At 50.9% G+C, this 121,896-nt stretch overlaps 7 protein-coding genes across 21 annotated transcripts; 6 read left to right on the top strand and 1 right to left on the bottom strand.

Annotated features, from left to right (window-relative positions):
* The first annotated feature begins 652 nt into the window (after positions 1-652).
* On the top strand, positions 653-21,137 carry LOC105943235 (gastrula zinc finger protein XlCGF7.1). Of its 4 annotated transcripts, XM_055125068.1 has the most exons (6): positions 4,495-4,631; positions 13,817-14,380; positions 15,225-15,306; positions 17,015-17,141; positions 18,105-18,279; positions 19,960-21,137. In XM_055125068.1, exons 3-6 carry the CDS (start codon positions 15,304-15,306, stop codon positions 20,996-20,998), a joined length of 1,344 nt encoding a protein of 447 aa, XP_054981043.1. In that variant the 5' UTR covers positions 4,495-4,631; positions 13,817-14,380; positions 15,225-15,303; the 3' UTR covers positions 20,999-21,137. The 4 variants fall into 4 exon arrangements, with proteins under 4 accessions (XP_054981042.1, XP_054981044.1, XP_054981043.1 ...); XM_055125067.1 differs by lacking the exons at positions 13,817-14,380; positions 15,225-15,306; positions 17,015-17,141; positions 18,105-18,279; positions 19,960-21,137 and adding exons at positions 653-758; positions 2,523-2,616; positions 3,548-3,674; positions 6,770-8,418 and having other exon boundaries at positions 4,457-4,631; XM_055125069.1 differs by lacking the exon at positions 13,817-14,380 and having other exon boundaries at positions 4,493-4,631.
* A 4,889-nt stretch (positions 21,138-26,026) lies between these two features.
* ZNF558 (zinc finger protein 558) lies at positions 26,027-32,908 on the top strand. The gene is made up of 5 exons (XM_055125078.1): positions 26,027-26,255; positions 26,787-26,866; positions 28,687-28,813; positions 29,584-29,755; positions 31,006-32,908. Exons 2-5 carry the CDS (start codon positions 26,864-26,866, stop codon positions 31,991-31,993), a joined length of 1,290 nt encoding a protein of 429 aa, XP_054981053.1. The 5' UTR covers positions 26,027-26,255; positions 26,787-26,863; the 3' UTR covers positions 31,994-32,908.
* Positions 32,909-33,016: 108 nt separating this feature from the next.
* LOC101553277 (zinc finger protein 77-like) lies at positions 33,017-60,541 on the top strand. 7 transcript variants are annotated; one of them, XM_055125074.1, is made up of 8 exons: positions 33,017-33,358; positions 35,316-35,416; positions 36,521-36,601; positions 46,079-48,136; positions 53,977-55,732; positions 57,543-57,669; positions 58,428-58,602; positions 59,494-60,541. In XM_055125074.1, exons 5-8 carry the CDS (start codon positions 55,730-55,732, stop codon positions 60,539-60,541), a joined length of 1,353 nt encoding a protein of 450 aa, XP_054981049.1. In that variant the 5' UTR covers positions 33,017-33,358; positions 35,316-35,416; positions 36,521-36,601; positions 46,079-48,136; positions 53,977-55,729. The 7 variants fall into 7 exon arrangements, with proteins under 7 accessions (XP_054981049.1, XP_054981048.1, XP_054981047.1 ...); XM_055125073.1 differs by lacking the exon at positions 35,316-35,416; XM_055125072.1 differs by lacking the exons at positions 33,017-33,358; positions 35,316-35,416 and adding an exon at positions 35,457-35,650 and having other exon boundaries at positions 55,652-55,732.
* On the top strand, positions 47,556-48,002 carry LOC129401819 (zinc finger protein 124-like). The gene has a single exon (XM_055124690.1). It carries the CDS (start codon positions 47,556-47,558, stop codon positions 48,000-48,002), a length of 447 nt encoding a protein of 148 aa, XP_054980665.1.
* Positions 60,542-60,556: 15 nt separating the features above from the next.
* LOC101553012 (zinc finger protein 77-like) lies at positions 60,557-96,861 on the top strand. Of its 6 annotated transcripts, none has more exons than XR_008628441.1 (9): positions 60,557-60,695; positions 66,049-66,130; positions 66,634-66,760; positions 67,526-67,700; positions 68,572-69,492; positions 82,936-83,018; positions 87,747-87,873; positions 88,620-88,794; positions 96,778-96,861. XR_008628441.1 is itself a non-coding variant. In XM_055125064.1 (5 exons), exons 1-5 carry the CDS (start codon positions 60,664-60,666, stop codon positions 69,620-69,622), a joined length of 1,467 nt encoding a protein of 488 aa, XP_054981039.1. In that variant the 5' UTR covers positions 60,557-60,663; the 3' UTR covers positions 69,623-73,098. The 6 variants fall into 6 exon arrangements, 1 of the variants encoding a protein (XP_054981039.1); XR_008628437.1 differs by having other exon boundaries at positions 68,572-69,773; XR_008628439.1 differs by having other exon boundaries at positions 68,572-69,773; positions 93,634-96,855.
* Positions 96,862-99,564: 2,703 nt separating this feature from the next.
* Positions 99,565-104,427, top strand: LOC129401920 (oocyte zinc finger protein XlCOF6.1-like). The gene is made up of 4 exons (XM_055125079.1): positions 99,565-99,588; positions 99,744-99,870; positions 100,612-100,786; positions 101,876-104,427. Exons 2-4 carry the CDS (start codon positions 99,837-99,839, stop codon positions 102,921-102,923), a joined length of 1,257 nt encoding a protein of 418 aa, XP_054981054.1. The 5' UTR covers positions 99,565-99,588; positions 99,744-99,836; the 3' UTR covers positions 102,924-104,427.
* A 7,306-nt stretch (positions 104,428-111,733) lies between these two features.
* On the bottom strand, positions 111,734-112,687 carry LOC101552479 (olfactory receptor 7A17-like). Its single transcript, XM_004614842.3, has one exon. The coding sequence runs from the start codon at positions 112,685-112,687 to the stop codon at positions 111,734-111,736; it is 954 nt and encodes a 317-aa protein (XP_004614899.3).
* Between the last annotated feature and the right edge of the window lie 9,209 nt (positions 112,688-121,896).

Here is a 121,896-nt window from a genome sequence, read left to right as displayed (position 1 = left end):
AAACATCTGCTTAAGGGTATCTAGTTTTAAACACGCGTCACGAGAACCAACAGAGACAACGGGATACCTGCTGTCCCCGTTCTGGCCGAAACCAACTCTTCATAAGAAAGGTATACAGGGGCTGGAGCGATGGCACAGCGGGTAGGGCGTTTGCATTGTATGTGGCCGACCTGGGTTCGAGTCCCAGCATCCCATACGGTCCCCTAAGCACCGCCAGGAGTGATTCCTGAGTGCAGAGCCAGGAATAACCCCTGAGCATCGCCAGGTGTGACCCAAATAGCAAAAAATAAAATAAAATAAAATAAAATAATTAAATTTTAAAAAAAGAAACGTATAGAAGCCCGCGGCTCAAACCAGGGACTTCTTTGCAGATGCTCCATTGATTGATACTCCATTCAGAGTATCCGCCAGCTTGCAAGCTTGCTTGCTTTACTCTCGGATATTGAGCAGTTTACACTCTGGCTGGAGCCCGGGACCCTGTGGAAGCAGCCTGGAAAGCCACAGGACTCGATTCTTTGACAGAGACGCAAACGGCTTCTCAGGCCACGGGAGGGGTAAGGAGTGGGGGTGGGGACACGTGCTCTGAACAACATCCAATCAGAGCCTGACAGAGGGGGCGTGTCCTGAGCTATCCAATCCGGTCGGGGGTGGGCGGGCCTCGCAGGGAGCATGACCATTACTTTGGTCTCTTCCCTTCCGGTCCCTCCGACTTCCGGGATCGGCTGCCAGGAGAGCGGAACGTGCACAGCAATGCGCGGGTGAGTGTGCGCGCCCCTGCCCGAAACCGCCAGGAAGTATGTTGCCGCGAGGGCCGCTCTCGCAGTCCTCGCCCCGTGCCGCCCTGCGTCTCCGCTCTAATACTCCAGGCGGGGTCCCGGTGCCCTTCCTTGTTCACCCATGTGTGGATCCCCGTCTCCAACTTCCGGAGCCTGATTCCCTCATTGGCCGGGAAGTGGAGTTCCCGCCTCCACTTTTAGTCTCTGTTCTCTGATTGGTCTCGGAGTGGCGTCCACGCCTCCACCTTCCTGGTATCGGTTCTCTGATTGGCCGCGGAGTTGAGTCCGCTTTCCTAGTCTGGTCCGTCCTGGGCAGCACTAGGTGCCTTATCTCTGTTCCGCCAAGGGTTGTGTCAACCTGTGCGGTCCCAGCGTGAGCGTCCGGGGAATCTGTGGAGATGGGGACCGAGGCGAAACCTTACCCCAAGAGCCCCGATCAGGTTGGGGCGGCCCGACTGCGTTGTTGTGTTACAACTGTTGCACTCGAATAGAGTCTACAGTCATTGAGTGCTGGCGTTTCTTTTATCTTGGAAGGACGACTCACACCGGCTGTGCTCAGGGCTGACTCCTGGCTCTTTGCTCATGCATCACTCTTGGTGGGCTCGGAGGACACTTTGGGATGCCTGAGATTGATTTGGGGTGGACCACGTACAACGCAGGCTCCCTGACCAGTGTGTTGTTCCCTTTCCCTGAGGTTTCTGCAAATTATCTTTACCGATTTCTTTTTCTGGTTTGGGGGCCACACCTGGCGATGTTCAGTGATCACTCCTGACGGTGCCCGGGGAACTCATGGGGTGCCGGGCATCTAACCCGGCTCGGACGCCTGCAAGCAACGCCAGTGCCCCTTCTCGCTGACTTTTTCTCCGGCCCCACCTCTTTCCTGATTCCCGTTGTGCCTAGTGAGGGGCGACTCCGGGTCCGTTAAACTGCCCCAACTTACACCTTGCTGCCGGTGTGTTGGGGACTAGCCTTGGAAGCCCTTGCTTGTTTTCCCTGAGAAGGGAATGAGCAGGGGAAAAACTGGGCATGTAGGAGCGCCATGCCCTGGTGGCTGATCCTGTTAAGGGGTTTGAAGGGATGGCTGCACCTGATCCGCCATCAGCCATATTCTCATTCCTGAAAGCAAAGGTACAAGGAATTGCCTGCATTCGCAGCTGCAAAGCAGAATAACATAACATAGCTTGCTCAACTTGTAACCCTTGGCTTTCCCACGGAGTGTTCACTGCATACTATAAAAGAAAATGAGCTTTGGAATAAAGTCGCTCTGTGTTTCATACAGTCTTCCCTACCCAGTCTTCAGCTCTCATTCCCTCTCTCCGGCCGAAGTTCAAGTTGGCTGCTGTTTCTGGTGCTTATGGGAAAGTCCAGACAGCTGGGTCTGGGTTGCTGGAGGTCAGACCTTCCACCACTTTCTGAGCTGCAGCATGTCAGAGGGACTCTTAATCACATCAACTTTTTGTTGTTGCTTCTATTTTGGGCTACACCTAGCACTGCTCGGGGATTATTTCTGACTTTGGGCTCAGGGATCACTCCTGAACTTGCTCAGAGGACCCGATGGAGTGATGGGAATTGAACTCAAGTCAGTTGCCTGCAAGACAAGTGCCCTCCCTGCCTTCTGTCATTTCGGCCCCATAAAATTGAACTTCTTAAGTATCTTCGTTTTGTTTGCAGATTGGTTCTCAAGAACCCACGCACGCTCAGGAGTGAATGTGCTTGCGTACTGACATATACATGTTTTTCTTGCAGTGAGTCTGGAAGCCGGTTCCCCCTCGCCCCCCAGCAGCTTTTCCATATGCTTAGACCTGCTGTGCCCTGACTTCTAACTTGCTCAAGAAAGATGGTGCGTTTGAGCTCATTTCTTTATTCTATTATTATTATTATGTCTGGTTTGGGGGCCTCAATCGGCAGTGTTCAGGATCACGGCTGGTGGTTCTTGGGGGACCCTATGGAATGTCAGGAATCCTGTGTGTGCCAGGCCAGCAACCTTCCCCCTGTGCCGTTGCCCCCGCCCCATAGGCAAATCTCTCCAGGACCCTTTGTTAGGCCGTTTACTCCACATCCACAGACAGCCCTGTTCCCCTGAGCCCTTAGGGAATTCTTCGAGGTCACCAGGAGCAGCTGTCTGAGCAGCGACTCTCCTGGGGGGCTGAAGTGGCTCAGAAGCTTCTTCTTAGGCATCGGCGTATCACAGGAACCTTGGTCTTGGTCTTTGCAATGTGAAGTGGGTTTCCCACATGATGCATTGAGGTTCCTCTCATCAACTTTTGGACTTGAAAGGGGAAGGCTGGTCTCCGAGCAGGCCGCTGATGGTTTGTCACGCCCCCTTGAGACCCCCACCCCATTTTTTGTTCATTGGGTCACACATGATGATGCTCATTCCTGCCAGAGTTTATTCCTGGCTCTGTCCTTGGGGATCACTCCAGGAGATGGTGGGGAGCCCTAGGGGATGCCGGGGATCAAATCTGAGTCCGCCACAGGAAGGCAAGTGTTGTCCCTGCTGTGCTTTTGCTCCAGCTCATCCCTTTGTCACTCTTTTCAACAGAATCCTCAGAGTTGTCCATAAGAGTCTGTGCCGGGCACTGTTGTGGCTTGTGGCTCCCAGCACTGCCACTGACCATTGCATTCCACAGACATCCTAGTGTTTCCTGCGAGGGGTTCTGAGGATTTAAAGTAGATCCCAGGACCCCACTGTCACCCCTTGAGTGCCGCTGCCCCCCCGCCCCCCGGGATGCAGAGGGGGCCTGGCTGATTTGCATCTGTGTGTGTTTCAGAAGTTGGTATCCTTTGAGGACGTGGCTGTGAACTTCACCCGGGCCGAGTGGGCTTTGCTGGATCCTGCCCAGAGGTGCCTATACAGAGACGTGATGCTGGAGGCCTGCAGGCACCTGGCCTTTGTGGGTGAGGCTGAGAATGGACCCCTCCCAACAGTCCAGGGCACTGAGCCCGCTGCCCACTTTCCTGACGGGGCCATGGAATGGAGCTGCGGGGAAGGAGGGGCCTGTCTCTGGACACCCTGGCCCAGGCGTGGGGCTTTTCCCGGGCAGGCAGACGGGTTCATGCATTAACTGCCTTTTCTCTGATTCAGGGCCACACCGGGATGGAGTGGGGTGTCAGGGCCACTGCCAGCACCTCTGGCTCTTGCTGTGACCCTAACGGTGCTGGTTGGTCCCCCTAGTGTTCAGGGCCCCAGGGCTGCACCCAGTAGTGCTGAGTGCGGGAGGTGGTGCCCAGGATTGTATTCTAGCCTTGAGCAGGACAGGCACTGTGCTACCTTGGAGCTTCTTCCTGATGGCATGGGGCCCACATGCGGAGCTTCTCAGGGCTGACCCCTGACTCTGTGCTTAGGGACACTCTTGTCCGTGCTCAGGGGACACTGTGGGATGTGGGGATCTGACCGGCCTCGTTCAGGACAGCTGCTTCCATTTCTGTTGAAGCAAACCAGTGGCACAGGGCCTATTCTATTTCGTTTTTTGGTTCCCACAAAGAATCTTTCTTCTTTAGTTTTCACACCTGGCAATGCTCAGGTCTGATGCCTGATATTGCATGGAGAAGTGTGTTGGGTTCCGGGGAGCGAACTCAGGTCAGCTGTGTCCACGGCAAGCGCCCTCCCTGCCATCCTCTCGCTCTGCCCCTCCCCAGAGTCTCCCTGAGGGCCTGAATTGTCTTCCTACTTGTTCCAGAGGGTTTTATTCGTGGAAAAGCCAGTGGTGCTTTTGGAGGTGTCTTGAAGAATAAGTTGTTCAGTGAAGACAGCACCGTGGGGCTCATGAACAATGATTCCTGCGATGGTTTTGGAGAGAAGCGGATGTGCCCTGACGCTGGTGACCAGCAGCAAAGGCAGAAGCGGGGACAGAAGTGCGTGAAGTGGCAAGGGGAGGGGAGGAGGGTATGGTGGTCACCATCTCAGGAATTTATGATGACTGCAAAATGCAAAACCAGTGTGCAAAACTAGTGCAGGGAGTGAATAGTGTTGGCCTTTATGCTATGAATAGTGAGACCTCTACTTTTATTTTGTTAGGGGGTTACCCGAGGCAGTGCTCAGGGTTGACTTATGGCGCAGTGCTCAGGGTTGACTTATGGCTCTGCACTCAGGAATCACTCCTTGTGGACCCCCCGCACACCACCCTATGGGGTGCCGGGGATTGAACCTGAGTCAGCCGTGTGCAAGGCGAATGCTTTACTGGCGATTCTGCCGCGCCTACACCAGCTTCTTAAATGGTTTCCACCAAGCAACCTTTTGCGGTAGGAAGTCCTTTCTTGCCAGTGCCCCCCATGCCAACCCACCTTTATTAGATATAAAAAAGGGGGCCTGCAAGGTACGGATGAATAATGAATCAAGTATTTATTAAGAGAAACATTCAAGATAGCCTGAAGCTAGAGCACCGTGGCTGGGGTTCCATCCCTTGCACCGCATTTGGCTCCCCTGTTGGATTATAGTTCAAGCGTTTTAGATTTAACATCAGTTTGTCCTTTCTCCTGCTGCAGGGAGCTGAGGTTAATTGAATTATGCCCACTGCAGTGCTCCTGAGGCTCTCCCAGTTCCATCCGTCACTCCCATCCTTGGTTAACCCTGAACCTCGCCTTTGTGCTCTTCTTCCCCGTTCGTCACAAATATCTTCACATCAGACACTGACCTGTAAAGTCAAACCTTCTGATGGCTCTGTTTTTGTCTACATAAATGAGATACTGCTTTTCTCTTTCCTGTATGTCCTTTGCATAGTTTATTTTGCAGCACTGTCCTTTTTATAGAGACACTGGAAGACAGTGACTGCTATGCTTTTGTAACATGGGAGTGAATGGGCTCCAGATAATATTTCCTCCTGGATATCTGTCATATTTATTTGATTTAAGCTTAGTTGCCTTTAGATTGTCCTTAGTTCCTAACACCCCAAAAGGCAGGTTGCGCCAAGGGATTTGGATGGACCCAGGGCAAGCCGTAAGCTACCCTAGTTCTGAGAAAGGGACAGATTAAGTGCCAATAGAGATATGATAAGTTAAGAGCATGGTCATGAAACAAACTCCGACGTGACCCAACAGGAAGTATCTGAATTAGGGCCTTTTCGGCTTAGGAAAAAGTAGCCCGGCCTGAGGATTGTAATGTGGGATATAGAGCAAGATTTTCCCACGAAAAGCCACCCTTTAAGCTTCATGTAGGGTCTAGATAAAAGCCTATATTCTCTCACTGTGCTCATACAAAATGATTAGAAATATTATAAAGTAAATTTAATAGGATTGTTTAAATAGATTACCAGCAAAGGAAAGGAGAAAGCAGTGCACCCTTAGATGGAATCCTGCCTTTCTCGGATCTCCTAGGAGGAACCTAGAGTGGGTTCTAGAGTGTGGAGCCCCCAGATGATGTTCTGTCCTTGGGTGCATCTCCTAGAGGAACTTCCCCTGAAGTTTCTTTACATCTGTGCATTGTTGCTGTTAATGTTCAGCCACACCGATGTGTAGTTGCTGCCCCCAGCCCCTCTCTGTTTCTCCATGATGCCACTGAGAGATCAGAATAAACAGCCACTGATTACCAGCTACAGCTTACCAGCTGTGGCCTCGTCTTACCTCCATTGGCTGGAGGGACAGTCATCAGCCCTGAATGTACCGGGGGACCCTTGTCTCTGAGGGACGGTGACAATAAACCCTGAGTCCAGAGTAAGGAGTAAACCCTGATCACTTCGGAGTCGCCCAAATACGGGGGAATAAAGTTCACCCCAAACCAAAAGACCAAAATAAGATCACTCATGACCAAGGGTGGTGATTGACTGATTGATATTCATTTATTTTGTTTCTGAGCGATGCCAGGACGGACTCCTGGTTCTGTGCTCAGGGATCACTCATAGTAGGGCCCCGGAGACCTGATGGGCTGCGGGGAACGGGTCCTTGGCAGCTCATGCAGGGTCCCTGCCCTCCCGCTGTCCTTGATCACGCAGTTGGGCTGGTCTTGTGACAGTTGGGCTGGTCTTGCTTTTCTGCTCAGTGTGTCTTGTCTTTGGCAGACGCCTCTTGCCAGACAGTCTCAGTGATGGTCAAGGAGCTCCCTCGGGAGCCAGAGGAACCCCGAGGCAGACTCGAAAACTCCCTGCACCCAAAAGTCCAGTTGCCGCCTCTTCTGTGGAATGTTCTTCCCCTCAGCACCCCCCAGCACTTCCCCACAGCTCTCCTCCAGGTGAACAAGCTCAGGATGGCGTCTGCTGCCCAGCCGCCCAGGGGACCCCCTCTCCAAACCTGGGTTCCCTCAGGCGACGCCCTCGGCGGGTCGCTGGCACCCAGACACCGACGTCCCACGAATGTAAAGTGTGTGGGGAGACCTTCAGTGTCGCCAGCCTGCTGACGCGTCACATCAGGGAGCACCACGAGGAGACGCCGTACGTGTGTGAGCTCTGCGGGAAGGGCTTCCGCTACCCCACGTACCTGCAGGCTCACGTCGAGACCCACGCTGACCTTGAGAAGCCCTTTAAGTGCCCCGATTGCCCCCAGACATTCAGGTACCCCTGTAAGCTGCGCGCCCACACTCTGGTGCACTCGGGCGTCAGACCGTTCGCTTGTCAGCAGTGCGGGAAAAGCTTCAGGACTGGCTCGAAGCTGCGTCGGCACAGCCGGACCCACACCGGGGAGAGGCCATACGACTGCCCCGAGTGCGGGAAAGCGTTCCGGGAGAGCCACTCGCTGGCACTGCACCGGCGCGTCCACACAGGCGAGCGGCCCTACATGTGCCCACAGTGCGGGAAAGGTTTTCGAAGCCTGGATATCCTCCAGGGCCACCTGGTGACGCACACGACCCAGAGTCCCTTCCAGTGCCCCGAGTGCGGCAAGGCCTACCGCTGCCGCTCCTACTTCCATGGCCACCTGCAGACGCACCAAACGGCCCAGTCCCTCACCTGCGGGGAGTGTGGCAGAGTCTTCAGCCACCCCAAGCACTTCCGCCGGCACGTTAGGAGCCACTACGAGGAGCAGCCGTTCGTGTGCCACTGCGGGCAGGGATTTGGCCAGGCTGCAGCCCTGCAAACGCACGTCCGCCGGACCCACGCCGGGGAGAAGCGTTGATCCCATCTTTGGCCCTATGCTGGGACTGTCACCCTGTCTCCCACCAGCCTGCGGGAAAGAAACCCCGGGTGCTTAATTTTATTGAGCTACTTCCAAAGAGTGCCCCTGAGGCACACCCAGTTCAACAAGCACTTGCAATCCTATATTGCGTTTCCCTTTCCTTTTTGTCACTTGTATGATTTAGCACTGTCCTTTTTGTGTAGACACAGGAAGACAGTTGATACTATGCTTTGGTGTGAGTTCACAAAGCAGCGCGTGTGTGCTGCAACAGTGTGGTGTGTGTGTGTCCCGAGAGCCGCCCCCCATCCACCCAGGCCTCCCCAGCAGAGACAGAGACAGGGACCACAGCTTGATGGTGAAAATGGCCCATTTAATGCAGACCTGCTAGCACACTTACAGAACATCTGAAGGGGACAGAGGTGTAGGACTGCATGTCCTGTGATTTACAGAGGGAAAATGTTCCAGCAGAGGCAATCTCTGGGGACAGTAAACTCAAGGAGATGCTCTATCTCCCAGGGATGTCTGTATTGCTTTTCTCTTTCCCACTAGTCGTCTGTATCGAACAAGTGAAACAGTCAAACAATTCTACTTCTTACCAATACTTTGCAGTCATTTGGATAAATACAGTAAGAGATAAAGTTCCCAGAACTCAATTCTCTGGGCTCTGAGAGCAAGCAAGGCTTTTACCATAAATCCCAAACTTAGTGCTCAAGCCACTTCAGCTTGTCCTCTCCATGGGGGTCCTGTCTCTTAAGTCATAAGAGTTTGCATCAAGGTCATGCACTTATGCTTCCTGTAGTGTCCCATTTCAATGCCGGGGTAGCTTTGCCACTCGCCCTGGCTCCATTCCAGTCCCCCAGTGGGACCTCCCTTTTGGGGTGTTCGGAACTACAGCAACTGAAGCCTGAGTCAAGTAATTATGACCAATTAATTATGCCAGGAGTAGATATATTTCAGAGTGAATCAACTCTCAAATATCAGGAGCGTACCATTAATAAGGTCTTTCTGTTTTAAGCAAAGAGCATTGCTCTATAGTAAAATATGAAAAGGCTATAGGGGCAATACAAAAGCAAGTAATTCACTACAAATACAAAATCCGGACTTACCGGAAAGTTTTGGCTCTAAGTAACCAAGATTGGCTTGAGGAACTGTGACAATGAGAAGTAAAATACGCAGGAAAGGTTAAAAATAAACTCGGGGGCTTAGGGATGCTCACAAGAGCACTGTAAGCTTTGCTGGGAGGAGTAAAAGGGGCAGTTCACTGACGAAGACTAAAACACTTAGGGTTAATATTTGACACTTGTGTAACATGGGACTTAATTGACTCCAAATAATATTTACTCCTGGGCATCCATTGCATTTACCTGACCTAAGCCTCAGTTGCCCTTATTTCTTTTTTTTTTTTTTTTGGTTTTTGGGTCACACCTGGCGATGCACAGGGGTTACTCCTGGCTCTGCACTCAGGAATTACTCCTGGCAGTGCTCAGGGGACCATATGGGATGCTGGGATTAGAACCCGGGTCGGCCGCGTGCAAGGCAAACGCCCTACCCGCTATGCTATCACTCCAGCCCCTGCCCTTATTTCTAACACCCCCAAAAGGAGGATTCCAGTGAGGGTCAAGTATGGACCCAGGGAAAGCTGGAAGCAACCCTGGCACGGCAAAGGGCAAGCTAAGTGCTCTAAGACGTATAATAAATTAAGAGCATGGTCATGGAACAAACTGTCATGACCCACAAAGAAGTAACTGAATAAGGACCCTGGTGGGGTGAGGACCCTGCCTGAGGACTGTAGTCTGGGATATGTAGCGAGATGTCCCCAGGAAGAGCCACCCTTCCCGGTCATCATAGTTCCATCACTCTAGTCCCCAGTGTATACCACAAAGCCCACTAACACTTTCACCCCTCACAGCATCATTAGAAATCACGAAGGTGGGGGGATACACAAAACTGGGGTTGAACATTTTCCTAACAACAGACATAAAGGGGGCTGGGGTGATAGCACAGTGCGTAGGGTGTTTGCCTTGCATGAGGCCGATCTGGGTTTGATTCCCAGCATCCCATAGGGTCCCCTGGGCATCGCCAGGAGTAATTCCTCAGTGCAGAACCAGGAGAACCCCTGACACCCCCAACACACACACACACACACACACAGGCACAGACACACAAAAAAGAAAACCAACAGAGCAAAAGCCACTGCTTCAGGGGAAGTTCTAGTAGATTAATTTGAGGACAAATGTCATCTGAGGGTTCAGCACTCCAGATTACTAGGAGATGTGCTCAAGGGTGGGATTCTCCATTCCTCAGCAGGTAATCCATTTAACCAATCATAGTACATTTACTTCTTATAATATTTCTAGTCATTTTGAACACAGCAGAGATGTCATAAGCTTAAAGGGTGGCGCTCCACAGAATGGGAAAGAATATTTACCCAGTACCCATCTGATAAGGGATTAATATCCAGGATATACAAGGCACTAGTAGAATTGTACAAGAAAAAAACCTGCAACAAAAACTAAGACTACGATTGTGCCGTAAAGGGAGAGATCATCTGGCCGTCCCCATTGATCAGCCAGAATGGCTCTCGACAACAGATGACTCGAGTCCCCGGACCCCACAGATTCTTTGAAAACTCACAGATAAAGCCATTTTTAAAAAATCCTGTTGGAGCCACATCATATTATGCTCAGGAATGACGTCAGGTTCTGCTCTCAGAAATCACTCCTGGTGGTGCTCAGGGGACCCTGTGGGATGCTGGGATGGAACCTGGTCGGCCACATGCTAGGCCAGTGCCCTTAATCTCACTGCTGTGAAGTCTTTTGTGCCTTGAGAAGAGGCTCGTCCTTAGAGGGGGTCTATTGGGGTATTATATTCAGGTGACATTATGTATTTTGTATCTTTGTTTGGGGTCCACACCGGTGCTGCTCCAGGCAGCTTTCTGGCTCTGCTCTCAGGGATCAAACCTGTGGGCTTAGGGGACCCTGTGATATGTCCCGGGTCCCACCCGGGTCAGCTGCTGCATGGCCAGCACCCTCCTCTTTACTATGGCTTTGGCTATGAAGTTCTATTTTATTTTAACCGCTGTGTGATTTCCACTACTGTCCCGGGTAGGGTTTACAAGCCTCAAATATTTCAGAGATGTTTCTCATTTTTTTTTCTTTTTGGGTCACACCCAGTGATGCTCAGGGGTTACTCCTGGCTCTGCACTCAGGAATTAGTCCTGGCAGTGCTTGGGGGACCATATGGGATGCTGGGCATTGAACTCAGGTTGGCCGCGTGCCAGGCAAATGCCCTACCTGCAATACAGTAGCTCTGGCCCCCTTTTCTTCCGTTTATTTATTTATTTATTTATTTATTTATTTATTGTTTTTTGGGTCACACCTGGCGATGCGTAGGGGTTACTCCTGGCTCTGCACTCAGGAATTACTCCTGGTGGTGCTCAGGGGACCATATGGGATGCTGGGATTCGAACCCGGGTTTGCCGAGTGCAAGGCAAACACCCTACCCGCTATGCTATCGCTCCAGCCCCTTTTCTTCCTTTTTTTTGATGGACACAGGTTGGTTCTCAGGGTTTCCTCCTGGTCCTGCACTCAGGGATCACTCTGACAATGCCCGGGGACATTATGGGGTACTGTAGATCAAACCCATGTTGGCCGCATGCAAGCTGGGCTCCCTGTCCACTGTCTTAGTGCTCAGGGGACACTGATGGAGATAAAGCCGGCACTGACCATGGTGCCGGTGCCTACGGCACAGCCGACCTCGAAGTGACTCTGAGAGGCCAGACTGAGTCTGTGCCAAGGGACCTGGACTCGAAAAAACTCTGGCAACGGAGGGAAGGAGAGGGTGGCGGGGCTTGGTCTTGATCAACACACTGAGTCGGATCCCTTCACAGATCTGGGCTTTGGTGAAGCTCAATTTCTTCATGCAGAAAATATGTTATGTCAGATTGTCACGTTAACTGGTCACTATGGTAAACATCTGTGCCTGGTCAATTGGACAGTTAGCTGCTACTCTTAGCAGCGTAGACCTGTGCATCTGTTTCCCTGCTACGTGAACGTTTGGAGTTGTTACTAACTCTACAATAAATGTTCACTCATGATGAATGTCAGTGTTTTCGTTTCCCGGTGGAAGCGTCTTGGTTTATTCTCCTGCCCCAGATGCGGGGGAAGAGAATCTCCCTCCCTCCGGAGCTAGAGAGACCCCTTCATTGCTGCTATGTGTGTTGAGTGCTGCGAAGGTTCCGTGTGTGAGAAATGGAGTGGGTCTCTCGGCAATCGTGGTAGGCGTTTCTTTGTTGGGGAGACATTCAGCGGGGATGGTGCAGGTCTGGCACCATGGCAGGTCTGGCACTGTGGCCACCTCAGGTTCGATCCCTGGCATCTCATTGCCCCCTCTTGAGCAACTGGATGTGATCCCAAAACCAAAAGGCAGTGCCCCCTAGCCTCTTTTCTCTGTGGGTCTTCTTCAGAGAACTTGCTGCCTGTCCACCCCATTCCATGTAACCCTCGGAACTGTAATAAACCTCTTTCAGTTTTTCCTGGATGTTGGCTGACTCAGGTGAGTTGCAGTGAAATGATGGCCATGTTGACTTACACATAAGTTTGTAGGGTGGGAGGCCCTGGGGAGCCCTGAGCCCAGACTTACTGATTAGGGTGGGTTGGCCTGACTGCAGACATTGAATTCTGGGGTTTCTTATTTTTGTTGTGTGGGGGATTGCATACCCGCTGTTTTTAGTGCGACTTCTGTCTCTGTGCTCAGAGATCACTCCTGGTGGGATCTGGGGCCCTATAGGATGCGGGGGATTGAATTGGGTCAGCCACGTGCAGGGCCGGTTCCCTAACCAATGTACTATCGTCCCTGCTCCCTAGGGTTTCTGAAAACAACTTTGAGGGTTTTTTTGGGGGGTGGATGTCTGGGACCCACATCTGGAAATGCTCAGGGATCACTCGACAGTGGTCAAGGAACCCTATGAGTGCCGGGGGTCTAGCTTAGAATGGCTGCTTGCAAGGCCAGTGCTCCTCCCGCTGGCCTTTCATTCTGGTCCCCCTCTTTCCTGATTCCTGTTGTGCATAGTGAGAGGCCACTCTGGGTCTGTTAAATGGCCCCGTCTCACACTCGGGTCTCTGTGCTGCTGTTTCAGGTGCTTGTGGGGCGTCAGACTTTGCTGGGTCTGAGTTGCTGAAGGTCAGACCTTCCAGCACTCTCTAATCTGCAGCCATTTGGTAAAAGCCAGAGGCACTCTTAGTCGATAAACGTTTTGTTTTGTTTTAGGTTACACCCAGCAGAGCTCGGGCATTATTCCTGAACACTGAGCACTGCCCATTGTGACCCCCCTCTCCCCCAGAAAATTCTGAGAAGTGTCCTAGGTTCCCACTTGACCCCACTCCCAATCCAGAAAATGTGTGAGGAAGCTGTGATTCTTCACGTTCTGATTCACACTTAGAGACCAGGAGCTGGAAGGATTTCTTCCCAATGGGCTAGATGGCTAGACTCTCCCAGACACCACTGATTAAGTGAACAGGGACTCTTTTCTTTTTTTTTTCTTTTTGGGTCACACCTGGCAATGCACAGGGGTTACTCCTGGCCCATGCACTCAGGAATTACTCCTGGCGGTGCTTGGAAGACCATATGGCATGCTGGGAATTGAACCCGGTGGGCCGTGTGCAAGGCAAACGCCCTACCCGCTGTGCTATCGCTCCAGCACAGGGACTCTGATTTTATTTTGTTTTTTTGGGCCACACCTGGTTCTGCGCTCAGGGATCACTCCTGGCATGGATCTCGTGGGGAGGGTGCCAGGGCTCGAACTCCGGTCCACTGTGTGCAAGTCAAGGGCCGCCTTGCCGTGCTGTAGGATCTCACCAGCCTCTAGGAGAGCCTGTTTGGATGTTTTCCTGGGCCTTATGCTGACTTGGAAAGATGTGAGCCAGTGGGAGCCGAGGGTGGAGCGTCAGGTCATCTAGAATGCAGCTGATTGGCTTTTTTTTTTTTTTTTATCTCACCAGCCTGTGGAGAGCCTCCATGGGACCTTGCTTCGTGGACACCTGTTTCTTGTTAATTGCACCGTGCTTCGTAGAACAACACCTGATAAGGAATCAGGATGTCTTGTCACGCCACGAGCTGTAACTAGTCTAACAGCTGCAGACACTTGGGCGTAATCAAGCAGCGAGGGGTATATAAGGAGGGAAGCTGCCTAGCTAGGGGCCCTCCTCATTCGTCCCTCCTTCCTCCTCTTTTCCGTTCGCATGAGAAGGTCTCTGAATAAATCGCTGCAAGAAGAATCTCCGGATTGCGTGTTTTTTTTACACCCGCCCTCACCGTCATCCAATCAGAGGTAGAGAATGGGCGGCTGGGGGCCGGACGATAACCACAGGCGGAAGTAGGCTCCAGCCCTTTACCTGCTCTTGGCTCTCTGATCTCCGCCCAGCGTGGCTGCTGGACCCGCGGGGCCGTCAGCTCCTGTGCAGAGGCGCTAAGCCAGACAGATTCCAGATCAGGAAGGCTACAGGGGTCGTGGAGATGGCCTAGGAATTAGACCCAGGCGGTCAGGAGGAAATAATCGGGACCAGGTAAGGGTGAGATCTAGTGAGGGGATGGGGTCGGAATGAGTGACGTCATACCCGAGGCATTTGAACCTGACAGCTGAACTGTTTCATGAACTTTCTTTTCTATTTCGTCGCACCCAGCGATGCTCAGGGGTTACTACTGACGATGTCCAGGGATATGGGATGCCGAGGATTGAACTTGTGTCGGCAGCGTGCAGGCAACGCTCTACCTGCTGTAATATCGCTCCGGCCTCTTGAACTGTCTTATTTTTTGTCTTGGAGGTCACCCGGCAATGCTTGGCTTCCTTCTGACTCTGTGGTTCAGTTGGGGACACAGTGGGGAACTGGGGTGCTAGGGTCATTGCCTGCAAGACAAGCACCTTAAACCACTTTATTATTGTTTCAGAAACCCCAAACGCGAATGAATTTTTTTGTTTTTATGGTTTTGGGCCACATCTAGCAATGCACAGGGTTTACTCCTGACCCTGCACTCAGGAGTCAGTCCTGGCGGTGCTCAGGTACCATGTCATATGGGATGCTTGGAATCAAACAGGTTGGTCACCCCTCCCTACCTACTTTCTCTCAGGCCTCAAGAACTTTTTTTGGGGGGGAGGGTCACAGGGGTTATTCTTGGCTCATGCACTCAGCAATTACTCCTGGCGATGCTTGGGGGACCATATGGGATGCTGGGAATCGAACCCATATTGGCCGCTTGCAAGGCAAATGCCCTACCCGCTGTGCTATCGCTCTAACCCCCCTTATGAACTTTTAAGCATCTGAACTTTGTTTGCAGGTCAGTTCAGAAGAGCCCACCCACTCTAGGAGTGAATCTGCCGTGGTACTAACATAGTAGTTATTTCTCTTGTAGGGAGTCTGGAAGCTTCTCCAAGCAGCCTCTTCATATGTCCAGATGTGCTGTGCCCTGACTTCTGACCTGCTCCAGTAAGATGGTGAGTTTGGGCTCATTTTTTATTATTATAATAATTGTGTCTTTTGGGCCTCATGCAGTGGTGCTCAGGACTGATCCAGGCTCTGTGATCAGGGATCACCCCTGGTGGAATCTGGGACCCATATGGGATAGTAGAGATGGAATTTGCTTTTACCACTATCGTTACTGTCCTTCCCCTCCTTTCCCAGCTTCTATACTGTGGTTAGTGCAATCTGTCCAGGTTCTGATGCTGAGTTCTGGGGTGGGGGAGGGGGCAGAAAGAGAGGACAAGGCCTGAGGAGAATGGGTGGGGTCTGTGTTCAAGGTCAGGTACAGGTATTTTACCCAGAAGCTGTTTCTGCCTTCCTTTGGGTGGGGATAGTGTCTTATTCTTAAAATTTTCTTTTTTGGGGTCACACCCGACGATGCACAGGGGTTACTCCTGGCTCTGCACTCAGCAATTACTACTAGCGGTACTCCGGAGACCACAAGGGATGCTGGGAATCGAATCCGCGTTGGCCACATGCAAGGCAAACGCCCTACCTGCTGTGCTATATCAACCACCCCTTTGGGGGGGTTTCTTTCTTTTTTTTTTTTTTTTTTGGATCACACCCAGTGATGCACAGGACAGGGATTACTCCTGGCTCTGCACTCCGGAATCACTCCTGGCGGTGCTCAGGGGACCATATGGGATGCTGGGATTCGAACCCTGGTTGGCCGTGTGCAAGGCAAACATCCTACCCGCTATGCTGTCGCTCCAGCCCCTTTTGGGGGTTTCTTATGGGGACAGTCATGATGCAGACATGAAGGATGCCTCATGGATCTTTGGGATTTTATTTACTTTTTGTCTTGGGGCCACACCCAGCAGTTTGGAGGACTGACCCTTGCCTCTGAGCTCAGAGTTCATGACTGGGGGTCCTGGGGGACCTTATGGGTTGTCAGGGAATGAACCTGGGTTGGAACATGCAATGCCAGCGCCCTTCTCACTATGCTATTGCTCCTCCTTTTCCTGGAGGCCTTTGTTAGGCCCCTTGATGCTGCATTGACAGCAGGATCTCTCCCAGCCCTGAGGGAATCCTGCAGGTCGCCTGGGAGCAGCTGTGTGAGCAGCAACTCTCTTGGGGTCTGAAGAGTGGCCCAGAAGTTTCTTTTTAGGCATCAGCGTATCACAGGAACCTTGCTCTTGGTCTTTGTAATGTGAAGTGGGTTTCTCCACATGATGCAGTGTGTCTCCCACCAATTCTTGGGGGTGAAGGGGAAAGGCTGGTCTCCAAGCAGGCTGCTGACGGTTTCTGAGTTATTCCAATGAAGATTTCCTTTGTCACTCCCCGCTTTTGTTTTTGGGGTCACATGCAGAGATTCTCAGGGCTTACTCAGGGCTTGCTCAGTGTTCAGGGATCAGTCCTAGAAGTGCTCAGGGAAATAATCCGAATTCACCGCATGCAAGGCAAGTCTTGTCCCTGCTGTGCTTTTGCTCCAGCCCGTCCCTTTGTCACTCTTTTGATAGACCCCTCAGAGTTTTTGTCCATAAGAGTCTGTGCTAGTTGCTGTCATGGCTCTGGCTTCCAGACTTGTCACTGAGCACTGTGTTTCACATACATCCTGGTGTTTCCTGCATGGCCCTGGGGGTTTAAAGTAGATCCCAGGACCCCACTGTCGCCCCCCTGAGTCCCCCTGCCTCCCAACGATGCAGAGGGGGCCTGGCTGATTGGCATCTGTGTGTGTTTCAGGAGTCCGTATCCTTTGAGGACGTGGCTGTGAACTTCACCCGGGCTGAGTGGGCTTTGCTGGATCCTGCCCAGAGGCGCCTGTACAGAGATGTGATGCTGGAGGCCTGCAGGAACCTGGCCTTCGTGGGTGAGGCTGAGGCGCCACCCCTCCCCTCAGCTCAGGGCATGGAGCCCGCTGCCCGCTTTCCTAATGGGGCCACAGAATGGGGCTGCGGGGAAGGAGGGGCCTGTCTCTGGGCACCCTGGCCCAGGCGAGGGGCTTTCCCGTGCAGGCAGACGGGTTCACGGGTCAACTGTCTTTTCTCTGATTTGGGGCCACACCAGGATGCAGCGGGGTGTCAGGGCCACAACCAGCACCTCTCTCTTTTGCTGTGACCCTAAAGGTGCTGGTTGTTCCCCCCAGTGTTCGGGTCCCCAGGGCTGCTTCTCGGAGTGCTGGGTGAGGGAGGTGGTGCCCAGGATTATATTCTGGGCCACAAGCATGCCAGGCATTGTGCTACCTTGAAGCTTCTTCCTGGGGCAGGGGACCCACACCCGGAGGTGCTCGGGGCTGACCCCTGACTGTGCTCAGGGACACTCTTGTCTATGCTCTGGGGATGCTATGGGATGCCAGGATCTGACCAGCCTCATTCAAGGCAGCTGCTTCCTTTTCTGGTGATGTAAACCAGTGACCTAAGGCCTATTCCAGTTCTTTTTTTTTTTTTTCTTTTCGGGTTACACTTGGCATTGCACAGGGGTTACTCCTGGCCCATGCACTCAGGAACTACTCCTGGTGGTGCTCAGGGGACCATATGGGATGCTGGGAATTGAACCCAGGTGGGCCGCTTGCAAGGCCAACGTCCCACCCGCTGTGTTATCGCTCCAGCCCCTCTAGTTCTTTTTTTGTTCCCTCAAAAAATCTTTTTTCTTTGGCTTTCATACCTGGCGATGCTCAGGGCTAATGCCTGGCGTTGCTCAGAGGAGCCTAGTTGGTGCCAGGGAGCAAACCTGGTCAGCTGTGTCCAAGACAAGCGCTCTCCCTGCCGTCCTATCGCTCCGCCCCTCCCCAGAGTCTCCCTGCGGGACTGAATTTTCTTTCTGCTGGTTCCAGAGGGTTTCGCTCGAGGAAAAGGCAGTGTTGCTCTTGGAGGTGTCTTGGAGAATAAGTTGTTCAGTGAACACAGCACCATGGGGTTCAGAAGCAATGACTGCTGCAATGGTTTTGGAGAGAAGCAGATGTTCCCTGATGCTAGTGACCAGCAGCCAACGCAGAAGTGTCGACAGAAGTGAGTGGCTTGGCCAGGGGAGAGCAGGAGGGGGTGGTACTAGCAGGGGTGGGGTGGGGGAAACATCTTGGGAGTCTCCCATATCTTCAGAATGAAAACCAGTGTGTCAAACTAGTGTGGGACTGAGTAGTGTCGTCTTCACACTACCCCTCCTGGGCCTCTTTCATTTACCACACTTGGTGGTGCGCATGGCTGACTCCTTTCTCTCCAATCAGTTATCCCTACTGCAGGCGGTCTATGGGGTGCCGGGGATCGACCCTGAGTCAACCTCATGCAAGTGAGGGTCCTGTGGCCCAGCTGGCAGCCTCCTCTGCTGCTGCTGCTGCTTCTTTTTTTCTTTTTTTATAGTTTTTATTAGTGAATCACCGTGAGTTACAGTTACGAACTTAGGAACTTTCATGTTTGCATTTCATTTACATCCCTTCACCGGTGCGCATTCTCCTCCACCAATGTTCGCAGTATCCCTCCCACCACCCCTACCCCAACCCCCACCACCCCTCCTCTGCTTCTTAAGCGGTTTCCACTCAGGACCCTTCTCAGTGAGAAGTGCCTTCTCCAACTCCCCCGAGGCCACCCCACCCTTTGTAGGCTAAAAACAGGAGCCTGCATGTAAAGCTTTGGTGAATGATGAATCAAGCATTTATTAGAGGAATATCCAAAAAGCCCTACAGTCAGGCCTGAAGCTATAACACAATGGTTAGGGTTTAATTTCCAGCACTGTTTTGGACCCCCCAGAACCTTGCTTGGGAGTGAGTTCTGAGTCCACAGCTGGGAGTAAACCCTGAACACTGCGGATTGTGCCTCAATGTAGGGGAAAAAAAAAATCAACCCCAAATCTGTCACTGTCACTGTCATCCCGTTGCTCATCGATTTGTTCGAGCGGGCACCAGTAACATCTCTCATTGAGAGACTTACTGTTTTTGGCATATCTAATACGCACAGGTAGCTTGCCAGGCTCTGCCGAGCAGGTTCGATACTCTCGGTAGCTTGCCAGGCTCTCCAAGAGGGGCGGAGGAATCGAACTTGGGTCGGCCGCGTGAAAGGCAAACGCCAACTGCTGTGCTATCGCTCCAGCCCAACCCCAAATCAAAAAACCGAAATAGAAAGGTCACTCATGACCAAGGGTGGTGAATGATTGTTAATATTCATTTATTGTTCTGTGTTTGAGCATTGTCAGGACTCCTGGTTCTGTGCTCAGGGAATCACTCCTGGTAGGGCTTCAGGACCTGATAGGGTACAGGGGATGGGTCCTGGGCAGCTTCATGCACGGTCCCTGGCCTACTGCTGTCCTGTGGCACTGGGGCTATTCTTGCGTGCGTTTCTGCTCTGTTGGCGTACAACATCTCACAATCTCAGGCCTAGCTAGGCTTGGATGTAAACATTGTTTTTCTATTACTGTTACTTTAACTGACTATGCTTCCGGTTATGTAACTGACTTTGATACTGTTTCCGTTGACTAAGTTAATTTGCATATTCTGCCTATGTGGCTGAATATCATTGATTAGAACATCAAGCTAGTTAATAAAGGGGGCTGAACAGGTTTCTCTCTGGCACAGCACAACACCAGAGACTGTTTTGTGATCCTCCATAAAGTATTTCTTTCGCTTGCATATCTTAACGCCTCAGACTGTCTAACTAAACCTTACTCCAACACTGCTCATCGTGTCTCATCTTTGGCAGACGCATGCCACTGGACAGTCTCGGTGATGGTCACAGAACTTCCAAGAGTGCCCGAGGAGCCCCAAGGCGGACTCGAAACGTCCCTGCGCCCCAAAGTCCAATTGCCACCTCTTCTGTGGAATGTTCATCCCCCCAACAACCCCCAGTACCTCTCCATGACTCTCCTCCAGGTGAACAGGCTGAGGATGGCGTCTGCTGCCCGGCTGCCCAGGGGACCCCCTCTCCCAACCTGGGTGCCCTTAGGCGACGCCCTCGGCGGGGCACTGGCACCCAGACACCGACGTCCCACGAATGCAAAGTGTGTGGGGAGACCTTCAGTGCCGCCAGCCTGCTGACGCGTCACATTCGGGAGCACCACGAGGAGATGCCGTACGTGTGTGAGCTCTTCGGGAAGGGCTTCCGCCTCCCCACGTACCTGCAGGCTCACGCCAAGACCCACGAGAAGCTCTATACGTGCCCCGAGTGCCCGCAGGTCTTGTCTACCCACAGTCAGCTGCGCGCCCACACTCGGATGCACTCGGGGGTCCGGACTTTTGCCTGTCAGCAGTGCGGGAAAAGTTTCAGGTCTCGATGGAAGCTGCGCCGACACATCCGGACCCACACCGGGGAGCGGCCGTACGACTGCCCCGAGTGCGGGAAGGCGTTCCGGGATAACGACAAAAGGACCAAGCACATGCGCATCCACACGGGCGAGCGGCCCTACACGTGCCCGCAGTGCGGGAAAGGTTTCCGCTGCCTGGACAGCCTCCAGGTCCACCGGGTGACGCACACGACCCAGAGTCCCTTCCAGTGCCCCGAGTGCGGCAAGGCCTACCGCTGCCGCTCCTACTTCTACGGCCACCTGCAGACGCACCAGACGGCCCAGTCCCTCACCTGCGGGGAGTGTGGCACAGTCTTCAGCCACCCCAAGCACTTCCGCCGGCACGTCAGGAGCCACTACGAGGAGCAGCAGTTCGTGTGCCACTGCGGGCAGGGGTTTGACCGGGCTGCAGCCCTGCACAGACACGTCCGCCGGACCCACTCTGGGGAGAAGCTCTAAACCCATCCCTTCCACCCCCCATGCCGGTATTGTTACCCGGTCTCCCATCAACCTGCGGGGAAAGAAACCTCGGAGGTGCAGACAGGCTGTGGGGTGCAGAGCGCGTGTGGGGTGCAACCTTGTGCCTCAATTTCTCTCACGCCCCCCCCCCAACACTTAGGGTAAAGCTTTTTTTTTTTTTTTTTTTTTGCTTTTTGAGTCACACCCAGCAATGCTCAGGGGTCACTCCTGGCTCTGCACTCAGGAATTACCCCTGGCCATGCTCAGGGGACCATATGGGATGCTGGGAACCGAACCCGGGTCGGCCACGTGCAAGGAAAATGCCCTACCCGCTATGCTATCACTCCAGCCCCAAAGCTATTTCTATTTTAAATCCATTGGAGCTAACACTGATGATGCTCAGGAATGCCCTGGAATCAGTCCTAGTGGTTCTCAGGGGACCCTGTGGCGTGCTGGGATCAAACTTGGGTCAGCCACATGCAAAGCCAGCAACCTCCCCGCTGTGCTACGGTTCCCGACCCCCCCCCATACTGTAATCTCGCTGCTGAGAAGTCCTTTGCACTTTGTAAAATCGTGTCCTAGGAGGGATCCTAGTGGGGAATTATATTTGAGTGAAATTTTGTTTCTTGTGTTTGTTTGGAGGCCACACCCAGCGCTGCTCTGGGCAGATTCCTAGCTCTACTCTCAAGGATCAATCTTGCGGGCCTCAGGGGACCCTGTGATATGTCCCAGGTCCCACCCGGGTCAGCTGCTGCATGGCCAGCACCCTCCTCTATCGTATGGCTCCGGCTCTGAAGTTCTGTTTTATTTTAGCCACTGTGTGATTTCCACGACTGTTAGGTAGGGTTTATAAGCATCAAATATTTCAGAGATTTACTTTTTTTTTTTTTTTTATGGACTTGGGTTGCTACTCAGGGCTTCCTCCTGGTCCTGTACTCAGGGATCACCCCAATGGTACTTGGGGTCCCTACGGGGTGCTTCTGTTATGTCCTGGAAAGGGAATTTCGCTCGCACATTGACGAGACCAGATGTGAGGCTGCGAATGCAAGTCCCCTTTATCGCTAGCTCGAGCAAGGGTCCAAGTCTCATCCAACGTGGCGGAGTCTTGACAAGGACCCCGACTCCGAATTCTGAGCAGTTTGCATAGGGTTCGGTTACATAACAGCATTTTTTTCTAAGAACTGGCAAAATGTTTCCAATTCTGGTCCCTGTCCGGTCCCGTGACTCGACTCCCTCGGCCCTCTCCCACTGCGCATGCTCCCTACTCTGATAGAGTTGTTGCCACCCTGGACGGTTTATCTGCCCAGGGTGATATTGTTTTCTGAGAATTTGGGACCTTCTGAGAGGGGAAACTGAGACTTAGGCCTGCTGAGTTGTGGAGAGCCTCCACGGGGCCATGCTTCGTAAACAACACCTGTTTCTTGTTAATTGCACCGTGTTTCGTAAACAACTCCTAATAAGGAAATAGGATGTCTTGCCACGCCCATAAGCTATAACTAACCTATCAGATGCAGACACGTGGGCGTAAGCAGGCAGCGAGAGGTATATAAGGGGGGAGGTCACCTAGCTAATTGGTTCTCCCTCATGCGTCCCCCTTTCCTCCTTCCTCCTCGTCCCGTTCCTGATTTCTTCTCTAACGCATGAGAAAGTTCCTGAATAAATCGCAGCCAAAAGGATCTCCGAGTTGTGTGTTTCTTCGCTGGACGAAGCGGCACGCGACACTGAGTCTTGGTCTTAAAGCGGAGCCTGTCATGGCTCCACTTCAGCCTCACATTTCGAACCCAGGTTGGCCCCGTGCAAGCTGGGCTCCCTGTCCGATATCTTATTGCTCTGGGGACACTGGTGAGGCAAAACTGGCAATGACCACAGTGACCATGCCTGCGGGACAGCCCACCTCAAAACGGCCCTGAGTGGCCAGGATGGGCTCTGCCGAGGGACCCGGACACAGAGGAACGACAGCAGGGGAAGTAGGTAGATGGGTGGCGGGGCTTGGGGTTGGTTCAACACCCTGAGTGGGAACTCATCACAGATCTCGGCCTCAAAGAAGCTCGATTTTATTCGTTCAGAATTTTTGTTACATTAGAGGGTCACATTAGCTTGGTTTCTATGGTGAACTTCGGTGGCTGGTCAATGGGGCAGTAATCCTCTTAGCTGCTTAGACCTGTGCATCTGCTTACTCTACTGTGTCAACGTGTAGAGCCGTGACTGACACTACAGTAAATGTTCGTTCATAATGGATGTCAGTGTTTTTTTTTTTTTTTTAAGAAAACATTTTATTTAGAGGTTTCTGAGGGAAGGAGGAAGTGGGGGAGAGAATAGTAAGAATAACGCGCTCAAGAGAGAATGTGGGCTTCTCCAATGGTGGAGAGAGCCCCTACACACTTTCTAGCACTAGACACGAAGCACCTGGATGTCAGTGTTTTTCCAGTGGAAATAATCTTTCTTTATTCTCCCGCCCCTGGATATGGGAGTAGAAAATGGCTCTCCCTCCAGAGCTAGAGAGACCCCTTCATTTTATTCTTTTTTTTTGCAATTTTTATACATTTTACATTTTATTTTCATAAAGTAGTTAATAGTTTATTACAGATAATATTCAAACACCCACCCCACCAGCGAGCATCTTCCCACCACAATAAGAGGGAAGTGTGTGAAGGTTGTTGTATTTCATTCTGGAGCCATTTACGCCCGTGTTGGGGAACACTTTTCCCCCAAGGTGCCAACACTTTTCTCCCAAGGACACGTTGTGCACCGGGTCTGGGCAGATGTAGGGTGAAGGATGACGGGTGCATGGAGAAACGCCCTCTGGGAGCAACTGATGTCTGTTCACTTCACTGCCAAATATACACATACTTTATAGGGGGTCTCAGCTTAAAAGGATGGTCCCATCACAGAAAGTTTAGCATTATTGGCCTGTCACCTCTCCAATGCTGCCCCGGTCCAACCCCGGTCAAGGCTAGATGCTGCAGTTAGGATGACTTACTTGCTAGGCATACGTGACAGTTTCTGTGTCTTGGGCTCATGTGACCAGGAGGTTGAGTGAGGCTCAAGGTCGAACACTTGGTGCTGGCTAATGCTCTGTTCTTGCCAGCTTTGCCCAGATACTCCCTCTTGTGAGGCTTCGCTTGTGGGCCACTTCGAAAGGTCGGGTCTTATCTGCACCAGTGTCTGTCACCACGCTCCACAAGCCCATATATAAGAGAATACAAGCAAGTATGTTAAAACCAAACAAATGTGTGCTACTTTAGTTCCATCAGTGGGCTAGAGTATATGAGGCCCAGGAAATACTGCATCACTGTCTTCTGGGAGCTTTATATATTTTATGGTCTCTGGATCTTGGCTGTTGATGAGATTACATATCACCAGGGGCAGTTTGTGGGTGTGACTGCCAAGCTACTGGAAAACTGGGCAGCTGGGTGGAGGAGGCCCAGTCCATATCTGACCAGGCTTGGAGATCTAAGCCACGGGTCCCACATACCTGGGTTCCCCTGCCAGTTCCTTCATGGGTGAGGCTCGTCTGAGCGTGTGGAGAGTGGCCTTGAGCATGGCTATGGCTGGGTTCTGGAGGTTTTCAGCTGCTGGGTTCTGCTTGGGGAGGGGAGGGAAACTCAACCCTCCCCCCATCCAAGGTGCCCCGATGAAGACAGCCTGACACGGGGTCAGGAGATTCTCAAGACCTCTTCATTGTTAAATGGCCCGTCTCACACCTTAATCGTGGGTGTTTAACTGTTTCTGTTAAACTGTTTCTGGTGATGGGGGGAGTCCAGAGACTGCTGGAGCTGGGAGTGACCTGGTCCTGTCCTGCAATGGGGGAGTAGTGAGAGGTGGGGAAAGGCTTTTACTGATGTGTGCTCCGGTGTCAGAGGTGGTGGGAAAGGCATTAAAGGGTCCCTCATAAACCTGAGCTGCACAAGGTGTGGTCTCCAGATCCAAAAGCAAACCCCCAAAAATGGCCTAATTTCTATCTTGCTTCCTGCTCCCTGCTGGATCTGGGTTGCTGGAGGTCTGACCTTCCAGCACTTTCTAATCTGCAGTCATTTGGTAAAAGCCAGAGGCACTCTTGTTTTGTTCTGTTTAAGGTTACACCTAACAGTGCTCAGGTATTATTCCTGGCTTTGGGCTCAGGGATCACTCCTGACTTTGCTCGGGGACCTTAGAGGGGTGCTGGGGATTGACCCTGAGTTCATTACATGCAAGGCAAGTGCCCTATCAGCTGTACTATCTGTTGGGCACCACTGATGAATTCTGTTTACCAAGTTGGTTTAAGGTGAAGAGCAGTGTGCTACCTTATTCTCTGCAAGCAACCCTATGCTTCCAGTTATTTAATTCAGGGCTGGAGCAATAGTGAGTTGGGGCCGGGGGTGCTTGCCCTGCACACAGCAGACCTGGATTTGGTATGTGAAATCCCTTTTCTATGTGTGGAATCCCTTATGATCCCTTGGTCCTCTCTGAGAGTGATTCCTGAGAGCCAAGATAGGAGTAAGCCCTGAGTACTGCCCCGTGTGACTCTCCCCACCACCCTCCCACCCCGAGAATTTTGAGAAGTGTTCCTGGTTCCCACCTGGCCCTTCTCCCAACCCAGAACAATGTGTGAGGGAGCTGTGATTCTTCACGTTCTGATTCGCACTTGGAGACCAGGAGCTGGAGGGATTTTCTCCCCAGTGGGCTAGGCATCTAGATTCTCCCACACACTACTGACTAAGTGAGCAGGGACTCTTTGATTTCATTTTGTTTTTTGAACCACACCTGGTTCTGCACTCAGGGATCAGATAACTCTTGGCGTGGATCTCGTGGGGAGGGTGCCAGGGCAGGAACTCAGGTCAGTTGTGTGCAAGGCAAAGGCCAACTAGCCCTGCTGTGGGATCTCACAAGCCTCTAAGAGAGCCTGTTTGGATGTATTCCTGGGCCTTATGCTGACTTGGAAAGATGTGAGCCAGCAAGAACGGAAGGGTGGAGCGCCCAGTGATCAAAATGCATCTGATTGGCCCTTTTTATCTCACCCGTCCTCACCGTTATCCAATCAGAGATAGAGAATGGCCAGCTGGGGGCGGGGAGAGAACCGCGGGCGGAAGGAGGTGCCAGCCCTGAACCGGCTCTGGCTCCCTGAGCTCTGCCCAGCGCGGCCCCTGGACCCGTGGGGCCGGCAGCTCCTGGGCAGAGGCGCTAAGCCAGACAGATTCCAGATCAGGAAGCGCTGCAGGGGGCGCGAAGACGGCCTAGGAATTAGACCAGGCGGCCAAGAAGAAGAAATCAGTACCAGGTGAGGGTGGAGGCTGGGCGTGGGGGAAGGGAGAAGGGGCGGGGTGAGTGACGTCATACCCGAGGCATCTGGACCTGACAACAGAACGGTTTAATGAACTTTCTTTTTTCTGTTTTTTTGTTTGTGTGTTTGTCTTCGGGTCACAGGCAGCGATGGTCAGAGCTTGTTTCTGGCTCTAATCTGGGATCACTCCTTGCAGGGCTTTAAGGACCCAGTAGGTGCTGGGGATCGAACCCGGGTCATTTGTCAGCATACAAGCACCTTAACCCGTTTGGGGGCCCTTACAATGAACAACTTTTGTTTTGTTTTTGGGGTCACACCGGTAATGCTCAGGGATTACTCCTGCTGTTGTTCAGGTGACCTTATAGGATGCAGGAATCAAACTGGTGGCCATCCCTTCTCGCTGTACTATACTCAAGCCTCATGAAATTTTAAGCATGTAAACTTGATCTGCAGATCAGTTCTGAAGAACCCACCCACTGTCCAGAGTGAATCTGACGTGGTACAACACACTCGTTATTTTTCTTGCAGTGAGTCTGGAACTGTCCCAAGCAGCTTCTTCATATGCCCAGATCTGCTGTGCTCTGACTTCTAACCTGCTCAGAAAGATGGTGAGTTTGGGCTCATTTCTTTCTTTCTTATTATTATAATAATTGTGTCTTTTTGTCCTCACACAGCGGTGCTCAGAGTTGACTCCAGGCTCTCTGATCAGGGATCACCCCTGGCGGTACAGGGGGCCCATATGTGATGCTGGAGATGAAATTGGTTTGGGCACGTGCAAGGCAAGTGCCTCCCCACTGTCCTATCTGCCCTTCCCCTCCTTTCCCAGCTTCTCTGCTGCGGTTAGTGGCTGAGATTTCCATGCTACTCAGCCTATGGGTGGGTTTCACCTTTATGGTGACCCCCTAAGTCATTCCTTCCAGGTTCTGATGTCGAGGTCTGATGGCAGCTAGATGAGGAGAAGGGAGGCAGAGAGGACAAGCCTGAGGAAAATGGGTGGAGTCTGTGCTCAAGGTTAAGTCCACAGATTTTACTGGGAAGTTGTTCCTACCCTGCCTTTGGGGGTTCTTATGGGGGATTTCATGATGCAGACAGGACAGATGAATCACTGGCCCTTTGTGGTTTATTTATATTTGATTTGGGGTCCACACCTAGCAGTTTTGAGGGCTGACTCCTGGCTCTGAGCTCAAGGATCTCGGCTGGTGGTCCTGGGGTACTTCATGAGATGTTGGCGATCAAACCTGGGTTGGAGCATGCAATGCCAATGCCCTTCCCACTGTTCCAGTGCTCTTATCTTATAGGCAAGTCTTCCTGGAGGCCTTTGTTATGCCCCCCCCTTTTTTTTGGGTCACACCCGGCGATGCACAGGGGTTACTCCTAGCCCTGCACTCAGGAATTACTCCTGGCAGTGCTCAGGGGACCGTATGGGATGCTGGGAATCGAACCCAGGATGACCACGTGCAAGGCAAACGCCCTACCCACTTTACTATTGCTCCAGCCCTTGTTAGGCCCCTTGATGCTGCATTGACACACAGCAGAATCTCTCCCTGTCCTTAGGGAATCCTTCGGGTCTCCTGGGAGCATCTGTGTGAGCAGTGAGTCTCCTGGGATCTGAGGAGTGGCCCAGAAGCTTCTTCTTAGGCATCAGCATATCACAGGAACCTTGGTCTTGGTCTTTGTAATGTGAAGTGGGTTTCCCCACATGATGCAGTGTCTCACAGCAATTCTTGGCAGTGAAGGCAAAATGCTGGTATCCATGGTATCCGTACAGGGTGCTGACAGTTTCCACATTATTTGAACGAGGATTCCATTTGTCACACCTCACTTTTGGTTTTGGGGTTACACGAAGATTCTCAGGGCTTACTCGTCTCTCTGCGTTCAGGGATCACTCTTTTTTTTTTTTTTTTTTTGCTTTTTGGGTCACACCCAGCGATGCTCAGGGGTTACTCCTGGCTTTGCACTCAAGAATTACTCCCGGCAGTGCTTGGGGGACCATATGGGATGCCGGGGATCGAACCCGGGTCGGCCGCGTGCAAGGCAAACGCCCTACCCGCTGTGCTATCGCTCCGGCCCCTCAGGGATCACTCTTAACAGTGCTCGGGGACCTTAAGAGATGCCGGAGATCAAATCCGAATCTGCCGCGTGAAGGCAATAGTTGTCCCTGATGTGCTTTTGCTCCAGCCCAATCTCTTTGGTACTCTTTTCGGACAGACCATCAGAGTTGTCAAAATGTGTCTGCACGGGGCGCTGTTGTGGCTTGTGGCTCCCAGCACTTGCCACTGACATTTGCATTCCATTAAACCTCGTGATATTCTCAAATTGGTCCTAAGGTTTAAACTAAATCCCAGGGTCCTCATTGTCACCCTGAGTCCCCCTGCCCCCAGGAGGGTGCAGAGGAGGCCTGGCTGATTGGCACCTGTGTGTGTTTCAGGAGTCGGTATCTCTTGATGACGTGTCCGTGAACCTCACGCAGGATGAGTGGGCTTTGCTGGATCCTACTGAGAGGCTCCTGTACAGAGATGTGATGCTGGAGGCCTGCATGCACCTGGTCTTCGTCGGTGAGGCTGAAGCTCGACTCCTCTACATAGATCAGGACATGGAGCCTGCTGCCGCGTTCTTGATGGGGCCACAGAACGGGGCTGCCGGGAAGGAGGGGCATGTCTCTGGGCATCCTGGCCCAGGTGCAGGGCTATCTAGGGCAGACGGAACGGTTCACGCCTAACTGCCTTTTCTCTGATTCGGGGACATTCAGGGATAGAGTGGGGTTTCAGGGCCACTGCCAGCACCTATGGCTCTTGCTGTGACCCTAACGGTGCTGGTTGGCCCACCCCAGTGTTCGGAGCCCCCTGCCTGCACCCGGCAGTACTGGGTGAGGGAGGTGGTGCCTAGGGTTATATTCTGGGCCATGAGCGTGCCAAGCATTGTGCTACCTTGAGCTTCTTCCTGGGGGCATGGGGTCCACACCTGGAGGTTCTCGGGGCTGACCCCAGACTCTGTGCTCAGGGACACTCTTGTCCATGCTTAGGGGTCACTGTAGGGTGCGAGGATCTGACCAGCCTCATTCAAGGCAGCTACTTCCGTTTCAGTTGAAGTAAACCAGCGGCATAAGGCCTATTCCACTTCTGTTTTGTTCCCACAGAGAATCTTTTTTCTTTCTGGTCATTCCCATGATGTTCAGGGCTAACTCGTGGCATTGCTCGGGGAACCCTATGGGGTACTGAGGATTGTACCCAGGTTACCTAGATCCAAGGCAGGTGCCCTCCTCGCCGTCCTATTACTCTGCCTCTCGTCTCTCTGCGGGACTAATGTGTCTTCCTGCTTGTTCCAGAGGTTTTCGCTCGTGGAAAAGCCAGTGGTGCTCTAGGGGGTGACGTTAAATTGTTAATTATTGAAGACAGCCCTGAGAGGTTCATGAGCAATGATTCCTGCAATGGTTTTGGAGAGAAGCGGATGTTGCCTGATGCTGGTGACCAGCAGGAAATGCAGAAGCATCGACAGGAGTGAGTGGAGTGGCCAGGGGAGGGTGGGAGGTTCTGGGGGTGACGGTCTTGGGAATCTCCGCTGACCGCAGATGGATAACCAGTGTGAAAAACTAGTTCAGTGACTGAATAGTGTTGCCTTCACATGGTCTCTCATGGGCCTCCTTCATTTACCACACCCGGTGATGCGCATGACTGACTTCAGGTTCTGTGCTCATGAATCCCTCCCAGCCAGCTTGTGAGGTTCTGGGGATTGACCCTGAGTCAACCTCATCAAGGTGAGGGGCCTGTGGGCTTCTTAAGTGGTTTCCACTCAGGACCCTTCTCGGAGAGAAGTCCCTTCTCCAACTTCCCCCATGCTGCCCCACCATTTATAGGCTTAAAAAAGGGCCCTGCAGGGAAGGCTTTGATGAATGATAAATCAAGCATTTATTGAGAGAAATATTCAAAATGCCCTAGTGTTTAGGCTTAATCTGCAGCACGCTTTTGGGCCTCCAAGGCCTTGAATGGAGTGATTTCTGACTCCACAGGCAGGAGTAAACCCTGAGCACTGTGGAGTGTGGCCCCAAAGTAGGAGAAAAAAAAAATGAAGCCCAAACCAAAAAAGCAAAACAGAAAGATCACTCATGATCAAGGGTGGTGGATGATTGTGTTTTTTTTTTTTTGTTTTTTTTTTTAAATTTTGGGTCACACCTGGCGATGCACAGGGGTTGCTCCTGGCTCTGCACTCAGGAATTACCCCTGGCCATGCTCAGGGGACCATATGGGATGCTGGGATTTGAATCCGGGTCGGCCGTGTGCAAGGCAAACGCCCTGCCCGCTGTGCTATCTCTCCAGCCCCAGGGTGGTGGATGATTGTTGATAGACATTTATTTATTTATTTATTTATTTATTTTTTCTTTTTGGGTCACACCTGGCGATGCACAGGGGTCATTCCTGGTTCTGCACTCAGGAATTACCCCTGGCGGTGCTCAGGGGACCATATGGGATGCTGGGAATCGAACCTGGGTCGGCCGCAGTGCAAGGCAAATGCCCTACCCGCTGTGCTATTGCTCCAGCCCCAATAGACATTTATTGTTCTGTGTTTGAGCAGTGCCAGAACTCCTGGTCCTGTGCTCAGGGATCACTCCTGGTGGGATCTGGGGAACCTGATAGGGTGCAGTGACGGGTCCTAGGCAGCCGCATGCACAGTCCCCGCCATCCCGCTGTCCTGTGGCCGCGGCAGTCGGGCTGGTCTTGCTTTTCTGCTCAGTGTGTCTCGTCTTTGGCAGACTCCCCTTGCTGGACAGCCTCGGTGACGGTCACGGAGCTCCCAAGGGAGCCAGAGGAACCCCTGAGGGAGCCAGAGGAACCCCCGAGGGAGCCAGAGGAACCCCAAGGCGAACTCGAAGATTCCCTGCACCCCAGAGTCCTGTTGCCACATCTTCTGAGGAATGTTCTTCCCCCGAGGAACCCCCAGCACCTCCCCACGGCTCTCCTCCAGGTGAACAGCCTCAGGCGGACGTCTGCGGCCCAGCTGCCCAGGGGACCCCCGCTCCCAACCCGGGTGTCGTTAGGCGACGCACTCGGAGGGTCACTGGCACCCGGAGCCAGCCAACATCCCACGAATGCAAAGTGTGTGGGGAGATCTTCAGTGTCGCCAACCTGCTGACGCGTCACATCCGGGAGCACCACGAGGAGACGCCGTACACGTGCGAGCTCTGCGGGAAGGGCTTCCGTTTCCCCTCGTACCTGCAGGCTCACGTTGAGACCCACGCTGACCTCGAGAAGCCCTTTAAGTGCCCCGAGTGCCCCCAGACGTTCAGGTACCCCTGTAAGCTGCGCGCCCACGCTAAGGTGCACTCGGGGGTCCGGCCTTTCGCCTGCGAGCAGTGCGGGAAGAGCTTCAGGTCTAGCTGGAAGCTGCGTCGGCACAGCTGGACCCACACCGGGGAGAGGCCCTACGACTGCCTCGAGTGCGGGAAGGCGTTCCGGGAGAGCTACATGCTAGCCAAGCACATGCGTATCCACACGGGCGAGCTGCCCTACACGTGCTCGCAGTGCGGGAAAGGCTTCCGCTGGCTTGACAGCCTCCAGATCCACCAGGTGACGCACACGTCCGAGAGGCCCTTCCAGTGCACCGTGTGCGGCAAAGCCTACCGCTGCCGCTCCTACTTCAAAGCCCACCTAAAGACTCACCAGGCGGCCCAGCCCGCGGGCCAGACACATGCGAGTCCAGCGCCCCCCGCCTCTGCTATGATTGCGCCCCCGATACTGTAACCTCGCCTTCGTCGTGAAGTCCTTTGTGCCTGTGGATCCTGTCCTAGGAGGGGGCGTTGGGGGAAATTATGTTCAAGTGATGTCATGTTTCTCGTCTCTTTGTTTGGAGGCCATATCCGGTGCTGCTCTGGGCAGATTCCTGGCTCTGCAGAGATCAGTCCTGTGGGGTCTCAGGGGACCCTGTGATATGTCCTGAGTCCCCCTGGGTCAGTTGCTGCATGGCCAGTGCCCTCCTCTTTATTATGGCTCCGGCTCTGAAGTTCTAATTTATTGTAGCTGCTGTGTGATTTCCACTACTGTTCCAGGTAGGGTTTACAAGCATCAAGTATTTCAGAGATTTTTCTCTCTCTTTTTTTTGATGGACAGGGGTTGATCCTCAGGGTTCCTACTGTCCTGCACTTAGGGATCACTCCGATGGTACTTCGGGACCCCCTGGGGTGCTGTGTATTGAACCCAGGTTGGCCGCATGCAAGCTGGGCTCCCTGTCCACTGTCTTATTGCTCTGGGAACACTGATGGAGGCAAAGCTGGCACTGACCACGGTGACGATGCCCGCAGTGTGGACGACCCTCCCCCAGGGGGCCCAGAAAGGCCAGGCTGATGCTCTGCCACTGGACCGGGACCCGGAGAAATGCACTTAACGAAGGCAGGGAGAGGGTGGCGGGGGTTGGTATTGATTCAACACAGTGAGTCGGATCCCTTCTCAGATCTGGGTTTCAAAGAAGCTCGTTTTTCTTCATGCAGAATCTTTGTCTCATCAGAGTGTCCTGTCAGCTTGGTCACTATGGTACACATCGGTGGCTGGTCAATTGGACAGTAATCCTCGTAGCCACTTAGACCTGTGCATCTACTTACCCTACTGTGTCAATGTTTAGAGATGTTAGTGACTCTACAATAAATATCCGTTCATAATGAATGTCAGTGTTCTCCCAGTGACAGCTTCTTTGTGTATTCTCCCACCCCTGGATATGGGAGAAGAGAATCTCTCTCCCTGCGGAGCTAGAGAGACCCCTTCATGGCGCTATGTGTGTTGAACGCTGCGAAGTTTCTGTGTGTGAGAAATGGGGTTGGTCGAAGTGCCATGGGGATGGATGACTTGCTCTCTCGGCAAGTGTGGCAGGAGTTTCTTGGTCAGAGAGTGCAGCAGGGAGGGTGCTGGCCTGGCACGCAACCACCCCAGGTTCCTGACTTCACATAGGGCGCCCCTGAGCAACTGGAGGTGATGCCAAAATCAAAAGGCAGAGTCCCCCAACCTCTGTTCTCTTGGGTCTCCATCAAAGAACTTGCTGCCTGCCCACCATTACAAGTAGCCCTCGGAATTGTAACAAATCTCTTTCAGTGTTTTCCTGGATGTTGGCTGACTCAGGTGAGTGTTGCAGTGAAATGATGGCCACGTTGAGTCACACAGAGTTTGTGTGGATGGGAGGTCATGGGGAAACCTGAGTCCAGACCAGCGGATTAGGGTGGGTCGGCTTGACCTCAGTCATTGGGTGCTGGAATTTCTTATTTCTTTTTTGGGGGGGAGTTTCACACCCCCTGTTTTCAGGGATGACTCCTGGCTCTGAGCTCAGTGATCACTCCTGGTGGGATTGGGGGAGGTCCTATGGGATGCCGGGGATTGAATTGGGGCCACCCACTTGCAGGGCAGTTCCCTAACCACTGTACTATCTTCCCTGCTCCCTGGGGTTTCTGAAAACAACTTCAAGTATTTTGGGGGATGGTTTGTGGGGCACTCACACAAGCCATAATCAGGGATCACACCTGACAATGGTCAGGGAACCCTGTTGGTGCTGGGGATCTAACTTGGAATGGCCGCCTGCAAGGCCACTGCCCCTCCTGGCCTTTCTCTCCGGTCCCCGCTCTTTCCCCAATTCTGTTGTATCAAGTGAGGTGAGCCTGGATCTGTTAAACGGCCCCGTCTCACACCTGGGTCCAGTGCTGCTGTTTCTGGTGCTTGGGGGAGTCCAGAGACTGCCGGAGCTGGGAGTGACCCAGGCATGTCCAGCAAGGGGGAGTAATGACAGGTGGGGAAAGGCTTTTACTGATGTGTGCTCTGGTGTGAGAGGTGGTGGAGGCATTAAAGTGTCCCTCATTGGGGCTGGAGCGATAGCACAGCGGGTAGGTCGTTTGCCATGGATGCGGTCGACCTGGGATCGATTCCCAGCATCCCATATGGTCCCCTGAGCACCGCCAGGAGTGATTCCGGAGTGCAGAGCCAGGAGAAACCCCTGAGCATCGCTGGATGTGACCCCAAAAAAAATAATAATAATAAAGGGTCCCTCATAAACCTGAGCTGCACAGGGTGTGGTCTCCAGATCCAAAAGCAAACCCCCAAAAGTGACCTAATTTCTATCTTGCTTCCTGCTCCCTGCAGGTTCTGGGTTGCTGGAGGTCTGACCTTCCAGCACTTTCTAATCCGCAGTCATTTGGTAAAAGCCAGAGGCATTCTTAGTTGGATAAACTGTTTTGTTTTAGGTTACACCTAGCAGTACTCAAGTAATATTCCTGGCTTTGGGCTCAGGGATCACTTCTGACTTTGCTCGGGGACCTTAGAGGGGTGTTGGGGATTGACCCTGAATTCGTTGCATGCAAGGCAAGTGCCCTATCAGCTGTACTACCTCTTGGGCACCACTGATGAATTCTGTTTACCAAGTTGGTTTAAGGTGAAGAGGAGTGTGCTACCGTATTCCCTGCAAGCAACCCTCTGCTCCCAGTTATTTAATTCAGGACTGGAGCAATAGTGAGATGGGGTGGGGAAGGGGGGAGGGTGCTTGCCCTGAATACAGCAGACCTGGGTTCCATGCGTGAAATCCCTTTTCTATGTGTGGAATCCCTTATGATCCCTTGGTTCTCTCCGAGAATGATTCCTGAGAGCCGAGAGAAGCCCTGAGTACTGCCCCGTGTGACCCTCCCCACCACTGTCCGCCCCCGGAGACTTCTGAGAAGTGTCCCTGGTTCCCACTTGGCCCTGCTCCCAACCCAGACCAATGTGTGAAGAAGCTGTGATTCTTCATTCTGATTCACATTTGGAGACCAGGAACTGGAGGGATTTTCTCTCTAATGCGCTGGGCATCTAGATTCTCCCAGGCACCACTGACTAAATGAGCAGGGACTCTGATTTTATTTTGTTTTTTTGGTCCACACCTGGTTCTGCGCTCAGGTATCAGGTCACTCCTGGCATGGATCTCGTGGGGAGGGTGCCGTGTCTGGAACCCAGGTCAGCTGTGTGCAAGGCAAAGGCCAACTAGCCATGCTGTGGGATCTCACAAGCCTCTAAGAGAGCCTGTTTGGATGTTTTTCTGGGCCTTATGCTGACTTGGAAGGATGTGAATCAATGTGAACAGAAGAGTGGAGTGCCGAGTAATGGAGATGCATCTGATTGGCCCTTTTCATCTCACCCATCCTCACCGTCATCCAATCAGAGGTAGAGAATGGTCGGCTGGGGGCGGGGAGAGAACCGCGGGCGGAAGGAGGTGCCAGCCCTGAACAGGCTCTGACTCCCTGAGCTCTGCCCAGCGTTTCTGCTGGATCCGGGGGGCTGTGAGCTCCTGGGCAGAGGCGCTAAGCCAGACAGATTCCCGATCAGGAAGTGCTGCAGTGAGGTGAAGACGGCCTAGGAATTAGACCAGGCGGCCAAGAAGAAGTAATCAGGAACCAGGTAAGGGTGGAGGCTGAGAGTGGGGGAAGGAAGGGGGAGGGATGAGTGACGTCATGCCCGAAGCATCTAGGTCTGACAACAAAACGGTTTAATGAACTTTCTTTTCTCTCTCCTTTTCTATCTCCTTTTCTCTCTCTCTCTCTCTCTCTCTCTCTCTCTCTCTCTCTCTCTTTCTCTCTCTTTCTTTCTTTCTTTCTTTCTTTCTTTCTTTCTTTCTTTCTTTCTTTCTTTCTTTCTTTCTCTTTCTCTTTCTTTCTTTTCTTTCTTTCTTTCTTTCTTTCTTTCTTTCTTTCTTTCTTTCTTTCTTTCTTTCTTTCTTTCTTTCTTTCTTTCTTTCTTTCTTTCTTTCTTTCCCCTCCCTCCCTCCCTCCCTCCCTCCCTCTCCCTCCCTCTCTCTCTCTCTCTCTCTCTCTCTCTCTCTCTCTCTCTCTCTCTTCTTTTTTGTGTCTTGAGGTCACAGCCAGCGATGGTCAGAGCTTGTTTCTGGCTCTAATCTGGGATCACTCCTTGCAGGGCCTTGAGAACCCAATAGGTGCTGGGGATCAAACTCGGGTCATTTGTCAGCATACAAGCACCTTAACCCATTTTGGGGCCCTTAAAGTGCACAACTTTTGTTTTGTTTTTGGGGCCACACTGGTAATGCTCTTGGGTTACTCTTGGCTCTGCACTCAGGAATTACTCTGCTAGTGCTCAGGTGACCTTATAGGATGTGGGAATCAAACCAGTGGCCATGCCCTCCTCACAGTACTATCGCTCAGGACTCATGAACTTTGAAGTTCTGAACTTTGTCTGCAGATCAGTTCTGAAGAACCCACCCACTGTCCGGAGTGAATCTGCTGTGGTACAACACACTCGTTATTTTTCTTGCAGTGAATCTGGAAGCTTCTCCAAGCAGCTTCTTCATATGCCCAGATCCGCTGTGCCCTGCCTTCTAACCTGCTCAGAAAGATGGTGAGTTTGGGCTCATTTATTTCTTATTATTATAACAATTGTGTCTTTTTGTCCTCACACAGCGGTGCTCAGGGCTGATTCCAGGCTCTATGACACCCCTGGTGGTACAGGGGGCCCATATGTGATGCTGGAGATGAAATTGGTTTGGGCACGTGCAAGGCAAGTGCCTCCCCACTGTCCTATCTGCCCTTCCCCTCCTTTCCCAGCTTCTCTACTGCGGTTAGTGGCTGAGATTTCCATTCAACTCAGCCTATGGGTGGGTTTCACCTTTGTGGTGACCCCCTAAGTCATCCCTTCCAGGTTCTGATGCCGAGGTCTGATGGCAGGCAGATGAGGAGAGGGAGGCAGAAAGGACAAGGCCTGAGGAGATATACAGGATAACCCAGGTCAGCCGCGTGCAAGGCAAATGCCTTACCCGCTGTGCTATCGCTCCAGCCCCAAGACAAGGACTTTCTTAATATTAATTAGGGCAGGCTCCCAACATATCCCCCTTTTCTATTTTGTAATGGCAGATGTATCCCTGTAGCTAAGTGCATCTAATGTATCATTAACCATATGTTTTTTAACTGCCACAGTATCATTCTCATAACACAAGGTATCGCAGCAAATAATATGCATATAAAAATAATAAAGCCAATAATGCCATACACGGTATTCAGTAAGTAGGTTTAACATATGTAGACTTTTCAAAATTTCTACTGGATTAGTGTCTGGTTCTTTAATTTTGGAGCTTGCTGTATGCCTAAGATTTCTTGATATAATGTTAAAAGATCCCGACTATCATTAGCATCATGCCAGAGACCCTCAACATGATTCTTAATTTTTTTCCCATGGATACATGGTATTATTGTATTTAGCATTAGTTACACAAATCCAAGTAAAGTTATGATGGCATCTTAGTTTCCCTCATGCCTGCAATGCCTGTACCTCATTACCCATAACTTTGACTACATCTCATAAGTTATTTATTTCTTCATCCAATTTTCTGTCTATAGTTTCTTGCAGACTTAAAGCAGTACTCACATTTTAATTTTTTTATTTTTTAATTCTTTTGCTTTTTGAGTCATACCCAGTGATGCATAGGGGTTACTCCTGGCTCTACACTCAGGAATTACTCCTGGTACTACTGGGAGACCCTATGGGATGCTGGGATTTGAACCCAGGTCGGCTGTGTGCAAGGCAAACGCCCTAACCGCTGTGCTATCACTCCAGCCCCTGTACTCACATTTTTAGACAATTCATTGACTACATGAGCTGTTTGTATTAAATGTGATAGAGCAATTCTTGCTGTAGTCTCAGTAGTAATAATACTAATCAAGTGTAAAACTCCAACTACAATTAATCCCACTGACTTTTTGGTCTACATAATTCGTACAAAGTTTGCAAAATCACCAATAATTTTTCCTCAGCCCAAGGACCCATAATATTGGTAGGAATCACTGGAGCACTGTAATACTGTTGTCCTGCTGTTCATGGATTTGCTTGAGCGGGCACCAGTAACGTCTCCATTGTGAGACTTGTTATTATTGTTTTTGGCATATCGAATATGCCACGAGTAGCTTGCCAGGCTCTACTGTGTGGGCGAGATACTCTCAGTAGCTTGCTGGGATCTCCAAGAGGGATGGAGGAATCGAACCCGGGTCGGCCGAGTACAAGGCAAACACCCTACCACTGTGCTATCGCTTCAGTCCAAAAAATTGTTTTAAAATTAATGCTTAAAATTAATGCTTATTTTGGGGGCTGGAGTGATAGCACAGCGGGTAGGGCGTTTGCCTTGCACACGGCCAACCCGGGTTTGAATCCCAGCATCCCATATGGTCCCCTGAGCACTGCCAGGAGTAATTCCTAAGTGTAGAACCAGGAGTAACCCCTGTGCATCGCCGGGTGTGACACAAAAAGAAAAAAAAAATTAATGCTTATTTTCCTAAACCAACACCCATAATACAATTAGTAATTATACAATTATTACATATTACAGTCTAGACTCCTGACATATAAGTAATATTAGCATATTCAAACATAAAAACCCAGGGGAGTGGTACACAGACTTTTAACAGATCCATCTATTTGTAAAGCGCCCGTACCAAGATAGAATTGTACATTCTGATTTCCATTAGGAGAGTTCAATTGTTCTACAGTTTCTGGATATGATTCATTGTCCTTTCTCATAGCTAAGGCCACTCTTCATATTCCCATCTGATGACCTTCATTCAGCAGAACCCAGGGTGCATCTGCAATTTTCCAATTGCCATTCAGACTTGAATCTTGAGCTTGAGGATGCCAGCAGATCCATGTGTAGTTCCTCATGGTCCAGGAACTGGCCTGCACACTCCTGCACACCGTTTTGTGTGTTGGGGATATCAGCATCTTCTTCATCTTTCAGTGAATGACTTGCATCGGCCGATCCTTGTTCTTCCTCTTTTTCTTCTACTTGCCAGACAAATAGCGCTGTTAACCATCATGGTTCATTGTAGATTCTGGAAAAAACACAAGCATATCCTCCTCCCCACATTAATACAGAATCAGGTCCATGCTATTGATGAGTGTTTGCATCTTTTCACTTGGCCAGAGCAAATTTTTTCTTACCATTGTGCTTCCAGAATCGATCTGCAGCACTAGAACCATCCTTATTTAAATTTAAAATTGTTGGGGGCTGGAGCAATAGCACAGCGGGTAGTGCATTTGCCTTGCACACGGCCAACCCGGGTTCGATTCCCAGCATTCCATATGGTCCCCTGAGCACCGCCAGGAGTAATTCCTGAGTGCATGAGCCAGGAGTAACCCCTGTGCATTGCCGGGTGTGACCCAAAAACCCCCCAAAATTTTTTTTAAATTGTTTGACAAATAAGGCATGAGATAATAATAAATTCTGAGGTGTATGTTTATAGACTTCCCTACTATCTCCTTTTTTTTTTTTTTTGCTTTTTGGGTCACACCCAGTGATGCACAGGGGCTACTCCTGGCTCTGCACTCAGGAATTACTCCTGGTGGTGCTCAGGGGACCATATGGGATGCTGGGAATCAAACCCAGGTTGGTTGCATGCAAGGCAAATGCCCTACCTGCTGTCCTAAGCCCCTACCTCCCCCTTTTTCTTTCAATTTATGAAGCATGACCTTCAAGGTTTGATTAGTTCTCTCCACAATAGCTTGTTCTTGTGGATTATATGGAATTCCAATACCATACTTAATTTCAAAGGTATTGCAAAAGTTTTGAAATGCTTTACCAGTATATCCTGCGTGTTATCAGTCTTATAGGATTGTGGAATGCCAAATTGAGTAAATTGACTAAGACAATGGCACAATACATCTTTAAAAGCCTCGCCAGTTTGTAAAGTTGCGAAGATCAGGCCTTAAAAGGTGTCCACAGAAACATGAATAAATTTCAGTTTTTCAAGTGAAGGTTCATGAGTAACATCCATTTGCCATAATTCACTAGGAAGAAGTCCTCTTGGATTAACCCCATCAGAAACTATTCTGGAATGAGGTGCACAGGCAGGGCAATTTTTTTTTTCTTTTTGGGTCACACCCAGCCATGCACAGGAATTACTTCTGGCTCTGCACTCAGGAATTACCCCTGGCGGTGCTCAGGGGACCATATGGGATGCTGGAATTCGAACCCGGGTTGGCCGAGTGCAAAGCAAATGCCCTACCTGCTGTGCTATTGCTCCAGCCCCCAGGAGGGCAATTTTTAACCATGATTCATGCTGCCTCTCTGGGAAGTCCAAATTGCTATTGCAACACTTTTGCATTTTGATTATGTAATTTATTTGACTGTTCAGGTGCAAAAACAGCATGAAATCTAAGAGCAAAGTCTGCTTGCTTGTTGCCTTCAGATAAAGGAACCAATAACCCTGAATGGGCTCTGATATGTTCTACATAGACCCCACAGGTCCGGACTTGCAAGCATTGCTGAATATTAATAAGCAGAGTAACAATGGTAAAGGTACTCCTTTGAGGCAAAATGGCTGTTTCTACTACTGGCAATTTTTTTTGCTATATTGTAGCTATCCATAAAAATATTCAAAGAGTCTTTCCATAATTGCAAAGTTTTCCAAATAGCGTATAATTCACTCTGTTGAGCAGAAACAGTAGAAATAGAAAACAACTGAAGCTTATCTTTCACAGCTATGCTAGCAAATCCTTTAGAGGTGCCATCAGTAAATACAGTTACGGCACCTGCAATAGGAGTCTTTTTAACAACATGGGGGAAAAATAAAACGTGTTTTTAAGGCAAATTGTAATAATTATCACCAGGATAATGATTATCAATCCTTCCAGTATCTCCTAAAAATGCTATCCCCAAGAATCTTCCATAGAGGGGCTAGAGTGATAGCACAGCGGGTAGGGTGTTTGCCTTGTACTCGGCCAACCCGGGTTTGAATCCCAGCATCCTATATGGTCCCCTGAGCACCCCCAGGGGTAATTCCTGAGTGCATGAGCCAGGAATGACCCCTGTGCATTGCTGGCTGTGACCCAAAAAGCAAAAAAAAAAAAAAAAGAATCTTCTATAGAGAACAACCAATCCACCTGTTTTTTGTTATAGGGTACCACAATTACTGATGGATCCATAGCAAACAATGATTGTGATCTTTTTCTTCCAGCAATAATCAATTCACTACAAGCTTCTATATAAGGTAATAATGCTTTAGAAGGTGAAGAAGAATAATGTATCCATTCCAAAGGCTCATCTTGCCATAAGACAGCCGTCGGCATGTAGTTAGTAGGATATATACATAAGTATATAAAAATAGATTAGTGTAATTCAACTATTTTTGCTAAGCCACTTGAAGAGCCTCCTCTACTGCTTCTAATGCCAAGGAAGCTTCAGGAGTTAACTCCCTGGGGGATAAAGGATCAGCAGCTCCTTTTAATATATCAAAAAGAGGTTTTAGGGGCTGGAGCAATAGCACAGTGGGTAGGGCATTTGCCTTGCACATTGCCAACCTGAGTTAGATTCCCAGCATCCCATATGGTTCCCCGAGCACCGCCAGGGGTGATTCCTGAGTGCAGAGCCAGGAGTAACCCTGTGCATTGCCAGGTGTGACCCAAAAAGGAAAAAAAAAGAGGTTTTAATTTCCCAGGGATTAATTTTAAAGCAAGTTGAATCCAATTAATATCTCCACGGGGCTGGAGAGATAGCACAGCGGGTGGGGCATTTGCCTTGCATGCAGCCATCCCAGCATCCCATATGGCCCCCTGAGCACCACCAGGGGTAATTCCTGAGTGCATGAGCCAGGAGTAACCCCTGTGCATCACTGGGTGTAACCCAAAAAAGAAAAAAACAATAAATGGTTTATCTCCAAGTAATTTTTGATAATCACTTAAACTTTTCAAACAATCTCTTCGGATTTGCACTTTTTGTGGCACAATTCGGTCTTGTAATAATCTATAGCCCAAATATTCATAGGAGGCTTTCCATTGGATTTTATCTGGTGCTATTACAAGTCCCCATTTCTTAAGATTATCTTGTAATGCCACATATGCTTTTTTTTATTGAATCTTCAGCTTTGGCAGCTTTAAGAATATCATCCGTATAATGTATTATCATGACCTGCTCAAAGAATTTTCTTACAGGCTGAGTAGCTTTAGCTACCAACTTTTGACAAAGTGGTGCTGTTTTTCATTCCTTGGGGTAAAGCAACCCAATGATAACATTCATAAGGTTTTTGTAAATTAATAGAAACACTAGAGGCAAAGCAACAATTTTTTTTTTTTTTTGGCTTTTTGGGTCACACCCGGCAATGCACAGGGGATACTCCTGGCTCTGCAACTCAGGAATTTCCCCTGGCAGTGCTCAGGCGAACATATGGGATGCTGGGAATCAAACCTGGATTATTGGCCGAGTGCAAGGCAAATGCCCTACCTGCTGTGCTATTGCTCCAGCCCTAACAATCTTTTTCTTGCAAAGGTATAGTAAAAAAGCAATCTTTTAAATCCATAACAACTTTGTAATACAAATCAGGAATAGCAACAGGACTTGGCAGGCCAGGTTGCAGAGCTCCCATAGTCTCATAGTGTCATCAACTGCTCTAAGATCTTGTAGCACCCTCCATTTACCAGATACTTTTTTTTCTTTTTTTTGCTTTTTGCTTTTTGGGTCACACCTAGCAATGCACAGGGGTCACTCCTGGCTCATGCACTCAGGAATGACCCCTGGTGGTGCTCAGGGGACCATATGGGATGCTGGGATTTGAACCCGGGTCAGCTTCGTGCAAGGCAAACGCCCTACCCGCTGTGCTATCACTCCAGCCCCCAGATTATTTTATTTTATATTTTTTATTAGTGAATCACCATGAGGTACAGTTATAAACTTATGAACTTTCGTGTTTGCATTTTAGTCATACAGTGATCGTTTACCCATCCCTCCACCAGTGCCCATTCTTCTCTGCCAATGTTCCCAGTATCCCTCCCATCACCCCCACCCCATCCCCCAACACCCCACCCTGCCTCTGTGGCAGGGTATTCCCTTTTGTTCTCTCTCCTGTTGGATGTTGTAGTTTGCAATAGAGGTATTGAGTGGCCATCATGTTCGGTCTGTAGTCTACTTGCGGCATGCATCTTTCAACCTGAATGGGTTCCTCCCAACATCCTCTACTTGGTGTTCCCTTCTCTATCTCAGCTGCCTTTCCCCCCAGTATGTGAGACCAGTTTCCAAGGTATGGAGCAAACCTTTTGGTCCTTATCTCTACTACTCTTGGGTGTTTGTCTCCTGTTCTGTTACTTTATATTCCACAGATGAGTGCGATCTTTCTATGTACCAGATTCTTTTTTATTACAAAAATTGGTGAGTTCCAGGGAGAATTAGAAGGCACTATATGTCTTAATTTTAATTGTTCTTGAACGAACTTTTCTGCAGCAGCGAACTTTTCTTTATTAAGTGGCCACTGCTGAACCCAGACAGGTGTATCAGAAAGCCAAACTATTGGGTCTGCTCCCTCGACAGTGACCCAGGGGAAATCCAGGGAGAGTGCGACCCAAAGCACACCCATTTAATTTCTTTGAGGGTAAGGCTATTATTACCTTTGAGGGTAATCAGATGGGCCGGACACGTAATGCGATTTAGAGATGACCACTGGACTAGGGCTGTTACCGACTGGATTCCACGGGACGTCAAAAGACCACGTGGCGGGGCTGGAGTGATAGCACAGCGGGTAGGGCGTTTAAAAAAAAAAAAAAAGACCGCATGGCCGCCCACCTACGAGATGGTCAGACTTCTTCATCAAAACCCTGAATGAACAATTTGAGGCTCTTCGTGTTCCTGGAGTGAGCAGATACCATTGGGCTACACTGGCACTTGACAGGGACGAATGGAGACGTTACCGGCGCCTGCTCGAGCAAATTGAAGATCAACGAGATGACAAGTGATACAAGTGATACAAGGCTATTATGCACCCAGGTTCCTTGTGCATTCACTCTTACAGGATATAGAGTAAATTCCCTGACATCCTCTCCTGCTGCTGCAGCCTTTGCAGTCGCTCCCTTCCACACAGATTGCCTCTCAGAACATGGAGGACGAGGCTGAGTATTTCCCTCTTGAGTCTTCTTTTTTTTTTTTTTTTTGGGTCACACCCAGAGATGCACAGGGGTCACTTCTGGCTCTGCACTCAGGAATTACCCCTGGTGGTGCTCAGAGAACCATATGGGATGCTGAGAATCGAACCTGGATCGGCTGCGTGCAAGGCAAATGCCCTACTCACTGTGCTATCAATCCAGCCCCTCTTGAGTCTTCTTAATGGGAGTAACAGTTAATTTTTGTAACTGATCTGCTATAAGATCATGGGTACTGTCTTCTAAAACAGCTACTATAGGAGCTGTGGGCGCGGGAGGAGCCAAAGAGACTGTCCCTTCTTCTGGCTCCTCTTTCATTTCATTTTCTCCCTTTTCTCTTCTGGAACACATTTTTCTTCCTGGAAGCAGATCCCTTCCATAATTAATTTCCAAAGAGCAAAAGTTTCTACTGGAGTTTTATCAGGACCACAATTGTTAAAATGCTGCTGGAGCTTTTGGCCCACTTGTTTCCAAGTTTGTTCACTTAGAATTCCTTGGTTAGGAAACCAAGGAGAAAAAGTATGTACATGCTGCAAATCCTTTACAATCTGACTTTCCTTTCCTTTAAATACTTTGAGGGGCTGGAGCGATGGCACAGTGGGTAGGGCGTTCGCCTTGCACGCGGTTGACCCAGGTTCAATTCCCAGCATCCCGTATGGTCCCCTGAGGACCACCAGGAATAATTCCTGAGTGCAGAGCCAGGAGGAACCCGTGAGCATTGCTGGGTGTGACCAAAAAAAAAAAAAAAAAAAAAACCCTCTACTTTGAATCATTAAAGCAAGCATCTTGGCAGGTATTTTTTTTTTTTTTCTTGGTCACACCTAGCGATGCACAGGGCTTACTTCTGGCTCTTCACTCAGGAATTACCATTGGTGGTGCTCAGGGGACCATATGGGATGCTGGGAATCGAGCCTGGGTCGGCCTCGTGCAAGGCCAACGCCCTACCCGCTATACTATTGATCCAGCCCCGGCAAACAGTTTTTGATTACTTAATTGTTGCCCCATTTTACTGCTTATTTATTTTACAATTTCCCATGGTTCCTTTTTTTCTTGCTTGGCCAAGCAAATTTCTCTTACCTCTATTACTTACCTCTCAGAAACCTGAGTCATTAATGCAGCCGAGTATCTTCTGTATGGGTGCCCTCTGTAGTCCCTCCTGCCTTCAGGTGCCTGTTCGGGCGCCGCCTGCTGCATCCCGCGTGGCTAAGTCGAACAGGGGGTCCCCGAGGTGGAGGGAGAAGGACAACGGCATAATGAGGGGTGATAAGCAATGCTCATACAGTGTCTTTATTGAACAAGCAACAGATTTTATAGGTCTCTAGAAGGAAACAGACACTGGAAAAATATACAGGAATGTTCAGGATACATAAGTTGAGAATGTACTGGGCTTCTAGACCTCAATGATGTTTTTCTATAGTTAGTTTCACGGTATTTTCCTTGGCTATATATTGGTACACTTTAGCCACATGTTCTGCCAGGGGAAAGAGCCAGCTAGAAAAACAAGACCGGCAGCCCTTAGATTGTGTAACCTCAAGACAATGGTTTCTATAAACCAGCCTTTAGACAACACAAGACGACATGTTCCCCAGGACAAGAACTTTTTTTTTTTTTTTTTGCTTTTTGGGTCACAGCTGGTGATGCACAGGGGTTACTCCTGGCTCTTTACTCAGGAATTACTCCCTGGCAGTGCTCAGGGGACCATATGGGATGCTGGGATTCGAACCTGGGTTGGCTGCGTGCAGCCCCAAAAACTTTCTTAATATTAACTAGCACAGGCTCCCAACAGCATTCCATAAACCTCGTGATATTCCCAAAGTGGCCCTGGGGTTTAAACTATATCCCAGGGTCCTAATTGTCACCCAGAGTCCCCCTGCATCCCGGGGGGGTTGCAGAGGGGGCCTGGCTGATTGGTACCTGTGTGTGTTTCAGGAGTCGGTATCCTTTGAGGACGTGGCCGTGAACTTCACCCGGACTGAGTGGGCTTTGCTGGACCCTGCCCAGAGATGCCTGTACAGAGATGTGATGCTGGAGGCCTGCAGGCACCTGGCCTTTGTGGGTGAGGCTGAGGCGCGACCCCTCCCCGCAGCTCAGGGCACGGAGCCTGCTGCCCGCTTTCCCGATGGAGCCATGGAACGGGACTGCTGGGCAGGAGTGGCCTGTCTCTGAGCACCCTGGCCCAGGCGCGGGGCTTTCCCTTAACTGGGTTATGGGATCACGCCTTAACTGCCTTTTCTCGGGGCGATACGGGGCCACACCAGGATGGGGCGGGGTGTCAGGGCCACTGCCAACGCCTCTGACTCTTGCTGTGACCCTAGAGGTGCTGGTTGGACCTTCCAGTGTTCGGGGACCCAGGACTGCACCCGGCAGTGCTGGGTGAGGGAGGTGGTGCCCGAGGATTATATTTTGAGCCGGGAGCATGCCAGGCATCGTGCTACCTTGGAGCTTCTTCCTGGGGCCAGGGGGCCCACACCTGGAGGTTCTTGGGGCTGACCCCTGACTCTGTGCTCAGGGACACTCTTGTCCGTGCTCAGGGGACACTGTGGGGTACGGTGATCTGACCCACCTCATTCAAGACAGCAGCTTCCATTTCTGTCGAAGCCAACCAACGGCATAGGGCATGTTCCAGTTCTTTTTCGTTCCCAGAAAGAATCTTTTTTCTTTCCGGTCACTCCCAGCGATGCTCAGGGCTAACTCCTGGCGTTGTTTGGGGAACCCTATGGGGTGCCGAGGCTTGAACCCAGGTTAGCCATGTCCAAGGCAAGAGCTTTCCCACCTTCCTCTTACCCTGCCTCTCCCCACTCTCTCTGCGGGACTAATGTGTCTTCCTGCTTGTTCCAGAGATTTTCGCTCATGGAAAAGCTAGTGGTGCTCTAGGGGGTGACGTTAAATTGTTAATTATTGAGGACAGCCCTGAGAGGTTCATAAGCAATGATTCCTGCAATGATCTTGGAAGGAAGTGGATGTTCCTTGACCCTGGTGACCAGCAAGAAATGCAGAAGCGGCGACAGAAGTGAGTTGAGTGGCCAGGGGAGGGCAGGAGGTTCTGGGGGTGACGGTCTCGGGAATCTCCGCTGACTGCAAATGTCAGTGTGAAAAACTAGTGCAGGGACTGAATAGTGTCGCCTTCACACTGTCTCTCATGGACCTCCTTCATTTACCACACCCGTTGGTGATCACGGCTGACTCCAGGCTCTGTGCTCAAGAATCCCTCCTGGCCGGATTGTGGGGTGCCGGGATTGACCCTGAGTCAGCCTCATGCAAAGGGGAGGGTCCTGTGACGCAGCTGGCAGCCTCCGCTGCTTCTTTTTTCCTTTATTTTTTTCCTTTTTGGGGTCACACCCGGCGATGCACAGGGATCACTCCTGGCTCTGCACTCAGGAGTTACCCCTGGACCATATGGGACCATATGGACCACACCGGGGAGAGGCCGTACGACTGCCTCGAGTGCGGGAAGGCGTTCCGGGAGAGCTATCCGCTAGCCAAGCACATGCGCATCCACACGGGCGAGCTGCCCTACACGTGCCCGCAGTGCGGGAAAGGTTTCCGCTGGCCCAACAGCCTCCAGGTCCACCTGCTGACACACACGACCCAGAGGCCCTTCCAGTGCCCCGAGTGTGGCAAGGCCTACCGCTGCCGCTCCTACTTCAAAGGCCACCTAAGGACCTACCAGGCGGCCCAGCCCCTCACCTGCGGGGAGTGTGGCAGAGTCTTCAACCACCCCAAGGTCTTCCGCCAGCACGTCAGGGGGCACCACGAGGAGCAGCCGTTCGTGTGCCACTGCGGGCAGGGGTTTGACCGGGCTGCAGCCCTGCACAGACACGTCCACCGGACCCACGCAGGGGAGAAGCGCTGAGCCCATCTCCCAGCCCTGTGCCGGGATTGTCACTCTGTCTCCCACCAGCCTGCAGGAAAGAAACCTCGGAGGTGCAAAGAGCATGTGGGGTGCAACCCCGTGCCTCAATTTCTCTTGCCCACCAAAAACTCAGGGTAAAGCTATTTCTTTTTTAAATTAATTGGGGCTACAACTGATGATGCTCAGGAATGACTCGAGGTTCTGCACCCTGTAATCAGTCCTAGTGGTTCTCGGGGGAACCTGTGGGATGCCGGGATCAAACCTGGGTCAGCGACATGCAAGGCCAGCGCCCTGCCCGTTGTGCTATGGTTGCCCCCCCAGATATTGTAATCTCGCTGCACAGAAGTCATTTGTGCCTGTGTATCCTGTCCTAGGAGGGAGCTTTAGGGGAATTATATTCAAGTGACATTATGTTTCTTGTATCTTTGGGTCCACCCAGCAATGCACAGGAGTTACTCCTGGCTTTGCAATCAGGAGTCACTCATGGCGGTGCTCAGGGGACCATATGGGATGCTGGAAATTGAATCCAGGTTGGCCACATACAAGGCGAATGCCCTACCAACTGTACCATAGCTTCAGCCCCCCACCCCTTTTAAAAAATGAATCATGTGAGATACAGTTACAGACTTACAAACCTTTGTACTTAAGTTTCAGTCATTCATTGTATCTTTGTTTAGAGGCCACATCCCGTGCTGCTGCTCTGGGCAGATTCCTGGCTCTGCAATCAGAGATCAATTCCGTGGGGCTCAGGGGATCCTGTGATATGTCCTGGGGCTCCCTGGGTCAGCTGCTGCATGGCCAGTGCCCTCCTCTTTACTGTGGCTCCAGCTATGTAGTACTGTTTTATTTAGCTGCTATGTGATTTCCACGATTGTTCCTGGGAGGGTTTACAAGCATCAAGTATTTCAGAGATTTTTTTTTTTTTTTGATGGACCCGGGTTGGTACTCAGGGCTTCCTCCTGTCCTGCACTTAGGGATCACTCTGATGGTACTTCGGGACCCCATGGGGTGCTGTATCTTGAACCCGGGTTGGCCACACATAAGCTGGGCTCCCTGCCCACTATCTTACTGCTCTGGTGACACTGATGGAGGTAAAGCCACTGACCACGGTGATGATCCCCGAGGCGCAGCCGACCCCCCAAGTGGCCCTGAAAAGCCAGGCCGATGCAGGTAGCGAAGGCAGGGAGAGGAGTATCGATTCAACACAGTAAGTCGGATCCCTTCTTAGATCTGGGTTTCAAAGCTCATTTTTTTTTTTTTTGGCTTTTTGGGTCACACCCGGCGATGCTCAGGGCTGACTCCTGGCTCTGCACTCAGGAATCATTCCTGGAAGCGCTCGGGGGACCATATGGGATGCTGGGAATTGAATCTGGGTCGGCTGCATACAAGGCAAATGCTCTACCCGCTGTGAAGTCAGTCCAGCCCAAAGCTCATTTTTCTTCATGCAAAATCTTTGTTACATCAGAGTGTCATGTCAGCTTGGTCGCTATGGTAAACATGGTGACTGGCCAATTGGACAATAATCCTCGTAGCCACTTTGACCTGTGCATCTGCTTACCCTACCGTGTGTGCGTTTAGAGTTGTTAGTGACTCTACAATATATGTCCGTTCAAAATGAATGTCAGTGTTTTCCCAGTGACAGCTTCTTTGTTTATTCTCCGGTCCCTGGATATGGGAGAAGAGAATCTCTGTCCCTCCGAAGCTAGAGAGACCCCTTCATTGTGCTATGTGTGCTGAGCGCTGTGAAGGTTCCCTGTGTTGAGAAATGGAGTTGGGCACTGTGCCATGGGGCCGACTTACTCTCTCGGCAAGCGTGATAGGAGTTTCTTGGTCAGAGAGTGCAGCAGGGAGGGTGCTGACGTCTCATAGGGTGCCCCTAAGCAACTGGAGGTGACTCTAAAACCAAAAGGCAGCATCCCCCAACCTCTGTTCTCTGTGGGTCTCCATAGATCACCCCTGGTGGGATTGGGGAGGCCCTATGGGATGCCAGGAATTGAATATGCATCAGCACAGGCAGGTCCCTAACCGCTATACTATCATCCCTGCTCTCTGAGGTTTCTGAAAACAACTTTGAGTATATATATATATATATATATTGTGTGTGTGTATATATATATGTATATATATATTTATATTTGGGGGGGCACCCACACCAGGTGATGCTCAGGGATCACACCTGACAGTGGTCAGGGAACCCTGTTGGTGCCGGGAATCTAACGTGGAATGACCGCCTGCAAGGCCACTGCTTCTCCCGCTGGCCTTTCTCTCCAGTCCCCGCTCTTTCCCCAATTCTGTTGTGTCAAATGAGGTGACCCTGGGTCTGTTAAATGGCCCTGTCTCACACCTGGGTCCCATGCTGCTGTCTCTGGTCCAGAGACTGCTGGAGCTGGGAGTGACCCGGGCGTGTCCAGCAAGGGGGAGTAGTGGCAGGTGGGGAAAGGCTTTTACTGATGTGTGCTGTGGTGACAGGTGGTGGGAGGCATTAAAAGGTCCCTCATAAACCTGAGCTGCATAGGGTATGCTCTCCAGATCCCAAAGCAAACACCCCCAGGAGTGGCCTAATTTCTATCTTGCTTCCTGCTCCCTGCTGGTTCTGGGTTGCTGGAGGTCTGACTTTCCAGCACTTTCTGATCTGCAGCCATTTGGTAAAAGCCAGAGGCAGTTTCAGTTGAATAAACTTTGTTTTGTTTTAGGTTACACCTAGCAGGTACTTTGACTTAGTTCAAAGAGATCACTCCTGACTTTGCTTGGGGATCTTAGGGGGTGCTGGGGAATGACCTAGAATCAGTTGCATGTAAGGCAAGTGCCCTATCAGCCCTACAACCTAATAGGCACCACCAGTGACTTCATGTTTACCAAGTTGGTTTAGATGAAGAGCAGTGTGCTACCATATTCTCAGCAAGCAAACCTCTGCTCCCAGTTATTTAATTCAGGACTGGAGCAATAGAGAGATGGGGGTAGGGGTGCTTGCCCTGCACACAGCGGACCTGGGTTCAATGTGTGGAATCCCTTTTCAATGCGTGGAATCCCTTATGGTCTCTTGGTCCCCTCCAAGATGGATTCCTGAGAGTAGAGCTAGGAGTAAGCCCTGAGCACTGCCCAGTGTGGCCACCCTGTCCCCCCAGAGCATTCTGAAAAGTGTCCTAGGTTCCCAATTGGCCCCACTCCCAACCCAGAACATTGTGTGAGGAATTCTTCACGTTCTGATTCGCATTTGGAGATCAGGAACTGGCAGGATTTTCTCCCTAATGGGCCAGTCATCTAGATTATCCCAGGCACCACTGATTAAGTGATTCGGACTCTTCTTTTCTTTTCGCCACACCTGGTTGTGTGGTCAGGGATAGATCACTCCTGGTGTGGATCTCATGGGGAGGATCCCGGGGCTCAAACCCAGGTGAACTGTATGTAAGGCAAAGGCCGCCTTGCCTTAACGCGGGATCTCACGTGTTGGGAACTGGCTTTGGCATCTCCTGCTTGTTTCCCCTGAAAAGGGAATGAGCAGGAGAAAAACTAGGCACGTAGGAGCGCCATTCAGTGGCGCTTGACCCGGATAAGGGGGGCCGAGCGGAAAGCTGCACCTGATTCGCCTTGGCCTTGCCAGAAACCACATCCTCATTCCTGTCCTGTTTTGCTGAGAAAGTTCAAGGAACTGCCCGCGTAAGCAACTGAAAAACAGAATAACGGTTAGAATAGCTTGCCCAGCTTCTAACCTTTGGCTTTCCCACGAATTGTTTACCGCATACTATATAAATCAATGAGCTTTGCAATAAAGTCGCTGTATGCTTCTTACAGTCCTCCCTACCCAGTCTTGGCAACTCTCATTCCCTCTCTCAGGCTAACCTTTCCACTAGCCCTGCAGTTCGCATCACTCACCAGCCTCTCAGAGAGTCTGTTTGGATGTATTCTTGGGCCTTCTGCTGATTGGAAGGATGTGAGCCAGTGAGAGCGGAAGGGTGGAGCGCCACGTAATCTAAGATACATTTGATTGGCCCTTTCCATCTCACCCGCCCTCACCGTCATCCAATCAGAGGTAGAGAGTGGGCGGTGGGGGTGGGAAGATAACCGCGGGCGGAAGGAGGCGCCAGCCCTGAACCTGCTCTTGGCTCTCTGAGCTCTGCCCAGCTCGGCCGCTGGACCCGCGGGACCATCAGCTCCTGGGCAGAGGCGCTAAGCCAGATAGATTCCAGGTCAGGAAGCGCTGCAGGGAGCGCGAAGACGGCCTAGGAATAGGACAGGCGGCCAGGAAGAAGTAATTGGGACCAGGTGAAGGTGGAGGCTGGGAGCGGGGGGAGGTGGAGGGGGAAGGTGTGAGTGACATCATACCGGAGGCATCTGGACTGGACAGCTGAACTGTTGTGGGTTTTTTTTTTTTCTTTTTGGGTCACACCCGGCAATGCACAGGAGTTACTCCTGGCTCTGCACTCAGGAATCACTCCTGGCGGTGCTCAGGGGACCATATGGGATGCTGGGATTCGAACCTGGGTTGGCCACGTGCAAGGCAGACGCTCTACCAGCTGTGCTATCGCTCCAGCCCCATAACAACTGAACTGTTTAATGAATTTGTTTGTTTGTTTTTCTTGGGGTCACAGCCATTGATGGTCAGATGTTGGGGACAGGCCCAGGCACTCCCTTTCCTTTTCCCTAGCAACAGGGACTGACTGTGGAGGAACTTGGTGTGAGGGTGAGTCTTGCTCTGGTGGCTAGCCTTGAGAGGAGGCCGAAGGGAAGACTGGCCCCTATCTGCCTTGGCCAGGTCCGAAACCACATCCCCATTCCTGCTTCTTAGAGCTGAGATAAGGAACAGAAAATAAGTAAAGCTTGCGAAAGCAGAATTGCTTGCACAGCCTAAACAGTAATTGCTTACACAACCTTTTAAGCCTGCTGACTGTTACTTGTTTAAGACTATACAAACCAGCTTGGATAGAATAAACTCGCTGTATGCTTCATACAGTCCTCAATACCCCATCTTTGCAGCTCTCACTCGCTCTCTCTGGCTGGAATTTGATTGGCTGCGCAGGTCACGGCAGTCAGCTTCTCCCTGGCTCTGTAGTCCGGGATCACTCTGGCAGGGTCTTTAGGACCCAGTGGGTACTGGGGATCAAACCTGAGTCATTTGTGTGCATACAAGCACCTTAATCTGTTTCAGAGCCCCTTGAACACAACTTTGTTTCATTTTTCGGCTATACCGGTAATGTTCAGGGGTTACTGTTGACTCTGCACGCAAGAATTACTCCTGGTTGTGCTCAGGTGACCTTACAGGATGTGGGAATTTAATCGGTGTGTTGATACCCAACCAAATCATAAGGATGAGTCCTTGGATGCTGCCCTGCAAGCAGGAAGCAGATCCAGGACCCCACATTAAGTGGGTGAGCCTAAGCTTGAGAGTCTGATTGATATGCAAAGGCAAAACTAACCCTCTGTGGCCAGCAGGTTTCTGCAGCATAAGGCAGCCAGCTTCCCCTTCTCATATATCTCAGACCTAATTTAGGCTTTGGTTTTTTTTTGCTATTTGGGTCACACCCGGCAATGCACAGGGGTCATTCCTGGTTCATGCACTCAGGAATTACCCCTGGCGGTGCTCAGGGGACCATATGGGATGCTGGGATTCGAACCCGGGTCGGCTGCGTGCAAGGCAAATGCCCTATCCGCTGTGCTATCACTCCAGCCCCCTAATTTAGGCTTTGGATGTAAACATTCCCATTTGTCACAGACCCCAGGTGTGAAGTGGTCATGACCTACGTTTTTCATGTATGTAACTGATTTATGTTTTTCTTTACTGTAACTGACTATGTTTCAGTTTCTGTTACTATGTTTTCTGACTTAATTTACATATTCTTAGTAAGGGTTAGATTTCATTGGACAATAGAATAAGCAAGTAAGTAAAAGGAGGAGGAAAGGCTGCTCTGGGTCTCAAGATCTGGGCAAGCCTTGTGATCTTCTGTGAACAGTAATTTCTTTCCTGTTCCTATCTCAGGGCCTCAGACCACCTAACCGAACATTTGTACAACACCCGTGACCATCCCTCGCTGTACCATCGCTCAGGCCTCATGACTTTTTGTCCCGTCCAGCGGGACCAGGGGTCCGAGGAGGAGCTACCTGAAAAAGTCATAGGCGAGAGAGAAGAAGGAGACCAAGCAAGGGAGTGTTGTCAAGGTCTCGTTTATTGAAGGCAGAAGCACAAAATATATAGGCTGTAGGGCAGGCCGGAACAGGGGTCCGGAGGGGGTCACGAGGGGTATTTGCGTAAGGGGACTTGACGGGCCAGAACATGATTTGTCTGTGGTTTTTTTGTCCCCAGCACAGGATGTCTGTCTCTCTAACAGTTCAACTATATCTTGTGACGCATATATTTTCATAATATCCTGGTGGTTAATCTTTGTTTAGGGAACGGCCAAGTTCTCTTTCCCAAGGTTTCGGCCCCCAACAACTTTTAAGCATCTGAACTTTGTCTGCAGATCAGTTCTGAAGAACCCACCTGTATAAAAATAAAAAGAAAGGGCGCGCAGGCGGCGAGGCAGGTGAAGGAAGGAAGAAGGCCAAACTGGTTGCTCGATCGGTTTATTTCATGTCCATCTCCATTCTCCTCTGATTCTCCTCCTGCTTCTTTCTCCCCCATCCTACTTCATTCTCTCTCTCTGCCTCTCTCCCGGCTCTCGGTCTCTCTCTCGATCTGTGGATCTGGCCCCCGTGGATCTGGCCCCCAAACCACTCTTACAGCCTAGTTAAATCTCCACAGCACGAGGGGGTTGGGGCATACACATAGGTGTGGTCAGCAATAGGGTAAGGTTCTTTTCCCTCAGGGGATGCTTCTCCTAGGACTTAATTCTCTTTCAGCAGGAGGATCCACCCAAGGGCAGAGTCCCATGAATGTGTTTCTCTTCTCCTCAGCCAGCAAACATATAAGAATTCATAATATTAATTATTTTGTATGGACACAATAAGAGATGCATTAAAGCTTATAGAATTGCTCTCCTGGGGCCATCTCAATCTCAGACTACAGTGCTCAGGCCAGATCAGTCTTTCCTATCCCTGGCAGGGTCCCAGTCTCATAATTACTATTGGATCATGACAGCATTTGTCTATGATCAAGCTCTTAACTTATAGTTAAGTGCCTACACTTTGGCCAGGCCCATCTCGATGCCAGGGTAGCACATAACTCACCGCTTGCCCTGGATCCTTCCCGTCCCACGTCGGGGACCCTACTTTGGGATGCTAGGAACTGAGGGCAACTGAGGCTTAAGTGGAGAAAACAGATGCCCAGAAGGGAATAATATTCGAGGCCAATTAAGTCTTAAGTTATAAAAGCATAATATTGTCTTCTTGTGTCTATACAAAAAAGACATAGCTTTAAAGTAAATTATTCAAAAGGCATAAAGAGGAGAGAAAGGCAATGTTATAATATTCAGTGTCCTAGGAAGTTCTGACCTTACCAATTAACAGAGTTTGATTAAGGGAAGAGCAGATAAACTGGTAGAAATGGTTACAGATAAACAAAGGAATGGGAGTGACTTGGGAGCACTTTGATGGGTGTGACTGATAAACCTAAGCTCCTAGTGGCAAGGGGGAAAGGACAAACCAATGATATCCAACACCCTCCCACTCTCTGGAGTGAATCTGCTGTGGTACTAACATACTCATTATTCTTGCAGTGAGTCTGGAAGCTTCTCCATGAAGCCTTTTCATATCCGCAAATCCGCTGTGCCCTGACTTCTGACCTGCTCAGAAAGATGGTGAGTTTGGGATCATTTTTTTCTTTATTATAATTATAATAATTTTATAATTATTTGGGGGCCAGCTGTTGGTGCTCAGGGTTGACTCTGTGATTAGGGATCACCCCTGGCGTTACCAGGGGACCATATGTGAAGCTGGAGATGGAATTGGTTTGGGCACATGCAAGGCAAATGCCTCCCCACTGTGCTTTCTTTCCTATTCTCCTTTCCCAGCTTCTATACTGGGGTTAGTGGCTAGATTTCCATGCCAGTCAGCCTATGGGTGGGTTTCACCTCTGTGGTGACCCCCTACATCAACTTCCAGGTTCTGATGCCGAGGTCTGATGGCAGCCAGATGAGAAGACTGAGGAGAACGGGTGGAGTCTGTGCTCAGGGTTAAGTCCAGAGGTTTTACCGGGAAGTTGTTCCTGCCCTGCCTTTGGGGGTTCTTATGGGGGCTTTCATGATACAGGCAGAAAAGATGAATCACTGGCACTTTGTGGTTTATTTATATTTGGTTTGAAGGCCACACCCAGGGGTTGGAGCAATAGCACAGTGGGTAGGGCGTTTGCCTAGCACGCGGCCGACCAGGTTCGATTCCCAGCATCCCATATGGTCCCCTGAGCACCGCCAGGGGTAATTCCTTAGTGCAGAGCCAGGAGTAACCCCTGTGCATTGCCGGGTGTGATCTAAAAAGAAAAAAGAAAAAAAAAAAAAAGCCACACCCAGCAGTTTTGAGGGCTGAGCCCTGGCTCTGAGCTCAGGAATCATGGCTGGGGATCCTGGGGGACCTTATGGGATGTCAGGGATCGAACCTGGGTTGGAGCATGCAATGCCAGTGCCCTTCCGACTCTGTGATTGCTCCTGCCCGATAGGCAAGTCTTCCTGGAGGCCTTGGTCAGGCCCCTTGATGCTGCATTGACAGACAGCAGGATCTCTCCAGGCCCTGAGGGAATCCTGTGGGCTGCCTGGAAGCAGCTATCTGAGGGGCGACTATCCTGGGGTGTAAGGAATGGCCCAGAAGCTGCTTCTTAGGCATCAGCGTATTTCAGGAACCTTGGTCTTGGTGTCTGTAATGTTAAGTGGGTTTTCCTACAGGATGCAGTGTGTCTCCACCAATTCTTTTTTTTCTGTTTGTTTTACTTTTTGGGTCACACCTGGTGATGCACAGGGGTTACTCCTGGCTCTGCACTCAGGAACCACTCCTGGCGGTGTTCAGGGGGTCATATGGGATGCTGGGAATCGAACCCAGGATGGCTGCATGCAATGCATACGCCTTACCCGCTTGTGCTATCGCTCCAGCCCCGTTCTCCAATTCTTGATGGTGAAGGGGAAAGGCTGGTCTCCGAGCAGGCCACTGACAGTTTCTACATTATTTGAATGATGATACCCTTGTCACTCCCTGCTTTTGGCTTTGGGGTCACTTGCAGAGATGCTCAGGGCTTACTCCTCGCTCTGCATTCAGGGATCACTCCTAGAAGTGCTCGGGGATCTTAAGGGATACCGAGGATCAAATCCGAGTTCACCAAGTGCAAGGCAAGAGTTGTCTCTGCTGTGCTTTTGCTCCAGCCCCATCCCTTTGTCACTCTTTTTGGACAGACCCCTCAGAGTTGTCCATAACTGTCTGCTCAGGGCGCTGTCGAGGCTCGTGCCTCTCAGCACTTGCCACTAACATTTGAATTCCACAGAGCTCGTGAATTTCCCAATGGTGCCCTGGGGGTTTTAACCTGATGCCAGGGTCCTGATTGTCACCCCCTGAGTCCTTCTGATTCCCCCACCCCACCCGGGATGCAGAGGGGGCCTGGCTGATTGGCATCTGTGTGTGTTTCAGGAGTCAGTATCCTTTGAGGACGTGGCCTTGAACTTCACGCGGGCAGAGTGGGCTTTGCTGGATCCTGCCCAGAGGCGCCTGTACAGAGACGTGATGCTGGAGGCCTGCAGGCACCTGGCCTTCGTGGGTGAGGCTGAGGCGTGAGCCTTCCCCGCAGCTCAGGGCACAGAGCCCGCTGCCCGCTTTCCCAACGGGGCCATGGAACGGGGCTGCGGGGAAGGAGGGACCTGTCTCTGGGCACCCTGGCCCAGGCAAGGGGCTTTTCCCAGACAGGCAAACAGGTTCATGCCTTAACTGCCTTTTCTCTGATTCGGAGCTACACAGGGATGGAGCGGGGTGTCAGGACCACTGCCAGCACCTCTGGCTCTTGCTGTGTCCCTAATGGTGCTGGGTCGTTGCTCCAGTGTTTGGGGACCCCAGGCTGCACCCAGCAGTGCTGGATGAGGGAGGTGGTGCCCAGGATTATATTCTGGGCCGCGAGTATGCCAGGCAGTGTGCTACCTTGGAGCTTCTTCCTGGGGTCACGGGGCCTACACCCGGAGGAGCTTGGGGCTGACCCCTGACTGTGCTCAGGGTATGCCATGGGGTTCGAGGATGTGACTCCCCTTATTCAAGGCAGCTTCTTCCATTTCTGTTGAAGCACACCAGCGGCATAAGGCTTATTCCAGTTCTTTTTTGTTCCCACAGAGAATCTTTTTTTTCTTTGGGCTCACACCCGGCGATGCTTAGCGCTAACTACTAGCGTTGCTCGTGGAACCCTATGGGGTTCCAAGGATTGAACCTAGGTTAGCTGTGTCCATGGCAGGCACCCTCCCCGCCGTCCTATCGCTCTGCCCCTCCCCAGAGCCTCCATGTGGGATGGATGTGTCTTCCTGCTTGTTCCAGAGGGTTTCGCTCGTAGAAAAGCCAGTGGTGCTCTTGGACGGGTCTTGGAGAATAAGTTGTTCAGTGAAGACAGCACCATGGGATTCATGAGCAATGATTCCCGCAATGGTTTTGGAGAAAAGCAGATGTGCCCTGACGCTGGTGACCAGCAACAAATGCAGAAGCGGCGACAAAAGTGAGTGGCTTGGCCAGGGGAAGGTGGGAATAATTTGGTGTTGGCGGTGGGGACATCTCCGGAGTGTTTGATATCTTCAGAATGAAAACCAGTCTGTCAAACTAGTACTGAGTAGTGTCGCCTTCCCACTCTCCCTCATGAGCCTCCTTCATTTAACACACCGGTGGCGAGCCTGGCTGACTCCTGGCTCTCCGATCAGTGATCCCTCCCAGCCAGCCTATGGGGTACCGGGGATTGACCCTGTATCAGCCTCATGCAAATGAGGGTCCTGTGGCCCGGCTGGCAGCCTTCGTTGGCTTCTTAAGTGATTTCCACTCAGGACCCTTCTCGGTGAGAAGTCCCTTCTCCCACTCCCCCTCTGCCACCCCACCCTTTATAGGCTTTTTTTAAAACAGGGGCCTGCATGTAAGACTTTGATGAAAGAAGAATCAAGCATTTATTAAGAGGAATATCCAGAAAGCCCTACAGTCAGGCCTGAGGCTATAGTACAGTGGTTAAAGTTTAATCCCACATACCTGTGGGCACCCCAGGGTCTTACCTTGGAGTGATCCCTGAGTCCACAGCCAGGGGTCCGCCCCTAGCACCACAGGGTGTGGCTCAAAGACGGGTTGGGGGAAATCAATCCAAAACAGGAAAATCAAAACAGAAATAATATCCCTCATGACCAATGGTAGTGATTGTTGAGATTCATTTATTATTCTGTATTTGAGCATTTTCTGGACTCCTGAGCCTGTGCTCAGGGATCACTTCTGGTGGGGCTCGGGGAATGGGATGGGGTGCAGGGGACGGATCCTAGGCAGCCTCATGCAGGGTCCCTGCCCTCCCACTGTCCTTTGGCTGCGCCATCGGGCTGGTCTTGCTTTTCTGCTCAGTGTGTCTCGTCTTTGGCAGACGCCTCTTGCTGGACAGTCTTGGTGATGGTCACAGGGCTCCCGAGGGAGCCAGAGGAGCCCCGAAGCGGACTCGAAGCCTCCCTGCACCCCAAAGTCCTGAGGCCGCCTCTTCTGCGGAATGTTCATCCCCCCTGATTCCCCCAGCACCTCCCCATGGCTATACTCCAGGTGAACTGGCTCAGGGGGGCGTCTGCTGCCAGGCCGCCCAGGAGACCCCCTCTCTCAGCCCGGGTTCCCATAGGCGACGCCCTCGGCGGGGTGCTGGCACTAGGAGACTGACGTCCCACGAATGCAAAGTGTGTGGGGAGACCTTCAGTGTCGCCAGCCTGCTGATGAGTCACATCAGGGAACACCACGAGGAGACGCCGTACACGTGTGAGCTCTGCGGGAAGGGCTTCCGCTACCCCTCGTACCTGCAGGCTCACATCGAGACCCACGCTGACCTCGAGAAGCCCATTAAGTGCCCCGAGTGCCCCCAGAGGTTCAGGTACCCCTGTAAGCTGCGCGCCCACGCTAAGGTGCACTCGGGCGTCAAGCCGTTCGCCTGTGAGCAGTGCGGGAAAAGCTTCGGGTCTCGCTGGAAGCTGCGTCGGCACAGCTGGATCCACACCGGGGAGCGGCCGTACGACTGCCCCGAGTGCGGGAAGACTTTCCAGGATAGCGGTGCAAGGAACAAGCACATGCGCATCCACACGGGCGAGCGGCCCTACACGTGCCAGCAGTGCGGGAAGAGTTTCCGCTGCCTGGACACCCTCCAGGTCCACCGGGTGACGCACACGACCCAGAGTCCCTTCCAGTGCCCCGAGTGCGGCAAGGCCTATCGCTGCCGCTCGTACTACTATGGCCACCTGCAGACGCACCAGGAGACGCAGCCCCTCACCTGCGGGGAGTGTGGCCGAGCCTTCAACCACCCCAAGCACTTTCACCGGCATGTCAGGAGGCATCGCGAGGAGTGGCCATTCGTGTGCCACTGCGGGCAGGGGTTTGAACAGGCTAAATCTCTGCAAACACACGTCCGCCGGATACACGCCGGGGAGAAGCGCTGAACCCACCTCCCGCTGTATGCCGGGATTGTCACCCTGTCTTCCACCAGCCTGCGGGTGGGAGGCTGGTGGTAGAGGTGGTGCTGCAACCTTGGGGGTGCAGAGAGTGAGTCGGGTGCGACCCCATGCCTTTACTCTCACCCTCCCAAAACTCAGGGTAAGCCATATTTTTTTTTTCTTCTAATGGTGTTGGGGCTACAACTGATGATGCTCAGGAATGATTTGAGGTTCTGCTCCCAGGAATCAGTCCTGGTGGTTCTCAGGGGACCCTGTGGGATGCAAGGCCAGCGCCCTCCCCGCTGTGCTGTTCACCCCCCCCCCCCCATACTGTGATCTTGCTGCTGTAAAGTTATTTTTGTGCCTTGTGGAGCCTCTTCTAGGAGGGAGCCTATTGGGGAATTATATTCGAATGGCATTATGTTTCTTTTTTTTGGGGGGGTCACACCCGGCGATGCACAGGGGTTACTCCTGGCTCTTCACTCAGGAATTACCCCTGGCGGTGCTCAGGGGACCATATGGGATGCTGGGAATCGAACCCGGGTCAGCTGCGTGCAAGGCAAATGCCCTACCGGCTGTGCTATCACTCCAGCCCCGACGTTATGTTTCTTGTCTTTATGTTTATTTGGGGGCCACACCCGGCAATGCTCCGGGTAGCTTCCTGGCTCTGCTCTCAGGGTTCAATCCTGCGGGCCTCAGGGGACCCTGTGATATGTTCCAGGTCCCACCCGGGTCAGCTACTGCATGGCCAGCACCCTCCTCTTTATTATGGCTCCGGCTCTGAAGTTCTAGTTCATTTTAGCTGCTGCGTGATTTCCACGACTGTTCCAGATAGGGTTTCGAAGCATCAAATATTTCAGAGATTTTATTTTATTTTTTTGAGGGATACTGGTTGGTACTCAGGGCTTTCTCCTGGTCCTGCAGTCAAGGATCACTCTGATGGTTCTTGGGGACCCCCCCCCCCGGGGTGCTGTGTATTGAACCCGGGTTGGCCTCATGCTAGCCGGGCTCCCTGCCCACTGTCTTGTTGCTCTGGTGACATTGATGGAGGCAAAGCCGGCACTGACCAGGGCTATGATGCCCCCAGGGCAGCCAACCTTAAAGCAGGCCCGAGTGGCCAGGCCTCGGGACAGGCTCTCCCGAAGGACCAGGGTGCAGAGAAACAGTGGCAGCGGAGGCAGACAGACAGGTGACATAGCTTGGTGTTGATTCAACACCCTCTGTGGGATCTTCGGAGGATGAGGAGGAGAAGGAGGAGGAGTTCAATAAAGCTCGTTTTTTTTTATTTTTATTTGTCTTTTCTTTATTTGGGTCACAACCAGCGATGTACAGGGGTTACTCCTGGCTCATGCACTCAGGAATTACTCCTGTGTATGCTCAGGTGACCCTATGGGATGCTGGGAATCAAACCCGGGTCGGCCGCATGCAAAGCAAATGCTCTACCCACTTTGCTATCACTCTAGCATGAGAAAGTTCCTTTTTATTCATTCAGAATCTTTGTTACATCAGACGGTGTCACATTAGCTTGGTCACTATGATAAACAAAGGTGGCCGGTCAGTTGAACAATGATCCTCTTAGCACCTTAGACCTGTGCATCTGCTTACCCTACTGTGTCAATGTTTAGAGCCATTACTGACTCTACAATAAATGTCTGTTCAGAATGAATGTCAGTGTTTTCCTTTCCCTTGGAAGCTTCTTGGTTTATTCTCCCGCTCTTGGATATGGGAAAAGAGGATCTCTCTTCCTCTGGAGCTAGAGAGACTCCCTCAAGCATTCTGTTTGCTGAATGCAACGAAGGTTCCATGTTTGAGAAATGGAGTTGGTCCCTGTGACTTGGGGACGTATTGCTCTCAGCAAGCATGGTAGGAGTTTCCTCGTTGGAGGACAATGCAGCACGGAAGGTGCTGGCCTGGCACGTGGCCACCCAGGTCCGATCCTGGGCAGAGTTGCCCAGCCTCTGTTCTCTGTGGGTCTTCTTCAAAGAACTTGCTGCCTCTCCCCTTTTCCTTTTTTTTTTTTTTTTTTGCCTTTTTGGGTCACACCCGGCGATGCACAGGGGTCACTTCTGGCTCTGCACTCAGGAATTACCCCTGGCGGTGCTCAGGGGACCATTTGGGATGCTGGGAATCGAACCTGGGTCGGCTGCATGAAAGGCAAATGCCCTACCCTCTGTGCTATCGCTCCAGCCCCAACCTCTCCCTTTTCTGTGGAGCCCTCGGAAATGTAATAAACCTCTTTCATTTTTTTCCTCCATGTTGGCTAACTCAGGTGAGTTGCAGTGAAAGGATGGCCACATTGAGTTAACACATCGGTTCCTGGGGGTGGGAGGCCCTGAGGAAACCTGAGCCCAGACTCGCCGATTAGGGTGGGTTTGCCTGACCGCAGTGAGTGAGTCCTGGGGTTTCTTATTTTTGAGGAGGCGGTTGCATATCCGCTGTTTTCAGAGCTGACTCCTGGCTCTGTGCTCAGGGATCACTCCTGGTGGGATCGGGGAGGCCCTATGGGATGCTGGGGATTGAATTGGGGTCAGCCACGTGCAGGGCGGGTTCCCTAACCACTAATTCTATTGTCTGTGCTCCCTGGGTTTTTTGAAAACAACTTTGAGGGTTTTTTTTTTCGGGGGTCGTTTGCGATCCACACCTGGTGATACTCAGGGATCACTCCTGACAGTGGTCAGGGAACCCTATGGGTGCCGGGGATGTAGCTTAGAATGGCCACCTGCAAGGCCAGTGCTCCTCTCCGGTCCCTGCTCTTTCCCGATTCCTTTTGTGCCTAGTGAGAGGCGACTCTGGGTCTGGTAAACAACCCCGTCTCACATCTTGGTCCCAGTGCTGCTTTTTCTGATGCTTGTCGGGAGTCCAGACTCTCTGCTGGGTCTGGTTGTTGGAGGTCAGACCTTCCAGCACTTTCTAAAATGCAGCCATTTGGTAAAAGCCAGAGGCACTCAGGATAATAAACCTTTTTTTTTTTTTTGGTTTTTGGGTCACACCTGGCGATGCACAGGGGTTACTCCTGGCTCTGCACTCAGGAATTACTCCTGGCAGTGCTCAGGGGACCATATGGGATGCTGGGATTTGAACCCGGGTCGGCCGCGTGCAAGGCAAACGCCCTACCCGCTATGCTATCACTCCAGCCCCAATAAACCATTTTTTGTTTGTTTGTTTTAGGTTACACCCAGGAGTTCTCAGGTATTATTCCTTGCTTTGTGCTCAGAGATCACTCCTGACTTTGCTCTGGGGATTTTAGAGGTTGCTGGGGATTGCACCAGAGGCAGTTGCATGCAAGGCAAGCACCCTATCAGTTGTACTACCTCTCCTCGGCACCACTGATGAATTCATGTTTACTGTGTTAGTTTAAGGTGAAGAGCAGTGTGCTACTGTATTCTCTGCAAGCAACTCTCTGCTCCCAGTTATTTAAAATTCAGGGCTAGGGGGCTGGAGTGATAGCACAGCGGGGAGGGCGTTTGCCTTGCACACGGCCGACCTGGGTTCGATTCCCAGCATCCCATATGGTCCCCTGAGCACTGCCAGGAGTAATTCCTGAGTGCAGAGCCAGGAGTAACCCCCGTGCATCGCTGGGTGTGATCCCAAAAGAAAAAAATAAAATTCAGGGCTGGAGCAGTGGTGAATGGTGGTGTGTGTTTGTGACAGGGGGTGCTTGCCCTGAACAGTGGACCTGGGTTTTGATGTGTGTAATCTCCTGCCGTTCATCCCCTCCAAGAGTGAGTCCTGAGAGCAGAGAAAGGAGTAAATGAGCACTGCCTAGTGTGAACCTCTCTCTCCCAGAGAATTCTGAGAAGTGTCCCTGGTTCCCACTTGGCCCCGCTCCCAACCCAGAACAATGTGTGAGGAAGCAGTGATTCTTCGCGTTCTGATTCGCACTTGGAGGGATTTCTTCCCAATGGGCTGGAAGGCTAGATTCTCCCGGACACCACTGATTAAATGAGCAGGGACTCTATGATTTTATTTTGTTTTTTAGGACTTACCTGGTTCTGCGATCAGGGATCACGCCTGGGATCACACCTGGCGTGGATCTTGTAGGGAGGGTGCTGGGGCTCCAACTCAGGTGAACTGAGTGCAAGGCAAAGGCCGCCCTGCTGTGGTGTGGGATTGCACCAGCCTCTAGGCGAACCTGTTAGGATGTTTTCCTGTGCCTTATGCTTTATACTTGATGCCTTATCCTTTCTATTTTATGCTACCTGAGGTCAGGAAGGACTTGGAGGATGTGAGCCAGTGGGAGCGGAAGGGTAGAGCGCTAGGTCATCATAAATGCATCTGATTGGCCCTTTTTTTAATCACCCGCCCTCACAGTCATCCAATCAGAGGTAGAGAATGGGCGGTGGGGGCGGGGAGATAACCACGGGTAGAAATAGGCGCCAGCCCTGAACCTGCTCTTGGCTCCCTGAGCTCTGCCCAGCGTGGCCACTGGACCCGCGGGGCTGCCAGCTCCTGGGCAGAGGCGCTAAGCCAAACAGATTCCAGATCAGGAAGCGCTACAGGGCGCGGAGACGGCCGAGGAATTAGGCCAGGCGGCCAGGAAGAAGTAATCGGGACCGGACCAGGTGAGGGTGGAGGATGGGAGAAGGGGAAGGGGGAGGGGGAGGGGAGGGATGAGTGACGTCATGCCCGAGGCATCTGAACTGGATAACTGAACTGTTTAATGAACTTTTTTTTCCCCCTGCTTTTCTTGGGGGTCACTCCCAGGTATCCTCAGGGGTTACTACTGGCTCTGCACTCAGGAATTACTCCTGGATGAGCTCAGGGGACCATATGGGATGCCGGATGCCGGGGATTGAACCTGAGTCGGGGTCATGTTTAAGGCAAATATCCTACCCGCTGTAATTTCTCTCGACCCCTTGAATTTATTTTTTGTCTCTCTCTCTCTTTTTTTTTTTTTTTTGCTTTTTTGGTCACACTTGGCGATGCACAGGGGTTACTCCTGGCTCTGCATTCAGGAATCACTCCTGGCGGTGCTCAGGGGACCATATGGGATGCTGGGAATCGAACCCGGGTCGGCCTCGTGCAAGGCAAACACCCTACCCACTGTGCTATTGCTCCAGCCCCAATTTTGTCTCATTTTTTGTCTAGTGGGTTAACTTGGCAATGCTCAGCTTCTTCGTGGCTCTGTAGTCTGGGATCACTCGTGGCAGGGCTCTGGCGACCCATTATGGTGCTGGGAATCGAATCTGGATCATCTGCCTGCAAGACAAGTGCCTTAAACAGCTTTATTATTGTTTCAGGAACCCAAACACAAAAGACTTTTTTTGTTTCTATGGTTTTTGCCACAGCTGGCAATGTTCAGGCTTTACTCCTAACCCTGCACTTAGAAATTACTCCTGGTGGTGCTCAGGTAACCATATGGGATGCCTGGAATCAAACAGATTGGTTATTCCCTCCCCACCCACTATCTCTCAGGCCTCATGAACTTTCAGCATCTGAGCTTTGCAGAAGAACTCACCCACTCTCTGGAGTGAACTGCTGTGGCACTAACATACTGATTATTTTTCTTGCAGCGAGTCTGGAAGCTTCCCCAAGCAGCTTCTTCATATGCCCAGATCCGCTGTGCCTGGACTTCTGACCTGCTCCAGTAAGATGGTGAGTTTGGGCTAATTTCTTTACTATTATTATTATAAAAATTGTGTCTTCTGGGCATCATGGGGCGGTGCTCAGGGCTGACTTCAGGCTCTGTAATCAGGGATTGCCCCTAGCGGCGCCGGGGGCCCATATGGGATGCTGAAGATGGAACTTGGTTTGGCCTCTTGCAAGGGAAGTGCCCTCTTCACTGTCCTTTCTGCCCTGCCCCTCCTTTCCAGCTTCTGTACTGCGGTTAGTGTTTGAGATTCCCATGCCAGTCAGCTTAGGGGTGGGTTTGACTTCTCTGGTGACCCCCCCATGTCAACCCATGTCTGGGAGGTGGGGATCTGGCTCCCAGCACTGGCTCCCGCTGACCATTGCATTCCACACATAGTGTAATATTCCCAGGGACCCTGGGGGATTGAACTAGATTTCAGGGCAGTACTGTTGTCCCTCTTGCCCCTAGTCCTGCCCACTGGGATGCAGAGGGGGCCTGGCTGATGTGGCATCTGTGTGTGTTTCAGGAGTCAGTATCCTACGAGGACGTGGCCATGAAATTCACACAGGCCGAGTGGGCTTTGCTGGATCCTGCCCAGAGGTGCCTGTACAGAGAAGTGATGCTGGAGGTCTGCAGGCACCTGGCCTACGTGGGTGAGGCTGAGGCACGACCCCTTCTCATAGCTAAGGGGAGCCTGCTGCCCGCTTTCCTGATGGGGCCACAGAATGGGGCTGCCAGGAAGGAGGGGCCTGTCTCTGGGCACCCAGGCCCAGGCTCAGGACTTTCCTGGACAGGCAGATGGATTCACGCCTTAACTACCTTTTCTTTGGTTTGGGGCCACACCGGGATGGAGCAGGGTGTCAGGGCCACTGCCAGCACCTCTGGCTCTTGCTGCGACCCTAGCGGTGCTGGTTGGTCCCCCCAGTGTTCAGGGCACCAGGGCTGCACCTGGCAATGCCAGGTACGAGAGATGGTGCCCAGGATTATATTCTGGGCCACAGCATGCCAGGCATCGTGCTACCTTGGAGCTTCTTCCTGGGGGCACGGGGCCATACTCAGAGGTTCTTGGGGCTGATTCTGACTCTGTGCTCAGGAACACTCTTGTCCGTGCTCAGGGGACACTGGGTGTGGGGATATGACCTGCCTCGTTCAAGGCAGCCGCTTCCATGTCTTGAAGCAAACCAGTGACATAAGGCCGATTCCGGTTCTTTTTTGTTCCCTCAGAGAATTTTTTTTTCTTTGGTTTTCACACCTGGCGATACTCAGGGCTGATGCCTGGTGTTGCTCAGAGGAGCATATTGGGTACTGGGGAGTGAACCAACGAAGCGCCCCACGCATCCCCGCCATCCTATCATCCTATCGCTCTGCCCCTCCCCAGAGTCTCCTTTGGTACTGAATTGTCTTCCTGCTTGTTCCAGAGGGTTTCGCTCGTGGGAAAGCCAGTGGTGCTCTTGGAGGTGTCTTGGAGAATACGTTATTCAGTGAAGACAGTACCATGGGGTTCATGAGCAATGATTCCTGCGATGGTTTTGGAGAGAAGCGGATGTGCCCTGACGCTGGTGACCAGCAGCAAATGCAGAACAGACGACAGAAGTGAGTGGAGTGGCCAGGGGAGGGCGGGGGTTGGGGTGTCGTTGGCTGGGGGGACATCTCAGGAGTGTCCAATATCTCCAGAATGAAAACGAGTGTGTTAACCTAGTGCAGGGCTGAGTAGTGTCACCTTCACACTCTAACTTGTGGGTCTCCTTCATTTACCACACCAGTGGTGCGCGTGTCTGACTCCTGGCTCTGTGCTCAGCCTGTTGGGTTTTGGGGATGGACCCTGAGTCAGCCTCATGCAAGGGGAGGGTCCCCAGGCGAGTCTGGCAACCTCCACTGCTTTCTTAAGTGGTTTCCACTCAGGACCCTTCTAGGTGAGAAGTCCCTTCTCCAACTCCCCCCATGCCACCCCACCCTTTGTAAGCTTAAAACAGGGTCCTGCATGTAAGGCTTTGATGAATGATGAATCGAGCATTTATTAAGAGAAATATTAAAAAAACCCTACAGTCAGGCCTGAAGCTGTAGCACAGTGGTTAGAGTTTAATTCCCGGCACCAGTTTTGGGGCCCCCAAGGCCTTGCCTGGGAGTGATCCCTGAGTCCACAGGCAGGAAGTCCACCCTGAGCACCACAGGGTGTGGCCCAATAATAGGGGTTGGGGTAACCCCAAACAGGAAAATCAAAACCGAAATAATAGCCCTCATGATCAGTGGTGGTGATTGATTGGTATTCATTTATTGTCCTGTGTTTGAGCATTTCCAGGACTCCTGGTCCTGTGCTCAGGGATCACTCCTTGTGGGGCTCCAGGGACCTGATGGGGTGCAGGGGACGGGTCCTGGGCAGCCTCATGCACGGTCCCTGCCCTCCTGTGGCCAAGGCAGTCGGGCTGGTCTTGCTTTTCTGCTCAGTGTGTCTTGTCTCTGGCAGACTCCCCTTGCTGGACAGTCTCGGAGACGGTCACGAAGCTCCTGCGGGAGCCAGAGGAACCCCAAGGCGGACTCGAAGCCTCCCTACGCCCCAAAGTCCTGTTGCTGCCACTTCTGCAGAATGTTCTTCCCCCGATCCCCCCCCAGCACCTCCCCACGGCTCTCCTTCAGGTGAACAGGCTCAGGCGGACATCGGCGGCCCGGCCGCTCAGGGGACCCCCTCTCCTAACCCCGGTGCTGTTAGGCGACACACTCGGAGGGTCGCTGGCACCCAGAGCCAGCCACCATCCCACGAATGCAAAGTGTGTGGGGAGACCTTCAGTGTCGCCAGCCTGCTGACACGTCACATCAGGGAGCACCACGGGAAGACACCGTACGTGTGTGAGCTCTGCGGGAAGGGCTTCCGCTTCCCCTCGAATCTGCAGGCTCATGCCAAGACGCACACTGACCCCGAGAAGCCCTTTCAGTGCCCCGATTGCCCCCAGACGTTCAGGTACGCCTATAAGCTGCGTGCCCACGCTCAGGTGCATTCGGGTGCCAGGCTGTTCACCTGTCAGCAGTGTGGGAAAAACTTCAGTTGTGACTCCAAGCTGCGTCGGCACAGCCGGACCCACACCGGGGAGAAGCCGTACGACTGCCCCGAGTGCGGGAAGGCGTTCCGGCAGAGCCACTCGCTGGTACTGCACCAGCGTGTCCACACGGGCGAGCGACCCTACACGTGCCCACAGTGCGGGAAAGGTTTCCGCTACCTGCCCACCCTAAAGGCCCACCGGGTGATCCACACAACCCAGAGTCCCTTCCAGTGCCCCGAGTGCGGCAAGGCCTACCGCTACCGCTCCTACCTCTACGTCCACCTGCAGATGCACCAGGCAACCCAGCCCCTCACCTGCGAGGAGTGTGGCACAGTCTTCAGCCACCCCAGGTACTTCCGCCGGCACGTCAAGAGGCACCGCGAGGAGCAGCCTTTCGTGTGCCACTGCAGACGGGCATTTGGTTGTTCTTCAGCCCTGCGCCAACACGTCTGCCGGACCCACACCAAGGAGAAGCGCTGAGCCCATCTCCCATCCTATACCAGGGATGTCTCCCTGTCTCCCACCAGCCTGTGGGGAAAGAACCACCTGGGTGCGGAGAGAGCGTGGGCTGCAACCCCCGTGCCTCAATTTCTCTCATTCCACCCCCCACCACCACCAAAACAAACTCAGGGTAAAGCCTTTTTTTTTTTTTTTTTTGCTTTTTTGGGTCACACCTGGCGATGCACAGGGATTACTCCTGGCTGTACACTCAGAAGTTATGTGTTACTCCTGGCGGTGCTCAGGGAACCGTACGGAATGTTGGGAATCGAACCTGGGTCGGCCGCGTGCAAGGCAAACGCCCTACCTGCTGTGCTATCACTCCAGCCCAGCCTCTCTCTTTTTTTTTTTTTTAAATGGTGGTTGAGCTGCAAGTGATGCTCAGGAATGATTCAAGGTTCTGCTCCCAGGAATCAGTCCTGGTGGTTCTCGGGGATGCTGTGGGATGCTGGGATCGAACCTGGGTCAGCCACATGTAAGGCCAATGCCCTCCCTGCTGTGCTATGCTCGTCCTTTCCCCACCCCTTCCCCCGCCATACTCTCATCTGCTGTGAGTCCTGTGCCTTGTGGTTCCTGTCCTAGGAGGGACCCTACTGGGGAATTATATTTGAGTGGTTATGTTTCTTGTATTTATGTTTGTTTGGAGGCCACACCTGGCGCTCCTTCAGGCAGATTCCTGGCTCTGCAACCAGGGAACAATTCTGTGGGCCTCAGGGCACCCTGTGATATGTCCCGGCTCCCACCAGGGTCAGCTGCTGCATGGCCAGTGCCCTCCTCTTTACTATGGCTCCGGCTCTGAAGTTCTATTTTATTTTAGCTGCTGTGTGATTTCCACGACTGTCCCAGGTACAGTTTACAAGCATGAAATATTTTGGAGAGTTTTTTGGATTTTTTTTTTTATCCACACATCCTTTTTTTCTTTCGGTTTTTGGGCCACACCTGGCGATGCACAGGGATCACTCCTGGCTCTGCACTCAGGAATTACTCCTGGCGGTGCTCAGGGGACCATATGGGATGCTGGGAATCGAACCCAGGTCGGCCGCGTGCAAGGCAAACGCCCTAGCCGCTGTGCTATCACTCAAGCCCCTATCCACACATTCCTTATTCAGTTTTCTCGTGCTGATCCTGCACTCAGGGATCACTCTGAAAGTGCTTGGGCACCCTACAGGGCGCTGCAGATTGAACCCGGGTTGGCCGCGTGCCTGCTGGGCTCCCTGCCCACTGTCTTATTGCTCTGGCGACACTGACAAAGGCAAAGCCGGCACTGACCACGGTGACGATGCCTGCAGTGCTGCTGACCTCCGGGCACCCCTAAGAGGACAGGCTGACACTGCCTTGGGACCCAGATGCTGAAAACGCCAGCAGCGGAGGCAGGGAGAGGGGTGGTGGGCTGGTCTTGATCAACGCACTGAGTGGGATCCCTTCGCACATCTGGGCTTTGAAGAAGCTCGTTTTTCTTCATGCAGAATCTTTGTCATGTCCAGAGTGCCACGTTAGCTTGGTCACTATGGTAAACATCAGTGGCTGGTCAGTTGGATTCTTAGCAGCTTAGACCTGTGCATCTGCTTACCCTACTGTGTCAACCTTTAGAGACGTTACTGATGCTACAATAAATGTTCATTCATAATGTCAGTGTTTTCATTTCCCAGTGGAAGCATCTTGGGATGCTTAAAAATAAGCATCTTTATTCTGGATACGGGAGAAGAGAATCTCCCTCCCTCCGGAGCTAGAGAGACCCCTTCATTGCTGCTATGTGTGTTGAGCACTGCCAGGGTTCTGTGTGTGAGAAATGGAGTGGGTCGCTGTGCCATGGGGCCGACTTGCTCTCTCGGCAAGCGTAGTCGGATTTTCTTGGTCGAAGAGACAGTGCATCGAGGAGGGGGTTGACCTCACACGCGACCATTCTGGGTTCGATCCCTGGCATCTCATAGGACCCTCCTGAGCAACAGGATGTGACCCCAGAACCAGAAGGCAGAGTTCCCCAGCCTCTGTTCTCTGGAGGTCTCCACCAAAGAACCTGCTGATGCCTGTCCACCATCCCAGGTAGCCCTCGGAAGTGTAATTAAACCTCTTTCATTTTTTTCCTCGGTGTTGGCTGACTCAGATGATGGTGGCAGTGAAATGATGGCCACATTGAGTTATGCATAGGTTTATGGGGAGGGAGGCCCTGGGGAAACCTGAGCCCAGACCCTCTGATTATGGAGGGGCAGCCTGACCGCAGTCATTGAGTGCTGGGGTTTCTTATTTTTTTGGAGGGGGCTTATGTGTACATCCGGTTTCTCACGCCTCTCTGCTGGCTCTGTGATCCTGGTTCACTCCTCTGGCATCATGGGACCCTATGGGATACCGGGGATTGAATGGGGGTCAGCCACGTGTAGGGCAGGTTCCCTAACCACTGTACTATATCCCTGCTCCTTGGCCTTTCTGAAAACAACTTTGAGGCTTTTGTTGGGTGGGGGGTGTATGTAGAGGGCTGTTGGTCTTCACTTCAGGGATCACTCCTGACAGTGGTCAGGGAAGCTTTGTTCGCCCGGGATCTGCCACAGCCCGCGTGGCCAACTTGAACCTCGGCCGGAGAGAGGGAATGAGTTGAGTGGACTAGGGAGGACTGCATGCAATACGCGGCATACAGCAAGTTTATTGAAATCCAAGCGGGTTTATATAGTCTTATTTTAGCAATGATCAGCAGGTTACATAAGTGGCATAAACATTATTAATCAAGCGGTGCAGGCAACTTTATTTTTGCCAATATTACTTGTTTTTCGGTTCCTTCTCTCAGCCTTGAGATACATGGGAAAGCAGATGTGGCCTTGAGCATGGCCATGGCAGACGCAAGTCAGTCCTCCCTTCAGCCTCCTCTCGAGTCCAGCTGCCAGAGCATGGTGGCCCTTTAACTTTTCTCACGAGGCAGGTCGCCAGAGCATGGTGGCCCTTCAACCGCCTGTCAAGGTCGGCTGTCAGGTGATGACTTGCCCTCACGCCAAGTTTCTCCATACTGATTCCCATTTACAGGAACTAAGGTAGGGGGTGCCTAGGCCTCCCCCACATCCAGTCCCTGTTTACAGGGACAGAGGCGGGGGTGGGGGGGTGTCCAGGCCCATCCCCAACAGGGATCTAACCCAGGATAGCCACCTGCAAGGCCAATGCTCCTCCCTCTGGCCTTTCTCTCCGGTGCTCCCTTTCCTGATTCCTGTTGTGCCTAGTGAGAGGCGACCCTGGATCTGTTCAACAGTCTCATCTCACACCTTTGTCCCGGTGCTGCTGTTTCTGGTGCTGGCCGAGGTCAGAGACTGTGCTGGAGCTGGGAGTGTCAAGGGGGAGTAGTGACAGGTGGGGAAAGGCTTTTACTGTTGTGTACCCTGGTGTCAGAGGTGGTGGGGAGGCATTCAAAGGTCCCTCATAAGCATGAGCTGCACAGGGTATGGCCTCCAAATCCAAAAGCACACCGCCCCCCCCAAAAGTGGCCTAATTTCTTTTTTTTTTTTTTTTTTTTTTTGCTTTTTGGGTCACACCCGGTGATGCACAGGGGTTACTCCTGGCTCTGCACTCAGGAATTACTCCTGGCGGTGCTCAGGGGACCATATGGGATGGGGAATCGAACCCGGGTTGGCCGCATGCAAGGCAAACGCCCTACCCGCTGTGCTATTGCTCCAGCCCCGAGTGGCCTAATTTCTATCTTGCTTTTTGCTCCCAGCTGTTTCTAGGTTGATGTCGGTCTGACCTTCCAGCACTTTCTAGTCTGCAGTCATTTGGTAAAAGCCAAAGGCATTCTTAATTGGTTTTGTTTTAGGTTACACCCAGTAGTGCTCAGGTAGTTTTCCTATCTTTGGGTTCAGGGATCACTCCTGACCCTGCTCAGGGGATTTTATTGGGCACTGGGGATTGAACCAGAGTCCACTGCATGCAAGACAAGTGCTCTATCAGCTGTACTATCTATTGGGCACCACTGATGAATTCATGTTTACCTAGTGAAGAGCAGTGTGCTACCGTATTCTCTGCAGGCAATCCTCTGCTTCCAGTTATTTAAAATCCAGGGCTCGTGGGGCTGGAGTGATAGCACAGCGGGGAGGGCGTTTGCCTTGCACATGGCCGGCCTGGGTTCGATTCCCAGCAACCCATATGGTCCCCTGAGCACCACCAGGAGAAATTCCTGAGTGCAGAACCAGGAGTAACCCCTGTGCCTTGCCGGGTGTGACCCAGAAAAAAAAAATTGATGAGGGCTGGAGCATAGAGAATGGGGGCAGGGGGAGTGCTTGCCCTACACGCAGTGGACCTGGGTTCGATGCGTGGAATCCCATAGGGGCCCTTGGTTCCTCTCCAAGATTGACTCCTGAGAGCAGTGCTGATGCCCAACCAGACTGTTAGGATGAGCCCATGAAGACGGACCGGCGAGCGGGCAGATACACAGGCCCCATGAAAATGGGCGAGCCATGACTCCTGTGTTCGGACTGGTTTGGACAGGGTTAACATCTCTAAGCCTTTTAGCTTTTTTTTTTTTTTTTTGCTTTTTGGGTCACACCTAGCAATGCACAGGGGTCACTCCTGGCTCATGCACTCAGGAATCACCCCTGGCGGTGCTCAGGGAACCATATGGGATGCTGGGATTTGAACCTGGGTCGGCCGCTTACAAGCAAACACCCTACCCGCTGTACTATCACTCCAGCCCCTGCCTTTCCGCTCTTAGTGTTACATAGAGCAATCTCCCCTCTCAATGATCCCTAACCCAGCTCAGCTGTGGAATGCAGACATTTCTCCTGCCTCCCCTTATCACTCTAGGTGCAAGGGGCTGTAACTCATGTTGCCAGGCTACTTGGCCTTGGATTCCTCTCCGAAGGCTGCAAGCGTTGGACTTGCAAACGTGACAAGAACAATGTAGTTTTTGACGTCTCGATATTCTCCTGTAGCCCCTTTTCCCCGTTAATGCTTTATTTGTACTGAGTGCATGTGCGTATGTATGATAGTCAATAAAAGAGGTCGTGGGGCGCTTCTTCGCCGCTTCTCTGCCTGAGCAAGCAAGGAGCCTCTCCAGCAAATCTCATTTCTCCGCATGTCTTATCTCAGCACTCCCAACTGAAAGAATATTCACACGGGGCTAGAGCGATAGCACAGCGGGTAGGGCATTGGCCTTGCACGCGGCCGCGACCCGGGTTCGAATCCCAGCATCCCATATGGTCCCCTGAGCACCGCCAGGAGTAACCCCTGTGCATTGCCAGGTGTGACCCAAAAACCAAAAAAATAAATAAATGAATAAATAAGAATATTCACACAACAGAGCAGAGGAGGAGTAAGTCCTGAGTACTGCCCAGTGTGGCCACCCCCTCTCCCCCAAAGGATTCTGAGAAGTGTCCTAGATTCCCACTTGGCCCTGCTCCCAGAAGCTGTGTGAGGAAGCTGTGATTCTTCACGTTCTGATTCGCGCTTGGAGACCAGGAGCTGGAGGCATTTTCTCCTTCATGGGCTCGCCGTCTCGATTCTTCCAGGCACCACTGATTAAGTGAGCAGGGACTCTGATGATATTTTGTTTTGGGGTCCACACCTGATTCTGCGGGACAGATCACTCCTGGCATGGATCTCATGGGGAGGGTTCCCCGGGCTCGAACCCAAGTCAGCTGTTTAAGGAAAATGCCGGCTTGCCATACTTTGGGATCTCACCAGCCTCTTGGAGAGTCAGTTTAAACGTTTTCCTGGGCCTTCTGCTGACTTGGAAGGATGTGAGACAGTGGGAGTGGAAGCGTGGAGAGCCAGGTAATCTAAGACGCATCTGATTGGCCCTTTTCATCACCCGCCCTCACCGTCATCCAATCAGAGGTAGAGAATAGGCGGCTGGGGGCGGGGAGATAACCTCGGGTTGAAGGAGGCGCGAGCCCTGAACCTGCTCTTGGCTCCCTGAGCTCTGTCCAGCGTAGTCGCTGGACCCGCGGGGCCGTCAGCTCCTGGGCAGAGGCGCTAAGCCAGACAAATTCTAGATCAGGAAGCGCTGCAGGGAGTGTGAAGAAGGCGGAGGAATTAGACCAGGCGGCCAGGAAGAAGTAATCAGGACCAGGTGAGGGTGGAGTCTGGAGTAGGTATAGGGGGAGGGGAGGGATGAGTGACGTCATACCCCAGGCATCTGGACTGGACAACTGAACTATTTAATGAACTTTTTCTTTTTTTCTTTTTTTTGTCTTGGGGTCACAGCCAGCGGTGGTCAGAGCTTCTTCCTGGCTCTGTAGTCCAGGATCATTCCTGGCAAGGCCTTGAGGACCCAGTGGGTGCTGGGGACCGAACCTGGGTCATTTGTCTGCATACAAGCGCCTTAACCTGTTTCCGGGCCCTAAAAGTGAACAACTTTTGTTTCATTCTTGGGCCACATCGGTAATGCTCAGTTTTAATGTCCAGCACGGGTTTGGGCCCCTAAGGCCTTGCTTTGTTATGTCCCGGGAAGGGAGTTTTGCTCACACATTGACCAGACCAGACTCGAAGCTGCAAATGCAAGGTCCCTTTATCACTAGCTTGAGCTAGGGTCCAAGTCTCATCCAACGCAGTGGAATCTTGACCAGGACCCAGACTCCGAATTCTAAGCAGCTTATATAGGGTTTGGTTACATAACAGCATTTTTTTTTCTAGGAATTGGCAATATGTTTCCAATTCTTGGTCCCTGTCGGGTCCCATGACTCCATACCCTAAGGCTTCTCTTTTTTTAATTTTTATTTATTTATTTATTTTATTGATTCACCCATGAGATATAGTTATAAGCTTTCATGTTTGAGTTACCATCACACAATGATCAAACACCTATCCCTCTACCAGTGCACATTCCCCACCACCAATATCCCCAGTATACTCCCACCTTTCCCACCCTCCCCCTGCCTCCATGGCAGACAGTATTCCCCATACTCTCTCTCTACTTTTGGGCATTATGGTTTGCAATGCAGATACTGAGAAGTTATCATGTTTGGTCCTTTAATCTACTTTTGGCAGACATCTTTCATCCCAACCCATTCCTCCAACCATCATTTTCTTAGTGATCCCTTCTCTATTCCAGCTGCCTTCTCCCCGCCCACCCATGAGGCAGGCTTCCAACTATGGAGCAATCTTCCTGACCTTTATATATACTGTTCCCTAGCCCCCTCTACTTGGCTGGGCACCACTGTCCATGCCCCCTACTCTGATAAGCTGCTGCCATGGGGCAGTTTATCTACCCAGGATGATATTTGTTTTCTGAGAAGTCAGGACTTTCTGATGGGGGAAACCGAGACTTAGGCCTGCTGAGTTTCAGTCTTTGTTTTGTTTTGTTTGCTTTTTGGGTCACACCTGGTGATGCTCAGGAGGTACTCCTGGCTCTGCACTCAGGAATTACCTCTGGCTGTGCCCAGGGGACCATATGGGATGCTGGGAATCCCTGTGGGATGCCTGGATCGAACCTGGGTCAGCCACGTGCAAGGCCAGCGGCCTCCCTGTTGTGCTATGGTCACCCCTCAGATGCTATAATCCTGCTGCTGTGAAGTCCTTTGTTCCTTGTGGATCCTGCCCTAGGAGGAGGCCTAATGGGGAATGATATTCGAGGGATGTTAGGTTTCTTGTGTTTATGTTTGTTTGGAGGCCACACCCAGCGCTTCTCTGGGCAGATTCCTTGTTCTCCTCTCAAGGATCGATCCTACAGGCCTCAGAGGACCCTGTGATATGTCCCCGGTCCCACTCCGGTCTACTACTGCATGGCCAGCACCCTCCTCTTTACTATATCTCCAGCTCTGAAATTCTATTTCATTTTAGCCGCTGTGTGATTTCACTACCATTCCAGGGAGGGTTTACAAGCATCAAATATTTCAGAGCTTTTCTTGTATTTTTCTTTTCTTTCTTTCTTTCTTTTTTTTTTTTGTTTTATCCACACACTTGGTATTCAGGGCGTCCTCCTGATCCTGCACTCAGGGATCACTCGGACAATGATTGGTGACCCTCTGAGGTGCTATGTTTCAAACCCAGTTGGCAGCATGCAAGATGGGCTCCCTGCCCACTGTCTTATTGCTCTGGCGACACTGATGGAGGCAAAGCCGGCACTGACCACGGTGATGATGCCCACGACGCAGCCAACCCACAAGAGGCCCTGAGAGGCCTGGCTGACACTCTGCCTCGGAACCTGAGCATGGAAAAACTCCGGCAACCGAAGGCAGGGAGAGGGGTGGCAGGGATTGGGGTTGACTCAACACACTGAGTGAGATCCATTCACTAATCTGGACTTTTAAAAATACTTCTTTTTCGGGGCTGGAGCGATAGCACAGCAGGTAGGGCGTTTGCCTTGCACGCGGCCGGCCAACCCGGGTTCTAATCCCAGCATCCCATACGGTCCCCTGAGCACCGCCAGGGGTAATTCCTGAGTGAAGAGCCAGGAGTAACCCCTGTGCATTGCCGGGTGTGACCCAAAAAAACAAAACAAAACAAAACAAAAAAACTTCTTTTTCTACGTTCAGAATCTTTGTTACGTCAGACGGTCACAGTATATTTGGTCACTCTGTTAAGCATCGGTGGCTGGTCAATTGGACAGTAGTCCTCTTGGCAGCTTAGACCTGTGCATCTGCTTACCCTACTGGGTCAACATTTAGAGCCGTTACTGACTCTACAGTAAATGTCCATTTATAATGAATGTCAGTGTTTTCATTTTCCAGTGGAAGCGTCTTGGTTTATTCTCCCACCCCTGGCTATGGGAGAAGAGAATCTCCCTCCCTCTGGACCTAGAGAGACCCCGTCATTGCTGCTATGTGTGTTGAGTGCTAGCTGTGAAGGTTCCGTGTGTGAGAAATGGAGTTACTCTCTTGGCAAGCATAGTAGGAGTTTCTTGGTCGGAGAGACAGTGCAATGGGGAGGGTGCTGGTCTGGCACGTGGCCACCTTAGGTTCAATCCCTGGCATTTCATAGGCCCCCCTTGAGAAATCGGATGTGACCCCAAAACCAAAAGACAGAGTCCCCCAGCCTCTGCTCTCTGTGGGTCTCCACCAAAGAACTTGCTCCCTTTCCACCATTCCACGTAGCCCTGGGAAGCGTAATAAACCTCTTTCAGTTTTTCCTGGATGTTGGCTAATGCCGGTGAGTGTTGCAGTGAAATGATGGCCACATTGAGGTGCACATAGGTTTGTGGGGTGGGAGGTCCTGGGAAAGACTGAGCCCAGACCCGCCGATTAGGGTAGGGCAGCGTGATGAAGTAATTGAGTGCTGGGGTTTCTTTTTCTTTCTTTCTTTCTTTCTTTCTTTCTTTCTTTCTTTCTTTCTTTCTTTCTTTCTTTCTTTCTTTCTTTCTTTCTTTCTTTCTTTCTCTCTCTCTTTCTTTCTCTCTCTCTTTCTTTCTTTCTCTCTTTCTTTCTTTCTTTCTTCTTTCTTTCTTTCTTTCTTTCTTTCTTTCTTTCTTTCTTTCTTTCTTTCTTTCTTTCTCTTTCTCTCTTTTTCTCTTTCTTTCTTTCTTTCTTTCTTTCTTTCTTTCTTTCTTTCTTTCTTTCTTTCTTTCTTTCTTTCTTTCTTTCTCTCTCTCTCTCTTTCTTTCTTTCTTTCTTTCTTTCTTTCTTTCTTTCTTTCTTTCTTTCTTTCTTTCTTTTCTTTTCTTTTGTTTTCTTTTTGCATCACACCCAGAAATGCACAGGGGTTACTCTTGGCTCTGCACTCTGGAATTAATCCTAGTGTTCTTGGGGGACCATATGGGATGCTGGGAATCAAACCCTGGTCGGCCGCATGCAAGGCATGCAAGTTGTGATTCTTCACGTTCTGACCTGGAGACCAGGAGCTGGATAGATTTTCTCCTTAATGGGCTGGGAGTCTAGATTCTCCCAGACTACACTGATTGAGTGAGCAGGGACTGTGATTCATTTTGTTTTTTGGGCCACACCTGATTCTGTGCTCAAGGATCACTCCTGGCGTGGACCTCATGGGGAGGGTGCCAGGGCTGGAACCCAGGTCAGTTATGTGCAAAGCAAAGGCCGCCTTGCCATGTGTGGGGTCTCACCAGCCTCTAGGGGAACTTGTTTGGATGTTTTCCTGGGCCTTATGCTGACTTGCATGTAGTAGATCCAGGTTCACCCCCCAGGACTCCATATGGAGCATGCCAGGAGTTATCCCTGAGCACAGGAAAAAAAAAAAAAAAAAAGAACCAAAAAGTCAAAACCATTTGGGGGTGTGTTTAGGGCCACACCTAATCATACTCAGCACAGTGCTCAGGGGCCTGTGTGTGTGTGTTTGTGTTCCCAATCATTCCAAAAAAATTTTAGGGCTGGAGAGATAGCACAGCGGGTAGGGCGTTTGCCTTGCACGCAGCCGACCCGGATTCAAATCCCAGCATCCCATATGATCGCCTGAGCATGGCCAGGGGTAATTCCTGAGTGCAAAGCCAGGAGTGACCCCTGTGCATCACCAAGTGTGACCCAAAAAGAAAAAAAAAAATTAAACACTTCTTCGGGGCCTGTATGAGTATATAATTGTGGGTTGTGACATGTGGGGTAGTGTAACTTTAATTTATTTGGTTTTTGGTCCACTCCAAGCAGTGCACAGGGGTCACTTCTAATGGACTCAGGAGACCATTTCCAGTGCCGAGGATCGAACCTAGGCCAGAGCATGTAAGTCAAGCACCCTACCTGCTGTACTATAGTTTTCTCAGCAATGTACCTTTTCTTTTTTTTTTTTCTTTTTTGGGTCATACCTGGCAATGCTCAAGGATTACTCCTGGCTCTGCACTCAGGAATTACCCCTGGCGGTGCTCAGGGGACCATATGGGATGCTGGGAATTGAACCCAGGTCGGCTGCATGCAAGGCAAACGCCCTGCCCACTGTGCTATTGCTCCAGCCCCAGCAGTGTACCTTTTCAAAAATCATTTTAAAATTGGAGCTATTGTACTATTGGAGATGCAATAGTACAGTGGGTAGATGCTTGCCTTGCACTGACTGACCTGGGTTTGATCCCTAGCACTCCCATATGCTCTCCTAAGCCCCACTAGGAATGATCTCTGAGTGCAGAGCCAGAAGTAAGCCCTAAGCATTGATGGATGTGGCCCATGAGGAGCAAAAAAAAGTTTTAAAATACATTTTGTTAAGATTATTATCACTTAATGGACTGGAGCGATAGCACAGTGGGTAGGGTGTTTGTTTGTCTTGCATGCGGCAGACCCGGGTTTGATTCCTCCATCCCTCTTGGAGAGCCCGGCAAGCTACCGAGATTATCCCGCCTGCACAGCAGAGCCTGGCAAGCTACCTGTGGTGCATTAGATATGCCAAAAACAGTAACAATAAGTCTCACAATGGAGACGTTACTGGTGCCCGCTTGAGCAAATTGATGAACAATGGGGAGGACCATTCTACAGTGCAGAGCTATGCTGACTTGGAAAGATGTAAAGCAATGGGAGCGGAAGGATGGAGCGCCAGGTCATTTCAGATGCATCTGATTGGCCAGTTTCATCTCACTCGCCCTCATCATCATCCAATCCGAGGTAGAGAATGGGCGGTGGGGGCGGGGAGATAACAGCGGTGGAGAGGGTCCCAGTCCTGAACCTGCTCTAGGCTCCCTGAGCTCTGTCCAGCTGTCTGCAGCTGGACCCGCGGGGCCGTCAGTTCCTGGGCAGAGGCGCTAAGCCAGACAGATTCCAGATCAGGAAGCGCTGCAGGGAGCAAGAAGACGGCCTAGGAATTAGACCAGGCAGCCAGGAAGAAGTAATCAGACTCAGGTGAAGGTGGGGGCTGGGAGCAGGGGGAGGGGGAGGGGAGGGATGAATGACGTCATACCCAAGGCATCTGGACCAGCCAACTGAACTGTTTAAAGTACTTATTTTAAGGCTAGAGTGATAGCACAGCGGGTAGAGCATTTACTTTGCACGTGGTCGACCGGGGTTCGATCCCAGCATCCTGTATGGTCCCCTGGGCACCGCCAGGGGTAATTCTTCAATACTCAGCCAGGAGTGACCCCTGTGCATCGCCGGGAGTGACCCAAAAAGCAAAAAAAAAAAAAAAAAAGTACTTATTTTTAGGGGCTGGCACAATAACACAGCGGGTAGGACGTTTGCCTTGCATGAGGTCGACCCATGTTTGAATCCCAGCATCCCATAGGGTCCCCTGAGCACCGCCAGGAGTAATTCCTGAGTGCAGATCTAGGAGTAACCCCTGTGCATCGCCGGTAGTGACCAAAAAGCAAAAAAAAAAAAAAAAAACCTTATTGTCTTGGGGTCATAGCAGAAGATGTTCAGAGATTGGCCCTGGCTCTGTACTCTGAGATCACTTCTGGCAGGGCCTTGGGGACCCACTGGGATGCTGGGGATCGACCTGGGTCATTTATCAGCATACAAGCACCTTAACCCGTTTAGGGGCCCCTAAAAATGAACAACTTTTGTTTTGCTTTAGCCACATCGGTAATGCTCAGGGGTTACTCCTGCCTCTGCACTCAGCAACTACTCCTAGTGGTCCTCAGGTGACCTTACAGGATGTAGGACTCAAACCGGTGGCCATCCCGCCTCGCTGTACTATCGCTCAGGCCTCATGAACTGAGCATCTGAACTTTGCATCTGAACTTTGTCTGCAGATCAGTTCTGAAGAACCCACCTGATGTCGGTGGGCCCCACGGGTGACTTTCGTGAAGTGGGGAGGAGAAAGACGGTCACTTTCTCTCCAACCGCCTCAAACACCCGGGACCCAGGGTTACTGGGTTCTTGTCTCGCTCGTGGAAAAGAATTTCAGGAGTAGACAAGCAGTGAAGTAAATAGATTTTATTTAGAAGGTCTTAGGGAAGGGGGAAAGGATAAGTGGAAAAGAAAAACCAGTAGGAGTAACGCACTCAAGGGAGAACGCGGGCTTCTCCAAGGGTGGAGGAAGCTCTACACACATCCTAGCACTGGACACGAAAGCATGAAAGTACACATCTCAAGGGGGGAGATGCGGGCGACACATGTGCTCGGCCACATGGCACAAGCAGCACATGGGCTCAGGCAGCATATGCGCGCACTTCCTTTGTTCAAGGTGGCCTTTATAGGGTTTCTCCAACCTGCCCCTACGTGGGGGCTTCTTCCCAGGTAAAAGTCCGTTGCTAAGGAGGTTACCAGGGAGGTTGGGAGTGGTGATGGCCTTCTTTGGGGAACCCCCTGGGGAGGGGTCCATTATCCTCAGGGTCTGCTGACAGTTTCTTCCGGGTCTTTTGTTTTCTTGAATCTGCACATCTTAAGAGTCCCCCTCCCAGAGACTCTGTTAAATCTCAATTTTAATTGCCAAGGGCCTTTCCCTATCTGCCTGCCTACATCACACCCACTCTCTGGAGTGAATCTGCTGTGGTACTAACATACTCGTTATTTTCCTTGCAGTGAGTCTGGAAGCTTCTCCAAGCAGCTTCTTCATATCTCCTAAGACCCTCTGTGCCCTGACTTCTGACCTGCTCAGAAAGATGGTGAGTTTGGGCTCATTTCTTTATTATTATAATAATAATTGTGTGTCTTTTTTGGCCTCACACGGCAGTGCTCAGGGCAGACTCCAGGCTCTGTGATCAGGGATCATCCCTGGTGGTACTGGGGGCCTATATGGGATGCTGAAGATGGAACTTGGTTGGTCACATGCAAAGCATGTGCTCTCCATACTGTCCTATCTTCCCTGCGCCTCTTTTACAAGCTTCTATACTGCATTTAGTGGTTGAGATTTCCATGCCAGTCAGCCTATGGGTGGGCTTCACCTCTGTGGTGACCCCCGACGTCAGCCCTTCCTGGCTCTGATGCCAAGGTCTGATGGCAGGCAGATGAGGAGAAGGGAGGCAGAGGACAAGCCTGAGGAGAATGGGTGGAGTCTGTGCTCAAGGTTAAGTCCAAATGTTTTACCAGGAAGTTGTCCTGCCCTGCCTTTGGGGGTTCTTGTGGGAGCTTTCATGATGCAGACAGGAAGGATGAATCATTGGCACTTTGTGATTTATTTATATTTGTTTTTGGGGCCAAATCCCTCAGTCTTAATGGCTTGATGTCTGTGGGCTCCACGGGTGGCTCATGTGAATCAGGGAGGAGAAAGACGGTCACTATCTCCCCCATCTACCTCTGCCACCCTGGACCCAGGGTTATGGGGTTCCTGTCCTGCCTCGCAGAAAGGAATTTCAGGAGTAGGTGGGCACTGAAATTATCCAGTTTTTATTTGTGGTTTTGAAGGGGAGGAGGGAGAGAATGTGGGAGAGAGTGGAGGGTAACATGCTCAAGAGAGAGAGCCCCTACACACATCCCAGCATTAGTGAGAAAAGCATGGAAGGCCACATCTCAAGAGGGAAGATGTGGTGACACATGTGCTCGGCCACGCGGGTGCAGGCAGCAGCACAGGCATTTGCAGGCACCTTTGTTGAAGATGGCCATTTTATAGGGTTTCTTCCACCTGCCCCCAGGTGGGGCTTCTACTAGGTTAAAGTCCGTTGCTATGGAGGTTGCCAAGGGGGCTGGGAGGGGTGATGGTCTTCTTTGAAATTCCTTTTGTTTCTGCAGCAGCTTCTCTGGGTCTGTTGCTATAGATAGGTGAGGGACTTAGAAGGCCTTACCCAGTTTTTTTTTTGCAAGGTTGGCCTTTGCTACTGCAGAGCTATTATTCCCCAGGAAATTACCTGTCATTGCCTGGGGTTGTCTTTCCTTTGGTTATTTATACTCTTCTCAATTGCCAGGACTGTGGTTTACTTTTCTGTTTTGCAGTTACTATGTTTTGTTTGAAATTCCATTTGTAAGGGAATTTGTAAGAGAATGGATAGCAAAAGGAAAAAAGACATTTTTTTTTCTTTTTGGGTCACACCTGGCGATGCACAGGGGTTACTCCTGGCTCTGCACTCAGGAATTACTTCTGGTGGTGCTCAGGGGACCTTATGGGATGCTGGGGATCTAACCAAGGTCGGCCGCGTGCAAGGCAAAGGCCCTACCCACTGTGCTATCACTCCAGCCCTGGAAAAAAGACTTTTGTAGCCCTGTGACATCTCTTGAATGAGAATGTGTAAACCATCTCTTCTAGTTGCTGCATAAATGTACCATCAGCAAAACCGAGAGCTTGCAGAAAACGAATACCTCCACTGGCAACTTGGCAATTTGAAACTTTAAAAAAACTTTTGCGGGGCTGCAGTGATAGCACAGTGGGTAGGGCATTTGTCTTGCACGCAGCCAACCTGGGTTCGATTCCCAGCATCCCATACAGTCACCTGAGCATCACCAGGGGTAATTCCTGAGTGCAGAGCAGGAGTGACTCCTATGCCTCACCGGGTGTGACCCAAAAAGCAAAACAAAAAACAAAACCTTTTGCCCTGCTTATTTTTCAATCACATCCTGAAATTTTTGAATTATTTTTTTTCCACCAAAGAGCTCTGATTTCTTCCTTGCATCAAATAATTGGATTTCCCCTTCCGATATCGTCTATTGTTGCTCAAAGGGTCAAATGATGTATTTTAACCTCCTTCATGATTCAGACTTGGCTGAAGAGATTTAATTCAAATTTTGCAAGATAATTGCCCTTTAGAAAGAGGAAAGGACAGAAGGAGGCTCTTTGGCAGACTTTGGAGGAAGGCAAGGCAAAAAAAAAAAAAATACACCCTTCTAATGAAAATTGTTGTGGGACTTTCAGGCACAAGTGAAGGTATTTCCCATCTAGAAGTAAATTGTTTATTCCAAGTCAGATCAAGTTTTCCTTTAACTTCACGTCAGATGAGCAGCTGTCTTGTGCTTTGCAATGTCCAGATTGTACTTTGGCTAATTTACTGTATGAGCTCTCTTGTGCTCTTTCACATCAGTAAAAGGATTTCATGGTATTATAGAATTTTATTGTGTTATCTCTATATGCTGTCTTGATATTTAAAGATGATGGTCTAACAGAGCCCAAGATGCATCTAGGTTGAAGTACATCTTTCACAGTGATAGCACAGCGGGTAGGGCATTTGCCTTGCACGCAGCCGACCCGCTTTGATTCCTCTAGCCTTCTCGGAGAGCCCAGCAAGCTACCGAGAATATCCTGCCCACACAGCAGAGCCTGGCAAGCTCCCTGTGGCATATTCAATATGCCAAAAACGGTAACAACAAATCTCATGATGGAGATGTTACTGGTACCCGCTCGAGCAAATTGATGAACAGTGCTACAGTGCCTGGGGGGCGAATTTCCTGCCTGCCCACCTACATCAGAATGACTCCTGATTAGGGCCCTGCCAGGGCATTTGCCTTGCATGCAGCTGACCTGGATTCGATATCTGGCATCCCATATGGTCCCCCCAGCACTGCCAAGAGTAATTCCTTCCTGCAGAGCCAGGAATAATCTCTGAGCATTGCTTAGTGTGACCCAAGAGGGAAAAAAAAAAAAGAAAAGAATGGCTCTGAGCGGGCTGGAGTGATAGCACAGCGGGTAGGGCATTTGCCTTGCAGGCGGCCGACTGGGTTCGATCCCCAGCATCCCATATGGTCCTCTGAGCACTGCCAGGAGTAATTCCTGAGTGCAAAGCCAGGAGTAACCCCTGTGCATCCTCAGATGCAACCCAAAAAGGAAAAAAAAAAGAAAGAAAAGAAAAGAATGGCTCTGAGCTCAGGGATCACGGCTAGGGGTCTGGGGTGGGGGACTCTGGGATATAGGGGATCAAAGGGGTGTATGCAGTGCCAGCGCCCTTCCCACTGTGCCATTACGCCTGCCCCATAGGCAAGTCTACCTAAGTCTTCCTTAGGCTCCTTGATGCTGCATTGAGAGACAGCAGGATCTCTCCCGGCCCTGAGGGAATCCTGCAGGTAGCCCAGGAGCAGCTGTCTGAGGAGTGAGTCTCTGGGGGTGTGAGGAGTGGCCCAGAAACTTGTTCATTTTTTTTTTAATTCTTATTTGTTTCATTATTTTTTTGATTTTGGGGTCACAACCAGCGATGCACAGGGGTTACTTCTGTTTTTGCACTTAGGAATTACTCCTGGCAGTGCTCGGGGCACCATATGGGAGGGACCATATGGGATACTGGGAATCAAACCCGGGTCGGCCTCATGCAAGGCAAACCACCTGGCCCGCTGTACTATGTCTCTCCAATACCCAGAAGCTTCTCTTAGGCATCAGCCATATCACAGGAAACTTGGTCTTTGCAATGTAAAGTGGGTTTCTCCACATGATGCAGCCAGGTCACCCACCAATTCTTGGGGGTGAAGGGGAAAGGCTGGTGTTGCAACATATGTTGTAGTAAGGTTTGGTTAGACAGTCTGAGGCATTAAGATATGCAAGCGAAAGAAATGCTTTTGGAGGGAGGATCACATAACTGGCTCTGAAGTTGTGCTGTGCTGTGGAGCGGGAGAGCAGCCTGTTTAGCCCCCTTTATTAACTAGCTTGATGTTCTAACCAATGATATTCAGCCACATAGACAGAATATGCAAATTAACGTAGTCAACGGAAACAGTATCAAAGTCAGTTACATAGCCTGGAGCATAGTCAGTTAAAGTAACAGTAATAGAAAAACAATTGTAACATCCAAGCCTAGCTAGGCCTGAGATTATGGGATGTTGTACAACAACAGCTGTCTTTCAGGCTGCTGTCGGTTTCCACATTCTTTGAACAAAGATTTTCTTTGTCACTCCCCACTTTTATTTTTGGGGTCACATGCAGAGATGGTCAGAACTTACTCCTTGCTCTTCTTTCAGTTATAATTCCTAGCAGTGTTCAGTGACCTTAAGGGATGCCGCCATAGATCAAATCTAAGTCTGTTGTGAGCAAGGAAAGAGTTGTCCCTGCTGTGCTTTTGCTCCAGCCCCATCCCTCATCCCTTTGTCACTCTTTTTTTTTTTTCTTTTTGGGTCACACCCGGCGATGCACAGGGGTTACTCCTGGCTCATGCACTCAGGAGTTACTCCTGGCGGTGCTCAGGGGACCATATGGGATGCTGGGAATTGAATGCCTTACCCGATGTGCTATTGCTCCAGCCCCCTGTCACTCTTTTTGACAGACCCCTCAGAGTTGTCCATACGTGTCTGGGCCGGGCGCAGTCATGGCTTGTGGCTCCCAGCACTTGGCACTGACCATTGCATTCCACACACATCTTATGATTCCCGCAGGGGCCCTGGGGGTTTCAAGTAGATCCCAGGATCCTACTGTCACCCCTCGAGTCCCCCTGCTCCCTGGGGTTGCAGAGGGGAGCCTGTCTGATTGGCATCTGTGTGTGTTTCAGGAGTTGGTATCCTTTAAGGACGTGGCCGTGAACTTCACTCGGGCCGAGTGGGCTTTGCTGGATCCTGCCCAGAGACGCCTGTACAGAGACGTGATGCTGGAGGCCTGCGGGCACCTGGCCTTCGTGGGTGAGGCTCAGGCGTGACCCCTTCCCGCAGCTCAGGGCACGGAGTCCGCTGCCCGCTTTCCCGACGGGGGCCATGGAACGGGACTGCTGGGCAGGAGTGGCCTATCTCTGGGCACTCTCGCCCAGGCACCCGGCTTTCCCTTAACTAGCTTATGGGTTCACGCCTTAACTGCCTTTTCTCGGGGCAATATGGGGCCACACCAGGATGGGGCGGGGTGTCAGGGCCACTGTCAGCACCTCTGGCTCTTGCTGTGACCCTAGCGGTGCTGGTTGGTCCCCCCAGTGTTCAGGGCACCAGGGCTGCACCTGGCAATGCCAGGTACGAGAGATGGTGCCCAGGATTATATTCTGGGCCACAGCATGCCAGGCATCGTGCTACCTTGGAGCTTCTTCCTGGGGGCACGGGGCCATACTCGGAGGTTCTTGGGGCTGATTCTGACTCTGTGCTCAGGGGATGCCCTGGGGTTCGGGGATCTGACCCACCTTGTTCAAGGCAGCTGCTTTCATTTCTGTTGAAGCAAACCAGTAGCATAAGGCCTTTTCCAGTTCTTTTTTGTTCCCGCAGAGAATCTTCTTTCTTTGGTTAACAGACCTGGTGATGCTCAGGGCTGATGCCTGGCATAGTTTGGAGGAGCCTATCGGGTCCCGGGGAGTGACCGGGGTCAGAGATGGCCCTTCCTGCTGTCCTATCGTTCTTCCCCTCCCGTGTCTCCCTCTGGGACTGACTTGTCTTCCTGCTTGTTCCAGAGGGTTTCTCTGAACAAAAAGCGAGTGGTGCTCTTGGACGTATCTTGGAGAATACGTTGTTCGGCGAAGACAGCACTGTGAGATTCATAAGCAGTGAATCCTGGAATAGATTGGGAGAGAAGCGAATGTTCCCTGACAGAGGCGACCAGCAGCCAATGCAGAAGCGGCTACAGAAGTGAGTGGCCTGGCCAGGGGGTGGGAGGTGCTGGCTGGGGAGTCTCCGATATCTTCAGAATGAAAAGCAGTGTCTCAAACTAGTGCAGCACTGAGTAGTGTCACCTTCACACTATCCCTTCTGGGCCTCCTTCATTTACCACACCCGTGATGCACATGACCCACTCCTGGCTCTGCACTCAGGAATCCCTCCCGGCAAGCCAGTGGGGTCTGGGGGTTAACCCTGAGTCAGCCTCATGCAAGGGGAGGTTCCTGTGGGGAAGACCGGCAGCCTCTGCTGATTCTTAAGTGGTTTCCACTCAGGACCCTTCTTGGAATGAAATCCCTTCCCCCACTCCGCCCATGACACCCCACATTTTATAGCCTCAAAACAGGAGCCTGGGGCTGGAGTGATAGCACAGCGGGTAGGGTGCTTGCCTTGCATGCGGCCCACCCAGGTTCGATTCCCAGCATCCCATATGGTCCCCTGAGCACCGCCAGGGGTGATTCCTGAGTGCAGAGCCAGGAGTGACCCCTGTGCATCGCTGGGTGTGACCCAAAAAGCAAAAAAAAAAAAAAACAGGAGCCTGGATGTAAGGCATTGATGAATGACGGATCAAACATTTATTAAACTGTTGGTGTACAACATCTCACAATCTCAGGCCTAGCTAGGCTTGGATGTTAAAATTGTTTTTCTGTTACTGTTACTTTAACTGACTATGCTCCAGGCTATGTAACTGACTTTGATACTGTTTCCGTTGACTAAGTTAATTTGCATATTCTGCCTATGTGGCTGAATATCATTGGTTAGAACATTAAGCTAGTTAATAAAAGGGGCTGAACAGGCTGCTCTCGCACTGGCACAACACCAGAGACAGTTTGTGATCCTCCATAAAGTATTTCTTTCGCGTGCATATCTCAATGCTTCAGACTGTCTAATCAAACCTTACTGCAACATTAAAGAGACATATTCAAAAAGCCCTACAGCCAGTGAAGTTATAACACTGTGGTTTGGTTTAATTTCCAGCATGGGTTTGGCCCCCAAGGCCTTGCTTGGGAGTGATTCCTGAGTCCACAGCCAGGAGTAAACCTCAAGCACTGTGGAGTGTGTCCCCAAAGTAGGACAAAAAAGAAATCAACCCCGGGGCTGGAGTGATAGCACAGCTGGTAGGGCATTTGCCTTGCACGCGGCCGACCCTGGTTCAATTCCCAGCATCCCATATGGTCCCCTGAGCACCGCCAGGGGTAATTAATGAGTGCAGAGCCAGGAGTGACCCCTGTGATTCTCCGGGAGTGACCCAAAAAGAAAAAAAAAAAAGAAATCAACTCCAAAACAAAAAACCAAAATTACCAATGAGAGAGGATGGTGACTGATTGTGGATATTCTTTTATTATTTTGTGTTTGAGCATTTTCAGGACTCCTGATCCTGTGCTCAGGGATCACTGCTGGTGGGGCTCGGGGGACCTTGATGGGTGAAGGGGACAGATCCTGGGCAGCCTCATGAACGGTCCCCGCCCTCCCGCTGTCCTGTGGCCACGGTCATTGGGCTGATTTTGCTTTTCCGCTCATTGTGTCTCATCTTTGGCAGACGCCTGTCACTGGACAGTCTCGGTGATGGTCACTTAGTTCCCCAGGGAGCCGGAGGAACCCCGAGGTGGACTCAAAGCCCCCCTGTGCCCCAAAGTCCTGTTGTTGACTCTTCTTCGGAAAGTTCTTCCCCCCAGCACCCCCCAGCATCTCCCCATGGCTGTACTCCAGGTGAATTGGCTCAGGGGGGTGTCTGCTGCACGGCCACCCAGGGGACCCCCTATCCCAACCCTGGGGCTCTCAGACAACGCCCTCAGCGGGTCGCTGGCACTCGGAGACCGACGTTCAATGAATGCAGAGTGTGTGGGGAGACCTTCAGTGTCGCCAACCTGCTGACACGTCACACCAGGGAACACCACAAGGAGACGCCATACGTTTGTGAGCTCTGTGGGAAGGGCTTCCGCCTCCCCAGATACCTGTGGGCACACGCCAAGACCCACACTGACCTCGAGAAGCCCATTAAGTGCCCCGAGTGCCCCCAGAGATTCAGGTTCCCCTGTCATCTGCGCGCACACGCTAAGGTGCACTCAGGCATCAAGCCGTTCGCCTGTGAGCAGTGTGGGAAAAGCTTCATGTCTCGCTGGAGGCTGTGTCGGCACAGCCGGACCCACACCGGGGAGAGGCCATCCAACTTCCCTGTGTGCGGGAAGGAGTTCCAGGATAGCGACAAAAGCGCCAAGCACTTGCTTGTCCACATGGGCGAGTTGCCCTACCCGTGCCCACAGTGCGGGAAAGGTTTCCAGTTTCTGTATGAGCTCAGGCGCCACCGGGTGACGCACATGACCCAGAGTCCCTACCAGTGCCCCGTGTGTGGCAAGGCCTACCGCTGCCGCTCCTACTTCAGTGGCCACCTGCAGACGCACCAGGCGGCCCAGTCCCTCACCTGCAGGGCGTGTCGCAGAGTCTTAAGCCACCCCCAGGTCTTCCGCCGGCATGTCAGGAGGCATCTTGAGAAGCAGCGTTCGTGTGCCACTGCGGGCAGGGGTTTGACCGGGCTGCAGCCCTGCACAGACACATCCGCCAGACCCACACCGGGAAGAAGTGCTGAACCCATCTCCCGCCCTGTGCCGGGATTGTCACCCTGACTCCCACCAGCCTACGGGGAAAGAAACCTCACGGGTGCAGAGAGCATGTGGGGTGTACACCCCATGCCTCAATTTCTCACCCCCCCCAAAAAAAAAACTCAGGGTCAAGCCATTTTTTTTTTATTTATTTATTTATTTATTTATTTTTTTTTTTTGCTTTTTGGGTCACACCCGGTGATACTCAGGGGTTACTCCTGGCTTTGTACTCAGGAATTACTCCTGGCAGTGCTTGGGGGACCATATGGGATGCCGGGGATCGAACCCGGGTCGGCCGCATGCAAGGCAAACGCCCTACCCACTGTGCTATCGCTCCGGCCCCCAAGCCATTTTTTTTTTTTAATCATGCTGGGGCTACAACTGATGATGCTCAGGAAATATTCGAGGTTCAGCTCTGAGGAATCTGGTGGTTCTCAGGGGACCATGTGGGATGCCAGAATCGAACCTGGGTCAGCCACATGGAAGGCCAGCGCCCTCCCTGCTGTGCAATGGTCACTTCCAGATACTGTAATCTCGATGCTGCGAAGTCCTTTGTTCCTTATGGATTCTATCCTAAGAGGAGGCCTAGTGGGGAATGATATTCGAGGGACGTTATGTTTCCTGTGTTTATGTTTGTTTTGGGGGGGCCATACCCAGAGCTTTTTCTCAGCAGATTCCTTGCTTTCCTCTTAAGCATCAATCCCTCGGGCCTCAAGGGACCCTGTGATATGTCCCGGGTCCCACCCCGGTCAGCTGCTGCATGGCCAGCGCCCTCCTCTTTACTGTGGCTCCAGCTCTGAAGTTTTATTTTATTTTAGCTGCTGTGTGATTTTCACGACCGTTCCAGGTAGGGTTTACAAACATCAAACACTTCAGAGATTTTCTTGGATTTTTATTTTATTTTATTTTTTTATCCACAAAGTTAGTATTCAGGGCTTCCTCCTGGTCCTGCAGTCAGGGAATCACTCTGACGGTGTGCTTGGTGACCCTATGGGGTGCTGTATTTCTTTTTTTTTTTTTTTGGGTCACACTTGGTGATGCACAGGGGTTACTCCTGGCTCTGCACTCAGGAATTACCACTGGCAGTGCTCAGGGGACCATATGGGATGCTGGGAATCAACCTGGGTCGGCCGCCTGCAAGGCAAACACCCTACCCGCTGTGCTATTGCTCCAGCCACGGGGTACTGTATTTCAATCCCGGTTGGCTGCATGCAAGCTGGGCTCCCTGCCCACTGTCTGATTGCCCTGGCGACACTGATGGAGGCAAAGCTGGCACTGACCACGGTGATGATGCCCAAGATGCAGCCAACCCACTAGAGGCCCTGAGAGTACCCAGGCCAACACCCTGTCTCAGGATCCAGGCATGGAAAAACTCCGGAACGGAGGCAGGGAGAGGGGTGGCGGGGATTGGTGTTGACTCAACACCCTGAGTGGAATCCCTTTGCCGATCTGGGCTTCGAAGCAGCTTATTTTACTTTATGTAGAATCTTGGTTACGTCAGATGGTCACGGTATATTTGGTCACTATGGGAAACATTGGTGGCTGGTCTGTTGGACAGTAATAGTAATCCTCTTAGCAGCTTAGACCTGTGCATCTGCTTAGCCTACAGTGTCAATGTTTAGAGATCTTCGTGACTCTACAATAAATGTTCGTTCATAATGAATGTCAGTGTTTTCATTTCCCAGGGGAAGTGTCTTGGTTTATTCTCCCGCCCCCGGATATGGGAGAAGAGACTTTCCCTCTGGAGCTAGAGAGACCCCTTCATTGCGCTATGTCTGTTGAATGCAGCAGAGTTTCTGTGTGTGAGAAATGGAGTTGGCCCCTGTGCCATGGGGATGCCTTGCTCTCTCGGCAAGCATGGTAGGAGTTACTAGGTCGGAGAGACAGCGTAGCAGGGAGGGTGCTGGCCTGGCATGTGGCCACCTCAGGTTTGATCCCTGGCATTTCATAGCCCGCCCCCCCTCCACTTGAGTAATTGGCTGTGACCCCAAAATCAAAAGGCAGAATCCCCCAGCCTCTGTTCTCTGTGGATCTCCATCCAAGAACTTGCTTCGTTTCCACCATTCCATGTAGCCCTGGGAAGTGTAATAAACCTCTTTCGGTTTTTCCTGGATGTTGGTGAACGCAGGTGAGCGTTGCAGTGAAATGATGGCCATGGTGAGTTGACATTAGGGTCCTGGGTTTTACTGTAATCTACTTTAAACCCCCACAGCCCCTGTGGGAAACACCAGGATGTGTTTGGAATGCAATGGTCGGGGGCAAGTGCTGGGAGCCACGAACCACGACAGCACTGAGAAGAAAATCTCCCTCCCTCGGGCACTAGAGAGACCCCTTTATGGCTGATAGGAATGTTGAACAATGCTGCCCAACCCCCATTCCTCATAGCCCTGGAAACTGAGTAAACCTCTTCCAAGTTTTCCTGGATGTTGGTTAATTCAGGTGAGTGTTGCAGTGAAAATGATGGCCATGTTGAGTTACATATAGATTTGGTCAAGAAAATGTGGGTGACTCCTCCCTAGGTGAATGGTTCCTTGTTTGTAGTCAAGAATATCATTACCCACTGGTGGAGTAATAGTACAGCGGGGAAAGCACTTGCCTTATACGGCCAACTATGCTGGATGCATGCAAGGCAAGTGCCTACCCATTATATTACCACTCTATCACTCTCAAAATCTTCTCTTTAAATTAAATCACTGTGAGATACAGTTACAAAGTTGTTCATGATTGGATTTCAACACCCATCCGCTCATCAGTGTACATTTCCCACCAACAATGTCCCCAGTTACCCTCCCTCCACCCCTCACCTCTTAACTCTTTTTTTTTTTTTTGGCTTTTTGGGTTACACCCAGCGATGCACAGGGGTTACTCTTCCAGGTGTGATTCTTGAAGGCAGAGTCAGGAATAAACCTTCAGCATTGCTGGGTGTGGCCCCAAAACAAAAAAGCGTGCGCGCGCGCGCGCGCACACACACACACACACACACACACGGAGAAAATAATAGCTAAGAACTTCTCCAAGCTAAGACAGGAGTTGGACACCCAGAACCAAGAGGTTCAAAGAGCTCCAAAGAGAAGAGCCCCAATCAGACCCACTAAGAAATACTAGCATACAATGGCCAAAAGCAAAGCTGAAGAGAAAAGCCTAAAAGCAGTAAGAGAAAAGTATTCTTTGCTTAAGAGAACCCCCATGAGACTGTCAACAGAGTTCTCACAAAACTATAGATCAGAAGGCAGGGTGGTGGGGGAAGTGTGATATAAAAAAGTGCTACAAGCAGAGTACTTCCTACCAAGAATACTCTACCCAGTTCACTTAGAATGCACAACTGAATGAGGGGTAAAGAGTTTTTCAGTCAAATAACAGTTCTGAGGATTTATGACCACCAAACTAGCCCTCCAGGTTACCTTGAGGGACTTCTAGGGAAAGAAAAGTGGTGAACACATTGGTATAGGAACCGAGCAAACCCCATCGTAATGTTTCACCACTGTGCAAACTTGAATGAGCTCTCAGATGATCACAGGGAAAGATTCTTGGCTTCAGTTCTCTCTGGCTCTTCAATACAGGCTCATCTGGGTGTTTGGATGCACCTAGAAGGGAATGTTGAGCAGACGGTCTTCATGGGCAGGGTTAGAAGGTGAAGGATGGAGCCAACATCATATTCCCAAGACCAGACAGCAGAAAGACATCAGTCCTGAATCAGAACAGCAGACAAAAAAGAGAAAGGATAAACATAAAAAAGATAGAAGGCGAGGACCTGTCAGAAAGACTGGCTCTTCCTGGAGAGAACCCCCCCTGGAACGAGCAGGAAGACATCTCAGTCCCGACTGAGACTCGGGAGGGGCAGAGCGATGGGATGTGGGAGGGCGCTTGCCTTGGACACAGCTGACCTGGGACACTCCCTGGCACCCGATAAGCTCCTCCAAGCAATGCCAGGCATCAGCCCTGAGCATCGCCAGGTGGGTAAACCAAAGAAAAAAGAATCTCTGCGGGAACAGAAAAGAACTGGAACAGGCTTTATGCCGCTGGTTTCAACAGAAAGAACAAGAGTGACTCCTGAGAGCAGAGCTAGGAGTAAGCCCTGAACACTGCCCAGTGTGACCCTCTCTTCCCCAGAGAATGTGTGAAGAAGCTATGATTCCTCACGTTCTGATTCGCACCTGGAGAGCGGGAGCTGGAGACAGATTTTCTCCCTGATGGGCTGGGCGTCTGGATTCTCCCAGTCACCACTAATTAAATGAACAGGGAACTCCCTCCCCTCCCCTCCCCTCTCCTCTCCTCTCTTCTCTCCTCTCTCTTTCTTTTCTTGGGGCGGGCCACCTGGTTCTGCGCTCAGGGATTGGATCACTGGTGTGGATCTCGTGCGGGGGGGGGGTGCCCGGCCAGGACCCAGGACCATAGCCTTGCTATGCTGTGGGATCTCACCAGCCCCTAATAGGGGGAGCCTGTTTGGATGTTTTCCTGGACCTCAATGCTGACTTGGAAGAATGTGAGGCAATGGGAGCGGAAGGGTGGAGCGCCCGGTCACCTGAGATGCATCTGATTGGCCCTTTTCATCTCACCCGCCCTCACCGTCATCCAATCACAGGTAGATTATGGGAGGTTGGAGGCGGGGAGATAACCGCGGGTAGAAATAGGCGCCAGCCCTGAACCTGCTCTTGGCTCCCTGAGCTCTGTCCAGCGTAGTCGCTGGACCCGCGGGGCCATCAGCCCTTAGGCAGAGGCGCTAAGCCAGACAGATTCCAGATCAGGAAGTGCTGCAGAGAGCGTGAAGACGGCCTAGGAATTAGACCAGGCAGCCGGGAAGAAGTAACCGGGACCAGGTGAGGATGGAGGCTGTGGAGTGGGTGAAGGGAGAGGGGGAGGGTTGAGTGACGTCACACCGAGGCATCTGGACCTGACAACTGAACTGTTTAATGAACTTTCTTATTTTTATTGTCTTGGGGTCACAGCAGGCGATGCTCAGAGCTGTCCCTGGCTCTATAGTCCTGGATCACTCGTGGCAGAGCCTTGAGGACCTACTGGGATGCTGGGGATCTAACCCGGATCATTTGTCAGCATACAAGCACCTTAATCGGTTTAGGGGCCTCTAAAAGTGAACAACGTTTATTTTGCTATTGGCCACATCGTTAATGCTCAGGGGTTACCCCTGGCTCTGCACTCAGCAATTACTCTTGGTGATCCTCAGGTGACCTTATAGGATGTGGGAATCAGACCGGTGGCCATCCCGCCTCGCTGTACTGTCGCTCAGGCGTCATGAATTTTTAAGCATCTGTACTTTGTCTGCAGATCAGTTCTGAAGAACACACACACTCTGGAGTGAATGTGCCATGGTACAACATACTTGTTATTTTCCTTGTAGCGAGTCTGGAAGCTTCTCCAAGCAGCTTCTTCATATCTCCCCAGATCCACTGTGCCCTGACTTCTGACCTGCACAGAAAGATGGTAAGTTTGGGCTCTCATTTCTTTATTATTATTATTATAATTGTGTCTTTTTTGGGCTCACGCGACGGTGCTCAGAGCTGACTCCAGACTCTGTGATCAGGGATCATCCCTGGCGGTGCTGGGGGCCCATGTGGGATGCTGAAGATGGAACTTGGTTGGTCACGTGTAGGCAGTGCCTCCCCTCTGTCCTATCTGCCCTACCCCTCTTTTCCAAGTTTCTCTACTGTGATTAATGGCTGAGATTTCCATGCCAGTCAGCCTATGGGTGGGTTTCACCTCTGTGATGACCCCCCACACACACTTGAACCCTTTGAGTTCTGCTGCTAAGGTCTGATGGCAGGCAGATGAGGAGAAGGCAGGCAGAGAGGACAGGCCTGAGGAGAATGGGTGAGTCTGTGCTCAAGGTTAAGTCCAGATGTTTTCCTGGGAAATTGTTCCTGCTCTGCCTTGGGGGTTTTTTATGGGGGCTTTTGTGAATCAGACAGGAAGGATGAATCATTGGCACTTTGTGGTTTATTTATATTTGTTTTGGGGGCCAAATCCAGCAGTCTTGATGTCTTGATGTCCTGTGAACAGGGAGGAGAAAGACAGTCACTTTCTCCCCACCCACCTCTGCCACCCTGGACCCAGGGTTATGGGGTTCTTGTCTTCCCCCCGCCTTTTCTTTTTTTCTTTTTGGGTCACACCCAGCGATGCACAGGGGTCACTCCTGGCTAATGCACTCAGGAATCACCCCTGGCGGTGCTCAGGGAACCATATGGGATCCTGGGATTCAAACCCTGGTCGGCCGTGTGCAAGGCAAACGCCCTACCCGCTGTGCTATCACTCCAGCCCCTCTTGTCTCCCCTTGTAGAGAGGAATTTCAGGAGTAGACAGGCAGTGAATTACACAATTTTAATTTGTGATTTTGAAGGGGAGGAGGGAGAGAAAGTGGGAGAGAGTGGAGAGTAATGCTGTCGAGTGAATCCAAGAGCTGAATCCAAGGGGGGAGAGAGCCCCTACACACATCCCAGCATTAGTGAGAAAAGCATGAAAGGCCACATCTCAAGAGGGGGGATTCGGGTGACACATGTGCTTGGACACTGCATGTGCTCGGCCACAGGCATTTGCAGCCGCCTCCTTTGTTCAAGGTGGCCATTATAGGGGTTCTCCCACCTGCCCCCACCTGGGTCTTCTACCTAGGGAAAAGTTCCGTTGCTATGGAGGTTGCCAAGGGGGTTGGGAGGGGTGATGGTCTTCTTTGAAATTCCTTTCCTGGCCTTTTGTTTCTGGTGGAGCTTCACTGGGTCTGTTGCTGTAGATGGGTGAGGGTCTTTAAGGCCTGTTTTTATGCATGTTGGCATTTGCACCTTCAGAGCTATTATTCCCCAGGAAATGTCCTATCATCACCTGGGGTGCGGATTTCCTGCCTGCCCCCCTACATCAGAATGACTCCTTATTAGGGGCCACTGAAATAGGGTGTTTGCCTTGCCTGGGACCAATCCGGATTTGAGGATTTGATCGCTGGCATCCCATATTGTGCCCCCAGCACTGCCAGGAGAAATTCCTGACTGCAGAGCCCAGAGTAACCCCTGAGCATCGCTGGATCTAACCCAAAAAGGAAAAAAGAAAAGAATGACTCTAGGCTCAGGGATCTCGGCTAGGGGTCCTGGTGGGAGACTATGGGATATTGGGGATCGAGAGGGAGCATGCAATACCAGCGCCCTTGCCACTGTGCCATCCCCATAGGCAAGTCTACCTGGAGGCCTTCCGTAGGCCCCTTGATGCTGCATTGACAGACAGCAGGATCTCTCCCAGCCCTTAGGGAATCTTGCGGTCACCCCGAGCAGCTGTCTGAGCAGCGACTCTCCTGGGTTCCGAGGAGTGTCCCAAAAACTTCTTTTTTTAAAAAAAAATTCTATTTTTTTTTTTTTTTTTTTTTTGCTTTTTGGGTCACCCCCTGGCAATGCACAGGGGGTTACTCCTGTTTTTGCACTCAGGAATTACTCCTGGCGGTGCTCGGGGGAACCATATGGGATGCTGGGAATCAAACCCAGGTCGGCCACGTTCAAGGCAAACGCCCTCCCCGCTGTCCTGTCTCTCCAGCCTGAAGAAGCTTCTCTTAAGTGTCAGTGTATCACAAGCATCTTGGTCTAGGTCTTTGCAGTGTGATGTGGGTCTCCCCACGTGATGCAGTGAGGTCACCCACAAATACTTAGGGGTGAAGGGGAAAGCCTGGTCTCCAGATCATTGTCAGTTTCCACATTTTTGGAACAAAGATTCCCTTTGTCACTCCCTGCTGTTAATTTTGGAGTCACACACAGAGATGCTCAGGGCTTACTCCTCACTTGCTCTCTGTTCCGGGATCATTCCTAGCAGTGCTCAGGGACCTTAAGGGATGCCGGAAATCAAATCGGAGTCCACCGCGTGGAAGGCAAGGGTTGTCCCTGCTGTGTTTTTGCTACAGCCACGTCCCTTTGTCACTCTTTTTTTTTTTCCTTTTTGGGTCTCACTTGGCGATGCACAGGGGTTACTCCTGGCTTTGCACTCAGGAATCACTCCTGGCGGTGCTCAGGGAACCATATGGGATGCTGGGAATCAAACCCGGGTCGGCCGCGTGCAAGACAAACACCCTACCCGCTGTGCTATTGCTCCAGCCCCTGTCACTCTTTTTGACAGGCCCCTCAGAATTGTCTGTGTCTGTGCCGGTTGCTGTTGCGGTTCCTGACTCCCAGCACTTGCCACTGAGGTCTGCGTTCCACACACATCCTGGTGCTTCCCGCAAGGGTCCTGGGGGTTTTAAGTAGATTAAAGTAAAATCCAGGACCCTAAAGTTACCCCAGTGTCCCCCAGCCCCTGGGATGCAGAGGGGGCCTGGCTGATTGGCATCTGTGTGTGTTTCAGGAGTCAGTATCCTTTGAGGACGTGGCCTTGAACTTCACCCGGACCGAGTGGGCTTTGCTGGATCCTGCCCAGAGGTGCCTGTACAGAGACGTGATGCTGGAGGCCTGCAGGCACCTGGCCTTCGTGGGTGAGGCTCAGGCGCGACCCTTTCCCACAGCTCAGGGCACGAAGCCTCCTGCTTTGGGCCCTCGACAGGGCCACGGGAAGGAGGGGCCTGTCTCTGGGCACCCTGGCCCAGGCGCGGGGCTTGCCTGGGCAGGCAGACGGTCTCACGCCTTAGCTGCCTTTTCTCTGATTTGGGGCTGCATTGGGATGGAGTGGGGTGTCAGGGCCACTGCCAGCGCCTCTGGCTCTTGCTGTGACCCTAATGGTGCTGGTTGGTGCCTCCAGTGTTCGGGGTCACAGGGCTGCTTCTGGCAGTGCTGGGTGAGGGAGGTGGTCCCCAGGATTATATTCTGGGCTACAAATGTACCAGGCATCATGCTACCTTGGAGCTTCTTCCTGGGGGCATGGGGCCCACACCCGGAGGTGCTTTGGGCTGAACCCTGACTCTGTGCTGAGGGGACACCATGGGGTATGGGGGATCTGACCCGCCTCGTTCAAGGCAGCTGCTTCCATTTCTGTTGAAGGAAACTAGCGACATAAGGCCTGTTCCAGTTCTTTTTTGTTCCCGCAGAGAATCTTTTTTCTTTGGTTTACCCACCTGGCGATGCTCAGGGCTGATGCCTGGCATTGCTTGGAGGAGCCTATCGGGTGCCAGGGAGTGACCCGGGTCAGCTGTGTCCAAGGCACGCGCCCTCCCCAAATCCTATCGCTCTGCCTGTCCCGAGTCTCAGTTGGGACTGAGGTGTCTTTCTGCTTGTTCCAGAGGGTTTCTCTCCAGGAAGAGCCCGTGATCCTCTTGGACGGGTCTTGGAGAATAAGTTGATCAGTGAAGACAGCTCTGTGGGGTTCAGAAGCAATGATTCCTGCAATGGTTTTGGAGAGAAGCGGATGTTCCCTGACATTGGTGATCAGCAGCAAACGCAAAAGCGGCCACAGAAGTGAGTGGAGTGGCCAGGAGGGACGGGAGGAGGGTGTTGTTGGCGGGGGGAGGGGCATCTTTGGAGTCTCCAAAATCTTTCGAATGACAAGCAGTGTCTCAAACTAGTGCAGGACTGAGTTGTGTCTCCTTCACACTCTCCCTCTCGGGCCTCCTTTGTTTACCACACCTGTGATATGCATGACTGACTCCTGGCTCTGCACTCAGGAATCCTTCCCGGCCGGCCTATGGGAGTCCAGATTGACCCTGAATCAGCCTCATGCAACGGGAGGGTCCTGTGGCCCAGCTGGCAAACTCCGTTGGTTTTTTTTTTTTTTTTTTGGGTCACATCTGGCGATGCAAAGGGTTACTCTGGCTCTGCACTCAGGAATCACCCCTGGTGGTGCTCAGGGGACCATATGGGATGCTGGGAATCAAACCCGGGTTAGCCGAGTGCAAGGCAAATGCCCTACCCGCTGTGCTATCGCTGCAGCCGCCTCCCCCCTTCCGTTGGCTTCTTAAGTGGTTTCCACTCAGGACCCTTCTCGGAGAGAAGTCCCTTCTCCAACTCCCCCCCATACCGCCCCACCATTTATAGGCTTAAAACAGGGGCCTGCATGTAAGGCTTTGATGAAAGATGAATCAAGCATTTATTCAGAGGAATATCCAAAAAGCCCTATAGTCAGGTCTGAGGCTATAACACAGTGTTTAGGGTCTAATCTCCAGCATGGTTTTGGGCCTCCAAGGCCTTGCTTCTGAGTGATTCCTGAGTCCACAGCCCAAAGTAAACTCTGAGCACTGCAGAGTGTGGCCCCAAAGTAGGAGAAAAAAGAAAATCAACCCCAAACCAAAAAACCAAAACCAGACATGATCAAGGGTGCTGATTGATTCATTCTTGATATTCATTTAATATTTTGTGTTTGATCATTGCCTAGTCCTGACTCCTTGTCCTGTGCTCAGGGATCACTCCTGATGAGGCTCGTGGGACTTGAGGGGTGCAGGGAGCGGGTCCTGGGCAGCCTCATACACGGTCCCCGCCCTCCCGCTGTCCGGTGACTGAGGCAGTCGGGCTGGTCTTGCTTTTCTGCTCATTGTGTCTTGTCTTTGGCAGACGCATCCCACTGAACAGTCTCGGTGACGGTCACAAAGCTCCCGTGGGAGTCCGAGGAACCCCGTGGCCAACTCGAAGCCTCCTTGCACCCCAAAGTCCTGTTTCTGCCTCTTCTGCGGAATGTTCTTCCCCTCAACACCCCCCAGCCCCTCCGCACAACTCTCCTCCAGGTGACCTGGCTCAGGGGGGCGTTTGCTTCCCGGCCACCCAGGGCACCCCCTCTCCCAACCCAAGTGCCCTCAAGCAATGCCCTCAGCGGGACGTTGGCACCCAGAGTTCGACGTCCCACGAATGCAAAGTGTGTGGGGAGACCTTCAGTGCCGCCCACCTGCTGACGCGTCACATCAGGGAGCACCACGAGGAGACGCGGTACGTGTGCGAGCTCTTCGGGAAGGGCTTCCGCCTCCCCTCGTGCCTGCCGGCTCATGCTGAGACCCACGCTGACCTCGGGAAGCCCTTTCAGTGCTCCGAGTGCCCCAAGAGGTTCAGCCACCCCCGTAAGCTGCGCGCCCACGCTCAGTTGCACAGGGCCGCCAGGCCTTTTGCCTGCGAGTGGTGTGGGAAAAGTTTCAGGACTCGCTCACAGTTGTGTCAGCACATCTGGACCCACACCGGGGAGAGGCCGTTTGACTGTCCTGAGTGCGGGAAGGCGTTCCGGTCGAGGAACGTAAGGGCCAAGCACCTGCGCATCCACACGGGCGAGCGGCCCTACACGTGCCCGCAGTGCGGGAAAGGTTTCCGCTGCCAGGACGACCTTCAGGGCCACCTGGTGACCCACACAGACCAGAAGCCCTTCCAGTGTCCCGAGTGCGGCAAGGCCTACCGATGGCGCTCCAGCCTCAATGGCCACCTGAAGATGCACCAGTTGGCTCAGCCTTTCACCTGCGGGGAGTGTGGCAGAGTCTACAGCGACTCCTCTCACTTCCGCCGGCATGTCAGGGGCCACTACGAGGAGCGGCCATTCATGTGCCACTGCGGGCAGGGGTTTGACCGGGCTGCAGCCCTCCACACGCACGTCCGCCAGACCCACGCCGGCGAGAAGCGCTGAACCCAACTCCCGCCCTAGCCGGGATTGTCACCCTGTCTCCCAGCAGCCTGCGGGGAAAGAAACCTCGGGGTGCAAAGACGGAGTGGGGTACAGCCCCATGCCTCAATTTCTCTCACCTTCCCTAAACTCAGAGTAAAACCATTTTTTTTTTTTTTTGGTAATGGTGTTGGGGCTATAACTGATGATGCTCAGGAATGACTCAAGGTTCTGCTCCCAGAATCAGTCCTAGTGGTTCTCGGGACCCTCTGGGATGCTGCGATTGAACCTGGGACAGCTACATGCAAGGCCAGCGCCCTCCCCGCTATGCTATGGTCACCGCCCCGGATATTGTAATCTTGCTGCTGTGAAGTCATTTGTGCCTTGTGGAGCCTGCGGGGAAAGAAACCTCGGGGTGCAAAGATGGAGTGAGGGAGATTATTGGGGTATGATATTCAGGTGACATTTTGTTTCTTGTCTTTATGTTTATTTGGGGGCTGGAGGGATAGATAGTGCAGCAGGTAGGGCATTCACTTTGCACGCAGCCGACCTAGGTTCAATTTCTCCACCCCTCTCGGAGAGCTCGGCAAGCTACTGAGACTATCTCGCCCACATGGCAGAACCTGGCAAGCTACCCATGGTGTATCTGATGTGCCAAAAACAGTAACAACAAGTCTCACAATGGAGACGTTACTGGTGCCCGCTCGAGCAAATTGATGAGCAATGAGATGACAGTGACAGTGATGCTTATGGGGCCAAACCCAATGATGCTGCCTGCTTTCAGGGTTCAATCCTGTGGGCCTTGGGACCCTGTGGTATGTCCTGGGTCCCACCCGGCTCAGCTGCTGCATGACCAGCGCCCTCTTTACTATGGCTCCGGCTCTGAATATAAGTTCTATCTTATTTTCACCACTGTGTGATTTCCACTACTGTTCCAGGTAGGGTTTACAAGCAACAAGTAGTTCTGAGATTTTCTTTTTCTTTTTTGGATGCACACTATTGATACTCAGGGCTTCCTCCTGGTCCTGCACTCAAGGATCACTCCCATGGTGCTCTGGAGACCCTATGGGGTGTTGCGGATCGAACCCGAGTTGGCCGAATGCAAGCTGGGTTCCTTACCTATTGTCTTATTACTCTGGTGACGCTGATGGAGGTAAGGCCTGCACTGGCCATGGGTGACCATGCCTGCGGTTTGCTGACCTCAAAGTGGCCTACGCTCTCCAGGAGGGGGACTCTCCTCTACGGGACCTGAATGTAGAGAAACACGGGCAGATGAGGCAGGCAGAGGGGTGGTGGGGCTTGGTGTTGATTCAACACACTGAGTCAGATCCCTTCGGAGATCTGGGTTTCAAAGAAGTCGTTATTCTTCATGCAGAATCTGTTTCCGTCAGAGTGTCACGTTACCTGGGTCACTGTGGTAAACATTGGTGGCTGATCGATTGGTCAATAATCCTCTTAGCCGCTTAGACTGTGCATCTGCTTACCCTACTGTGTCAACATTTAGAGACGTTACTGACTCTCCAATAAATGTCCGTTCATAATGAATGTCAGTGTTTTCACTTCCCAGTGGAAGCATCTTGGTTTATTCTCCCGCCTCTGGATATGGGAGTAGAGAATCTCTCTGGAGCTAGAGAGACCCCTTCATTGTGCTATGTCTGTTGAACACAGCAAAGGTTCCCTGTGTGAGAGATGGAGTTGGTCACTGTGCCAGGGGAATGCCTTGATCTCTCGGCAAGGGCGGTAGGAGTTTCTTTGTTGGAGAGACAGTGCAGCAGGAAGGGTGCTGACCTGGCATGCGGTCACCCCACGTTTGACCTCTGGCATCTCATAGGGCCCACCTGAGCAACTGGGTGTGACCACAAAACCAAAAGGCAGAGTCCCCCCAGCCTCTGTTCTCTGTGGGTCTCCACCAAAGAACTTGCTGCCTCTCCACCATTCCAGATATCCCTTGGAACTGTATTAAACCTTTCAGTGTTTCCTGGATGTTGGCTAATGCAGGTGAGTGTTGCAGTGAAATGATGGCCACACTGAGTTACACAGAGGTTTGAGGGGTAGAAGATCCTGGGAAACCTGAGTCCAGATGCATGGATTAGTTTGGGGTGGCCTGACCACAGTCATTGAGTGCTGGGTACTGCAAGAAGTGATAATATCCATTGGTCGGGAAGTGCAACAAGCAGAGGAATTATGAAAGCACAGAGGGTCAAGGCTTTGCTCAGGCTTATGACCAAGAGCGGCTGCCAGAGACCACATTTTATTCTATTTTCTATTAATTACATCTCAGTGATTTCACCACAGAAGAAAGGATTTTTTTTTTTTTGGTTTTTGGGTCACACCCGGCGATGCACAGGGGTTACTCCTGGCTCTTCACTCAGGAATTACCCCTGGCAGTGCTCAGGGGACCATATGGGATGCTGGGATTAGAACCCGGGTTGGCCATGTGCAAGGCAAACACCCTACCTGCTGTGCTATCGCTCCATCCCCAGAAGAAAGGATTTTTAACAAGAGTACAAACGGTTATAGAAATTAGCATTCACCAAAAGAACATCAAGACATACATTGTCTTGTCAGAGCTATGATTAAAATGACAGAGCAGGATATGGAGCCAGACACGTAGACCCCTCATTCTTGTGGTCAGTTACACACAGGGCAAAGAGAATGTTCATACTCAAAGGTCAAACCAGGGGCTGGAGCAATAGCACAGCAGGTAGGGCGCTTGCCTTGCACTCGGCTGACCTGGGTTCGATTCCCAGCATCCCATAGGGACCCCTGAGCACCGCCAGGGGTGATTCCTGAGTGCAGAGCCAGGAGTGACCCAAAAAGAAAAAAAAAAAGGTCAAACCACATTAAGGATGTGTAGGAGAGTGGGACACTGCTGCTTTGTACTGCCAAGATGATGTATAACTAGGCAGGTACATGAGGGCATGCTGTACTTTCTCAGGACAGCCGAACTCACAAGCTCTAGCTTGCCCAATTAACTCAAAGTGGGGTTTCAGTTCTGCTTCCTGCTTGCAAGGCAGCGTCCAGAAGCTTATCCTAAGGTCCTGGCTTTGCACCGACAGTTGAGATTTCTTATTTTGGGGGGTGGGGGGCCCACACCCACTGTTTCCAAGGCTCTGCTCAGGGTTCACTCCTGGTGCGATCCGGGGGCCCTGTGGGATTCCAGGGATTGAACTGGGGTCATCCATGTGCAGGGCAGGTTTCCTAACCTCTACACTATCATCCTCACTCCCAGGGGCTTCTGAAAACAACTTCGAGGATTTCTTTTTTGGGGTTTCGGGGACCCACACCCAGCGATGCTCAGGGATTGCTCCTGACAGTGGTCAGGTAACCTATGGGTGCCAGGGATCTAACTGGAAATGGCCGCTCGCAAGACCAGTGCTCCTCCTGCTGGCCTTTCTCTGGTTCCTGCTCTTTCCCGATTCCTGTAGTGCCTAGTAAGAGGCGACTCTGGGCTCATTAATCGGCCCTGTCTCACTCCTGGGTCCCGGTGCTGCTGTTTCTGGCGGCTGACTGAGTCCGAGACTGCTGGAGCTAGGACTGACCCAGGCGTGTCCCGTCTAAGGGGGGGTAGTGACAGCTAAGGAAAGTCTTTTACTGTCATGTGGTCAGAGGTGGTGGGGAAAGGCATTAAAGTGTCCCTCATAAACCTGAGCTCCACAGAGTGTGACCTCCAGATCCAAAAGCAACACCCTCCAAAGTGACCTAATTTCTCTCTTGCTTCCTGCTCTCTGCTGGTTCTGGGTTGCTGGAGGACTGACCCTTCCAGCACTTTCTAATCTGCAGTCATTTATTTAGTAAAATCCAGAGGCATTCTTAATTGGATAAACTTTTTGTTCTGTTTTGCTTTAGGTTATACCCAGCAGTACTCAGGTATTATTCCTGACTTTGTGCTCAGGGATCACTCCTGACTGCTCAGGGGATGTTAGGGGGTGCTGGGGATTGAACAAGAGTCTATTGCATGCAAGGCAAGTGCCCTATCAGCTGTACTGCCCCTCAGGTACCACTGATGAATTCATGTTTACCAGGTTGGTTTAAGGTGCAGAGCATTGTGCTACCATATTCTTTGCAAGCAACCCTATGCTTCTAGTTATTTAAAAAGTTCAGGGCTGGAGCAATAGTGTGTTGTGGGAGGTGGGATGTGCTTGCCCTGTACGCAGTGGACCTGGGTTCGATGCGTGGAATTCCATACAGTCCGTTGGTCCCCTGCAAGAGTGATTCTTTAGAGCAGAGCTAGAAGTAAGCCCTGACTACTGCCCAGTGTGGCTACCCCATCTTCCCCAGACAATTTTGAGAAGTGTCCTAGGTTCCCACGTGTCCCCGCTCCCAACCTAGAACAATGTGTGAGGCATCTGTGATTCTTCACGTTTTGGTTATTTGCACCTGGAGACCAGGAGCTGGAAGGGTTTTCTCCCTAAAGGGCTGAGTGTCTAGATTTTCCCAGGCACCACTGACTAAGTGAGCAGAGACTCTTTGATTATATTTTGTTTTTTGGGTCACACCTGGTTCTGCGCTCAGGGATCACTCCTGGCGTGGATCTCGTGGGGGAGCGTGCCAGGGCTGGAACCCAGGTCAGCTGTGTGCAAGGCAAACAGTGGGATCTCACCCATCTCTAGGAGAGCCTGTTTGGATGTTTTTCTGGGCATTCTGATACATGAGGTCAGAGAGGACTTGGAAGAAAGTGAGCCAATGGGAGACAAAGGGTGGAGCTCAAGTCATCCAAGATGCATCTGATTGGCCCTTTTCATCTCACTCGCCCTCACCGTCATCCAACCATTCGGGCAACTGGGGGCGGGGAGATAATCGTGGGTGGAAGGAGTCCCCATCCCTGAACCTGCTCTTGGCTCCCTGAGCTCTACCCAGTGCTGCCGCTGGACCCGCGGGGGCGCTAAGCCAGACAGATTCCAGATCAGGAAGTGCTGCTGAAAGCGCATAGACCGCCTAGGAAATAGACCCGGCAGCCAGGAAGAAGTAATCAGGACCAGGTGAGGGTGGAGGCTGGGGAGTGGGGAAAGGGGAGGGGAGGGATGAGTGACGTCTTACCCAAGGCATCTGGACCTGACAACTGAACTGTTTAATGAACTTTTTTTTTTGCTTTTTTTTTTGTCACACCCATGGATGCTCAGGTGTTATTCCTGGCTCTGCATTCAGGAATTACTCCTGGCGGTGCTTGGGGGACCATATGGGATGCCGAGGGAGGATTGAACCTGGCTCGGCCGCGTGCAAGGCAAACACCCTACCTGCTGTACTATTTTTCTGCCCCTTAGTGAACTTTTTATTTATTTATTTATTTTTGATATTTTCTTACCTCTGAGAAGTATTTCTTTGTACCTATATAGCAAAACTTTAAATCTTTGGGGGGGAGGGGGCCACACCTGGCTACGATCCGGGGTTACTCCCAGCTCTACACTCAGAAATACCTCCTGAGGGGCTGGAGCGATAGCACAGTGGGTAGGGCGTTTGCCTTGCACGCGGCCAACCCGGGTTCGATTTCCAGCATCCCATCCCTCGAGCACCGCCAGGAGTAATTCCTGAGTACAAAGCCAGGAGTAACCCCTGAGCATTACTGGGTGTGACCAAAAAAAAAAAAAAAAAAGAAATACCTCCTAAAAGTAAGTGCTCAGGGGACCCTATAGAATGCCAGGGGATGAAATCTAGGTCAGTCTCCTGCAAGGCAAGTGCCATACCCACTGGGGTGTCTTTCTGGTGCCAATATCGCATAACTTCTTGATCCATTCATCCATCTTTGAGCACTTCGGTCATTTTAAGATCTTGAGTACTGTGAACAGTGTTTTAATACAACGTGACACCTGTCTCTGTATCCCATTGATCTTGGGGAGAGATATCTAGGATCTGTCTATATTACTGGATCTATCTATCTGTCTGGGTTTGAGCGATAGTGCAGCGGGTAGGGCGTTCGCCTTGCATGTGGCCGACCCCGGTTTGATTCCTCCGCGCCTCTCGGAGAGCCCGGCAAGCTACTGAGAGTATCTCGCCCGCACGGCAGAGCCTGGCAAGCTACCCATGGCGTATACAACATGCCAAAAACAGTAACAACAAGTCTCACGTTGGAGACGTTACTGGGGCCCGCTCAAGCAAATTGATGAGCAACAGGATCTGTCTATTGCAACCTCACTAACTCTTTTTTTTTTGGCTTTTTGGGTCACACCCGGCGGTGTATAGGGGTTACTCCTGGCTTTGTACTCAGGAATTACTCCTAATGGTGCTCAGGGAAACATATGGGATGCTGGGGATCAAACCCAGGTTGGCCGCATGCAAGGCAAATGCCCTACCAGCTGTGCTATCGCCCAGCCCCCCCTCTAACACTTTAAATTTATTTTGACTGATTTATTTTCATAATTTCTGGATGTTACTTTCATGTTCCTGGGTAATATGGTAGTTTTATTTGTTGTTGCTATTTTGTGTTACACCTGGCTGTGCTCAGGGCTGACACCTGGTTTGTGCTCAGGGATCACTCCGGCCATGCTCTGGGGACCCTGTGGGATGCTGGCGACTGAATCTGGGTTGACTTCGTGCAAGGCCCTCCTCACTGTGCTACTGGTCCAGCCCCAGGAAATACTTTTCATAGTAAACAAATGTTTGATTGAAATTTTTGTTTCCTCCTATTTAAAGTTGATTGTGACCGTCAGACTACATAATTTCAATCTATTTAGCAAATTTGCTTTTCTCTGTAGATTCAAAAAGTATTCTTCTAGGGGGCTAGAGCAACAGTACAGCGGGTAGGACATTTACCTTGCACGCGGCCGACCTGGGTTCGATCCCCAGCATCCCATATGGTCCCCCAAGCACCGCCAGGAGTAATTCCTAAGTGTAGAGCCAGCAGTAACCCCTGAGTATCGCTGGGTGTGACCCAAAAAGGGAAAAAAACAAACAAACAAAAAAACTATTCTTCTTAAAACTTACTGTTTTTTTATTGAGGTGACACTACTTTCAAGTATGAATGTGTTATCATTTTACAGGTACGTGTTACCAAGTCACACCCACTCTCAAAGTGCCATTATTCCTTTTGACGGGACAGCCAAACTGAGGCATGAGAAGAATGGATGTTAGTGGTGGACTAGAAATGATAATAAGTCTTTTATAGAGGATCTTGGGCACTTTGATGGCAATCACTATGTGCATCAATAACATAATCGTGGGGGCTGGAGTGATAGCATAGCGGGTAGGGCGTTTGCCTTGCACACGGCCGACTCGGGTTCAAATCCCAGCATCCCATATGGTCCCCTGAGCATGGCCAGGGGTAATTCCTGAGTGCAGAGCCAGGAGTAACCCCTGTACATCGCCAGGTGTGACCCAAAAAAAAAGCAAAAAAAAAAAAAACACACACACAAAAAAAAACCATAATTGTGGGACCATAGTGATGGGACAGCAACTAGGGAGCTTGCCTTCCACAAAGCAAGCTGACCTGGGTTTAATTCCCTGCAACCCATATTATCCCCAGAACCTGACAGGGGTGGTCCCTGAATGCAGATCTTGGAGTAACTCCTGAGCATTACTGGGTGCAGCAGAAATAAACAAAAGATAATGAACATTAGGGGCTAGAGGGATAGTGTAGAGGTTAAGATAATTGTTTTGCATGTGGCCAATCCCAGTTCCATCCCTGGCATCAAATATTGTCCCCCATGCATCACCAAGCGTGATCCTTGAATACAGAGCCAGGAATAAGCCTGGACCACAGCCTTCCCCAAACAAGCAAACAAACAGACACCCAAGTAAAGCATTACATTTTATTGCATTTTATTGATTACATGATCAGGAGGAGCAGTTAAAGTTCAAAGCCAAAAATGATAGACACAAAAACAAAAACTATGTTATCATATTTTCCACTATTTCCTTGAGAATCAAGTATAATTTATTTTCTTTTCTTTTTCTCTTTTGGAGGGGGCTCACACCTGGCAGTGGTCAGGGATTACACCTGGATCTGCACTTAGGAGTTACTCCTGGTGGTACTCACGGACCATATGGGATGCTGGAATTGAACCAGGATTGGCCACAAGCAAGGCAGGTGCCCTACCCACTGTACTATCTCTTTAGCTCTCAAGTGTATTTTCTTATTCAGTAAGAGTAGTGAAACTCAGGATAATTCTACTAAAAAAATTTTTGGAGCATGATGTTATTGGAGAAAAAAATAATACATATAAAATCCATGCTGTCTTACTAGGTAGGGGGAAATTTCCAAATATTTTTTACTGGAAAAAAAAAAAGATAAAAAGTTGAAAAACTGGGGCCGGAGCGATAGCACAGCGGGTAGGGCGTTTGCCTTGCATGCAGCCGACCCGGGTTTGATCCCCGGCATCCCATAAGGTCCCCCAAGCATCGCCAGGAGTAATTCCTGAGTGCAAAGCCAGGAGTAACCCCTGAGCATCGCTGGGTGTGACCCAAAAAAAAGCAAAAAAAAAAAAATGTTGAAAAACTGGGAAGAAAGAAGAAAAGGAAGAGTGAAAAAAAAGAGTAGAAACTAAGAAGGGAATAATGTTGGTTACCAAAGAGAATAATAGTTGAAGTCTGTAAAATGAATAGAGATGTGGAAGAACAAACAAAAGAAAATTCCAATTAATAAGTGTAAAGATCAAGCTCACTGATCAAAGAATAATTTTTTTATTTTGTTTTGGGCCCACACATTGGTGGAGCACAGGGCTGGCTCCTGGCTCTGTCCTCAGGGGTCATTCCTGGTGGGGCTCAGAGGACCCTAAGGGGTGCCGGGAATTGAACCCAGCTTGGCTGCATGCAAGGAAAATGCCCTCCCCGCTGTCCTATGGCTCCAGTTCCTAATGCACAATTTCTGAGGTTTGACCTCTGCAGTGAGGGACACTCTTTCATCCCTGAGTCAACTGTCCTTTGTGTAGCTTCTTTACAAAGAAAACTTTCAGGGCTCTCTTGATGTCCTTGTTCCTGAGGCTGTAGATGAAGGGGTTCAGCATGGGAGTGACCACCGTGTACATGACCGAGGCCGTTGAAGTTGCGTGGGAGCTGTGGGTGGCCGCAGAGCTGAGATACACTCCGAGGACCGTACAGTAAAACAGGCAGACCACGGAGAGGTGAGACGCACAGGTGGAAAAAGCCTTATACTTGCCCTGAGCTGATGGGATTTTCCGGACGGTGGAAACAATCTTCGAGTAGGAGTAGAGGATCCCGGCAAAGGGACCAACGCACAGAAAGAAAGCTGCGATATACATCACCACATTATTAAGGAAGGTGTCGGAGCAGGCAAGTTGGAGCATCTGATTGAGTTCACAGAAGAAGTGTGGGATCTCCACGCGTGGGCAGAACGACAGCTGCTGCAGCATTAAGTTCTGCAGCAAAGAATCTAGGGCCCCTGTGAGCCAGGACCCCACTACTAATAGCCTACAGAGCCGGGGGTTCATGATGACTGTGTAGTGTAGGGGGTGGCAGATGGCCACGAAACGGTCATAGGCCATCACGGTCAGGAGAAGAATATCCATCACGGCAAAGAGCACAACAAAATAGATCTGGGTGATGCAGCAGGCATAGGGGATGCGCCTGCTCTGGGTCTGGATGTTTTGCAGCATCTTTGGGACAATGGTGGAGACAAAGCCAATATCCACGGCAGACAGGTTGGTGAGGAAGAAGTACATGGGGGTGTGCAGGTGAGGGTCCGAGATGACAGCCAGGATGATGAGCAGGTTCCCCAGGACAGTGACCAGATACATGGAGAGAAAAACCCCAAATAGGACAGGCTGCAGGCTTGGATCGTTCGACAAGCCCAGGAGAATCAAGTCTGAAATCTGTGTCTCATTGCGTTGGTCCATGGGGTGGAGAGAACTTTGGGGAAAGAGGGAAATAACACGATCACGGATTTTATTTTTTGGCATTTGGGGTCACACCTGATGATGCTCAGGGGTTACTCCTGGCTCTGCACTCAGGAATTACTCCTGATGGTGCTCAGGGGTCCCTATGGCATTCCGAGGATTGAACCCAGCTTGGCCGTGTGCAAGGCAAACACCCTACTATCTCTCTAGCCCTAACATGACCATGTTTAATCTAAGTTTCATTATTCCCATCATTAGCATGCTTTGCAGGCAATTTATGGATAGTTCCCATCTAGGCCTGCACCCCTGGATGGGCGACGGTGATGCACAAGTTGTGCTGTGGAGAGAGTGAACAGGGCAGTGCTTTCTCCAAGGCCCATAGGCTCTCCAAGGTTGAAGCAAACACTTCCGGTCATTCAATAGATATCAGGTGAGTAAATACAGGTCCCAGCCTGCCCTTCCTTGTGGAGCACTCAACATAATGGGGCTTTGAAGAAACTCACCCACACTAATGCATCTGAACAAACAATGGGAAGAATGAGCAGCACAGAGTGAGTTGTGTAGCTCACTGTTCTCAGGGTGTCACTGAAGATGAGGTCAGTGGAAGCGCACTTCGAAAGACAGAGAGCATATGAGAAGAGCCGCCAGATATCAAAGAGCTCAAACACCCCCTGTAAGAACTGAGGGGTAAATCAGAAGGGCACCGTGGCAGAGTGGAAGAAGGAAAAACCCAAATCAGTGAGCTTGAAGGTAAAGTATGGGAAAGTAGGCAGAGATCATTGGTAAAATGAGAGCTGAAAATGATGACCAGAAAATGATATGAACTCAGGGCTGGAGCAATAGCACAGTGGGTAGGGTGTTTGCCTTGCACGGGGCCAATCTGTGTTTGATTCCCAGCATCCCATATGGTCTCCTGAGCACAAGGGGTGATTCCTGAGTGTAGAGCCAGGAGTAACCCCTGTGCATCGCCAGGTGTGACCCAAAAAGGAAAAAAAAGGAAATGATATGAACTCAATGGTACAATGCCGGGTCCCACGTGGCCAAGTCGAACAGGGTCCCCAAGGCAAAGGGAGAAGGGCAACAGGGTAAGGAGGGCTGGACAAACAATGCTCATGCAGCGTCTTTATTGAACAAGCAAGAGCTTTTATAGGTCTCTAGAAGGAAGCATACATTGGAAAAATATACAGGAATGTTCAGGATGTATAAGTTTAGAATATACTGGGCATTTAACACAAAAGTCAGATCAAAATGGATTAAAGACCTCAACATTAGACCACAAACCATAAGGTACATTGAAGACAAGGTCGGCAAAACCCTCCACGATATTGAAGATAAAGGTATCTTCAAAGGTGACACGGAACTAAGCAATCTAGTAAAAACAGAGATCAACAAATGGGACTACATTAAACTAAAAAGCTTCTGCACAGCAAGAGATACAGTGACCAGAATACAAAGACTATCCACAGAATGGGAAAGGATATTTACACAATACCCATCAGATAAGGGGTTGATATCAATGGTATATAAAGCACTGGTTGAACTCTACAAGAAGAAAACATCCAACCCCATCAAAAAATGGGGCGAAGAAATGAACAGAAACTTTACCAAGGAAGAAATACGAATGGCCAAAAGGCACATGAAAAAGTGCTCTGCATCACTAATCATCAGAGAGATGCAGATCAAAACAACTTTGAGATACCACCTCACACCACAGAGACTAGCACACATCCAAAAGAACAAAAGCAACCGCTGTTGGAGAGGATGTGGGGAGAAAGGGACCCTTCTTCACTGCTGGTGGGAATGCCGACTGGTTCAGCCCTTCTGGAAAACAATTTGGACGACTCTCAAAAAATTAGATATTGAATTCCCATTTGACCCAGCAATACCACTGCTGGGAATATATCCCAGAGAGGCAAAAAAGTACAATCGAAACAACATCTGCACATGTATGTTCATCACAGCACTGTTTACAATAGCCAGAATCTGGAAAAAACCCGAATGCCCCAGAACGGATGACTGGTTGAGGAAACTTTGGTACATCTATACAATGGAATACTATGCAGCTGTTAGAAAAAAGGAGGTCAAGAATTTTGTAGTTAAGTGGATGGGCATGAAAAGTTTCATGCTGAGTGAAATGAGTCAGAAAGAGAGAGACAGACATAGAAAGATTGCACTCATCTATGGTATATAGAATAACAGAGTGGGAGACTAACACCCAAGAACTGTAGAAATAAGTACCAGGAGGTTGACTCCATGGCTTCGAGGCTGGCCTCACGTTCCGGGGAAAGGTCAACTCAGAGAAGCGATCACCAACTACATTGTAGTCGAAGGCCATGTGGGGGAAGGGAGTTGCGGGCTGAATGAGGGCTAGAGACTGAGCACAGCGGCCACTCAACACCTTTATTGCAAACCACAACAGCTAATTAGAGAGAGAGAACAGAAGGGAATGCCTTGCCACAGTGGCAGGGTGGGGTGGGGGGGGAGATGGGATTGGGGAGGGTGGGAGGGACACTGGGTTTACGGGTGGTGGAGAATGGGCACTGGTGAAGGGATGGGTTCCCAAACTTTGTATGAGGGAAGTATAAGCACAAAAGTGTATAAATCTGTAACTGTACCCTCACGGTGATTCTCTAATTAAAAATAAATAAATTTAAAAAAAAAAATATACTGGGCATTTAGACATCAGTGATTTTTTTAAATAATCACATTGTTTCAATGATATTTTCTTTGGTTATATATTGATACACCTTAGTAACATGTTCTGCTATAAGAAGGAGGAAAGAACCCACTAGAAAAACAAGAAAAGATTGTGTAACCCCAAGACAATGGTTTCTATAAACCAGCCTTTATACAACACGTTCCCAGGACAAGAACTTTTTTTTTTTCACTTTTTTTGGGTCACACCCTTTGTTGCACAGGGGTTACTCCTGGCTCATGCACTCAGGAATTACTCCTGGCGGTACTTGGGGAACCATATGGGATGCTGGGAATCGAACCTTGGGTCGGCTGCATGCAAGGCAAATGCCCTACCCTCTGTGCTATTGCTCCAGCCCCAAGACAAGAACTTTCTTAATAACTAACTAGAACAGGCTCTGAACAGGACAACACCAACAGGATCAAGGGGAAGCAGAAAGGGAGAGTAACACAGTCCTTATTCAAAGAAATAACTGGCACAAACTTCTCCAAGCTGAGAAAGGGGTTGGATTCCCTGAATCCAGAGGATGAAAGCTTCAGGGCTAGAGCGATGCTACAGCAGGTAGGGCATTTGCCCTGCATGAGGCCAACCTGGATTTGGTCCCAAATATCCCATATGGTCTCCTGAATCCACCCAGATTGATTCCAAACTACAATGCCAAGAGTAAACCCTGAGCACTGCTGGTGTGACCCCAAAAATAAAAACAAACCAAAATGAGGTTCAAAGAACTTTGAATATAAGAAATCCAATCAGACACAAGACACAAGAGTGATAGCACAGCGGGTAGGGCGTTTGCCTTGCATGCGGTCGACCCGGGTTCGATTCCCAGCATCCCATATGGTCCCCTGAGCACCGCCAGGAGTAATTCCTGAGTGCATGAGCCAGAAGTAACCCCTGAACATTGCCAGGTGTGACCCAAAAACCAAAAAAAAAAAAAAAAAAGACAAGAAAATAGTCAAAAGCAAAGATAAAGAGAGAGCCTAAAGCAGAAAAAAAAAAATTCTTTACTTAAGGGAAACCACCTCTCTCACCTCCCTCCGACCTCGCTCCCACCATGAGACTGTTGGCAGATTTCTCCAAAACTCTGTAAGTCAAAGGGAGTGGCACAGTATAAAAACTGCTGAATGCAGGACCTGGAGTGATAGTATAGCAGGGAGGGCGCTTTCCTTGCACACAGCCAACCCGGGTTCGAGTCCTGGTAGCCTGTCAGGTCCCCTGAGTCCAGCCAGGAGGAATTCTTGAGTGCAGAGCCAGAAGGAAGCCATGAGCCCTGATGGGTGTGGCCCCTCAACAAGCTAAATTCAAAGAAACTCCAAACAAGAATACTGTACTCAATTAAAGTAGAATGAAGAATTTGGAGGAGTATAAAAGAGCTTTTCATTCAGACAACAGTTGAAAGAATTTTTTCACCAAACCAGCCCTCCAAGTTAACCTTAAAAACTTTTAGAAAAGGGGGCTGGAGTGATAGCACAGCAGGTAGGGCGTTTGCCTTGCACGCGGCCGACCAGGGTTCGATTCCCAGCATCCCATATGGTAATTCCTGAGTGCAGAGCCAGGAGTAACACCTGAGCATCACTGGGTATGACCCAAAAAACAAAAAACAAAACAAAACAAAACAAAACAAACCTTCTAGAAAGGGAAAGCGGCCCTGGGAATATTGAGCAGTTGCTGAACTGCACGCATTAACTCAGGAACGCATTCACTCAGCAAGTCCCACAGTGATGTCCTACCTCTGTGTGACCTTGAATGGTCTCTCAGATGACCACAGGGAACGAGCCTTCTGTCCTCTCCGAGCCTTCAGTGAAGGATCATCTGGGTGTCTGGACGTACCTAGTGGGGAATGTTGACCTCAATCCATGCGTCAGTGTGTGTGGTGGATGATGGGCCCTAAAATCCTGTCTCAAGACCAAACAACAAAAAGACACAAGTCCTGAATCAAAATTAGGTCCGCAAACAAAAAAGAAAAGTGTGACCTTGTTCCACCCAACCCAGATGACCACATGTCCCAGGATTGGAGATGAGGATTTATCAGCATCTCTCTAGGTCTGCTTATGAGACACTTTTCATCTTTTTTTTTTTTCCAACCTCTGAACCCATGATTCTCCTGTATAAAGGAAATCCATGTCTTCTAGGATACAAAGGGAATTATTATTATTATTATTGTTATTTAAAAAACGTTTGGGTTGTTCCCAGTGTTGCTGAGGGCTTACTCCTGGCTCAGTGCTTTGGGATCACTCCTGGTGGGCTTGGGGGACCATATGGGATGCTGGAGATGAAACCTCATTGGCCCAGTGGAAGGCAAACACTCTGCCCACTGTACTATGGCTCCAGTCCCCCAGAGAGGGAATTATTTCCTACAACTCTCAGATCTCAAGAGATCAATTTAGAAGTCAAGTGAGTTCAACTGCGTGTGATTTTTTTTCTTCATGAGTTTTCCTCCCTTCCTTATCTTTGTGTTTATTGGAAAGGATCTTTCTTTTTTTTTTTTTCTTTTTTTTTTTTTTTTTTGCTTTTTGGGTCACACCCAGCGATGCTCAGGGGTTACTCCTGGTTTTGCACTCAGGAATTACTCCTGGCAGTGCTTGGGGGACCATATGGGACGCCGGGGATCGAACCCGGGTCGGCCGCGTGCAAGGCAAACGCCCTACCCGCTGTGCTATCGCTCCGGCCCCAAGGATCTTTCTTTTTCAAGAAATATTTTATGTTTTGGTTTCTGGGCTGCACCCAGTGGTGCTCAGGGCTTCCTCCTGGCTCTGTGCTCAGAGATCATTCCTGGTGGGACTCACGGGACCCAGTGAGATGCTGGGGATTGAACATGGACTGGCCACGTGCAAGACAAATGTCCTACCCAGTGTACTATCACTCTAGTCCATAGAATGGATCTTACTTTGCTTTTCCTTCCTTCCTTCCTTCCTTCCTTCCTTCCTTCCTTCCTTCCTTCCTTCCTTCCTTCCTTCCTTCCTCTTTCTTTCTCTCTCTTTTTTCTTTCTCTCTTTCATTCTCTTTCTCTCTCTGTCTCTCTTTCCTTCTCTCTTTCTTTCTTTTCCTTCCTTCCTTCTTTCTTTCTTTCTTTCTTTCTTTCTTTCTTTCTTTCTTTCTTTCTTTCTTTCTTTCTTTCTTTCTTTCTTTCTTTCTATCTTTCTTTTTTTCTTTCTATTGAGTCACTGTGAGATACACAGTTACAAAGTTGTTTATAATTGGGTTTCAGTCTAGAATGGATCTTTCTACAGAATAAAAATATACTCAGTTATATCCTCCCTCCTTGAACTTGTTACTGGCAGGGGGGCCTACCATTCCAAGGAATGCTCAAGAGTCAGACCTGTTTCTCTTTGACCAGTGAATAGTTAGGGGCTAGGGCCAGAGGCTGCAGTACTCCTTGTGGTGTTGGAGCTTCTAGGTCTGCTCTTGGGGTAGGGGGAGTCACGGGGCACATGTGCCCAGGGTCCTTTGCATGCAAACCATATTGCCTTGACCCCCACACTCTCCACAGACCCTTCTTAAATAAAATTTATTTTTGTGGGGGGCCACACCTGGTAGGTGCCCAGGAGCTACTCCTGATGGTACTGGGAGTGTCATGTAATATGGGGTTGGATCCTCAACGTCCAAATCATGCAAAGCTTCCTTTTGATTTTCCAGTTGGATAGCCCAACTCAGAGATAGAGTCTGTTATTATTGTTAACTCATCCCCTCCCACTCCTTCCTCTTTTTCATCCCACTGGCCCTAGCATCCATCACATCACTGTCACTGATGATTTTTCCATCACTGAGTCAGGAGGGGGGGCACTTTTCTCCTTCACAGCGTCAAGAAAGAAATAAGGTAGAAAATTGTTCGCTAAGCCAACTCATGCAAAGAAACGGAGGCTGAGCAAGGGGCGAGTGTCTACTTATAAGTGATCTGTTTTCCTTCTCTCCATTTGTATTTATATATTTATTTTTGGACACACCCAGTAGTGCTCAGGGCTTACCCCTGGCTTTGTATTCAGGGATCACTCCCGGCAGTGCTCAGGGGACCATAAGAGATGCCAGGAATCTGGGGCTGGAGCAATAGTACAGTGGGTAGGGTGTTTGTCTTGCACGCGGCCAACCCGGGTTCGATTCCCAGCATCCCATATGGTCCTCCGAGCTCTGCCAGGAGTAATTCCTGAGTGCAGAGTCAGGAGTAACCCCTGTGCATCGCCGGGTGTGACCCAAAAAGCAAAAAAAAAAAGAGAGAGATGCCAGGAATCGAACCCAGGTTGATTGTGTGCAAGGCAGGTGCCCTCCCCACTGTATTATTGCTCCAGCCTCTCCTTCTCTCTAATTTTGATCTGTGACCCCCACAGGGGTCTGATACTTACTGGGTTGGTGCTTGAGAAAAAGGGCTTGGCAGAAATGTCTGACTTCCTCCCTGAATAATGACTGATGAAGTATCAAGCCCTGATCCAGGGCAAGGTCCCGAAGGAAGGAAAGAAGGAGCGAACTGCTGGTCTGTTTCTGAGCCAGACTTAGGAAGCCCGAGACTGTTCTCCCAGTGTGGGGCATGTTGAGGGACTGAGGCAGAGAAATATTTACATCTCCCTGTAACATCTACATCTGCTCATTACACTCATTTCCCACCGGTTACTCCAGCCTCTAAGGATGGGATTACCTGGGGGAAATTAGCCTAGTGAGAAAGGGAGGATCATCTTTCTTTCTTAATGATCTCAAGTCCCAGGGGATAAGAACTGAAGCGGGTCTACGTATAGAAATCTTTCTAGGGGCTGGAGCGATAGCACAGCGGGTAGGGCTTTTGCCTTGCACGCGGCTGACCCGGGTTCAAATCCCAGCATCCCATATGGTCTCCTGAGCACTGCCAGGGGTGATTCCTGAGTGCATGATCCAGGAGTGAGCCCTGTGCATCGCCGGGTGTGACCCAAAAAAAAAAAAAAAAAGCAGAAATCTTTCTATACTGCTCTGTGCTTTTTGTCACCTGCCAGAGTTTTAAATTACTAACACTATCCCTCCCCTTGTCTTAAAAGTATGTTTTTTCACCTGGGGTTGGAGTGATAGAGAAGTGGGTAGGGCACTTGCCTTGCATGCTCCCACTGAGTTTGATCCCCAAGATCCCATAGTGTTCTCTGAGTCCTGCCAGGAGTAATTCCTGAGTGCAGATCTTTACGTAACCTACCCCTGTGTATCTCCAGGTGTGGCTTAATATATTAAAAAAAAAAAAACCCAAAAACCCCCGAAATTTTAAAAAAGTTGAGTCACGGTGCTGGAGCAATAGCACAGCGGGTAGGGCATTTGGCTTTCACGTGGCCGACCCCAGTTCAATTCCCAGCATCCCATATGGTCCCCTTGAACCACCAAGAGCAATTCCTGACTGCAGAGTCAGAAGTAACCACTGTGCATCACAGGGTGTGACCTAATAGCAAAAAAAAAAAAAAGTTGAATCAACCTGAATTATAAAGTTACCAAGTTATTAATTATTGAGTTTCAAACATACAGTGTTACAATGCCATCCCTTCGTTATTGTCCACCCCTCCCGTTTTCTCCCAAATATAGCGGACACCTGTGGGTCTTCAAAGCACTGATTTATGATGGACACAGTCCTGGTATCCCCAGAAACTCAGACTCTCCTCTTCTACAGGAAGAATAACTGTTTCTTTGAGATGAACCCTGGTACCTCAGTCCCTCCCTTATCAATAGTTTTACACAGGAGTTTCCTACTCACCAGTTCAAAGTTGTCATTTGATATCTTATTTTCAAATACCAAATTATTTTCAGTGATGTAGAATGCATGTCTTTTTTTTGGGGGGGAGGCACATCTAGCAGCATTCAGACTGACTCCTGGCTCTGTACTCAGGGAGCACTCCTGGCAGGCTTGGGGAAGCCTATGGGATGCCAGGGATTGAGCCTGGGTTGGCTGCATGCTAGCAAGAACCCTACTCTCCTGTACTATCTATCGCTCATATCAGGTTTTTTTTTGGGGGGGTCACACCCAGCGATGCACAGGGGTTACTCCTGGCTCTGCACTCAGGAATCACCCCTGGCGGTGCTCAGGGGACCATACGGGATGCTGGGATTTGAACCTGGGTCGGCCTCGTGCAAGGCAAACGCCCTACTCGCTGTGCTATTCCTCCAGCCCCTCAGTTTCTGTTTTTTCAATAAAAACTATATATATATGTATATATATATATATATATTTGATATTTCGGCCACAAGCTGTGATGATCAGAGCTTACTCGTGGCTCTGAACTCAGGGATCACTCCAGGTGAGACTCAGGGGACCATAGAGGGTGTTGGGGATTGAACTCAGGCCAGCCGTGGGCAAGGCAAAGAAAGACCCTACCCAATGTACTATTGCTTTGACCCATAACTTCTTTATCCATCAACTGTTGTTGAATATTTGGATTGTTTCCATATTCTGGCTCTTCATTTACCTCAAAACAAGTGAATGAAACAAACCAAGTTGGCAAATGACAAACCCTACTTATTGGTGCTGTACCACATTAATCCACCAGACGTTTAAAGGGCTCAAATGTGCCTACTGTTT

Source organism: Sorex araneus, chromosome 2 (assembly GCF_027595985.1).
Source record: "Sorex araneus isolate mSorAra2 chromosome 2, mSorAra2.pri, whole genome shotgun sequence".
In the NCBI taxonomy this organism is placed as follows: domain Eukaryota; kingdom Metazoa; phylum Chordata; class Mammalia; order Eulipotyphla; family Soricidae; genus Sorex; species Sorex araneus.
The sequence above is the reverse complement of the archived record's forward strand: the minus strand, read 5'-3'. Positions and strand labels throughout refer to the sequence as shown.

What these genes read in the sequence shown, in the direction of transcription:
- LOC105943235 (XM_055125067.1), top strand. An exon ending in CAGGCACCTGGCCTTTGTGG is followed by an intron (nt 3,675 to 4,456) that starts GTGAGGCTGAGA and finishes TACTTGTTCCAG; the next exon opens with AGGGTTTTATTCGTGGAAAA. An exon ending in AGGCAGAAGCGGGGACAGAA is followed by an intron (nt 4,632 to 6,769) that starts GTGCGTGAAGTG and finishes TGTCTTTGGCAG; the next exon opens with ACGCCTCTTGCCAGACAGTC.
- ZNF558 (XM_055125078.1), top strand. An exon ending in CATGCACCTGGTCTTCGTCG is followed by an intron (nt 28,814 to 29,583) that starts GTGAGGCTGAAG and finishes TGCTTGTTCCAG; the next exon opens with AGGTTTTCGCTCGTGGAAAA. An exon ending in ATGCAGAAGCATCGACAGGA is followed by an intron (nt 29,756 to 31,005) that starts GTGAGTGGAGTG and finishes CGTCTTTGGCAG; the next exon opens with ACTCCCCTTGCTGGACAGCC.
- LOC129401819 (XM_055124690.1), top strand. Translation starts at nt 47,556, where the DNA reads ATGGACCACACCGGGGAGAGGCCGTACGACTGCCTCGAGTGCGGGAAG.
- LOC101553277 (XM_055125073.1), top strand. An exon ending in CAGGCACCTGGCCTTCGTGG is followed by an intron (nt 57,670 to 58,427) that starts GTGAGGCTGAGG and finishes TGCTTGTTCCAG; the next exon opens with AGGGTTTCGCTCGTAGAAAA. An exon ending in ATGCAGAAGCGGCGACAAAA is followed by an intron (nt 58,603 to 59,493) that starts GTGAGTGGCTTG and finishes CGTCTTTGGCAG; the next exon opens with ACGCCTCTTGCTGGACAGTC.
- LOC101553012 (XM_055125064.1), top strand. Translation starts at nt 60,664, where the DNA reads ATGCCTTTACTCTCACCCTCCCAAAACTCAGG. An exon ending in TCACCCTCCCAAAACTCAGG is followed by an intron (nt 60,696 to 66,048) that starts GTAAGCCATATT and finishes TTTTTCTTGCAG; the next exon opens with CGAGTCTGGAAGCTTCCCCA. An exon ending in CAGGCACCTGGCCTACGTGG is followed by an intron (nt 66,761 to 67,525) that starts GTGAGGCTGAGG and finishes TGCTTGTTCCAG; the next exon opens with AGGGTTTCGCTCGTGGGAAA.
- LOC129401920 (XM_055125079.1), top strand. Translation starts at nt 99,837, where the DNA reads ATGCTGGAGGCCTGCAGGCACCTGGCCTTCGTGG. An exon ending in CAGGCACCTGGCCTTCGTGG is followed by an intron (nt 99,871 to 100,611) that starts GTGAGGCTCAGG and finishes TGCTTGTTCCAG; the next exon opens with AGGGTTTCTCTCCAGGAAGA. An exon ending in ACGCAAAAGCGGCCACAGAA is followed by an intron (nt 100,787 to 101,875) that starts GTGAGTGGAGTG and finishes TGTCTTTGGCAG; the next exon opens with ACGCATCCCACTGAACAGTC.
- LOC101552479 (XM_004614842.3), bottom strand. Translation starts at nt 112,687, where the DNA reads ATGGACCAACGCAATGAGACACAGATTTCAGACTTGATTCTCCTGGGC.